This window comes from Saccopteryx bilineata, chromosome 11 (assembly GCF_036850765.1).
Source record: "Saccopteryx bilineata isolate mSacBil1 chromosome 11, mSacBil1_pri_phased_curated, whole genome shotgun sequence".
NCBI classification, from domain to species: Eukaryota; Metazoa; Chordata; class Mammalia; order Chiroptera; family Emballonuridae; genus Saccopteryx; species Saccopteryx bilineata.
The window spans coordinates 36,585,803-36,729,981 of NC_089500.1; the positions used below are offsets into that span (position 1 = coordinate 36,585,803).

Here is a 144,179-nt window from a genome sequence, read left to right on the forward strand (position 1 = left end):
TTTTATCAAATTATAGATTAATGAAATATAGCAGAATCTTGGTTGTGAATGACTAAAGTAAGGAATTGCTATAATGACTAGCAATCCATATAATTTGGAAATGATTAGAAGACATGTATTATGTGTTCACTCCCCCCCCCCCCAAGTAGAGTCTTCATCCAATGTGTTGTAGAATTGGGCACCTGAAACCTGTATAATTATGTTAACCAGTATCGTCCTCCAACAAATTCAATTAAAAAAAGAAAAGAAAACATGTATATGACATGGAATTATACTAAATTATCCATTCTACAGCTAAACTTCACAAAACCTATTTTAGTTCTATGAGAGAGACTTTTTCTTCCAAGTAGGAAATAGAAAAGACCATGCAACAGGACAAATTAATCTTCTGTGTCTGATGAAGTTACAGTATTAAAAAGCACACTGACCAGAGTACCTGAGCAATGGTTCAAGTTTTGTACCACAACTAGCTGGTGTGGTCCTTTAACTTCTCTGGTTCTAGATTCCTTTTCTGTAAAATGAGAGAATTGGGCAAAATATATGTGAGATGCCCCAAATTCTACAATAGTTTTATGTATAATGGAACAAAATAAAAGAAGTAGCACTAAACTTTTTCCTTCCAAAAGGAAAGATCCCTGAAAATAAGTTTATTTCATTGACATTATCTTATGAGTCATAGTATAATTACTACTATATAGTTTACATATTTTACAGAATTAAATAAAACTATCTCACTAGAATTTCTTTTTTACAAGCCAGCTGTATGCATGCTAAAAATAAGCAATCTGTGCATGTTTTTCCATTCCAGTCATTCAATAGAAGTGGTAGTGTTAAAAGGAAAAACAGAATTTGGTAATGGACTTAAATATTTTGTTAATATTCTTGGTAAGAACTTAACCTGTATCCTCAGAGTTTTATTTTAGGTCTAGATGTGATTTAGGAGATCTATGAAGACAGGAGACATATCTGTCTCCCATATATTCACAGAGCTAAGACCAGCCCTCAACATATAGCAGCTTCTAAGTAAATAGTGTTGAATATATATATACATAATTATAGATGCGCTTTTGGAGATGATCTGGTTGCCATATAAAAACTCTATACTCAGGTCAATGACACTTGTTAAATCATATTTCATCTGGTCTTCTGACATAAGTAGCAAGAGTAAGGGAAAAATTCCCTGTAAGGGGGAGGAACTCTACTGCTTCCTCTAAGAACTGTTTCTACTGTAGTGTTGTCATATTTTCTTGCTATTTCAAATTAATTTAGTTAATAATATAAATCAATAAAGTAAAACAAAAATTAATCCATATTGATTTATGTATGAATATGCATATTTATACATATATATGTATGACTCCCTTTGATAGACCATTTTAAGTGATACATTAGCTGGCAGACTCTTCCCCCATATTATCATATATTAAGCATGCCCTAAATATTTTGTATCTTGAGAAACTGTTTGAAGAGAAAAATGACTTTTTTTTTTCTATTGATATATGCTTCATCTTCCTTTTCAATTTTATTTCAGATATATATTTTTTATTCACTTTTTCAATTAAAAATATTTAATAGAGATAATTCTCTAAAGATACATATGACTAATGAATGCAGACAAGACTTCTTTTACAGCCTCCCAGGACAAGGGTATCTTGGTTTGCATGACCAGTTCTACAGGCCTGAAGACCTCTAAGATTTGCCTTATGAGTTAGATGCTATTTATTAGACAGTATCAAAGGATGTTATACATTTGTTCAAGCTCTTTTGGCACATAATTTAAAATAAAAAATTAAAAATGTCTTATCTAAAACACTCAGCATATTTCCCCAAAAAACATATAATCAAAGAATGCTATTAAATTTTTAAAATTTGAATTTTTTTACTATTAAAATGTTAAATATAGTACATTATACATCTTTGATGGATATGTTAGTGATTACAAGGTGCAAGGAATTCTGACCATAAAGCACTTACTGTTGGGAGTAATGTATATTACTGTACCGTGTTACTCTGTGTCGAGATGTCATTGGGGATGTGGAACCAATGGTTTGGCTTATGTGAATATCTGGACTCATCATCTGTGTCACTTGAATTTCTGGGCCTACTAAAATACTGCCACTCATCACAGGTCCTACACAACCATCAGTCATGTTACTATTCCTCATGTCAGACATACCAGGACTAGACAGTACTCTTTCAGTATAGATTACATTTTGTGCATTGGCTAACTCAGCGGGCACACAAATATTCCCTTGCACATCATAGACGGGTGCCATTACTGTTTCTGTTACCACAACATTGGGTGGAAGCTGCGGATCAAAAACAATTGTGGTGGGTTGCAAACATTGATCAGCAGTAGTGTAAGTCTCAGTCACTACAATATCCCCATGGATCATGGGTTCAGGTATTGTCATTTCTGCCTGGAATTCAGCCTCTGAGAGAGTTAGTCCTGAAGATTCATTAACAAAGTAATTAGGCCCGAGCAAAGGGAGATCAGTACTAATAGGTATACAGGCTTCGTGTGAAGGAAATGGTTCAATTTCTGTGCCTAAGCAGATTTCAGCAAGAGTTCGAAATTTTGGATCTAAAGTTTCCATGCAGCTTTCATCTAAGTCATCCACAATCCAGCTGCAACAACCAATTGAGCCCACAGGTGACCCAAATCCCTCATGGTCATAAATGAGCAAGCAGTCATTGGCTGGTCGACCTTCATCTTCATCTGCATAAGCATATGCTTTCTAAAATTAGAAGAAAAGTGGAAAATTAGACGTTTCTTTTCCCTTAAAATAATCAGTACCTTAGAATCATCTAGTTTAAGATTTCCTGGAATGAACGGAGAAAAACACTGATTCTTTGCTGTCTTTATGGAATTTTTATTGCTTCTTGGCCTTTTGGCTAAGGTCAAGTCTAACTGATTGGGATTTTTAAAGAGCTCCCTGTGCATTTTAATGGTGCATGAAATTTGCATAAATGTGTATTTCTCTTATTTGAAAACTAGAAAGTGATAATTTCTACATTTTATTCAGATTATGAATCAAAGACAATGTTAACCATTTGGCTTTGTAGTCTTTTGTTTCTGAGATCATGTAGAAATAACAAAATATATTGAGTTATATTCAAAATATTATTTAAGTAGCTTGATCAACTTAGAATAAAAGCAAGTATAAAGATGTAAATCTCTCCAAGCTTCAGAGACTTATATCAGAATGTTCAGTGAAGTTCTGTGTGGCCTGAGAGAAAAAACAGGGCTGTTTCTGGAGTTAGGCTAACAGGAGAAAGGAACTAAGAGTAATCTACTGTGATTCCCAAATTATTTTTAATGACAGGTCCTTTAAATGAAATGCCAGGTAGGAGCCCAACAAGTAGAAATGATGAAAGTGGAACTTCTCTGTTTGAAGGGGGTGGGGTGGGAGCAGAGACCTGCTACTGTCTTTCCCTTTCTCTCACCTGCTGTGGCCATTGGGGGAGGGGGTCTCATGAAACCCCAGAGGGCCTGCCCAGCACCATCTGAATCACCTGATATACTCTGACCCCTCTTAATTTCATAGATAAGGTAACAAAGGCCCAGAGAAGGAGAATGGCATGCCCCCAGACCAAATAACTGTAGACTACCCCTTCAAATCCAACTTTTAAAGAGAAATATTACATTATGCTGCTTTCCCTCTGGTCTATACCAGAGTTTAAATTCTAATACTAGGAATGAATCATTTTATGTCTTCAGGTCTATTATTTATGAGGTTGGAATTCTTTTAAAACTTTGCTGTTTGATATTTTAAATGACAGCTTGGTGAGAGGAGACTCGTCCAGCATGGGGCCCGAGAAGGCGGCTGTGGCGGGTGGTGCTGGTGTAGAAAGAGGCAGGGGAGCAGCACTCACTCTGCTCTTCAGAGGTCACGGCAGGGGGAGAGGCTGCGTCTTGTGACTGCTGAAATCTAGGGCCAGTCTTTAAATGTAAAGCTAAAATGTATGGGGAAGGATGACTGTGGTGCCCACAGAGAAAGGAGAATGCATTTTGCTTTCACTTGTCCTATAAAACACCAATTGCAACCATAGAAAAAAAATGCCCAGTGCAATTTTTTATTAAGGGCAAAGCTCCTTTAATATTAATGAGGTTTTATAAATGATTTGTTAAAATATTATTTCTATGACATTTCTATGACGCATATTATTTGTTCCCATTTGTGGAATGTATGATACATTGTAGTATTGATCACACATTTAAGTAATCAATACTACTTATGCACAGTCTGCAACGGTATTTGTAACCACCAATTTTAAAATAGAGCTAACAATTACAGCAGCACCTTTAGCATTTCTTTCTTAAGAGGGGTGGTGAAATCGATGTATTATTATCATATGGGGAGTTAAACAGGCTAATTGAAATATGACATAAAATGGACTGCTAAATAAGTGAAATAAACATACTACATAGGAATTCACAAGAGAATTTATTGACCCTTTATGCTACCCCACTAGGCCAGTCCAATGCCCAAGGGACATTCCCTTTGGAATGCTCATAGGTCCCTGATCCCTTCTCTAAGTGAGGGACACTTGGATGGGGCGCTGGCTAGAGATTAGGAGCCCTGTGTTCTAGGCCCTGATCTATCACCAACTCATGGTGATGCCCTGTTCTTGAGTTGCAATTCTTCCTTCCCCAATCCTGGTTTTTAATTGATTTTTCCTCCTTTCTTTTGGAGGCACCTGCAGAGCAGTAAGGATATAGTAAAGAGAGGACATAAATACGTATTTCTTTGTCTTGACCAGGGCCTTGCTGCTTTGTGGTTGCTATGGGAACCAAAGTGGGAAAACTATAAGGAAACAGAAGACACAAAAGTGGAAAAAGGGAAGTAGAGAATGCTGAGGGACGGTAGTCTTTCTGACACTATTAAATGTTATGTCATTATGAAATGCTTTACCAAATTGACTTTATGTATTTTTAAGGAGAAATGATATATATTTTTTCTTATTCTGGATTGGGATATGGCTGAGAATAACTGAAGTTATTTCAGAAGAGCCTACTGCCATTGCTCTTATTATTATTCGGCTTCAAGTCTATTTGGTGTGTCACCGTGCAGGGGAATTACCTCTGTGAAGTAGCTGTCCAGGAAAGCCACGTTCAGGCTGGGGTCCGCATACTCCCTCTGGATTCCCAGCATTGAGCCCCTCCTCCTCAGCGTTCCCACTGCTCCTCCAGCTGCCAGGCCAGCGCCTGTCCCAAGGCCTGTGTTGAGTTCCACTCCTGATACGCCCCCTTCCACTGTTCCTCCGGCCGCATAGGTGTTGGTGTAGATTTCTGTGGGGAGAGGATGTTCAGGTAACAGTGCCTAAGTTGTCTGCATTGTTTATCAAGGAACCACCGGCAGCCGCTGTCTGCTGCCTACCATGACCACCACACACAGCAAGGAGGTACTGGAACATGAGGCAGGGAGGGGTTTAAATCACACCCACCATCTCAGGCTTGCTAATAGAAGTAAGTATGGATAGAGCCACCTACCCGACATGACTGTCTCACATTTGCACAAACTTTGTCTCTGGACCTCAAGGTGTAGAACTAGCTAAGAGGAGCGGGGTCCCTGTGCCTGCACCAGTTCCTCCCAGTGCTGCCTCTGGCAAGCTCCCCAGGGTTGGTCTGAGGTTTGCACCCATTCGAGAACCTTCCAAACTGAGGCCAGGGATGTGTTTGCAGAAACTGGACCTCCCAGTCCTCATTCACCCTGGTGTTGGGTGGAGAGAGAGCTGGCTTTCACAAATGTTCAGTCTCCTTAGGCTCTCTGGATCCCAATCGTCTGGCTTGGGATACTATGGGACTATCTTGGAGAAATCTCATGTCTGCTCTAGAATTGGGCAACTTCTCTACTTTGTTCAATCCTTGCCCAATAGCTGGGTATTTTTTAGTAGTCTTATGTGTGCATTGGCTTGGTAAGTTAGCAGAGTATAAGACTTGAGGTCAATGCATGTGTGAATTTAAGAAAAGTTCTTCAGTGTGTTATTTAAAGAACATATTTGTTGATTTTTTAATTTTGTTTTTCTTTCTATTTTTAACAACTTCTATTACAAATAATGACTACAGTAGCAATAAAAACATATATTAAAAATAAAGCCTCATACAGTAAGTAGTATACCAGGTATTATTGTAATGAATAGTTGTGACACACACACAAACATACATATACATATGTATTATAAATATATAATACATACTATATATAGTATGCATGATATTTATATATATACATATACACACATATATACATATGTATATATATGTTTACTCCTCATAGTAACACTTTGCAGTAAGTACTAACATAAAACAAATGTCAATGGTAAGAAAATTGAGACCCAGAGCAGTTAAGACATTAAGTGTTTTGTCCAGGTGCTTATTACTAAAAGGAGGCAGAGCTGGGAATCATATCCACACATTCTGGTTCCAAAGTTTGCCATTTTAATTGCTTCACCATACTTTACTGTCTGTAGTTTAAGACAGGAAAATACAGGGGGTCCTTGGATTGTGACACTGTTCCGTTCCTACAACAATGACATAACCCAAATTTTGGTGTAAGTTGAAACACACCCTAGCCTAAGTCACTTGCCTATTCTAACACAGTTGTAAAATCATAATCTAGAACAGTGGTCCCCAACCCCCGGGCCATGGACCGGTACCGGCCTGTGGGCCATTTGGTACTGGTCTGCAGAGAAAGAATATGTAACTTACATTATTTCTGTTTTATTTATATTTAAGTCTGAACGATGTTTTATTTTTTAAAAAATGACCAGATTCCCTTTGTTACATCCGTCTAAGACTCACTCTTGACACTTGTCTTGGTCACATGATACATTTATCCGTCTCACCCTAAAGGCCAGTCCGTGAAAATATTTTCTGACATTAAACTGGTCCATGGTCCGAAAAAGGTTGGGGATCTAGAACATAAAAAGATCTAAGTCACAGAAAAAGAATACTGCGTATTCTTCTGCTGCACACAACCAAACTAGTTCGCCCAGGTAGTCCGTAAGTATGATGCTAATGGCATAAGCCAAAACACTCATGTCTCAATTTTTTAAGTTTTTATGGGAGTGAGCGTTGTAAGCTTGAAAGGTCATATGTCAAGAATGTTGCAATCCAAGGACCCCCTGTAAGCCCTGGCCAGGTGGCTCAGGAGATAGAACCTTGTCCCAGTGCACTGAGGTCATGGGTCTGATCCCTGGTCAGGGAAAATACGAGAAGCAACCAATAAGTGTACAACTAATGGAACAATTGAGTGGAACAGAACAATGAGTTGATGCTTCTCTCTCTCTCTCCCCCTCAACCCCCTTTCTCTCTCACAAATCAATGGAAAAAATTCTACTAACATTTAACCTCCCCTTTCATATATTATCAAACAAGGAAATCAACAGACAGGCTGTTTTTCTTAAGATACTTATATGTGAGGTTTATCTGGTTGAATAATTTTACAAATTTTAAAAAGAAAAACAGAATTTGATGTCCACTGACCAGAAGAATCCATGCGATCCTGGGTGTTAGAAGCTGTCACTGGTACACATATATTTGACACATCCTGAAATTTAAAAAACATATATGTTAAAAATAAATGCTTTATGATAAACATTTAAAATTGACCCCTTTTTTTTTCTGTGTGTTATATAATTGTCAAAACATGCTCAGTTTCTATTGAAACCCCGTGCTTCTCTGGAAAGTGACAGTGCACTCACCCTGTCCTCGGGATGGGCCCCTTCGATTCCCCAGGACTGAATCACTCCTTCTCCCCCCTCCGGCACAGGGGCGAACCTGGTCCCCAGGCCTTCCGGCTGTCTTCGTCTGCAGCAACAAAACAGCAGCAAGAGCGGTGCCACTGCCCAGGAAAGGAAAAAGGGAGAATTAGCACATATTGCTCCAGTGAGGAAGTCATTGATGGTGTCATTTGGGGAAAATGTGGCGTTATATTGAGAACCAGAGGGATACATACAAATGTAAGAAAGCATCAGTTTTCCCCTAAGGGACTGTGTATACATATTTATATTTATAAACACAAAATCACATAGACTTTTAGAGCTGGAATGAAGGGAGTTTGAGATCATGTAATCTGGGTTCATAACTGACAGATTAAGAAAGTAAGGTCCTGTCTTTCCTCTTGTCCAAGATTCCTGATGGAATCACATTTGATGATTCTTAGTTCCCCATAAATGCATGCATATTTATATATGTGTATTTATTCACATATAATCACCTGTGTATACATGTGTATTTGTAAGCTTAGCTGTTTGTTAAATTATTTGAATCCCTTCTATGGGCCATATACCATCATCCTTTTAAGAAAATCCTTAGCTTTTTGGGGCCTGGTATAAAGCCATTTCCACCAGAAAGACTTTCCTAACCTTCCCACTTGGACTTAATTGCTTCTGCCTCTCTCCTCTCAAGGTGCTCTTTTCATGACAAGATAGACTTTACTTTATCCTCTGCTCTATTATACTTAGCATTTGCGTGTGTTTTCCACCTTTATGACCTTTATTACTTCTAGATCTTTTTAGTTATCATTATTGAACAAGTACATGCCCTTACCAGGCCCATTGTTTATTTCCAGATTTCCACAAAAAAATTGCCCTAGGTGCCAAAAAGCAATGGCCCAATGAACCTAGCTTCCCAGTCAGCCTGGTTACATGTTTACTCTGAAGAACTGCTGAAAAGAGGGCTTTAACCCAGTACTTACAAAGCAGTAGTAAGAGGCCAAGAACGATCAGGCCGATCCCTGCTGGGCCAAGACCAACGTTCGAACGCTCAATTCGGTCATTAGGGACGGGCCCGTATGTGTCACTGGTAACGGAGCTTCCGCCCCCCGTGTAGATGCCTGGGGTGCCAGAGTGCAAGCACGTGTGGCCTTTGTCACAGTCGCAGGCCTCTACTTTAATGGTCTGTGGCAGTTCACACTCCCTACTGTAGCTGTCCTTCACTAGGATCGGGATTTGGTAAATTCCACCCGATAAAGGCTGCTCAGCTGTCAGGATTGCGGAGGTAGCTGAAAAGGAAAAGAGGAAAGAGAAAATAAATTAAGATCACTTGGCGGGTGACCCTTCCTAATACTCAGGACTAATTTAGGGCCTAATGTTTTTTATAATCCCTTAGTCATAGAGCTTCCTCTACACTTTTAAAAAAATTAATTTATAATCAATTGTTCAAGACTTCTTCCTGCTGGATTGTTATTTCTACAAATAAGACTGGGACCCGGCTGCTTATTCCCAGAGCAGTAATGCTTGGCCTATAATATGAACTCAGTAAATACTTGTTCAGTGAATGAAGACTAGTGAGCTGAAAGAAAATACTAGAAGTCTTCTAATAGGATTACCATCAGCAAACATCCTCCCTAAGATTGTTCTTTATCTCTAATTCAAAATCGTTGCTCTTTCATTTAAAACTATTCCAATAACTATTATTTTCCTAATTCTTTGTGCTCTTATTGCACATTGATTTTTTTTTGTAGACACTATTGCTTAAATATTAGTTGAAATTTATTGATCAACCCAAGGAAATTTAAAGATGATTACATTAATTAAATTTATACTTAAATCATGAATAAGAATTGATTAATCCATCAAACTCAACAATAATAATTATTGTTGTTTATTTCTTTCAGTTAGTTATCTGATAAACCAGGTTCCACCTAAATGTAACCTGGGTGCAAAGTAAGAACTGATAGGGCTGTGGCACAGCATGCTAAGGAGAGCTTCTTCTGTTTTTCTTTCCTTTCTTTTTTTTTTTTTTTTTGTATTTTTCTGAAGCTAGAAACGAGGAGAGAGAGTCAGACAGACTCCCGTATGCGCCCGACCGGGATCCACCCGGCACGCCCACCAGGGGCGACGCTCTACCCACCAGGGGGTGATGCTCTGCCCCTCCGGGGCGTCGTTCTGCCGCAACCAGAGCCACTCTAGCGCCTGGGGCAGAGGCCAAGGAGCCATCCCCAGCGCCCGGGCCACCCTTGCTCCAATGGAGCCTCGGCTGCGGGAGGGGAAGAGAGAGACAGAGAGGAAGGAGGGGGCGGGGGTGGAGAAGCAAATGGGCGCTTCTTCTATGTGCCCTGGCAGGGAATCGAACCCTGGTCCCCCGCACACCAGGCCAACGCTCTACCGCTGAGTCAACCAGCCAGGGCCTGCTTCTTCTGTTTTTCAATCCCAACGTTGAAACAGGGCCCTGGGAATATTATCTCGTGTCATATACTTTTTTAAACTGGCAAATCTATAATATCATTTGAGTATCTTTACCAACCTTCATGTTAAACATTTTTCTTATATTTTTATTGATAACATTTAGCACTTGAATGAGAAAAAGTGGCTAGCAATTTTATTTAAGAATGGGCTATTGGACTTTGTAGGGAAAGGTAAATTCAGAGTTTCCTTGATTTTAATAGAATTGCTTTAATGTGCTTAGCTTTTTAAAAGATTGAAGTAGTTATGTGGAAAAGAGCTAAAAGGTTTTATGGTGGAAACATTTTTTCCTTTGACTAAGTCCTTACTGGTGGTGTCCTCTACCTGTGGTTGGAGAAGCTTGGTGGCCTCAGAGAGGTGGGAAGTATTTCCCTCACCTTGGGAATGACTTCCAATCAAACCCCCCCCCCCCCCAGTCTTTCCTGTTTTCCCAAATGAATGTGAGATCAGGGAGCAACCTCAGCTCAAATGGAGTCCTCTCACAGCATTCCACTTTCTAATAGACATTTAACATTTCAGGAAAAAGAAACTAAAGTATATTAAATGCTATGTTGCCTGAAATTTACTCTCAGTTTTTCTCAATGCCTTCATTTTATATAACAACAGAGCACACACGCGCGCGCGCACACACATACACACACACACACACACACACACACTGGGCTCTTACTTCACATACTTGGTTTATGCATTCCTTTGTATCTAAATGCTTCACATAATTCTAATTTTAATGCCGCATTGTTCTACATCTTAATAATATGTACCTTACTGTTTGCCTTACTGCTTTAATATTGTACAATTTTTTTTTAGATTTTATTTATTGATTTTTAGAGAGAGAGGTGGTGGGGGAGAGAAGTGGGAAGTATCAACTCATAGTATATAGTTGCTTCCTGTATGTGCCTTGACCAGGCAAGCCCAGGGATTTGAACCGGTGACCTCAGCATTTGAGGTTGACACTTTATCCACTGTACCACCACAGGTCAGGCAATATTGTACAATTTGAATTTAAATTTTTACCCCTACAAAGAAGTCTGAGCTCATATCTTTTCATAAAAACAATTTCATTGATCTTATGTGTTTCTAAGTGAGTAGAAAAGGTGTAAATCTAGATCTATGACATAGCTGAGTCTTAGAGACATTTATGTGACTTCCCTGAAATAATTTAGGATAGGGAATTGTGACATCTGGTGAGGCTGTCATGGGTTCTATTTATTTCAAATATCTGTGTAGCACCTCACCTATATAAAATGATGGCTAAACTGATATTTATATACTACTATTTTAAAATGCAGTATTGATAAAACATTTTTACTTTTATTTCAGTTCAAAATTTTTCCAAATAGCCTGTGTGTATATGGAAGATTTTTAATTTAATATGAATATGGCAAAAACCATGGAAACAGATATAGAAAATATTACAACTTGACTAATTATTTGGTAATTGATTTTGCTTTTTGGTCTTTCACATATGAGCAAGTTTGTATTTCACTTACCATTTATTGACCTGATATTCCATAAGTCAGCTGTCCCTGGTGGCTGATCAACAACACAGAAGGTAAAGGGAGACCCATAAGAATAATGGTTAATGTCTCTCGCAGATATAAGGATTGATGGAGAGGCAATGCAGATTGTGCCACTTTCAGCAAAAATGACTGGACAGTAATCGTTGACTTCAGGAACTTCAATACATATGGTTCCTGTAGCTGTTTTCCCGGAGCCATCTGAAATGGCAAAGCATCATGGTGTTAGGGCAATGGTGTCAGGGAGAAAATTTTTTTCTCAGATCCCATGATGATGTCACAGCACGTAGGAGCAGTCTGAGTGACTCCTGAGATGACGGCTCCTGCCTACTTCAACACCCCGAAGCCACTGTTGCTTTTGCTTGCAATTTTCCAGCCACACTGGCTTCCTCTTAGTTCTTCGAACAAGTTTCTTCCTAACTCAAGGCTCTTTCTCATCCTAGTCACTCTTTCTAAAATGCTTTTCACCTCCATTTTATTCTGTTAACTACTACACACCCTAAAATGCAAAATTAAATGTCCCTCCTTAAATAAGTTTTCCTGCTTTCTATTCCGACCCTGTCCACATAAATGAGACCCCCAGACTAGCTCACAGCTTTTGATTCAAAATGCTTGTTGATTCCTGTGTTGTTGAAATTACCACAATTGAAATGAAATGATTGTTTGTCTATATATTTTTCTATTTTGACTGTTTAATTCCATCCATTAGTCCTATTTCTCTTTGAAAAGGCATTTTTGAAAACAAATATAAAAATATTAGATTTTTTTTCCCCTAACCCTTTGGAACAAATTTTAGGTTAGTATAGTTTATTAGAAAAGGAAAAAAACAAGAAATAGTAGGCTGAGTTTTAGTTCATTTTTGTATTTTATTTTCTGTTACAATGAATACAGAATTATTTTGTTTTTAATGTGTAAAGGTTCTTAGTTTTATCATCTGTAAACTAGAACAATGTCATCTCTTGGTAATTTTACCAAGTCATTTTTGGGGAAGCTAGTAAACTTTTTTTAGAACTGATTTTTGCACACCTAAATGCTAGAGCCATTTAGTTAGTCAAATGATAATAAACTGGAAGCCTATACATATCCTACATAGATAGTTTGTACAGTATATTTTCTTTATAAATTTTTATTGAATTTATTGGGGTGACATTGGTCAATAAAATTATATAGGTTTCAGGCATACAGTTCTATAATATCATCTGTATATGGTATTGTGTGCTCACCACCCCAAATCAGGTCTCCTTCCATCACAATTTATCCTCCCTCTACCCTCTTCTACCTCCCCCACACCCTTTCCCTCTGGTAATCCCCATACTGTTGTCTGAGTTTATGAGATTTTTTTCTTTGCTTAATCTCTTCACCTTACTTTCATGCACCCCCCTGACCCCCCATCCTCTCTGACAGCTGTCAGTGTGTTCTCCATATCCAGGAGTCAGTTTCTATTTGTTTGTTAGTTTATTTAGTTCATTAGATTCTTTTTTTTTTTTTTGCCAGAGAAAGAGAGAGAGTCAGAGAGAGGGACAGATAGGGACAGACAGACAGGAACGGAGAGAGATGAGAAGCATCAATTCTTCGTTGCAGCTCCTTAGTTGTTCAGTGTTTGCTTTCTCATACATGCCTTGATGGGGGGGCTACAGCAGAATGAGTGACCCCTTGCTCAAGCCAGCGACCTTGAGCTTGAAGCCAGCAACCTTTGGGCTCGAGCCGGTGACCATGGGGTCATGTCTATGATCCCACACTCAAGCCAGTGACCCCTCACTCAAGCTGGTGAGCCCGCTCTCAAGCTGGAGACCTTGGGGTTTTGAACCTAGGTCCTCTGCATCCCAGTCCAATGCTCTATCCACTGCATCACCACCTGGACAGGCTCATCATATTCATTTTTAGTACCCAATTCAACATTGGACTTCCTAGACTTAGGCTCTCATTAGAAAGACATATGATTATCCCATAAATTGTTTTCTGCATCATTTTCTGTTCCTCCAGAGCTTTCTTAGGGACTCTTGATGTGGAACACATAGCTCAAGTTATTGCTGACAGTATTTGCTCTAAGTGTCATTTGCTGTGTGACGAGCTGGTGACCCATTATTTTTGAGCAACCTTAGCCGACCCACTTGGCTGGCTCTGTGCCAGTGTGTACATTCTGCTTACGTGAATAAACTATGGCCCTTGTTTTTAGTTTTTTGTTAATACATTTAAATAGTGTTTGTTTTCTCTTTTTATTCACTTGAAATGACTAATTTTTATCCTAGTTTTTGAAGATTTTCACATATGATTAATGTACCAACATAGGCTCTGATTAACATGCTGAATCCATTTTAGAACAAGGTCTATAGAATATTGATAAAAAATAAGACTATATTGTTTATATTACTGACCCAGATGTTAAAAATGACACTCACAGGATGAAGACCAGAATGTATGAATTGTAATTGCTTGGGTATTACCATGGTTTCTTTTATAATTTGATGCTGCCCATTTACCTTTCCTTTTGTTTGCTCTTGTAAAGCTCAGATATAAACTTAATGCAAACCTATGGTATTTATCTTCTATTAGGCATGTATCTGGGACAGCTATTTTCCTCCTTCTTTCCTGGTTATGTATGCCCTTTCTGTTGTTTTGTTCTGTAGTAGCCAGTTTCCTAGGCAGTACTCCAGAGAATCATTAACTATCAGTAGATAAACAAATTTCTGTTGCTACTCACCAAGAGGAAGGCTTGATAGATTTTCCCATATGAAACGCAGCTCAATTACAAGCTAATTTGGTGCATCTGTACTTACACATTTTAATTTGGATCTTATATTTGGAATGACCTTGTGCTTCTTTGATTCTTAACATCTTGCTTTGGACAGCATGTCTAATCAAGCAACACTCACACAGGCCTCTCCATGTAGCTCAATTTTAGTGATTCTAAAATTACTCTTTGGGACATTGCCTCTCCTGCAGGACATTCTCAGATGAACTTTGTGCACATCTTGTAGCACTTGCTTTAAGTAAACATTCCTAACATATTCTACCGGTTGGATTAACCATCTCTAGAGATAAGACCATAACCAAAAAATAAATTTATTTATACATTTTAACTTTTATGCTTTACACTGTATGTTAAATGCCGTATTTCCCCAGGTATAAGATGCACCTGTTTTCAAAAAATTTGGGGTCTAAAATCTGGGTGCGTCTTACACAGTGGTTGTAGATTTTTTACTTGCATTTTCTGCTTTTTTGTGCTTGTTTTGTGCTCATTGCTGAAGACAGTGATTTGTCATCAGACACAGATGAGGACAAGCTAATGGATGGGAATTTAGACAGTGATGAGTGTATGAATTTTATGGTGAATAAAACTTGAGTTCAATAAATTTATTAATATATATTTTTTTCAAATTTTGGGCCCCAAAATTAAGGTGCATCTCATACATGGGAGCACCATATAAATGGGGAAATACGGTACAATTTTTTTTATAAGAAGTAGGTGAAATAAATTATGACTAATGTAAATTTTGGCTCTCAGTGTATTGAATTCAGTTCTTGGTCTAAGGTATATAGAACTCTCTATAAGTCTTGCAGACACCACTGAATGATATATTTTATTCTGCTATCAATATTAGAATCTTTATATTTAATGCAATAATAATTTTATTAAAATATTGAAAATACATTTTCTTACCATCTATAGCCAAGATCTCTGCTTTGTAAATCCCATTGGTAATATATTTTGACTTCTTATCAAATTCCCTAGAGAGCTGTATCTCACCAGTCCGAGAGTCAACTTTTAACCAGCTGCCGGCATCATGTCCTGTGATATACCTGTTTTTAAATAAATAAGTTCATCATTTGCTTTTATGAAAGTTAATCATTTTAGTCACCTACAATGTCTTAAACTTAGATATGGTGTTTGCATGCTTTACAGCAGGGGTCTCAAACTCGCGGCCCGCGGGCCGCATGCGGCCTGCCGAACAATTTTGTGTGGCCCACAGACTAATCCACGAAGTTCAAAATATTTTGGATAAAATTAAGTAAGCCTAGGGGCCTACTTGTATTTTTCATTTCTCTAGCATCCTAGCTAGATATTAGCTTAGTTAACAGCAGTTGTGATGTGAACTACAGTTTCTGGTCATTTTGTGACACTGAGTAAACTGCATGTACGATTGTGCTTGTTGTACTGAATTTTTTTTGTTTTCAACTGCAGTGAGAAAAGTGTTGTGTAACAGTTGCCTTTTGTAGACCTAGTGCGGCCTGCGGAACGGCTGTGATCTTGCTCTGCGGCCCACATGCTGAGTTGAGTTTGAGACCCCTGCTTTACAGTAATACTTGTTTTGTATTATAAAATGTATATATATCAATAAAATTCTAGTATTGAACATATTAACATACAGGGTCACAAGAGAGTTTTAAAATTTCATAATGTTTCTTTATGTAATTGCTAATAAAATGTGTAAGTCTATTTCAGTTCTGTTTATTAAATCATAGCAATATCAAGGAAGTATTCTTTATTCATTTCACATGGATGTACTTAGTCGTTTCTCAATTTTAAGGGATATTGGTTTTAAAGCATCTCACTGTTGTCCCTTTAGGGACTATGGTATCACCTATATCACTTGTGTATATGGGTTTTGTGACATATAATGGATTCAAAGTGCTTGGACGAAGATCCTGTGTTCATACTAGGCACAATTTTAAGTGCCCAAGGTACTTTTCTGATATATTCTTTTCCTCTGTCCCATACTGACAGACTTCATAATTTCTGTTGTCTGTTAATTTGTTAGCTAATTAAGTAACCAAAATTGTTGCTATCAACATACTTGTAAGCTAATAAACTGTTTACTCCAAAAAAATTGGGCGTAAGAAGACAGACAAGGGAAATGAAGAGTACTTGTATATTTCACTATAATTATTTCCAGAATATTTTATGTAGGTCTAATTCATGTCTACCTTTCTATTTTTCTAATTCTGACTCTCTACATTATCTGTAGCTTCTTCTATTATCTGTTTTTATTTTCTTTTAGGTTGAGTTGAAGGTTGAAATTAGCCCCAAAGATATAGATAACACAGGTTTTAAAAAAACAAGGTGTGACTCATCTTTTATGATGTCTTACTGTTTACAATCTGACTTAATCAGCCAGGTCCAGGGTGGTTCTGACTGGCCAGGCTGCAGAAGATCAAAGAAACTCACAAAGTAACTGAAGGTGACTCTTTGATCTCACAATTGCTCCATGGACAAAATTACTCTTCCACCCAATTGGAGCCCTTACCACCTCTAAGACACTATTAATATTCTAAGAAAATGTCAATGCCACACTAGTCTTCTACAACAATAATAGATGAACTGAAAAAACAATACTCCAGAAATATTTCTACCGACATAGACCAGCACAAGTCCCATGAAGTAGCACTGGACAGAAGCATGCTTTATCAGTCTAACACGAACAAAGGATCAGCAGTACCTGATATTTGTTGCAGGATGTCCTGTGTCTAAATCTATAGCCGTATATTTGCCAAGAACATAATTCATTAAGGAATCTCCTCTTACTCCTTCTCGCACACTGAAAGTCATAGAATTTGGATCAAATGTGGGTCCTTCTTTTACATTCACAACCTGAATTCTCACAGGGGTTGAATGCATTCGAAATCGGGAAGCAACTGAGTGGTGAAATTCAGCTTGGTTCTTTACTCCAATACTAAGATAAATATTAGGCATTTGTTCATAATCCAGCATCTAAAATAATGGAAAGTAAAAAACTTTGAAACAGAAAATAAACTGTCTTTTGACAGAATACAAAGCCACAATAAGAACATAAACATACCAGAATAAAGTCCAGGAACTATGCAATTCAGACTTTGAGTTGATAAAATTTTATTCATTACTGCATGAGGCATTTCAGACATGTTATTCCCTTTATCTTTTAACATTATGAGGTGTATAGGTCATTTAGACCTGGGAATTTAAATTGAACTTATATTTGGAGTTTTGAACTTCTTATATAAAAACCCTGGAATGGAAAATGATCTTTCTTTCCAAATGAGGTGTTTATAAAAAATTAAATGAACAACTACTTAGAATGAAATTTAAAATGTCCACAACTATTAAATGAATGAATAAGCCTCAGTTTCCTTTGTAGAATTTGCATCAGAGAATTTATGAAAGTATAATCAACAGAATAAAGGAGCTAAATATATATGATGCAATGAACATGTAAATTAAAAAATATGTTGCAAATGAATTTTAAAGGAGAATTTATGATTGTTATAGTCAGCCCTAAACTGTAATTTAATTGTGCTGGGTATGATGGACAAGAAGACTTCTTCACAGACATACCTGGAGAATAAGTAAATACTATATCCAGAAAAAAAACTTAACTTTGAGATGAGTTCCCTGGATAAAAGATGAATAGAATATTTTTATACAGAATGATTGATGGCAGAACCATGAAATGTCACAAATGAAAAAGCAGTTGTAAGAAAAGCAGTACTGGATAATATCTGTTTAGAAGTTTCTGGAAGCTAATGTAAAAAGCACATGTAACACATTTGCCAACACCAGAGATCAAGCTGTCAGTGCGTGCCATCAGCAAGATTCATAAATAAATCTCTGCCCCTCAGGGAAGTTCTGTGACATTATGAGTCTTTTCTTAGGTTTAAGTTAAATTCTTCACAAGGGCTGGCTCAACATGCCTCACTTGAATTTTAGGTAACACCGTCGAGATTGCTTCTGTACATCTGTTCCCCTCCCTGATCCACATAATGTCTTGAACAGAGCTGAATATGAATTGTGTACTCAGAACTGGATTTTCAACTGGAAGAGATTGCTCTTCCACAACCCAGTTTTTATTTTCTAGAATTCTGTTCTGTCTTTACATCTCTGGTAGTCAACCTGGTCCCTACTGCCCACTAGTGGGCATTCCAGCTTTCATGGCGGGCGGTAGTGGAGCAACCAAAGTATAAATAAAAGATAGATTTAATTATAGTAAGTTGTTTTATAAAGATTTATTCTGCCAAACTTAGCAAAAATCCAACATAAAGTACTTGGTAAGTAATTATTATTACATGCTTTAACTTGCTGTAACTCTGCTTTATAAATTTTATAAAGTAAAGTTAACTTCTTTACTTTATAAATCACCATTACTGTGGAACCGTTGGGCGGTTAGAAAATTTTACTACTAACGGAGATACAAAAGTGGGCGGTAGGTATAAAAAGGTTGACTAGCCCTGCTTTACATAAATAAAAAATCTGCGATCCTCTATTCTGATAAAGAAATCTTTGGTGGTTTTCTTGTACACACACATATGTGCTTTTTGTTTGTCAGAAGAGTTTTCTCATTAAATAAGAGTGTGATGAAATAAATTAATATGAGCCTAAGGTTGAATCAATTATAGACATTCTCAAAATGTAGGAACAGGAAACTGGTTGAGAGCTCATTTTCCCTCTAACAAGAAAGATAAAAGAGAAAGGAAAGGCAGAAAATCCGCATTCTTTTCAACTGGGATCTTTTATCAAGGATTTTCCAATTGTGCCTGGAGGTCAGGATTGTGCAAAGAGCAATGAAAACTGTTTACCACTGAGTCTCTCCTTGGAGATAGAATAGAGAGGCTGGAAAACTCAGTTTCTGCAGTTTCAGGCATGATTGAAGAGTAATCACTTACAAAAGATATGTAGGTATGTGTAGAAAATAGGGGGTCAGCCTTAAAAAAAATGAGACTCGGGAAGGGCTCAGCGTGAAAGGAGCCCCTCCAGAAATAAATCTGGCTTCTGGTGAGTTTTTTGCTTCTATAAAAGCTGTAAGATTCTCACATTCAGGGTTTTTTTTTTTCTTTTTTCTTTTCTCTTCTTTTTTTTTCTTATCTCTTCTTTTCTTTTCATTTCTTTTTTCTTTTTCTTCTTCTCCCTTTCCCTCCCCTCCCCTTCTTTCTTTCTTTTCTTTTCTTTTTTTTCCGATATGACACTGCTAGTTCTCAAGAAACATTGGTTCATTTTGGAATTAAATGTAAAACAGGAAGGAAATTGAGAGTCTCCAACCAAAAGAAGCAGTTTTCTGCCATCGAGGACTAAGGAAACAAATATCTTACTAGTTTGTAGTTTTGTTTCTAATTTATATTTTTAGATTATATTGCAGTCCCTAAAGTATATACAAAGTAATTTGAAAAAAATTAATCTTTGGCAAAAAAGCCAAGCTCTGTGTTTGGTATTCAAGTTTCTCAGCAGACCAACTCCAACTCAACATCTGTATTCTTGAATCTCATTGCTGCTCTTAGTGGATACTCTGCTCCTGCTCCACGGTGTTGCTCCCCACGCCCTGAACATGCTTCACATTTTTATCAGCGCTGTATGTGTGCTCATTTCATTGACCACGTTAGCAATCTCAGCTATAAGGTCCTGGTGAAACCGTATTCCCTGCATGAAATCTTTTCAGACAAATCTACTAGCTCAGAAGTATACCACCTCTTATCCCACTAATTATATTTCATTCATTTGGAAATTAATTATGTGTAATATAACATCTATTTATTGTATTTTTAATGCTTATTTTTATTATCTTTTGGGGGTCCTTGACTTGACTTCTCAACTAGACATTGGGCACTGTGAGAACAAAATAGCCTCCTTATGTTTCTTGCTAATAAATATTGTATTGCTTGGCCAGAAGTCTCAACCCAACACAGTAAGCATACTTAGGCTGTAAACAGTATTCAAGGTTATGGATTGCTTTTGTAAGCAGATTCTGTCTCTAAGAGTATTTTCAAACTTCTTTAAAATGAAAATGTTGCAGATCCCATACTGTACCTTGACAACTTTCAAAATGCCTTCATTGGTTCTTGGGTCTGTTTGAATATCGAACCAATTTCCATCATTTCCAGAGAGAATGAAATATTTTGCCAACCAATTTTCAGTGCCTTCTTCATCAAGATCAATTGCTTTTAATCGTATCAGTTCAGAATTTAAACAGTTCTCTTCAATGTTTGCTGAGTACTGAATGACATAGATCAATTTTATAATCAATGAATTTCCAAGAGGAAATACTTTCTAATACTTAATTATAATTTAAAATATTAACAACAAACTGTGTCAGTGATTTGCATCATTATTAAATGACATACATCATATCAGAAATCTAACAATAAAATTATTATAAAATAATAAAACTGATTTCCATGTGCTATATATAAAAATCAAGGTCAAACTGGCATTTTGATTAATTTTTCTTGGTTATTTTTAATTTTCCATACTTTCCTTCTTTAAAGGGCCAGGTAACAAATCCATTAGGCTTTGTGGACCCAAGAGTTAGTGTTGTACCTACTCATTTTTGCTGCCATAGCATGAAAGCAACTAGAGAGAACATGTAATAAATAAGCATGGCTGTGGTCCAATAATTTTCTTTTGTACCAAAACAAGTGGCAAGCCAGATTTGACTCTGTTGATTTTGATTTTATGCTTCTTTGTGTCTGAAGATGAAAGTGCAGGTTGAGAATGTCTGGGACTCTGTTAGAATTAATTCAGTAAGTCAGCAGGCATATAAAGATACATCAATGTTGTTACATGATTCCCAGAATTCTATTAATAAATTTCCACATTTCTGTGAGTGGAGGATATGGAGAAGATGGTCTGTTGCTTTCATAAAGAAGATTTGCATGGAATAGTGACTCAAAGGCCAATATACAATATTAAGATATAATATATATTATATGTAAGACATTTTAAGGTTTATATAGCAAAGCTGAGTGCATACATACATGTGAAAGAACCAGGTTCACCAACTAGTGGGGAAATAAATCTATTCTTGACATTTATGTAAAAAGGATTATAAAGGTAACAACTTACAGAAGTTTTCTCCAAGGTGGGGAAATTATCATTGACATCTAAAACTTTGATTCTACAGGCGCACTCAGAAGACAGTCCATCTACGGCTCCATCTCGATCTGAGCCCCTCACAAGCAGGTTATACATGCCGTGTTCCTTAATTAAGATGCAAAAGAATTGTGAGACTGGGGTCTGGTTTTGAATAAAATCCAACATCTGATGTCATTATTCTGCATTTCTTTTATAATATTATACAATATTTTAATATTATTTTTCTTCTATATAATTTTCATTGAAAATAATGGTTGGATTATTTTTCCTCCCCTCCTTTACATTGGGAGAAGGGCATACATAGATTATTTCATCTTTGTATTTTCACAATTGTATTCTTTATTTCCTCTTATTCATTCATAAAGAAGGCTTTACCTCTCTGTCAAGGAAACTGGACATCGTGCGGACCTCTCCAGTGTACCTGTTCAGGATGAACATTGGTGGACCTACTGGCTCCTGAGAGATAATCTTGTAGGCGATTTTAGAGTTTAGGTGATTGTCTTCATCTGCATCCGTGGCACTTAACTTTACTACCAATGTGTCTAGAAATGGAGATGGAGATGGAGATGAAGAATGTTTGGAACTTCGTTAAAATTGATTCAGTAAATCATCAGGCAAAGGAAGAAAACATGGTTGGCCTTCTCCGGTGTTCTCTCTCTTCTAGTTATCCATGAGACTATACAAGGCAGGGCAGAAGTAGGTGTACCATTGTTTGTATGAAAAATAATACAATAATTAATAAATAATAATACAAGAATAAACTCTGTGTTTCGCATACTGACAACATAAACCTACTTTGCCCCACTCTGTATGTCATAACTTTAGCTACACTGTTGATTACAAAAATAACAGTGGTTTCCTTTATAAAATCCTTTACTGTTAGTTTATACAGTACTTGCTCTCCTTAAATGATTAAATGGTAAATCAGTAGCAGAATATAGTGACTTTTAATGTATGCAAAAGAAGTTCTGTGTACTCTATCATAAAGCTATTTTAAAAAAGAGATGTTATATTGTTTTTGCCACTGTCTTCTGAAATTATTTTAAAATGCTTAATTAAAAAAGATGATAGCATCCCTGGCTGGTTGGCTCAGTGGTAGAATGTCTGCCAGGCACGTGGATGTCCCAGGTTTGATTCCCAGTCAGGGCACACAGGAGAAACAACCATCTGCTTCTCCACCCTTCTCTTTTCTCTCTTTCTCTCTCTTCCCCTCCCTCAGCCATGGCTTGATTGTTTCCAGTGAGTAGGCCTTGGGTGCTGAGGATAGCTCCATGGCCTTTGCCTCAGGCCTAAAAAAATGGCTTGGTTGCTGAGCAATGGAGCAGCGCCCCAGATGGGTAGAGCATCACCCCCTAGTGGGCTTGCAGGGTGGATCCCGGATGGGGTGCATTCAGGAGTCTGTCTCTCTGCCTCCACTCTTTTCACAAATAATAGAATAGAATAGAATAGAATAGAATAGAATAGAATAGAATAAAAGTTAAGAAAGATAATAGCTTAATTATATATTCAACATTGCAATTATTTAGTGAGCAACTGCATTCTTTTTTTGTTGCTCATCCAGGGAGCAGAGAATTACTATTTATTGCCTTGAAAGATAATAGTACTGTATTTCCCCATGTATAAATGTACCCTTTTTTGAAAAATTTGGTGTCTAAAAACTGGGTGTATCTTGTGTAGTGGTTGTATATATTTTTAACTTGCATTTCCCACTTTTTTGCACTTGTTTTGCACTCGTTGTTGAAGACAGTGATTCGTCATCACAGATGAGGACAAACTAATGGATGAGAGTTTTGACAGTGATGAGGAGTTGTATGAATTTTATGATGAATAAAACTTGAGTTCAATAACTTTATGTAATACATTTTTTTCCAAATTTTGGACCCCCAGATTAAGTGCGTTTTATACATGGGGAAATAGGATACTTGACTGCACAGTCAAAATCTATAACTATTGAAAAGAAAATTTGTCCACAGGAATATCAGTTCTTAATTATTCATAGCAACAAAGCACCAACACTCTGAGTCAATACCCAAGGACTGGTGTCCTCTAAGCCAAGGACATCAGCCCACAGGGCAGATTTTCCAGAGTTGTCCGTTTCCTGATGTTTCTGTGCTTCCCAGCTTGGCTTTAAAGTGAAAAATCCTTGCACAGACAGAGATCCAGGGACACCTTGAATAGACAGAGCCAAGTTTGAAGGAGGTCATAGTTTATGGAAATATGCTTTGGCCCTGTGGGTAACTCTCCTCATATAAGGAAGCGTTAACAAGGATGCTAATCAGCGAGGGAGTGGAGATGAATGTGGTTTCGCCTTCTCTTCCTTCACTAAGCTTGTCCTCAGTATGTTAGTGAGGAAACAGTGACAGGCTAAGGAGACACTTTTTGTTTGTTTTGCCTTTCTATGTTCTCCCATCCTGTTTTCAGCATCACTTTTTTTAGGGCATCTGAAGAAGTTCACCTGATACTCCCTTTGACCCCCACCTTTTGTTATCTCTTTTTCTCCCCCATCATTTTTTATCTCTTTTCTCCCCCAGACTTTTCCATCCTTCTTCCATGGACTCTGCATTGTTACCTCTAACTTCCTTTCTTATCCCCTTTTTATTCTGAAATTTCTTTTTTCTATTCTCTTTTTTCATTTTTTTTTTGTAAGTGAGAGAAAGGGAGATACAGAGACAGAGTCCTGCATGCACCCTGACCAGGATCCACCTGGTGACCTAGTCTGGGGTTGATGCTCTGCCCATCTGGGGCCATGCTTGTAACAGAGCTATTTTTAGCACCTGAGGCAGAGGCTCCATAGAACCATCCTTAGTGCCTGGGGCCAATACAGCCATAGCTGTGAGAGAGAAATAGAGAAAGAAAGAGAGAGAGAAGTGGAAGGGGGAGGGGTTGGAGAAACAGATGGTCACTTTTCCTGTTTGCCCTGACTGGTACTCAAACCCAGAACATCTACATGCCAGGTTGTTGCTGTACCGCTGAGCCAACCAGCCAGGGCCCTACATTATACTTAGAGGCAGAAGTGCAAATAAAAATGTGAAATGAAAAGGAATATTAGGGGACTGAAGGAAGAAAGAGGCAGAAGGCAAAGATGGAAAAGAGAGAGTAGCAACATAGGAAAAGTGTAAGTGTGGAAAGGAAGTGCAGGAGAAGTGATTGAGGGAAAAAGAAGAGAGTATTAGAGTTGGAGATGGGATTAAACAGGATAGAAAAGTGAAAAAAAAAGAGAATGTAATATAACTTGCTGTGTAGACTGTGAAGAGCCATACTTATCCTTCGTGAATGATCTGATGGGTACTGTTAGGGAGAGAAGTCCCCCTTAAAATTGGCTGAAGATGAGATTAACAGGAGTTAAAAAAAAAGTCCAATTTGTTAGGTACACGTGGGAGAATAATAAATAATGCTCTAAGAAGTAATGGACCAGCCAACAATTTATACTTTCTAGACAAAATAAAAATAAGTTTTTGAAGAGCTGAGAGGGAAAAAAAGTGCTCATTAGAAGGGAATTTAAGCAAGGTTTGGGTATTCCTTACTGAGAAATCTAAATGAAGTTTGAGCTTGGGCAGGAAATTAATACACAGGCAACAAGGTTTATTTAGACAGGTTCTTTGGCTCTGTATTCCTTAACTCTGGCTATATGGGTGTTTCCAGGTGCAGGCAGGGGACCTTTTGCATGAGGCATGTGTCTCCTGATTTCAAGGGTTGGGGGAGGAGGGGGATAGTGAGGGGAGATCAGCATGTTCTTCTTGCATGGGCAAATTCTTAAGTAATTTTGATTCAAAATAATCAGTATGCATTGTGGGATACCTTGGGGCAGCTGACCCTGGGTCCCAACTGCACAGGTGCAGAAGTAACCTTCATCATTTCCCATCTGGTGTGGTTTAGCCTAGATTTTGGGGACTAGAACAGAACAGGGCCCTTATCTACATTCATGGTTTTATTTCAGTTCATACATTTGGATTACATTAATTGTGAACTGAGCACCAATCTCTGAAGAAGGCACTAAGCCCCTGCTAAATCACATCTATAAGAATCCTTCACAAAAAAGAAGATATTTAACATTTTAGACCTGATTTTTTTTTCTAGCTCAGTTTTAAGTTAGAATTTGTGGGGTTTCTTCAAAATACAAGTCTGATATTTTCTGATCTTTAAATTACTTGCATTTCAATCTCCTAAAGCTTTTGAGCAAGAGACATAGTTATGGTATAATGCAGAGAAGGAGAACCATTCTACTCACTGGCGTCGCTGTTTTCTTCAATGCTGGCTGTGTACACATTTTGTGTAAAGACCGGAGGGTTATCATTTATGTCCATAACTTTGACTCTAAGCTCAAGAGGGCGTTCTAAATCTTCACCCCGGGAATTCAGAGCCCGGCAATAAATCTGTAGAAAGTTGGAAAAAAAACTCTTTCTCCACCAAAAGAAATTAAGTGACATGCTTGAAAATATAGAAGGAAATAGGCAAGAAAACAATTCTCTGAGTAAATTCAGACTTATTTTTCTGGTCTAGTAGTTTAAATATTATCCAGATATTTGATGACATGCATGTAGAACCCACCAGAGAATGCTGAACCATAAAGGTTTTTCCTACTCCTTCCATCTCCTCACACCCTTTATTTGGTTTCATTCTACTGTATTTTATCAAAAGTAGGAATCAGTCATGAGATGATTTATTTTTAAAAAGGGAAGAAAAATAATATGCACAAATCAAGGCATATTACTGTGACGTACCAAGAAAAGTGGCGTTATCTCTCTGTCCACTACGGAGGTGATGTTAATTTCCCCGGTCTGAGGGTTAATGGTGAACACTCCATATGGCGGTCGGTCAATCCCTGCGCCAGAGATGCGGTATGTAATCTTCTGGTTTGCTTCGCAGTCCGATCGTATCTATGAGGAAAATGGCTAGGGTTTAGGGCCGATCATGAACTTTACAGTTTAGTGGAATGTGAAGTGAATGGTTTTATAGCCAGATGGGTCTTGCATTGAAACCCGGTATCACAACATAGGCTTACGTGACCTTGGAAAATTCACTTATCTTGGCCGAGCACTAGTTTATAATGGGGCAATACCACTTATATTCTGGGTTTGTTGTGGGGATTGTATGAGGTAATATATATACACTATACCCAAATGATTGACATATGGCATAGTTACGCTTGAAGCTAGATTTGTTATTGTTAACATTATATTGTTCACTTCTCTGATTTTTTTTTATGTAGAGAAAGAGTTTGACAGAAGAAATCAGAATCTTTCTGATTGTGTATAAATTGTGTCCTGTTAAGTACACTGACTAGACTCTGTTTAAAATTTAATCAAAATGGTAGATAATTTAAATTAAGAAAATCAAAAGTGAATACAATGTTTAGAGATATTTGCAATGATTTTATTAATCAAAACTTGTATCACTCATCTGCCAGATAGATTTATGACACATATTCTGCTGTCTAGATTACATTTTCATAGTTTTATGTCTATGGGTCATAAATTTAAACAAAGGTAGTTTATCTAACCTATATACTAAATATGAGAACACTCAGTAAAATACTAAGATTTGGTTCCCAAATACCTACAATTAAGTAAAGGCAACTAGAATACAAATTGGATGAGCTCCAGTCCAGTTCAAAGAATTTATTTATATAGATGAAAATCCAGAAATCCCTCAAATGCAAATATAAGAAAAGAGCATAAAATGCAAGTGCGGAACATAAGGCTATAATTGGGAGTTGAATGGAAACAATAACAATTTAAAAGCTTTTCAAAAATTCGATTATATTTGAGAGAGAATAAATCTCTTTCCTTGAGCTGTGACTATATCTATAATATCATTGCTGATACTTACTATATTTTTAATATAAAGCTCTAAGGAAAAAATTCTGGTAAATCACTACTCTTGTTTTCATCAGTGGCCCAAGGCCAAGATGTCTGAAAGAAGCTAATGAATGCTCCTTTCTTATTGAGACCCATTAATCTGAAATACCTTTCTTTTGGCACATGTGTTTTTTAAATTTATTTTTTAATTGATTGTGTTGACATGGTTGTAAGTGTCCCATATTTTTGGGTCTAGGAGTCTAGTGAGAACTTCTGACCTTATTCTTACTTTCTTGGAGACAGTCAATTATTTAAGCTTTGGATTTGGAGAGGGCTGGTCAGAAGAATAGTAGTACATGGTGTAAATTTCCTAAAACGTGCAGGCGATGATAAGCAGAAGACAGAAGGACAGACAGAGCCCAGTAGGGCTGGAGGCACAAGTTTCTCTTCTAGGGTCATTCAAGGACACTCTGCTCTGTAGCAGCTCCCAGGATGTGACGATCAACATGGTGCCTCAGCAACACGAACTGAACAAATGACTACATGTCACCCATCTTTCCAAGTCACTATGGAATAGTGAAGACTGCAAACCCTTCAAATGTTTGAGGGCTTTCGTGCCCTTCAGAAGCCTTTGTTATCAGCACAGGACACTCCTGTTCTTTCATCACTTACTCTCGCGATCGGATTCCTCTTGGAGTTGTCCTCTCCTTCTCGACACGCCGCTGCAAACTTGATCCACTCCCGCTTTTGTCTTCTGACAGTTTGCCATTTTGTAGTGCCATTTTCAATGTCTAATTCTTTCACCTTAAGCAAGAATCATTCACAGTTCACAGTGTCAGAGTAATTTTAATCAGTAAGGACATTTATTCAACACTGCAAGGTACACCCAGAAGAAGCAATGGTATTGAATTTGAGGAACAAAAATGTTTTTACTAATGACAACTCTAGATATAGCTTGGTCAACCTTACCAGCTACTTCTTTTGGAATCATCTCACTGCTAATTATATGAATCTAGTGAAAGAAATCTTATAACTATGCATAGAGCTTATAATGTGCTATATTGGATAATATGGTATATGTAGTTATTCTTCTGTTAATCTGTGCTCACCAGTTAGCAGACATTTGATTCTATCTGAACATCCATAGGAATATTTGGTTCACGCCAAAAGGTCCTTGATATTTGATCTTGTCCAGAAATGTTTATGGAGGTATCTAAGCTGACTTACTTTCTTAACCTCATGTGCCATTACCAGCTGGGCTACCAGGGCAAGAAGGGTTATTACTGGCTATACAGCCACAATATAGTAATTGGATTAATAAAATAGGATAGTATTTTTAGGTATTAATCCTGTAAACCAAAATTATAAAAAAAGTGTATAGGATGTTTTGGACAGGACCAAGTATCACAGACCATTTGGCATGGATCAACCATGTTTAGTGATGTTTTGAATAAGATCAAATTTTAGAAACATTTTCGTTTGGACCAGATGTCTCTGTGGATATTTTGAACGGGACTAAATATTTCACCAGGTAGAGACCTTGCCCACCTTACCCTTCATTGAGCTCTGACCAGGCTTTCTGGTCTCCAGAGTTTAAAAGATTGCTGGTGTTCCAGATGAGTGCATCCCTTGGAAAGGAAAGTTGTGCAGTGAGGGTACTCCCCTAAAATAGGGGGAAGGCTTTTCTTTTCTGTTGATAAGGACACCACTCTGGCTATGCATCCAGATACTTGACTGCAGGGTGAGAAGACTATTTTAACTGAAATGATGGTAACTGCCATAATCCCATGGACACCTCTATGGATTCTCAATGCCATCCATTTGTATCTCTGCTTGTTATGTTTTCTCTTTATAGTCTAATTTGCTATTGTTGAAGGGTGTTTAAGAATTTTATACTATTAAAGACTTTAGAAAAGTTACTACATCCATAAACATTTGTTTACATGTGTAAACATATACATATATATATATTTTGTAACTCCTAATGGACTTGTTGAGACATAGATAATTGTATGTTTATTCAAGCTAAGGCTTCATTTAATTACCACTTTGGGGGAAGGAGGTGTTCCATGTGAATGGAACTTATATTTTCAAGAACCAAAACTTTTATGTTTTTTCCCATTTTGATGCAACTTCCTAAAATTTACTTTAGTTTTAAAACTTATCTTTAATTTTTTTCCAATAGAGATTACAAAAGTATTATATTTTCTTCAATTATTTGATATTATCATAATGAAAATTCAACTACTATGATAAAGCCTGCCAGGGAAGATAGCAGCTTTTATTTCCTGAGTCCCATTCTAAATGGCACAGAATTCTCTGTTGTTTTATTTAGTTTTGATTACAGATTTTTTTTGTATTTTTTTTGTCATTGGTTGACCATCTAATTGTCTTTTTTGCTGATGTAACTGTCTAAAAACCCTCTTCCCTTTCCAGCTTGTTGCTTTGCTTCTATTGAGTGCCTTCAGATTGGGAAACAGAAATAAACTATTAGTATAGTTTGATAAGTAAGAGTTATTGTGACATTGAGCTGTTGCAAACCATGCCTAAAAGCATGGAAATGTAAAATTATGGGTTTTTCTGTTGTTATTTTCAAATATTCTGATTTTTTGACGTATGATGCATTTAAAAATTCACTTTCTTTCGATTTTAAATTGAGAAAATAGTTTTAATAATTATACATTACCTCAACAATAAATTCACTGTTTACTTCCAGCAACACCTATTATAAAAGGTACAACATTAGCATAGATTAGCATAATTTAAAGGAAACAGTGTTATAAAACTATGGACAATGTTCTCTGATTAATTCATTTCTTAAACATACATTTTGCTAATAATATGGAATAAACATGGGTAATACAAAATTAATAATACAGGCTTTTTGCCCCCAAAGGCTTTTATCCTTTTAAAGAAGACAAATACAGAACTACAGGAAGGAAAGTTAGAGTATGTACTTCAACAGAGGAACCCACGGGCGCACTAGAAGGGAAAAGCAGACAATGCAAGTTAGCAAGTGAGTTCCAGGAAGGCCTCATAGGAGAGCAGGATTTGAAAGGATTCTGCAAGATGAAACTGCTTTGATAAGAGAAATTGATGGGGGAAATAATTTTTAGCCAGAGTAAAACTGAGCACAGGTGTAAAGGTACTAAGTTTCAGAGGATGCTCCAGGAATGCTAAATAATATTATTAGCTGGAAGGCAGAGGAAATAGCAAGGAGATATGGGAGACAAGTTTAGGAATGTCAGTTTGGAGGTAGGTCATGAAGTGCTTTGTACAGCAAACTAAGGAGTTTGGGCTTGCTTGGATGAGATAACTGGGATTGACAAACCACTTTTTAAAAAACATATCATTGATATGAAGAAAACATTACAAGGGAAATGCACTTGAAGTCAAGACACTTAAGAATGAGCAATTGCTTGGGTAGGATCGTTAGGAGAACGTGAGCACGGGCGCTGATGTGGCACTGGAGAGAGCAGTGGAGGCATTTCCAGAGATGACAGGGCTTTAGGCAGTGGGCGCAAGGGGACGACATGTCAGATGATTTTGGTGATTTAAATTGTCGTGTGTTTTTTTTTTTTGAGTAGGGGACCATCAGGGCACTTTTAATAACAATGGAAGATTCACCAGGACAGTATCACTAAAGGGAGATGATGACTGAAGACTGTTCTATTTCTATTTATTTTCTGTGTGTGTGTGTGTGTGTGTGTGTGTGACAGATACAGAGAGAGACACAGAAAGGGACAGACAGGAAGGGAGAGAGAGATGAGAAGCATCAATTCTTCATTGCAGTTCCTTAATTTTTTGTTGATTTCTTTCTTATATGTGCCTTGACTGGGAGGCTCTAGCAGAGCGAGTGACTTCTTACTCAAGCCAGTGACCTTGGGCTCAAACCAGCGACTTGTGCTTCAAGCCAGCAACCATGGGGTCATATCTATGATCCCACACTCAAGCCAGCTACCCCGTGCTCAAGCTGGTGAGTCCGTGCTCAAGCTGGATGAGCCTGCACTCAAGCTAGTGACCTCGGGGTTTCAAACTGGGGTCCTCTGCATCCCAGTCCGATGCTCTATTCACTGTGCCACCACCTGGTTAGGCTGTTCTATTTATTTTCAATATGCTGCTAAAATTTGAGATAGACATAAAACTGAAGAAGCGGAATTTATCTAAATAGAAGTGCTATTTTAAGTTGCAGGAAATGAGGATATTATATTAAAATAATCAGTGAAGTAAGCAAAGAAGAGAATCTTATAGGAGATGCATATATTTGGGTATGGGACAGAAGGAAGAAGTCTAAAAGCAATATTAGAGAGGCCAAGGGACCAGGTTTGTGGGTGCAGATTCTGTCAACACGAAAATGGTCAGAAGTGGCAGTGGTTGTGATGGTTGTGGTTTTGATGGAGGGTTAGTAAGCAAGTTGAGTTCAGAAAGAAGAGATTGGATAAGGAGAAGAGGAAGTAGACAGGAAAAAGGCATAATGAGTGGAGTCCACTGATAAGAAATTAGACAAGAGGAACTATTTTATGGTTCATGTCTCACTGCAAGGTAAAAGATTGGGAACTGAGAAGGTCTTGGGGTCTTAAAGAGACAGTTATTGTGACTTTTGCAAGTGGCGTAAGTCAGTTTACTGGCATCAAGGAACAAGTTGAGAAAGTAGAAATAGCAATCATAGATCCTTTTTTCAAGTTAGGAGATAAAGAACATGTGAGGGGTATGATGCAATTTGAGGACGTAATTAGATCAAGACTTTTTTTTAGGTGGGATTCATGACCAAATACATGGTCTACAGGGAGTGGGAAAGGGCATTTGTGAAGAAAGAGTGACAGGAGGAGAAAAAGGAGAAAGGGATGGGGAGAAGGAGGCAAAAGTCAAGAAATTAGAATTGTAACTAAGAGAGAATAGAAATGATGAATTAAAATGCAGGGAAAAGAAACCTGACAATGAGGAAGACAGTTTCTTCCTTTGAATGGAAAGCCAGAAGAATACTATGAAGAGAGAAAATCATCTTGAGGTGTAAGAGCAGTAGAATTTTTTACATAGCTTTCCGGAGTTGGAGTGAACAGGAATGGGGGCGGGGGGGCTAGAGCAGACTTGTCAAGAGGAAGGTGACAGGAAACCAACAAAATGCTGCAAATCAGAGAGGACCAATAGGCCCACTTAGAATTCTTGAGTTATGGAACACTTGAGCACAGAAAATTAGAAATAGAGAAAATAAACTATTATTCCATAGCAGATGAAGAGTTTGAAGACTGATTGACATTAGGAAGCAAGAGTATGATGCACAGCCCTTCATTTTGTGCCTCCTCTAATTAGAACTTGGCAACCTAGCCAAGTGTGAGGATGGAACGTAAGGGCTGCCCCAGAGTTGGAGATTGTTATCAAGGCAGAGTGGGGTCTGGGCAAGTGATAAAGTACTACTGTGAACTCCAGAGAGGCAGGGAGCGGAGTGAAATGAGGGAACTCCTGTGAACCGAGATGAGAGTCTGGATGCAAAGCAGATTTTGCAAAAGTGAAGGGGGAATATTAGGAAGTGCAGGTTGTGTTTGGGGATTTGGAGTAACAGCTAAGTTCTGAAGGGGAAAACCAGAAATAAGAAATGTGGCAACAGTGTGTAGAGTTTTGTCTTAACTTACTTTCTCCCTTACCTGTAATTTTATTAGACATTAGTGAAATATTTAGACCTGGGAAAAAAGTTTAATATTTAATAGAAAATGGTCTCATTTGGTTGCATAGGACATTTTATTTTATAATAAATATTGCCTTTGGGGGTTAGATTTTTATTGTTGTTGTTATAAAAGTAGATGATTCTGGAAAACATAAGGAAAAGTAAAAATCACACAGACTCTTTGATTAGTTGGAGATTACTTACCATTGTTAATATTTGGAGAAATTCTTCGACTTTTCATTTTTATTTTACAAAAACATATTTTGACAAATTGTAATTTTTTATATCAAAAGAAAGTTATACTATACACACTCTTTAGTAAATTTTTTCATTTAACAATCATGGTAAAGTTTCATGTCACTGAATACATGTAGACATCATACATTTTTATGGTTGCCTTCTTAGTGTATCTCTTACGTTTTGGTGATGGGGGCACTAGGATAATAGAGGGCCATTCAACTCAGGACTGCAGATGCAACTTTGCTGGGACTCTGAAACACTGTCCTCCACCAGGAGGTTAACAGGAAGGCTCCCTGAGGGGATGCCAAAAGGTTGTTGAGCTCGGCAAGTGAACCTGTGTTTGATTAGAAGCTCTCCTATCTTCAGCTTCCCACTTGTCTCTCTTTTTTCCCCTCTCCTCTATTTCTCTTTTTCTCTCCTTTCTTTCTTTCTTTCTTTCTTTCTTTCTTTCTTTCTTTCTTTCTTTCTTTCTTTCTTTCTTTCTTTCTCTCTTTCTTTCTTTCTTTCTTTTTCTCTCTCTCTTTCTCTCTTTCTTTCTTTCTTCTCTGTTTTTCTTGCCCTTTTTGATCTTGTCGTAGGCTTAATCAAGAATCAGGATAGCCTCATTATGCTGCTTACCCTCAGAATTATAATCAACCCAATAACCTGATTGTAATTGGGACATAGTGAGAGTCCTAGCTGGGGTTCTGTTCATAATGCAAAAATATGTATATGAATAGAAATTTTATTTTATTGTTATTTCTATAATTGTGAGGACCTAGGTGTTAAAAATCAATTTCTTCTAGATTAAATTAGCTTTATAATGATTATTAGCAGCACAACTGATTTCCAGGAAATATGAAAATTTTGATACAATATCATTAAATATAGAAACTAAAATTTTATCAGAAGCTTATTATAAAGATATGGATGAAGCTTTAAAAAATCAGTCATGAACAATACAAATATTACTGCTAGAATTAAACAAATTCCAGCATCACTTCTATCTTGTTTTGTTTTTCAGTTGTAAGTATGGGAAAAAACTTGTTCAAGTAATTGAATAGATGATAGTGGGGATTTCTTTTTTTAGTGCTAGAGTCATTAATTCTTTAAACTTATTTTGATTTAATCACTTAAATCTACAACTTAATTGTTAAACATGATTTTAAATGACATATTAGCTGACAACTCTAGTACATCCTCTTTTAATTTTGTTGAAAATGTATAATGAAAAATCACATGACTTGTCAAAAGATTCATTATAAGCTTTAAAGTTAGATCTCTTTCTCAATACTGACATCAATATTTTCAATTATCCCTTAGTTTAGTGCCCAAGATACTTTTACAATTTATTGCAGTGTAACATGGTAATATTTGCATTGAGTGAGAGGTGTCACTTTTTAAAAAGGAGGATTTGGGAGAAGAAAACCTGCTTGATACCCCAGGCACAGGTGCATGTTTAGCTGAATGACTTAAGGAAAGAATATACATGTGGAAACTGACAATCCAGTAAATGATTCCTTTAAAACTATCTGTGCATTTGTACCTTTTAAAGTGCTTATGTATCTCAGGGATATCTATGCTCCAATTTGAAGAGTATTGTCTTTTTTGTTTGTTTGTTTGTTTGTTTGTTTTTTAGGTGAGAGGAGGAGAGATAGTGAGGCAAACTCCCGCATACACCCCAACCAGGATCACCTGGTAATCACACCTGGGGCCAATACTTGCCTATCAAGCTATTTTTAGTGCCTGAGGCTGCTGCTCAGACCAACCAAGCTATCCTCAGTGCCTGGGGCCATGCTCAAACCAACTGAGCCACTGGCTGTGGAAAGGGAAGAGAGAAGGAGGAGGAGGGGAGGAGAAGCAGATGGTCACTTCTCCTGTGTGCCTTCACTGGGAATCGAGCCCAGGATGTCCATATGCTGGACCAAAGCTCTATCCACTGAGCCACTGGCCAGGACCAAAGATTATTTTTATAGTAGGAATGAAGCTATCAGAATTTTTAAGTCAGTGTATATTTTTAAGTTAAATAATTTATATCTTAAAGTGGCTATGTAGCCCTAACTTATAGATTAGCTTCATTAAAAGCAATGTGGTATAGACACAAGTACTTTAGGCTTGGAAGCAGAAGAAATGAGTATGAGCCTTCAGTCTGTTTATAAGATGTGACCCTGGATAAATCCCGTATCCTCTCTCTGATTCAACTTCTGATCTAAACAGAGTACAAATGTGAAAGTAGTAGGCTCAGTGCACTTATAAAGAGGAAAGAACAGTGAAAGAAGCGTTTCCCTCTGTGCTTCAGAGGGTGTTCTCACAGCATATTCTAACATATAAAAAAGTACCAGTCCATCATTTTGAAAGACTTGGAATTAGAAACAACACTTCCAGAAGGAAGGGGGAAATGGAAAGATGGGTGAAAAAGGTGAAGGGGAATATAGTCAATAATAATGTGATAACTTTGCACAGTGACAGGTGGTTACTAGACTTAGTATGCTGAGCACATGGTAAGACAGAAATGTTAAAACATTGTGTTGCACACCTGAAACTAATATAATATTGTATGCCAACTATACTTTAATTAAAAAAATAATAATTAAATGATTCTGCCTGGAGGGGGGAAAAAGAAAGAAATTAACCACATCAAACAGATGAGTCCTAAAGGAAGTGTTTTGAGTTCATTTTACCTTACTCTTGTCCTCTCTACAGAACTCAAACCAACTGAAGAATAAGAACATTTACATATAACCCTAAGGACCCTTGAATCTAAGATCTTTCTTGTCCTTCTGCTACCCCTTTTAGGTTGGGGCAGTTGCAATTAGACCCCAGGGTTCTTATCTAGCAGAACTTACATTGTGCCTGATGTGTCTGTCCTCTGTGGTATTCTTCTGGTATTTCTGCATTCTGCTAGCTGGCTCTACTGCTGAGGGCAGCAGCCAAGCCCTCTTCTTATCCTCCCATTCTGTGCAGGTCTCACTGCAGAAACTTGGAAGATTTTATTCTCAGGTGCTACGAAATCATAAGCCCTGTCAGGAAGCTCCTCGCCTTCCAGAAAACACTTGTGAACGGGTGGTTTGGAAGAAACATAAAGCACAATCATCTTCCTAAATTGCATGTAGCATAACTGAATGAACTTCAATTAAACTGTGAAGAATAGTTGTGGGTTCCTGGATAATTATAGAAATTCCTTGCCTACAAAAAGTCACCTTTTAGAGCTTACATAGGTCATGTTTCATCTAAGGATAGGGTTTGGCCCGAAAGCCTGGCTAAAGCAGAGAACACCAAATGGAGATGGGTGATCCAGTGACCATGGCAGTGGAGGACGAGGGAGAGAGAGAGAGAAACCTGCAGGCGAGGGGGTAAAAACAATCCAGAGATATGTTTGGTATCTTGAATGTGTTACAGTCTCTGTGGCCTAGTTGGTAAGAGAGTTTATTCCTGCCTCCCTCTCCTTTTTTGGATATCCTTACAATAAAATGCATTAACTAAAGTAACCTGCATAGGACTTTTCCTGGCAATATAAAAGTGTCTATGAAGCTAAAATGTATGTGTGCTGATCTCTGAGAATATGATGAAGACTAAGACAGAGAACCTCCCCAGGAAGGGATCACATGTCAAAGGAGGGAGGAAAGCAGGTAAACAAGAAAAGATGTTGGAATGCTAGAAACATTGCAAGAGAAGCACAAACAGGATGCAAAGTTGGCCCCAAGGGGAAAGGAGTCGATTCTGGAACAATGGATAGAGTTGGACATGGAGTATTGGATTTAAATTCTGACTGTACCGTGTATGGGCTGTCAGCATCATTTAGGCCTTGAAAGTTTCTTTATTTGTAAAATAGGGATACTTCTATTTACCTTTCAGAAGTTTTACATGAGTGAAAAACTTTGTTAACTATAAAATGTTTTGCTTGTGTGGTGTGAAATGGGAAGCCAATGACAGATGGAATACCAGAGATTGTTCTACATGCGGCCCCCTGAGACCATTTATCCGGCCCCCACCGCACTTCCGGAAGGGGCACTTCTTTCATTGGTGGTCAGTGAGAGGAGCATAGTTCCCATTGAAATACTGGTCAGTTTGTTGATTTAAATTTACTCGTTCTTTATTTTAAATATTGTATTTGTTCCCGTTTTGTTTTTTTACTTTAAAATAAGATATGTGCAATGTGCACAGGGATTTGTTCATATTTTTTTTATAGTCTGGCCCTCCAACAGTCTGAGGGACAGTGAACTGGCCCCCTGTGTAAAAAATTTGGGGACCCCTGTTCTACATCCTGCAGGAAAGAAGAGGGAGAACCGACTCCTTCGTTGTTTCAGTTTTCAGCCCTCAAGCTCACTTGAAAGTTCACTGTTCGCATTAAAGTTGCCTATGAATGTGCAGATGGGAAATATGGCGAAGTGACTTGATAAGAGAGATAAATTGAAAACAAAATCCATTCATTCATTCAAAAATTTCATTGATAAAATATTATGTGTCTTTTGTGTACAAGATAAATTCTGACATGTTATGATACATACATATACATTCTAGGCAAAATAATTAGATAGTCAATATTCTATAGCCATCCATCTTTTGACAGATTGCTAAAATTTTTGTGGGCCTAGTTTTTTTTTTTAATATATATTTTCTCCTAGAGAGTATATGATGATTTTATATGAGAAATGTAGAATCTAAATCATTACATACACTATTGTAATATTAGAATATGTATTATTCTCTTATAGACTGAGTGTATTTAAAGTAGTAGCTAATGAACAAGCCTATTTTTCATCTCTATGACTTACCTTTTTGAAGTCAGTTTTCACAGTCCTTTGCACACCTAGTACCTTATTAATAAGCGGTTCTCTCCTGAATAATACTTGTGGAAATAATTGAGTAAAGCAATTGCTATCCTCATAGGACTATGGTCGAGATGCCAAGTTCAAGCCTAATTACAGTATACCACTTTTGTTCATAATTGAAAGTATATCAATTAGTGGCAATTTTGTTTGTGAGCTGTGTAATTTGCTGTGTAAAAAGGAAGGGCAAACATTTCTCATGCAGGTAATATCTGAACATTTCACCAGTCATTCCTTCCACACACCCTGTCATCAGAGCTGCTCTTGTGAGTGAGGAATTCCACTGCCATCCCTCTTGGGGAAGGGAAGGGACATAGCTGCAACTCAAACAAGAGATTCATTGCTTTAGAAGGAACTCCTCCCTGGATACTCCATGAAGGAGTCATAAGACCATTTACTAAGGATCAAGAAGTTCTCTGAAAAAAAAAAAAAACCTTAAAAAGAAGAAAAGAACACACCTACAGTCCTGAAAGCCATGAAATGGTTTTAGAGCAGGATTTTTATCCTACAATTCTATAAACAAATATTATTATCAAGAGTGTATTAAAGTTATAAGTGATATGATAGTAATACTGAGCATCTGTTGGCATATAAGACTTATTTTAGTCCCTCATGGACTCTGCAGGAATTTGAAGGCAGCACTATAAATTTATTCACTTGGTTTAAAATATATTTTGTAGTTCCTTAGTCACTTATACCAACAAAGAATTAACAGAGGTGAGATTTACTTCTATATAATCTTTGGTGTGATGAGGACATCCGTAATTTCTGTAACAAGCAATGTTGGACCCAGTCATTTAATGCTACCTAAGGTATTCTCTTTAGTACAAATAAAAAACCAGATCAGATAACATTGCTGTTCATCAGCCTCTACTTCTAGAGATCTGCCTGATAGTGAAATTTCTGTGTCACATGTCAGAATCACATTGTTTTATGTGAGGACTAAACCGATAAGTGACTGGGTGAGTTCTAAATATGCTGATCAATTTAGCATTTCAACTTATCGTGAGATAGTATCTATATGTTTAGCTTCTACCTTCTTTATTTTCCAAGAATTAAAATGTTTAATTGAAATGTTAGCATCTTATATGTAGCATGAATGATCACCAGATATGCACAAAAAATTTTACCTGGTAAAAGAAAGCTACATGGCTGTATTTTATGACTTTATCAACTAAAAAAAAAAAAAAGGCTTCTCACAGCTAATAATTGTTCTGCCTTAAGTAAAATTTATACACTCCATAGCATTACTTAAATTTTAAATTCCCCAATCAAAATTATAAAAAGAATATTTGGCAGTCAGACATGAACTTTGATACTACTTAACTATTTAATAGAGACAATGATAGAATCTCAGAGTTTCTACATTAGAAGAAACTTAGTGACATCATGTCTGACACACATTATCCCATGGGCACAGTGAGGCCTTGAGGAGTTAGGTATCTTAGCCAAAGTGATGCAACCCCTTGAGGGGAATCTGTGGCTTAAACTTGGGGCTTCCAAGTCTTGGTGTAGTGTTGACAGTACCTCGCCACCCTGATGTGTTTTACAGCATAAGAACATGAAGAATGTACTTGGGAAGGAGATGCTGAAAGACTCACATGATAAGATGAAATGCCGATTGTAGCTTAAAGTTTGGGTAGCTTTTATAGGTTAAGTCAGTCAGAGCCTTGTTTAAAGCATTCTTTGTGGTTAAATATAGATGACACAGAGTACCTGTAAGTCTCAGAGAGGCTGCCACACCCTTATTGGTGTAAGCTGCAATGATGCCCCAAAGAGCCTTTGATTTAGTTAATGAAAAAGGGGAAGAGTTGAAGTTCAGGATATAAAAGATAAGCAGAGAACCCATCTTCTAAAACATTTGTAATAGTATATTGATTCCTCCTATACATTGCTGCATTTGTCTCAATCCTGAATCATGCTGCAAGTCTCTACTTTCTAACTGCAAACATTATTAGTTGATATCTTAAGAGCTCTATTAAAAACACATACACACACACACACACACAAACACCTTAAGTCTATCACAATTACCATGAGATGTAAAACACAAATACTTTAGTGTCTGTGGGGAGAAGTTAACTTTCAAAACAATAAAATGACAAAGGATAATAAATTAATACTCCTAAAGAGATTCTAAGCATCTGAAATATAATACTTTTTCAAGATCAAGTCAAAGAAAATTCACTGTTTAATTAATATTGTCATAAAATGTACCTGAGCAGAGAGGAATAGGAGGCAAAATTTAGTACACAGAAGTTGCCTCAAAGCGCTTACTCTTACAATAAGAAAACAAAGGTTTATCTGAGTCAAGGCATGAAGATAGCCCAGAGAAATGTAGTAAGAGTTATATACTGATAATTCTTGAGTTTTATTAAAGATAAAATCACATTCTTCCCTCTTCCTTCAGTAATGTAACTAAATGATGATCATTATAACAAGGCATTGCACATCTATTTGGACTGTTTCATTTATAAATATTTCTCAATAATGGTTTTGTTTAATAATCAGTCTCTCAAGCTCAGAGAATGGAATGTTCTATCACTGTTTTTTTTCCAAGCCTGGGCTGTGTGCCCTTGGCAACACTAGGTTCCTACACTACTTTTGGAGTTCTTAAACTTGAACTCTCGAATGGTACCTGCTAGACCAACTGGACATGGTGTATTCCTACATCTGTCCAGCTTCAGCTGCCCTCTGCCCTTGTAGAACCAATGCTCAGATGTAGTCTATATAATGCCACCCTAATCATAAGGTGGAAATCACTTCCCAAACTTATGTTGTAGCACCACTGTGGACATTTCTGGGAGACTGAGGTGTAGCCAATTATAGGTTATTTACCTTTATTTGCTTTGAAAAAAAAAGTACAATTTCCTAATAATTCAATCCTCTTATCTTTTCACTTATTTTTAACTGTTTTTTTAAAATATAAGGAATATTTTATTCATTTTTTTTTGTCTCCAGTACCTAGCATAGCATCCAACACAAAATGAGTGGCTATGAAATAGCTATTTATTATGTAGACAGGAGATAAATATTTGGTTTACTTTAAAAATTGCAAAGAAGGAAAAAGGAAACACATTTTTTGTATCATGTTCACTGGTACCAAAAGTTGATGAGTAGAATTATGAATTGGGGTATTAAACAGTTATTTCTACCTTGGGATATTCAAGAAGTGAATTTAGAGATCGACAAATCAGATTGAATTGTTCTGTCATTTGACCATCAATAGACTTAACTCTAATCTAATGTAACTCATCTTAATTAATTCTTTAAATAGACTTTTCTAATTGAATTGGCCAAACTGGTCTTTGTTCCTCTAAGGACCTTGTATTAGGAGCTGTCTTACCTCCTTTAAGGATAGGACACCCGGTATACATAATTCCTACCTAGAAAACACTTCATGCCTTGGGCACCAAGAGATTGGAGGAAAGTAATTTAATATACAAAATGTCATGTTTACTGTAAAGAAACATCATCTAAATGTTTCCTTCTTGAACTATAGAAATGCTTTAATAATTTCAGAAGTTTTTTATTGATAGCTTGATTTTCTTTATTTTTCTTTTGCCACTTCTGACCAGAAAAATACTCATATGACTTAAATATTTCATAATTAGTTGCTATGTAATTGGACCTAGCTAACATTCGTCCACATTGAAAGAAACGCACAGGGAAATAACTATTTAAAAGAAATAGGCTTGATCCACTTAATTCCCTACAAGTTTAGAACCCATTTGCACTGGAAATTTTGACAGTGATCTTCTGATTTAAGTATAAGAAATATAGTTAATAAAATAGAAAAATTATTTTATTTCTGATTATAAATTTTAGAATTGTTCTGGCATGTAATCTGAAATAGATTATGTCTCTGACGCTAGTTAACTCTAATGCAGCTAGATTCTCACTCTGCTTCTCCACAGCCTTAAGTCTCTTAAGTGTGGAGAGTCCTTTGAAATCACAAGATGGTGAACTTGAACTGTCTTTGCCAGAAGGGGTTTAAAAATAAATTAAATCCCATGTAGGAGGTCTAAAAACAGTCAGAGCAAACAAGGCTTCAGGGCTGCATCTTCCTCCCTAGTCTTTAAATTCTACTTACCATTAAAATGCAAATGTTCTTGAAAAGGAGCCAATCCATTCCTTCAGGTTTGTCTTGCACACAAATCTGGATGAGATTCGATTTTAGTTGTAGTCCTCTGGGTCCTGAATTCAGCTGTGCACCAAGACGTGCTTCGAGATGCCCTTTTAGGAAAGCATGGGTGCTTACCCTGGTTCTCTCTGGTCAGAGGAATGAAGATGTTCTATAATGACTCTGATTCCCCACCCCAAACTCCTCGGCCAGTCTGGAAGGCTGGCATTGTTTGGGCTCTGGGGAAGAACATGGACACACCTTGATTCTTATTGCAATGAAACCCTTTGTTGGACACCAAAGAAAAATCTTACAGAGTGAAGACAAGATTTACAGGGAAGATACCCAATGAATAATAAATTACTCACAACATGAAAAATAATTAAAATGCTAGGGCCTATCATCATGCTGAATAAAATTAGTAGGCTTCTTCTTGCTGCCAACATTGTAAAAGCAAAATTACATATACTGACAGCGCGCACATACACACACACACAGACAGACACACACACACATGTCCACTACTAAATTAACTTCAAGGAATGACTCTGTGAGCAGAAGTGAAAAGTAGCAGGCTTGCAGTATAGTGTAGGGAGAAAGAGACAGTAATGAAACTCCCATCTCTTAATTCAGGTGATTCCTGCCTCCCTCCAAAACAAGTATTTTAATGAAACTGCATTCTTTAATTTTAAAGATGTTCCGATTTCACTATGTTTATTTTAGCAGCCCTTTTTCCTGAGTATACAGTCAAATTTATATAACATTAAGTACCTTGTTCTAAGGTAACCACAATACAGTGCTTGCTCACTCTTCATGGCATTTCCACTGGTTAAAAAATAAAAAGAGGCACTGGCCTGTTGGCTTAGTGGTAGAGCGTCGGCCTGGCATGCAGGAGTCCCAGGTTTGATTCCTGGCCAGGGCACACGAGAGAAGTACCCATCTGCTTCTCCACCCCTCCCCCTCTCCTTCCTCTCTGTCTCTCTCTTCCCCTCCGGCAGCCAAGGCTCTATTGGAGCAAAGTGGGCCCAGGCGCTGAGGATGGCTCCATGGCCTCTGCCTCAGGTGCTAGAATGGTTCTGGTTGCAACAGAGCAACAACCCAGATGGGCAGAGCATCGCCCCCTGGAGGGCATGCCGGGTGGATCCCGGTCGCGCGCATGCGGGAATCTGTCTGAGTACCTCCCCGTTTCCAACTTCAGAAAAAAAAAAAAAAGTACATACAGTGGGAACATGTTTTAAGCCTTTATAAAGATCTATTAAGAAGAAACCAAAATTAGAAACCAGAGATTTTAAGGGAAAGAAACTAGAGCAGCATCTGAATATTTCTGAAATTCATTTCCCTGTTTAATTTCTCTCCTGTCCTTTGTTAGTATAGGTCTAGAATAAGATATAATTTCCTCATGAAAAAAATTATAGACTGGCAGCAACCTCAACAAACACACAAAGAAAATGTAGTTAAATGTTCTCTCCAATCATTAATATGGGTTGGCTGGAGAATTCTAAAGGGAGACTGTATTTTTTCTCACTGCCCCATCACTGCAATTCAGAAACAAGGCAGGCTCTATTTCCAGCAATGGAATGTATTCCAAATAGCACTTAATGTCTTGAGAACCTTAGTTTAGCATTTTGGGCAGCATAGAAAGAGTCGAGGCAATTAGAGGGCTGACATAGTACCCTGAAATAAAGAGAAATGAATTATATGTTGAGATATTTATGAGAGAGTAGGAAATTATATACAAGCAACGAGAAACAATGAATTGTTACAAAAGGGTAGCATTGGGATATACCTGCCCAAGCCAAATCTTATGTATTGGGGCATATCTGCCTAATTCAAAAATATCTAACCTGACCAGATAAAGTATGTGCATCATGTTTAAATTTTGTCTCTAGGTAGTTCTCAAGATTGTCTAGAATGCTAACAGACCTATATTCACTGGATGGTTTATTAACCCACTATTTTGTTATGTTTTAGATAGAACTTTAAACCAAGAGGTATGGAAAGCCACGCTTGAGTATATAAGTGTTTAAAAAAATTCTGTAACTTTTATATCCAACTGAGCTTTTGTCATTTTTTATTTTCATAAATTTTGCCCAGCACTTTGAAATGTGACAATTGTATTAATAATAGAAAATTTGTCTTTTTTAGCTAGGTCAGAATAGTATGAATTATTTTTGCCCTTGAGAGATTATATATATATATACACACACACACACACACACACACACACACACACACACATATATATAATCTCCTCTAACAATAGTCGAGTGAGCTTCAGGCTTTTGGAGTGGAGCAGCCTTTTCCTACTGCTTCTCTGTGTATGAGAAGTACAAATAGTGCTGCTGCAAGAGACAGGGTGGTGAGAAGTGGATCTCTCCTGCCAGCCTACCAAAGACCTTCTTATTGGCTATAACTGTGTTGTGACCCTTGGTTTTATTGTTCTATAAAACCGTTTACTTATTTTACAATAAAGAAGGACTATAAACCTGACCAGGCGGTGGTGCAGTGGATGGAGCGTTGGACTGGGATGTGGAAGACCCAGGTTCTAAGCCCCGAGGTCACTTGCTTGAGCGCGGGCTCATCTGGTTTTAGCACAGCTCACCAGCTTGAGCCCAAGGTCGCTGGCTTGAGCAAGGGGTCACTGGGTCTGCTGTAGCCCCCTGGTCAAGGCACGTATGAGAAAGTAATCAATGAATAAATAACTAAGGTGCCACAACAAAGAATTGATGCTTCTCATCTCTTCCTCTTCCTGTCTGTCTCTCCCTCTCTCAATCTCTCTCTCTCTCTCTCTCTGTCTCTGTCACAATAAATAAATATGTATAAATAAATAAATAAATAAATAAATAAATAATAAAAGAATTTGCACTGGATTGGTGAATGAGGATATTCTTTGGCTAACTGTATATATTTCCTATCTCTAGAAACATACCACAAAGAACTCTGGAGATGGTTTGTGTCTTGTGGAAATTTAATGTGTAATGCTGTTTAAGATTTGAATGATAGAAACATGGGGAAAATACAAAGTATCTCAAATAAAAGGCTTAAAAATAACTGGCTGATATCCTCTTTCTATGTTCCACCCAGTTTATCACATACATAAAATTCTTTTTGGAATATGAGAGGATGGTAGAAGTTTCAGTATTTCTAGGTCTATGCTCTGGGCCATCAAGGAGAAATAAATGTGAGAGACCTTTGATTGCAATGGTAGTCACTGCAGAACAGTAAAGAATGGGTGAATCCAATAGGGATTCTTTAGTAGATTCATGGCTATAAACAATGGGTCATTCAGAGCTGAAGAAAAGACTAAGGGATCTGGGAGAAGTCAGTGACTCTCATGATGGTTTTATTTCCATAACGACTTCCAAGCAAGGCTGTGAGGCAACCTCTAATAGTGTATTACACTAAGATACATTGTATGGAAAGTTGACCATTGTTTATTAAGCTGAAGAAAATTATTTTTGTTTTATTTCAGTTAATGTGGAATTAGAATAATTTAATTAGGCTAAGGGAATAATGAAACTGGTGTAAATTACTATATGTTATTGTTTTTCACAAGGGGAAAATAATATTCTTCATCTGCTGCATCTGATGGAGATATTTTATAAGTGTTTCCACTCTTTTTGTTTATATGTGGTTGGTTTATTACTTCTGAAATATAAAAATTTTAGTCTACATGAGTTACTATTCTTAGCATGAATCTCAAAGAAAAGAAACAACAAACAATAGAAATAGGTGCTAAATCATTTAGGTGATTCCTCCAGATTTCCCCATAAGTGCTGAGTTCACGGTCCCTAGAATTTGAATCTGGAGACTACCATAATGAGGAGATATCGACAGTCTGCAATGACTGAGAAGTGGCCTCCTGATGCCCTGGCACCTCATTTGTGCCTACAACTTGAGACAGTTGGAGGAATGATCTCAAAGTAGAATCCTCAAAGGATTTTAATTTAAACCCTCTTCAAACTTGATAACAGTTCTGAGCTTAGATAGATAGGTAAATAGCAACTACTTCAGTTTCTCTTGTGGGGCACCAGCCAGTATAGAAGCAGAACATGAAATTGAAATTGGAATGCTTAAACATACCCTAGAGATAATCAAATCCAATCTTTTTCTCTCTAACTTCTTTCCTATGCATGTTATAGGTATAGGTACAGTTTATTAGTGCTAAAGATAGGGAAAGAGTTCTACCTCCTGATTTATAGTCAATGTATGTAAGTATCAAGCCACTAGAAAATATTGGGTAGGTATTTGAAGGCAAAATAGAAAAGATTTGATGATTGAACATTATCTTAAAAAATGGTACATATTTTATAGTTTACCTAATTACTGAGCTTAATAACTGGCTCTGCAAGCAAAATTTTATCCTATTGTTTATGTTTGTCCTATTTATGTTTGATATCAAACCAGTAGCATTTCATTTGCTTTTGTGAAAGTATACATTGAATTTCAGGGATACTCTTGATATTTAATTATTGCTCTTGCACTTCTGTAATACTGTCTCATATTGTTTTCAAAGTAGTGAACCATTTTCATGCTCTACATTGTATCTATTTAAAACATAGTAAGTGCCCTAACACATATTTTTAAAGAAATGTCATAGAAAACAGATAATTCAATGCATTGCTGTACAGATTCTTTTTTGGGGAAAAAATGTAATATGTATAGGCCAAATAGTATGAAAATGATTTTAGGGCAAAGTTTTTCATCAAATTATAATGGTTTAGGGCTAATGGCAGATATTATTTAAGTATACAAGGGCAGCTCTATTTCTTGAAAACAGGTATTAGAGGAAGGGAAATTTTAAAAATGTTTATGGTCCTAAACTATGTTTGCCAAATGCAGTAGGCAAGTGGGTTCTAAGGTTGACTCAGACAAAAAGATTTTCATTGGCATGAGACTTGGGAGATGGACAAAAGGTAAACAAGACTTGCCTTGGCTTTGACCTAGAGCAGTCACTGTGAATACATGCCTGACTGTTCGCCTTAAGATAATGGCACTGAAGATAAACAACCTGCCTCCTCATTAAAGCCAATTTATGTATAGCGACAAGGGTGCCAACAAACCAGGTTATTTAGTGTGGTGTTAAAAATCATGGAGATTAAATGTCAGTTTCCTAAAGAGTTATGTCAATACCATAAGGATGATGTTAGTTGACACCCTAAAATCATACACTCTGACGGAGTGCCTTGTTGATTCTCTGTGACTCCATGTTCTTGATATGGGATGTCATTCAAACATGTGCACAAAAAAATCACTTGGCTTTATTTAATTTAATTTTATTTTAATTCAAGTGTATTACTTACATACTTATTACATACTTGCTGCATACTTATCCCCTAAAATGTCATCTTAGTGTGTCCCCTGACTCTTGGTCATGACCTCAGTGGCAGCAGTTCCACAATGTGATAATTACTAAGATGTTACTCTGGCTACTTTGATGGCAGTGGTGGTGCCCCTCTTTGGCAAAATTGTAATGTATATAGAGTTTACCTTTGATGCTGTTAGTTATGCTTCTGGCAGACTCTGAATGAGCTGGGCTGAAGTTTGGGACTGAGAGAGTCAAAAGCTAGGCAGTGCTTTTTGAAATATATTTTTTGGACCATTTGCACCAAAAATCCTATGGTTCAATTTGCAGAAAATGCAAATTCTTCACCCCAGAGTTGCTGAGTCAGAATTTCTGGGGTTGGAACAGAATTAATTCATTTTTACTGTGCTTTCTGGCGAAGTCTGAGATTGCAGGTGGAAGCTTAAGAACTACTGCCAGGGATATTAACCTCAGCCTATGGGTGGCCCAGGGAGAAATGGCAACAGGTAAACATTGGCTCTTTACAAACTATGATAAGATTAGCATCTCATCATGGGGGAGAGGGTTCCGTCTTTGTGCCTTTTTGGTGGAACACTCCCTTTACCCCACTGTGTCACTGATGTCTTTATCATTGATTTATAAACACTGTTTGTATGTAAGAGAAATTAACCTCTGTCTTATAAGTGGCAGCTATTTTATACTTAATTTTTTTTCAGTTGAGAATGATTATATTTTTTACATAAAACAGGCTATTATAGATAATCCTGCTATCTCTTAGTTCCTTATTACTGTGGTAACATATTGTTAAAAACCTAGTGACTGAAAACAACACAAGTTCATCATCTTATAGTTCTGAAGGTTTGAAGTCTAAAATGAGGCTAGCCTGCATTCTTGCTCGATAACACTGACCCCAAAAGTACTCTCAAACTTTAAATTTTAGCCATTTTGTAGGATAAGTAATTGTACCTTATATTCATTTTCCTGATTATTTTGGGCTAAATATCTTTTTTTTTTTTTTTACAGAGACAGAGAGAGAGAGAGAGTCAGAGAGAGGGACAGATAGGGACAGACAGGCAGGAACAAAGAGAGATGAGAAGCATCAATGATCAGGTTTTCGTTGGGACACCTTAGTTGTTCATTGATGGCTTTCTCATATGTGCCTTGACCATGAGGCTACAGCAGACCGAGTAACCCCTTGCTCGAGCCAGCGACCTTGGGTCCAAGCTGGTGAGGTTTTTGCTCAAACCAGATGAGCCTGTGCTCAAGCTGGCGACCTCGGGGTCTCGAACCTGGGTCCTCCACATCTCAGTTTGACGCTCTATCCACTGTGCCACCACCCAGTCTGGGCTCAATATCTTTGCATATATTTATTGACGATTTGGATATTTTTCTTTTATTAAATGCACATTGGAGTCTTTTCCCATTTTTAATTAGATTGTTCTCTTTAAAAATAATTAGTTTGCAGTTCTTTATGTCATACATATCTATGTGTTGTTGGATAAATGCATTGCAAATATTTTCACTCACTGTGTAGCTTGTCCTCTTTTAAAAATGATCTTAAAAGAAATAGAAATTCTTATTTTTTAAATAGTCAAGTTTATTATCATTTTTATTTTTTAATTTTAATTTATTGTGTTTACGTAGATTCAAGTGTCCCATCAAATATAGCTCCCCAACCCCGTGTTCCCCTTGATACCCCCTTTGCCCCCTCCCCCCCAATGTCCTACCCTCTTCTCTCCAAGATTTGCTGTCCTGCTCTGTCTCTATGTTATGTTTATATAATTTCACTAATCCCTTTCCCTTCTCTGATCCCATCCTCTCTTCTTCTTTCCCTCTGGTCCCTTTGATCCCACCTCTGCCTCTATTCTGTTCCTTAGTTCACATTGTTCATTAGATTCCTCATATGAATAAGGTCATATAATATTTTTCTTTCTCTGTCTGGCTTATTTCATTTAACATAATAGTCTCCAGGTCCATCTATGTTGTCACAAAAGCTAAAATTGCCTTTTTCATGGCTGTGTAGTAATCCATTTTGTCTATGTACCGCAGCTTTTTAATCCACTCATCCACTGATGAGTGGGCTGTTTCCAGATCTTGGCTATTGTAAACAATGCTGCCATAAACATGGGGTTGCATTTCTTCTTTTGAATCAGTGATTTGATATTCTTAGGATATATTCCTAAAAGTGGGATAGCTGCGTCAAACAGCACATCCATTTTTAATTTCCTGATGAAACTCCATATTGTTTTTCCAGTGGCTGTACAAGTCTGGATTCCTACCAGCAGTGCAGGAGGGTTCCCTTTTCTCCACACCCTAACCAGCACTTATTGTGTATTGATTTGTTAATGAGCACCATTCTGACAGTGTGAGGTGATATCTCATTGTGCTTTTAATTTTCATTTCTCTGATGATTAGTGATGTTGAACATTTTTTCATATGGCTATTGGCTATTTGAATATCCTTTTTGGAGAAGAGTCTATTTATTTCTTTTGCCCATTTTTTGATTGGATTATTTATCTTCCTGATGTTGAGTTTTACAAGTTCTTTATAAATTTTGGTTATTAACCCCTTATCAGGTGTATTGTTGAATATGTTCTCCCATTGTGTGGGTTGTCTTTTTATTTTGTTATAGTGTCTTTAGCTGTGCAAAGCTTTTTAGTGTGATATAGTCCCATTTGTTCATCCTGTCCTTTATTTCACTTGCCCTTGGAGATAAATCAGCAAATATATTGCTGTGAGAGATGTCAAAGAGCCTACTGCCTATCTGTTCTTCCAAGATGTTTATGGTTTCACAACTTACATTTAAGTCTTTTATCCATTTTGAGTTTATTTTTGTGAATGGTGTAAGTTGGTGGTCTAGTTTCATTTTTTTTGCAGGTAGCTGTCCAATTTTCCCAACACCATTTGTTAAAGAGGCTGTCTTTACTCCATTGCATGCGCTTACCATCTTTGCCAAATATCAAATGACCATAAAGGCGTGAGTTTATTTCTGGGTTTTCTGTTCTGTTCTGTTGATCTGTATGCCTGTTCTTATGCCAGTACCAAGCTGTTTTGAGTACAATGGCCTTGTAGTATAACTTGATATAAAGAAGTGTGGTACCTCCCATTTTATTCTTCATTTTCAAGATTGCAGAGGCTACTCATGTTCTTTTTTGGTTCCATATACATTTTTGGAATATTTATTCTATATCTTTGAAGTACGCCATTGGTATTTTAATAGGAATTGCATTGAATTTATAGATTGCTTTAGGCAATATAGGTATTTTAATGATGTTTGTTTTTCCTATCCATGAACACAGTATATGCTTCCACTTGTTTATATCTTCCTTGATTTCTTTTATCAATGTTTTATAAATTTCTGAGTACAAGTTCTTTACCTCCTTGGTTAAATTTACTCCTAGATTCTTTTTTCTTTATTTTTTTTGTTGCAAGAGTGAAGGAGATAGTTTCCTTAATTTCTCTTTCAAACAATTTATTGTTGGTGTATAAAAATGCCTCTGATTTCTGAATATTAATTTTTATATCCTGCCACCTTAATTCATTTATTAGGACTAGTAGTTTTTTGACTGAGACTTTAGGGATTTCTATGTACAGTATCATGTCATCAGCAAATAATGATAGTTTTACTTCTTCTTTTCCAATTTGGATGCCTTTTATTTCTTCTTTTTCTCTGATTGCTGCAGCTAGGACTTCCAGAATTATGTTGAATAAGAGTGGTGAAAGGGGGCTGCCTTATTCCTGATCTTAAGGTGATATCTTTTAATTGTTTCCCATTGAATTTGATGTTGGCTGTGGGTTTGTCATAGATGACCTTTATCATGTTGAGGAGTGATCCTGTATTCTCACTTTGCTGAGAGTTTTGATCATAAATGGGTGCTGGATTTTATCAAATGCCTTTTTTGCATCTATTAATATTATCATGTGATTTTTCTCCTTCCTTTTGTTTATGTAATGAATCACATTGATTGATTTGTGAATATTGTACCAGCCTTACCTCCCCAGAATAAATCCCACATGATCATGATGTATGATTTTTTTCATGTATTGCTAGATCCAGTTTGCTAATATTTCATTGAGAATTTTAGCATCTAAAGTCATCAGGAATATAGGCCTATAATTTTCTTTCTTTGTAGTGTCTTTGCCTGGTTTTGGAAAGAGGATTATGCTCGCCTCACCAAAGGAGCTTGGAAGTCTTCCTTCCTCTTTAATTTTTTGAAATAGCTTGAGAAGGATAAGAGTTAGTTCTTCCTTGAATATTTGGTAAAATTCACCTGTGAAGCCATCTGGCCCAGGACTTTTGTTTGTTGGGAGTTTTTTGATAACTGTTTAAATCTCGTTTGTTGTAATCAGTCTGTTTAGGTTTGCTGATTCTTCCATATTGATTTTTGAAAGATTATATGTTTCAAGAAATTTGTCCATTTCATCTAGGTTGTCTAATTTTTTTGGTGTACAGTTCTTCATATTATTTTCAATCCTTTGTATTTCATTTTTTCTTTTATGGTTAATGCTCAGATGTCTTATTTTAAAGAAGTTTTCATATTTATAAAATATTGCCATTGCCCTTCACAGTTTCTAAGTCATCTAGATTTAATTTTTGTGAATGGCATAGGATCAATTTTATCTTTATTTTTCATATATGGCCCTTATTTTCTGGTATATTCAATGGAAAAAGTATGTTTCTGAACTTCTTTCTGCAATGTCAATTATAGGAAATTTGAATGTGTGCATCAAATCAATGGTATACAAATAAGATATTAAAAAAATAAAGTATGCATAATAGTGGGTATCTAATTTTAGTATCTCTCTCTCCTTTTGTGTATTTGTTTATTCTTATGTTAGTCCTAAGCTGTTTTAATTGCGTAGCTTTACTGTAAATCTTGCTATCGATAGAGCAAGTTCTTCCTCTTTGTTCTTTTTTAGAGTGCTTTGACTATTCTTGGCCAATAGTATTTCCTGTACATTTTAAAATCTGTTTCACAAGCAAACTGAGAATTTGATAAGATTGCACAATATTTTTAAATAAACTGGAAGAATTGTCAGAATTCCAATTTTGAGCCATGTATTGGAATGTGCGAACAAGGAACATCTTTTTGTATTTTAATATTTATTTAATAAAGTTTTATTTCACTGTTGAAGGTCTTACAAAGACCTTTTTGAGGCTTATTCATTAGTACTAATATAAATGACGTTTTTTTTAATTGTAGTTTCTAACATTTATTTTCTTTCATATAGAAATACAATTGACTTTGACTTTTGATCTTGGTATACAGCAATTTTATTAAACCAGACATTAAATTAAAAATAGAGGTTTAGCCAAATAAACAAACACTACAGACAAACAAAAACTCATAGTCACAGACAACAATACGGTGATTGTAGAAGAAGTTTAATGGAAGAGGAGTAAGGGAAAAACGGGTAAAGGGCTTCAAATGAAAGGTAACAAAAGACTTGATTTTAGGTGGTAAACATACGATGCAATATATAGATGATGTATTACAGAATTGTACACTTGGAACCTATATATAAACTTATTAACCAATAAATTTAATAAAATTAAAAAATATATTGGTTTAACAAAATTGTTGTAACTATGCAATTACTTAATTTAATAACGATAGTTTTTTTTCTTTCTTTCCAATTTCTATAAGCTTTTCCCTCTTCCTTTGAATGGTTAGTAAAATATTAAATGCAACTTTGATAATGAACATTATTATTTTAAATCTCTACTTAATAGAGAAAGCTTTTAATATTGCACCATTGAGAATGATATTTCCTTTTTGAATTTTCTAGTTTGTATAAACTTAAGAAAGTCTACTCATAATTTAGTGAGAATATTTATCACGAACATACGTTTTACTAAACATGTTCTAGTCTTTGAGAAGAGACATTGTTGTGCCAAAGAAAATTCAGGAAAAGAAGTTTTATTGGGAATGGTGGGAATTAGATAAGCAATGTGATAGAATCTGGGGGCTCAGTTCTCACACAGACTGTCAATGCAAGGATGGATTTTAGAAATATTGAGGAGTGAATCAGTAGCATTTATCTATGTATTCAAGAAATAATTATTGAGTGTTTGCTTGTCACTGTGCTGACCTCTGTGCATCACACATTAATTCAAAATTTACTATTTAATTACTTTTGTATCCAACTAATTACAAGAGAATTTTTGAATGTACCTTTATAAATAAGCTAGGTGCAAGAGCATGTCTTAGAGACTGAGTAAATTGTCATAGTATTGTTAGAAATATGTTATTAAATTTTGGGCTTACTTCTACAAAACATGATGACTTTGATTCATAGCTCTTCTTTCTAGAAGTAAATAGACATGAAAACCAATTCTCTATTAAGGTCACTCCTAACTGTGTAACAGTAAAGCTAAATTATGTATCATAGGAGAATATGTCTAAACACTCTATGGGTATAAGCATCTAGTTAACCTAAATGACACAATACATAAAGGTTTATTATTAATTATAAGGGGGACCTAAGACTTTCTTATTTTATATCATTGGGTTTTATTAACCAATCTGGCAATATTTTAGCTTATGTCTGTGAAATGTTCAAAAAAGGCCTGCCAAATCAGAAAACTCTGATGTTTCTTGTGGCATATTTGACCACAGAGTGCTGCAAAATATGCCAATGATTGTGACAGACCTGAGGGTGCTCTCTCCATATTTCACCCTTATCATTACTGTGCCAACATACCCAAATCCTGTCAATGCTTGTGTGCCTTTGCTTCACTGGTACCATAACCACTTTGTCCACCTGTACAGCAGTAACAAGGAATTCTGTCCCCAGAGGCAGCCCCTAGCTATTAATTGGTTGTGGCTGGTGTCTAAATACACCATTTCCTTCTATCCTGGGATGGTTTAACTCTACAGTGCCTGAGCTAAACTATACTGGTTCTCAGGGTTTCCCCCAGGAGGACTGATCTTCACTTGCCCATGGTGATAGCTGGCTGATAGTACATTTCTTTCCTTCTTTCTTTCTTTCTTTCTTTCTTTCTTTCTTTCTTTCTTTCTTTCTTTCTTTCTTTCTTTTTTAAATTTTCATTTTATTTATTCATTTTAGAGAGGAGAGAGAGAGGGAGAGAGAGAGAGAGAGAGAGGAGGGAGGAGCTGGAAGCATCAACTCCCATATGTGCCTTGACCAGGCAAGCCCAGGGTTTCGAACCGGTGACCTCAGCATTTCCAGGTCGACGCTTTATCCACTGCGCCACCACAGGTCAGGCTATTTATTTATTTTTTTAAGTGAGAGTAGGGGAGATAGAGAGACAGACTCCCACATGTGCCCCAACTGATATCTACCTGGCAAACCCTGTCTGGGGCTAATGCTCTACCCATCTGGGGCCATGCTCGCAACCACGTTAGTTTTAGCATCTGAGGTATAGGCTCCATGGAGCCATCCTCAGTGTCCATGAAAGCTGGGTACAAACCAAAAGAGCCATGGCTTTGGGGGGGGGGTGGCAAGAAGCCTTTCTTTTGTGCCTTAGCAGCAACCGAATCTGGGACTTCCACATGCCAGCTCGATGCTCTACTGCTGAGACAACTGGCCAGGTCCTGATCGCAATTTGATTGGCTGCTTTCCCTTTCCTGTCCTACTTCCCCAGTCCCTCCCAGTGGCTCCTTCGCCTGCCCTCTGCCTCTATGTTGCCCTCAAAGTCTGTCTCAGAGTCTACCTCTGGGTGAACCCCATTTAAAATGTGATCAAAAGAAACTGAAAAACCCAGGTCAGTGACTTATCAAGCAGAAACTGGCATTCATTTTGGAAGTGATATCTGCTAATGTGAGTGCAGTATTTTCCTTTGAAAGATGTGACACATTACATTCTGGGTCCAGCCAGACATGAGCCTAGATAAGAATTGACACTAGACATTGTAAGCTGTCTGGGAAAGCTCTTGAGTCAGGGACCTTCCTAGGTTTTATATGAGGGAAGATGACTGGGACACAGGCATGGCACAGACTGGGATATACTAAGTTTGTCATAATTAAGCTGTGTTTGTAAAAATTAGGAAAAGTAAGTCCTAGGGGACAGCTGAAATTTGTCTTATTTGAACTCAATCACCAGGCACATGCTCATAAACTGTTATGAATTTCAAACTTTTTGACTAATACAGTATCCTCCATTTGTCTTTATGATACTTGAGTTTTTTCAAGACATTTTATAATGAGATTTGAATTTAGTCTATTGCTCAGTGCTCGTTTCCCAATTTCTTTTTAAAAGTTGTTTTATTAAATTGCTTAGAATTTTTTTGTTTTCTTTTTGTCACTTGTTTTGCTGCCAACCTTTTGTGGTCAAACCAGATAATAGGAGTCCCTCATTAATATGGTTAACTGTAGGTTATCAACAGCCACTCACTCACCTGGATCATTGCCTCAGCTTTCTAATTAGTCCTGATTCCATGATTTCTTTCCAAGAATTTTAGCACTATAGATAATCATTTAAAAATACAACTCTGAGAAAAAGCACTTCTCTGCCTAAGCTTTCCTGTAGCTCTCTATTTCATACAGAGCAAGGCAGGGTTCTCTCACTGGCCTCCAATGTCAAACACAATCTCAACCCTTGTTATCTTTCAGACTTCATTTCGTACTGCTTACCTTCTTACACTCTTTTCAACCATGTGGGTCTCCTTCTTCCTCAGATACCCCAAGCATGTGCCTGCCCCAGAATTTTTGCAATTTTATAGTTCCCTTTGCCCAAAGTGTCCAGTAACCAGGCTACCACATGGCTTGTTCCCTTAATGATCTTCAGGAGTCTGCTCAAATATTATAACAGAACCTTGCCTCATCTACTTTATATCCTGCCTCTCTATCCTAAGTTGTCCTGATTTATTTCCTCTTGACCATTTACTGCCATCCAATTCACTATATATTTACTTGTTTATTGTCAGACCTCTTCCAGCCCCTCCTTGTCCTGAACATAAGCCCCATGACAAGAGTACTGTTTCGTTCGCTGTCATATCATTGCTGCTTGACACAATTACTAGTCATTCATCTGTGGAGTGAGTAAGTAAATGATGAATTAATGAGCAAGTTTGTCAAGGACAGAATTTCTGAGGAAATGATACTTAAATTGCTACCTAAAAGATAAAAGGAGGTAACCATATAAAAATGGGGGGAGGGGAGGAATGTCCCATGCAGAATGAATATCAGTTGCAAAGATCAAAGCAGTTCTTTAACCTATTTCTTTTCTCCTCCTTTATGACTATTCTAGTCCAAACTACCATCATCTTGCCATCATCATCTTTCATGCCAGATCAGGCAGGCCCCAGTAAGCTGTTCTATGATGTGCAGTGACAATCCATGAAAATTCTTAAAGTACAGAATTTACTTAATCTAATTCATATTTTAGAAAGTCAAACCTGGCTCATATGTTCACAATTGTTTGAAGAGATCTGTGTGGGAGTAGAGATACTACTGAAGAGGCAGTTCTGATAAGGTGGTGGCAGATGGGAGTGAAAATTATTCAGTGGATTGAGATATATTTTGGTTATAGAATAAATAAGACTTAATAGATCAAGTGTAAGGGGTGAGAGAAAGGATAAAATCTTAGGGGAGTACTTAGTTTCTGACATGAGCAATGGGTCAATGGGTCAGATTTACTGGGATGTAGAATATTTGGGTAGTAAAATTATGTTAAATTTTTAACATTTTATAGAGAAGCTTGGATGAGGTCTCATAGAAACAGTGCAGGGTGTCCCCCAAACTTTAGGGGAACATCACCATTTAAAAGTTGAGTAGGTGAAGAACAGAGTAGGTGTTCCCCAAACTTTAGGGGAACATCACCATTTAAAAGTTGAGTAGGTAAAGAATAAGAGAGTGAACAACAAAATAAAACACTATCCTGAGAGGATAGTGTTATAAAAGCCAAGAAAAAAGTGTTTCAAGGAAGAGAGAATAGTTTTTATTTTCCAGACTTCCCAGAAGTTATGAAAGAGAAGGACAGAAAAGTGGGTCTTGTATTTGGCAACGTATAGGTCTTAGATAGACCTGACAAGTCCATTCTGAAGGACTGATAGGCGAGAGCCAAAGTCTGATGGGGCACGAGAAGGAAAAGAAAGCATATGTACATGAGTCTTAAAAAGTTTTGTGAAACAAAAAGTCAGATAGTAGGTACAAGGAGGATGCTGATAAAAGTGCTTCCGGTGGGGGAAGGGGTAGAGCTCAGGCATAAGAAAGAGACTATTACAGAAGGTGCAAAGTCCTCGAGCACAAATGGAGATTGTCTTTTATATGAGTAGGACACTAACTCTATTGTAATAGGTAGGTGGAGAATCTGGGTGCACATGCAGGTGGATGTGTAGGTTTGGCAGAAGAAGATGAGTGGTTTTGAGACTGATGGCTTGTTTTCTCAATAAACAATAGCATTAAATCACCAAGAATAAGGAGGAAAGAGGAGGTGTGGGAAGTGGGAGGACAGAGAGGTATGGAATAGTAATCTAGTCCATTAGATCTGAGACGGGAATTCTGTGAAAGAATCAGGATTGTAAAGAGGCAGTAGATTTTACTCTATGATTTGAGAGTGAATATTTAAAATGAACAAGTCAACCCACCTGAATCATCTGTTTAGCTGTTTGTGTGCAGACAGAGATGGAGGGTAAAAGATTAGAATAGGTAAGTAAGATAGCAGATCAAGTGGTATATATAACACTTTGGAAATTACAAACCAACTTAAAACAGCCAACAGCTGACCAAGCAAGAAACTAGCACAAAAATAGTCCATGAACTTTATATATTGAAACTTAAGAAAAAGCACCTTGTTTTAAGCATTACCAAAGATGACTGTTAGTGTTTAAAAATACTTGTAAAATGGCAGAAGAAATATAAGTTAGGTTGAATACAGTTTAATGATAAAGTGTTTACTAATTCTAATATAAATAAATGGAGTGACTGTAGGCAAACAATAGATTATTGTTTTAAAATTATCTGATGGATGACAGGTTGATTCATTCATTCTTTTGTCCTAACATAAATTAAATAATCAAAAACTGGAAAACAGAGGGAGACAAGATGGCGCTGGAGTAGGCGGACGTACCAGCATCTACCTCCCAGAACCAACGTGGATTACAAACTAATTTTATGAACTATTAGCTGGAAAAACCAACTTTGGACTAAACTAAAAGGACTCTTCAACCAAGGAACACTGAAGAAGCCACACAGAGACTGGTAGGAAAACCGGAAACGCGGAAACGCGGAGAGGGCTGCCCAGCTTCTCGGAGCGAACGGCAGCAGGGAGAGACTCGCGTGGGGGAAGTGAGTTTAGCAGAGGGGAAAGGGTCCTGAGCCCCAGGAACAAAGCCCCAGCCTGCAGCCCCAGAGCCCAGAAGAAGCGTAAGGACAGTATTTAGCTGGAAACAAGTCAGGATACTGTATGTGAGAAAGAGTCTGATTTCTCAGACCCAGGATCCTTCTTAAAGGGACCACGCAGAACATCTCTCTCACAAACACTCACCCGGGGCTCCTGGGGACGGAGGGAGAGGGGAGAGAACCACAGTAACAGGAAGAGAGTGCAATCTAGGAGGCATAGGGAAAAACATTTTGGGAGATAGCCACCCTAACCCCTGGGACGAGTCACTCCCCAAAGCTGAAGTGAATATTTCCCCCGGAAACAGCAATACCAGCAAAGGGAAGCAGGAGAGCAGCCAAACAAGCTCCCCCGCAGCATTCAGAGCAGAGTCTCATAGAAGGAGGGAGCTTTCGGGTCTACAGTAGTGAGTCTTAGGGTCCGAGCTGCAACGCCCCCACCCACATGGCTGAGGGCGCACCGGAGAGCGGGCGGCAGCGGGAGACAAAAGCGCGGTTCTGCTGGCAGGGGCAGAAGTTGGCTGGCCACCAGTGGGCTCAGGTGTGAGCTCAATCTTGCCCGGCTAGGGAGAAGGGGGCGTGCAAAAGCAGCCAAGCTCAACTGCCGGCAGCCTGTAATCCAGCCTCAGGGAGAAGGGCGGGAAACCCAGAAAGGGTAGAAACCAGCCCCGGAGCAAGGGCAGAGGAGCACATCCCTGCACCGCCCGTGCAACCCAGGCTTGCGGTCTGACTTGGTAGCCGGCTCCTCCCGTGGGGGTGGAGTCAAAAGCCCAGAAGAGGCGGAGTTCCACTACGAAGCTAAGCTTGGGCACGCAGCCCTGCCTGGCGGTAGGGCCAAGGCTAGCAGCTGTTCCTTGAGTGGGATCATCCTGCAAAGGTAGGGCGAAAGCTCGGAAACAGGCAGAGACCCGCAGCTGAGCAAAGGTGATCGCCAGTGCCCTCAGGACCGAGCATAATGTCACACACGGGGGCGGGGCAAAGGCCAAGGCCACCAACCCTTGTGCACCCGAGCACGGGATCACAGCCACTCCCCTGAAGAGAAAATGCGGAGGCAGAGAAATACAACACAAATAAACCAAGAGAAATCCCCAGAAAAGGACCTAAGTGAATTAGATATAACCAAATTACCAGATGCAGAGTTTAAAATAATGATTGTTAGGATGCTCAAAGATATTAGAACCGCCATAGATGGCCATTACGAAAACCTAAATAAAGCGATAACAAATATAAAAAAGGACATTGAAATAATAAAAAAGAATCAGACAGAAATGACAAATACAATATCTGAAATAAAGAATACAATGGAAGGAATTAAAAGCAGGATGGATGCAGCAGAGAATCGAATCAGTGAGTTAGAGGACACAATAAATAAAGGCACGGAAGCAGAGCAGAAAAAAGAAAAGAGACTCAAAAAGTCTGAGGAAACTCTAAGAGAGCTTTGTGACAGCATGAAGAGAAATAACATCCGCATCATAGGGGTTCCTGAAGAAGTAGAGAAAGAACAAGGGATAGAGACTTTGTTCAAACATATTATAGCGGAAAACTTCCCCCAATTAAGGCAGGAAAACATTTCACATGTTCAGGAAGCACAGAGAACTCCATTAAGGAGAAACCCAAAGAAACCAACACCAAGACACATCATAATTAAATTACCAAAGCTAAATGATAAAGAGAAAATATTAAAAGCTGCTAGAGAAAAAAAGACTATCACCTACAAAGGAGCCCCCATAAGGATGACTTCTGACTTCTCAACAGAAACACTTGAGGCCAGAAGGGAATGGCAAGAAATATTCAAAGTAATGCAGAACAAGAACCTACAACCAAGACTACTTTATCCAGCAAGGCTATCATTTAAAATTGAAGGAGAAATAAAAAGCTTTACAGACAAAAAAAAAAAAAAAACTCAAGGATTTCACTGCAACCAAACCAAGGCTGCAAGAAATGCTAAGGGACCTGTTGTAAACAGATCAAAGGAAAAAAAAGAATATAGCAAAAGAGAAAAACAGTTTTAAAGAAAAAAAATGGCAATAAACAATTACATATCAGTAATAACCTTAAATGTTAATGGATTAAATGATCCGATCAAGAGACATAGGGTAGCTGCGTGGATAAGAAAACAGGACCCATACATATGCTGTCTACAAGAGACACATCTTAAAACAAAAGATGCACACAGACTGAAGATAAAAGGATGGAAAAAAATATTTCACACAAATGGAAATAAAAAAAAGCTGGGGTAGCAATACTTATATCAGACAAAATGGACTTTAGAACAAAGACCATAGTTAGAGATAAAGAAGGTCACTACATAATGATAAAGGGAGCAATCCAAAAGGAAGATATAACCATTATAAATATCTACGCACCTAATATAGGAGCACCTAAATATATAAAGCAGACTTTGATAGACTTAAAGGGCGAGATCAACAGTAATACTATAATAGTAGGAGATTTCAATACCCCATTAACATCATTAGATAGATCCTCAAGAAAGAAAATTAACAAAGAAACAGCAGACTTAAAGGACATATTAGATCAACTCGATTTAATAGATATCTTCAGAACCTTTCACCCTAAAACAGCAGAATATACATTCTTTTCAAGCACTCATGGTACATTCTCTAGAATAGACCACATGTTAGCGCACAAAAGTGGGCTCAACAAATTTAAGAAGATTGAAATCATATCGAGCACTTTCTCTGAACACAATGGCATTAAACTAGAAATCAACCACAATAGAAAAATTGAAAAACATTCAAACACTTGGAGACTAAATAGCACGTTATTAAACAATGAATGGGTTAACATTGAGATCAAAGAAGAAATTAAAAAATTCCTAGAAACAAATGATAATGAGCATACATCAACTCAAAATTTATGGGACACAGCAAAAGCAGTCCTGAGAGGGAAGTTTATAGCATTACAGGCATACCTCAAGAAGCTAGAAAAAGTTCAAATAAACAACTTAACCCTGCATCTAAAAGAACTAGAAAAAGAACAGCAAGTAAAGCCCAGAGCTAGTAGAAGGAAGGAAATAATAAAGATCAGAGCAGAAATAAATGACATAGAGGCTAAAGAAACAATACAGAGGATCAATGAAACCAGGAGCTGGTTCTTTGAAAAGGTAAACAAGATCGATGAACCTTTAACAAGACTCACCAAGAAAAAAAGAGAGAGGACTCAAATAAATAAAATTAGAAACGAGAGTGGAGAAATAACAACTGACACAACAGAAATACAAAATATTGTAAGAAAATACTATGAAGAACTGTACGCCAAAAAACTAGACAACCTAGATGAAATGGACAAATTCCTTGAATCATATAATCTTCCAAAAATCAATCTGGAAGAATCAGAAAACCTAAACAGACCGATTACAACAAATGAGATTGAAACAGCTATCAAAAAACTCCCAAAAAAGAAAAGTCCTGGGCCTGATGGCTTCACAAGTGAATTCTACCAAATATTCAAAGAAGAACTAACTCCTATCCTTCTCATGCTATTTCAAAAAATTCAAGAGGAAGGAAGACTTCCAAACTCCTTTTATGAGGCGAGCATAATCCTGATTCCAAAACCAGGCAAAGACAACACAAAAAAAGAAAATTATAGGCCTATATTCCTGATGAACTTAGATGCAAAAATCCTCAATAAAATATTAGCAAACCGGATCCAGCAATATATGGAAAAAATCATACACCATGATCAAGTAGGATTTATTGTTGGGAGGCAAGGCTGGTACAATATTCGCAAATCAATCAATGTGATTCATCACATAAACAAAAGAAAGGAGAAAAACCACATGATAATTTCAATAGATGCAGAAAAAGCATTTGAGAAAGTCCAGCACCCATTCATGATCAAAACTCTCAGCAAAGTGGGAATACAGGGAACATACCGAAACATGATAAAGGCCATCTATGACAAACCCATAGCCAACATCATACTCAATGAGCAAAAATTAAAAGCAACCCCCTTAAGATCAGGAACAAGGCAGGGGTGTCCCCTTTCACCACTCTTATTCAACATAGTTCTGGAAGTCCTCGCCACAGCAATCAGACAAGAAAAAGAAATAAAAGGCATCCAAATTGGAAAAGAAGAAAAACTATCATTATTTGCAGATGACATGATATTGTATATAGAAAACCCTAAAGTCTCAGTCAAAAAACTACTAGACCTGATAAAAGAATTTGGCCAGGTGGCAGGATATAAAATCAATACTCAGAAATCAGAGGCATTTTTATACACTAATAATGAAATGTCAGAAAGAGAAATCAGGGAATCAATCCCCTTTACCATTGCAACCAAAAAAATAAAGTACCTAGGAATAAATCTAACCAAGGAGATTAAAGACTTGTACTCAGAAAATTATAAAACATTGATAAAAGAAATCAGGGAAGATACGAATAAGTGGAGGCATATACCATGCTCATGGTTAGGAAGAATAAACATCATTAAAATGTCTATATTACCCAAAGCAATTTATAAATTCAATGCAATACCAATGAAAATACCAATGACTTACTTCAAAGACATAGAACACATATTCCAAAAATTTATATGGAACCAAAAAAGAACACGAATAGCCTCAGCAATCCTGAAAAGGAAGAAAAAAGCGGGAGGTATCACACTTCCAGATATCAAGTTATATTATAAGGCCATTGTACTCAAAACAGCATGGTACTGGCATAAGAACAGGCACATAGATCAATGGAACAGAACAGAGAACTCAGAAATAAACCCACAGCTCTATGGACAACTGATATTTGACAAAGGAGGTAAGACAATACAATGGAGTAAAGACAGCCTCTTCAACAAATGGTGTTGGGAAAACTGGACATCTACCTGCAAAAAAATGAAACTAGACCACCAACGTACACCACTCACAAAAATAAACTCAAAATGGATAAAAGACTTGAATGTAAGCCATGAAACCATAAGCATCTTAGAAGAAAACATAGGCAGTAAGCTCTCTGACATCTCTCGGAGCAATATATTTGCTGATTTGTCTCCACAGGCAAGTGAAATAAAAGACAGGATAAACAAATGGGACTTTATCAAACTAAAAAGCTTTTGCACAGCTAAAGACAATAAGAACAGAATAAAAAGACAAACTACACAATGGGAGAATATATTTGACATAGCGTCTGATAAGGGGCTAATAACCAAAATTTATAAAGAACTTGTAAAACTTAATACCAGGAAGACAAACAATCCAATCCAAAAATGGGCAAAAGAAATGAATAGACACTTCTCCAAAGAGGACACACAGATGGCCAATAGGGATATGAAAAAATGTTCAACATCACTAATGATTAGAGAAGTGCAAATTAAAACCACAATGAGATATCACCTCACACCAGTCAGAATGGCGCTCATCAATAAAACAACACAGAATAAGTGCTGGCGAGGATGTGGAGAAAAGGGAACCCTCCTGCACTGCTGGTGGGAATGCAGACTGGTGCAGCCACTGTGGAAAACAGTATGGAGATTCCTCAAGAAATTAAAAATCGAACTGCCTTTTGACCCAGCTATACCACTGTTAGGAATATACCCCAAGAACACCATAGCACTGTTTGAAAAGAAGAAATGCACCCCCATGTTTATGGCAGCATTGTTTCCAATAGCAAAGATTTGGAAACAGCCCAAGTGTCCATCAGAGGATGAGTGGATTAAAAAGCTTTGGTATATATATACTATGGAATACTACTCAGCCATAAGAAATGATGACATAGGATCTTTTACAACAACATGGATGGGCCTTGATAACATTATACTGAGTGAAAGAAGTAAATCAGAAAAAACTAAGAACTATATGTTTCCATACATAGGTGGGACATAAAGATGAGACTCAGAGACATGAACAACAGGGTTGGGGTTACAGGGTGGGGGGAGGAGAGGGAGGGGGTTGGGTAGGGGAGGGGCACAAAGATCATGGCTTTTCAGCATTTGCCATATTCCCCCCTTAATCTATAGACAGACAGCAAATATTTATGTATGGTGTTCCCACTATAAAGACTGCTGTCTTAGGGACAAATGCTGATAAACTATTTCAGCAGTTCCTCCTTCTTCAAAGACTTATATGTAAACATAGAGCCCCATGTTTCATAGGACATACTCAAGCTCACTCCATGCTCCCTGGTGCTTTAGCACAAGGGAATGCCCCCCCTTTTTTTTTAGTATTTTTTCTTTTATTTATTTATTTTTTGTATATTTCTGAGGATGGGGATGGGGAGGCAGTCAGACAGACTCCTGCATGCGCCTGACTGGGATCCACCTGGCATGCCTACCGGGGGGAATGCTCTGCCCATCTGGGATGTTGCTCTGTTACAACCGGAGCCATTCTAGCGACTGGGGTGGAGGCCATGAGGCCATCCTTAGTGTCCAGGGTGGATTTGCTCCGGTGGAGCCTTGGCTGCGGGCGGGAGGAGAGAGACCAACAGGAAGGAGAGGGGGAGGAGTGGAGAGGTAGATGGGCGCTTCTCCTGTGTGCTCTGGCTGGGAATCGAACCCGGGAATCCTGCACACCAGGACAATGACTCCGACGGGTCTACCATATCATGCTTTTTACTTAAAAAAAAAATTTACATTTCTTTTGAATGCTGATGAACAGGAGACACCAAATCTTTTTTGCCTGCAAACTACTACCTTCTTTATTAGATCTAGCTAATAATACTGTTCTGTCTTTTTTTCCAAATAGCTCCAGATATATGGAAAAGATTTATATAGGCGGAAGGGGATCCTCAAACCCCTCAGCGAGATCTTCTGAGAATGGCTTTTAAGATACCTAGAGGCAGAAAAAGCCCAATAGAGATCAGGGGAACTACCAGCTTTTAGGATACACCCTTAAAGGCTCCAACACCCCAAAGGGGTCTCATAGGATGCCAACTGGGTCCTGCTTCAATAGTGGAAAGGAAGGTCATTGAGCTAAAGCCTGCCAGGCTTACACGCCTCTGCTGTGAGGAAACAGGGACACTGGAAGGTGGGCTTCCCCCTCGCTCCTCTAAGGGAGGGTTCAGTCTCTTCCAGCCCTGCTCCAGCCACCTATGACCTAACCTTGCCCAGAAAGCTGGGGTTTGCCACTGAAGGCTGAAGGTGCCCAGGGCCGTCGACCCTATCTACGACACTGTGGACGAGCCTAGGGTGTTTCTTCCAAGAAGCAGGTAAACTGATCTCATTCGCACAAGGGCCACTTAACTATGTTTTGCCTGAATAGTCAGGTTTTTTATTCTTCCCTCGAAGATCTCTGATGTGGGTATTGATAGTCCTATTTTCTGCTGCTTTGCTTATATATAGTGTTTCCTTTATCCCTCCTACCTCAATGCCCCACTCATATTTCAGGCTGGGACCTACTCTTAATTTAGAGCTCTCTTTCCTCCTTTTGCCAACTTGTATTATGAATTTACCTTTGCCACCCAGCTTAGTGTATCCCAAGGTTCTCTTTACCAGGCCACAGTCACAGAGCTCCAGGGAAAAGCAACCTGGTCTCAACTCTCCAGGCAGAGGAGAACAGAAGCTCCATATCCACACATGCTGCAAATGGCTTTTTCCAGTCTACCTGAATCATTATCAGCTAGAAGCAGCAGCGGTCATTGGGACTTGGACATGAGCTGCAAAGTATAGAATGGTGACAACAATTCCAGTTCCATGTGGACTTTTCCTGGATGTGGACTTTTCCTGGACTCCTGCTCCCTGTGACAGCTCCTAAAAGACTGAACTGTGGTTGGGTTGCATTTTTCAGGGATTTGGCATGGTAAGGGGGCCAACTTGGACTTGGGGAACATGTTAAGGACACTACTCATTCATGGATTCTTGCTGTATTGGCCAAGAGTTTGCTTAAAGGCTTTTAATCACTGTAAAAAAAATAGAGGACTGGATGAAGAAGATGGGGCACATATACACCATAGTATATTATTCAGCTAGGAGAAATGGTGACATCGGATCACTTATAGTGGAATGGTGGAGTCTTGGTAGCATTGTGCAGGGTGAAATAAGCAAATCAGAAAAAAACAAGAACTGCAGGATTCCATACATTGGTGGGACACAAAAGCGAGACTAAGAGGCATGAACAGGAGTGTGGTGGCTATGGGGGGTGGGGGGAGGGAAGGAGGGAGAGGGGGAGGGGGAGGGGTACAGAGAGAACTGGATGGAGGGTGGCGGAAGACGATCTCTCTTCGGGTGATGGGTATGCAACAGAACTAAATGACAAGATAACCTGGAAATGTTTTCTTTGAATGTATGTACTCTGATTTATTGATGTCACCCCATTAAAATAAAAATTTATTTATAAAAAAATAAACAAAACAAAACAAAACAAAACAAAACTGGAAAACAGATTCTATTTCATGGCAACTAGTAATGTGGACTCTTGCATTCCATTGCAATATTAGGTAGGTCTTAAAAATATTAATAAGAATTCCCCAAAGGTTGGAATTTATTATATAAGCATAAGAAAATGTGGCAATTTTTTTTAAAAGTTTGTTTTGGGTATCAAATGTCTTTCCCAAATAGCTATAGCCATTTTACCCAGTGATTATAGCACCTTTAAACTCCTACTCAAGTCAAAGGGTGTCATATGTTATAATATTCAAATGTTGATGTAAATTCAGAAATGAATTGTGTATATAATTTAAAATTCAGTTATAGTTAATATGTAATTTTTGAAGCTATATAATTAAAATTCTATCAGAACATTACACTAAATGCATATTATGAACTTTATACATTAATATAAAACAGATGTTCAGATGAAGCCTTACAAATAACCCTAAATATATACTTTTTTTCTGTAAATATTTCAGTGCAACATAAATAGAGGTTAATAATAGGTAGCAGATATATCAGGAATTCAATGTCAAAATTAGCTCAGGATGGTATTTTGATTGATATTAAATAATAAAATAAATATTTATAATGCACTAATATTTGCCCCCTAGGACTACTCATTAACAGTCAAATGCCTTATTAACATTCAACACTGTTTCAAACTATGTACTTATTAACATTTAAGTCATTATTTTTTCTTTCTTAAGACAAGTTGATCTGAGATTCAGCTTGCAAATGTGCATTTGAATGATAATTATTCACTTATAAAATAATTTCTTATCTTAGGTCTATGGAACCTAGAACCTAGAACCTAAGGTCTATGAATTAGAGTAAAGCACTTGAGGAAGATTAAATTCTCCCCAAAGCCTGTTCACTGAAAAATAACATGATTTCCCATTTCTGTTAGAAGGGTCTTAAAAGGTAATTTTAAAATTTAGGAATAAAGCATTAGAATATTAATGTTTAATTCTAAAAAAGACCCCAATTTATTTTTAAAGTATATTTCTAGATTGATTGATAATATTGCTATTTTTTTCTTGTATTTCCCATAGTTCTATGTAACTAATGGGTCTTAATATTAACAGTTACTAAATATGGTCACTCTGCCATTTGTCAGACAATGTAAAAAATATATCTGAAAGATATCAGGAGTCTCAAGTAAACATTTTCAATGATATGTCATATCAAAGTGACAAGTAAATTGTGGTCAGATATCATTCCCTTTAATTAATTAACTAATACTTTATTACTAATTTCTGTCTTTTCAAACTCTGGACCAAAGCATACTCAAGTATATTTCAACAAATACCCTTTGACTTTATTTCTGGAAAGATTACCCATCATTAATGGAATCCTACATGGGAGAAAGAAATAAAAGAAACATTTTCTGTGAATTGCTTTATTTACACCTCTGTGTTTGGCACCTCTGTGTTTGGAATTCTACTTAGGAAAGTTTTGAAATCCATTTAAAACAGGAACTTCATTCAGAAACATCACACTTTTACATAGGCTACAGAGTTAAAATACGATGTATATCTGAAAATATTGACATCATCTGATACATAGCTTTTGGTAAAATAACTCATACCCCAGCCCCTTCTTTGACAAGTGTTGAAAGTTGAAGAATTATTCTTTGTTCTTATAATACACTGGGAAATTTAGTAATTGAGGTAGTAATCTTGGAAAGATTTTGCCATATCCAATTTTACATTTGCGAGCTCATATTAACAAGGAATTAAGAAAAGATAAAATAAACTCCTCCATCATGCAATAGTAAATTTCCCTCTGGCTAAGAATGCTTTGATTCTATTTATATACTTTTTAACCAGGCAACTCCACATAGCAAACACACAGAAATGGAATATTATAAATATATATTACTAAATTCTGAAGCTAGAAAAATATATCATGTGATATAGTATAAATTGGAGCATGTATAAGCCAAAAATAAACTGACAAATAAAATCAGGATGTAAAATTCATGCTGGTGAGGAAATTCAGTTGGGAGAAGGTTAGAATAAGGAAACAGGTTGTCTAGCACAATTTCATTTGGATAGTACAATATCAACTGTATTATCCATTGAAATGCCAGGTATAGGGATGGTGGTCATCTAAAAGATAAAAAAGAACACTTTCCCATTTGTAATGACTCTTTTCTTTTTATAATTATACATATTCTGTTAGTTTTCAAATTACCTCAGATTTTCTGAAAGAATTCTACTTAGGAAAGTTTTGAAATCCATTTAAAACAGGAACTTCATTCAGAAACCCTTCCTACTTTGTTTCATCTATTTTTGATGTACCTCTGACTTCTCTTTATTTTACCCATTGGCTAGCCCAGAACAAATAAGAGTATAGACTGTGAGTGATTACAAACATCTTGTTTCATGTTCAGGAGAATAAGATTGGGTGACCACCATAGGCCACTTTTTACGCTGGGTAATTACCCCATGTGTAGACAGTGGTCCTTCTACTGCCCATGAATGAATTCCTCCATCTGAACATTCAGGAACAGGCTCAAAGCTGACTCCACCACCTGGAGCACCTCCGCAATCACAGCAGATCAACACAAATGGGACCAGAAAGGATGAAGACATAGAAATATTGAAATTAGCAGTGGGGCCATATTGAAACAAAATAACTTGCTGTTTGTGATTCAGCCTGAATCCCTATACAACTCGTTAGATCCTGAAATTGTTACAATGTTTTCAGAAAATAAACTGAATAATGGTGAGACATTAAAATCACTGTGATCTTCAGTATGCTAGATTATAATCAATTTAAATTTGTTATATCAAATTCAGATTAAAAATAATATTATACTATCAAAACAGATGGATCTTCTGTCATTACTTAAGAAAATGGTAAAAGAGAGAGAAAAGAAAGCTGGAAAGGCCAGTCCATATGGCTGAATTTTTGTGTTTCATCGTCCATGTCTTTATTTTTCTCCTTTCACACACGCCTGCCTCTTTATTTCAACAGTAACATCTTATTCATGCTTCAAGCAATTGTCTTCAACAAGACTATTATTTGCCCCTAGATGTATCTTTTCTCCACATTACTCGTACACAAATAGAGAACATCATCCTGCTTGACAATGTCTTTTTTTTTTTAATTAATCAACTGGACTTTTCTTGTTCATCTGTAACACTTTCTAGTCCAGAGCTTTTTACATAATATAATCTTAATGATTTGGAATGAACAGATGAATGAAAGAAAGGATGTGCAAATTTTTAAGAGAGTGAAGGAGAAAAAGAAAAAAGAAGAAAGCAAGGGAGAAAGGGAGGAACATAGTAAGGATAGTGATAAGAGAGGGGATTCCTGAAAAACAAGGGAAAGTGAGTGCACTGTTCCTGCTCCCTGCCTGCACCTCTTCACCTTCTCACCTGGAGGACTGTGTTGTGCCCCAAATGTATTCATAGGACAAGGTGTTTATGAAAAGCCTTCGTGAGATTATACTGCCAAGAAAGAGTACAGACAGCTCTGATTGTAATTAGTGGTAGAAAGGTGTCTACAATCCACTGTGTAGTGCCACTGACTGACAGCTGAACTCAGGCTGCTCCCACCCTCCCTACTTCCTGCTTACAGGGCCCACAGGCTGCAGGGGAGAGCAGGTGCTACCTCAGACTGCCAACAGTGCCTGCTGCTTGTGTGTTGGGATACAGAATTCTGTGTTTTAAAACGGAAAAGCATTTCCCGGACTATCATTCATTGCAGTTACTAAGATGGAAACGTCACTCACGCCATCACATGATGACCCTTCTGAAACAGCAGTGACCTGGGCAGCTCTTTCAGAGTGGGAACCTGCGCTGAGCACTGGGAAGGGATGGAGAGAGCACCGTGCTCCCCTGCTGGCTCCTGCCTCGGAGTTCTGACTCCTCCAGGGGGCTGCGGCCTAATTCTAAGTGTAGTGACTTCAAACTGTGGACTCTCTTAAGCCAAAGGGAAGGGTGTTATTCTCTCCACTCCTCCCCAGAACACATTCCTATATACAAAACATTTTTCCAAGTTTTCTCAACCTGAGACTTGTGTGGTGTGTCTCTGAGATAAAAACGCAGGGCACTTTGGCAGTAGTATGTCCTGTTGTAACTGTCGTGTAAACTCTTGCTGCTTAGATATATTCGAGGTTTCTTCTGAGTCATAAATACACAATATTTTAAAATGTGTATGTAAAATAATTTATCTATGGTGTATAGAATACCACTTTTGTTGTTTGCAAATTATTGTTAATGTTTTTAACTCAGTTGATTAAGCGAAAAAATACCCCCAATTTATTTTTAAAGTATCTTTCTAGATTGATTGATAATACTGCTATTTTTTCTTGTATTTCTCATGGTTTATGTAATTAATGGGTCTTAATATCAACAGTTACTAAATATGGTCACTCTGGCATTTGTTAGACAACCTAAAAAAGATATCGGAAGATACCAGGAGTCTCAGGTAAACACTTTTGATAAACACTTTTGATGTCATATCAAAGTGACAAGTAAGTTGTGGTAAGATACCATTCCCTTTAATTAATTAACAAGTAATTGATTAATAATTTTTGTTTTTTCAAACTCCTGGACCGAAGCATACTCAAATATATTTTAATAAATACCCTTTGACTTTATTTCAGATTACCCCTCATTAATGGAACCCTAAATGGGAGAAAGAAATAAAAGAAACACTTCCTGTGAATTGCTTTATTTGCACCTTTGCATTTTGGCATGCTACAGAACATCACACATTTACATAGGCTACAGAATTAAAATACGATGTATATTGTGGCTTTGAAATTATTGACATTGTCTGCTATAATATGGAGCAAAATACTAGCTCTAGATAAAATAACTCATTCTCCAACCCCCTTTGACAAGTGTTAGAAGTTGAATATCTATTTTTTGATCTTGTAACACCCTGGGAAATTTGAGTAATTGGGGGTAATAACCCTTAAAAGATTTTTGACATATTCAGTTTTACATTTGTGAGTTCATATTAACACTGAATTTAGAAAAGAGAAAGAAAATTCCTCTACCATGCAATAATAAATTTCCCTCTGGCTAGAATGCTTTGATTCTATTTACAGACTTTTAACCAGATAACACTATATAGTAAAGACACAGAAATGACAGTATTAATAGTACATTACTAAATTTTGAAGCTAGAAAAATATATTATAGGGTATAATTTGGATCTAGAAATTGGAGCATGTATAAGCCAAGAACATATTGGCAAATCAAATCAGGAATGTGAATTTTATGCTAGTGAGAAGATTCAGTTGGGAGTGGGACGGAAGAAGGCAATGAGGTCATCTAGCACAATTTCATTTGTGTTAGCACAATATCATCAACTCTGTTAAAAGTTCCTATTTGATCCCTTCAGAATAGCAGCAGAGGGTTTTGTGTTTTTTTTTACAAAAGTACTAAACTCAATTCAAATTAGTAGTACTTTACTGAACAATTCTAACTTTCCCATTAAACATTTTACACATTCAAAAAACTTTTTTTAGATTCCCTTAAAAAAAATACCCCAAAGCTTAATCACACAGCTCAGCTTAGTAAATAACTTTAACATAGGAGGTGTATAATAAAAAGCTGAATAGAAATGAATAACACATACTAAAAGCAATCTGAAAATACTTTACAGTTCCCAACTGTTTCCTTGGAAGGTAATCTATGACTGTCAAGGATAACCATGTCAGTTGTTACTTGATTCAACCTGAGATGTATTCTTGGCAGGTTTTCCTTTATTAAGGCAGAGCCACAGTGGTAAAGGAAAAAATGAGTGTGATATCCTGCAACCTCACCTGTAGGCTATATCAATTAATACTGCACCTACTCTAAACACAAACTAGAAGCAGAAAAGTCTTGACTCCAGAAGAGTTTTGGCTGCAGCCCCTCTCCAGATTCAGGCTCAGACATTGCCAGTTTATTCCAAGTGGATCTCACCCTGCCCGCACTCTCTTATGAAATTTCCCTTCCAGAAAACATTCCCTAAATTGAGGTTTATTTTACCTAGTGCGGTTATGAAGGTGGGAATGCTTGGTGGCTTGTGGACTTGGCTATATAACCAGACCCATTTTCTTTATTGGTTATAACTGTGGTGTGAATATGTGGTTAGATTATTTCTATTATCTGTGAAACTGACAGGGCATTTGGCACAGGTTTTAAATTCTTCCCATATACATAAATGCATATTGCATATTTATCTTGTTTTAAATGTTGCCTGAGCTACATGGTACATCCAGAAAGAACAAGGGAATTATGCCAATTACCATGTTAAGACCAGTGATTTTACATGACTGAGTTTGATTTCTTCCACATGCTGGACAAGTACTATGGGCCACACAGAAGCAAATAAATCGTTTCAATTTTTAGTTCATTGTCATGATTCTATTAGTATTAATATAAAAAAAAAGTTTACAGATGCTAAGGAGAGCTCTTGCCCCACAGCACTGTTTCCATCTATGTTTCTCATTGTGCTTTCTCACCTGGCTTCACAATTACCTGAGCACTTAGTTGTGCATCATTGTTAGCTTTTGGTGGTGGGAATTGAACCTGAATCACAATTACTGAGGAAAAGTGTATCGGGATCTTGGCTACTTACTGAATTGCACCGTACTGTACTTTGCCATTCGACTTCGGGCTGTGCTAGGGGAGGCGGATCCAATGGTCTGGCTAAAATGATGATCAGCGGAGCTCCTCATGTGGCCAATGGTGGCTGTCCCCTCCATGCTACTGAGGCCCCCCCCCTCCTCCCAGACTGCTCAGCCCAATGCCACCACCACTTATTCCAGCTGCACTGCCAACCAGGCCACTGCCTCCAATTATCGCAGCTGGGCCACTAATTCCAGTTACGCCGGAGCCAGAAACGACCCTCTCCGTCACAATCACATTGTGGGCATTTGATAACTCAGGGTGCATACTCAAAGTGCCCATCATGCCAGAAGTTGGTCGGATTACTCTTTCTGTCACTACCACATTTGAAGACTCTCTAGGATCAGGGATGGTCAAAGTGGTGGGTAGGCTTGAACTTGGTGCTATTACCCTTTCTGTTACTATAACGTTTGACCCATCTCTCAAGTCAGACATCTCTAATATTCCATGCAAATTGGCACCAGAGATTGGGCCAAGCACCCTCTCTGTCACCACCACGTTTGAGGCATGTCGCTCATCATGAACGTGGACAGAGGGCTTCAGAGTGCCAGAGGTGGTATAAGACTCTGCCACAGTGACATTACCATAGCCTAGAGGATCAGGAATAGGCATAGGATACTGTACACCAGGTCCCGAGGGATAGGCACTCTCAGAAATGACTGTGGTAGTGCCGTAATGTGAGGAGGTGGGTGGGTGTCCGCTAGCCATGGGCTCTGTTTCCTGCGGAGGGTAAATCGGTTCTGTGCTCTCTGGTGGCCAAGGAAAATCAAGGTCTGGATATGGTTCAACAGTTTTTCCCAAGCTGATATCTGCTAACTTCTTAAATTTAGGACCCAGTGTATCCAAGAAGCTGTCATCGAAGTCTTCTCCAATGAAGCTACAACAGCCCACAGAGCCCGCGGGGGAACCTACACCTTCAATATCATATATGAGCAAACAGTCATTGGATGGGCGTCCTTCGTCTTCAGCTGCATAAGCATATGCTTTCTAAATTTGTAGAGGAGAGAGAAAATGAAATCATGAATACAAAATTAATGATAATACAAGTCTTTCTCATTATTTTTCCTTACAGGGCATTACCAAAGAAGATAAAAAACAAAATTCTAACCTCTACTAGAGATGCTCTAAAAGTCATACAGCTGTATGAAAAAATTTGCTTAGAAATTACTTTAACTGTAATTTCAAAATATATTTTAATTTTTAAAATTTGTTTAGATGGACTTTATAATAGTGTACTTTGGATACCGTAGCACACACACACAAAAATGACATGAATTATTTTGTAATCAAGTTAGAAGGAAGTACTTTAGAAAGCTGAAATTGAAGGATACCAAATTGTGTATTTTTTTTTTTTTTGCTTTGTTTAAAAAGGTAGTTCATAGCTGATGAGTTCATTCAGGATTGTGTTTTTTTGTTTTGTTTTTGTTTTGTATTTTTCCAAAGCCAGAGACGGGGAGGCAGTCAGACAGACTCCTGCATGCACCTGACCGGGATCCACCCAGCATGCCCACCAGGGGGCAATGCTCTGCCCATCTGGGATGTCGCTGTGTTGCATCCAGAGCCATTCTAGCACCTGAGGCAGAGGTCACAGAGCCATCCTCAGTGCCTGGGCCAACTTTGCTCCAATGGAGCCTTGGCTGCAGGAGGGGAAGAGAGAGACAGAGAAGAAGGAGAGGGGGAGGGGTGGAGAAGCAGATGGGTGCTTCTTCTGTGTGCCCTGGCTGGGAATCGAACCTGGGACTCCTGCATGCCAGGCCAACACTCTACCACTGAGCTAACAGGCCAGGGCCAGGATTGTGTTTTCCTTCCTTCAGATTGAGTGATAATGGTGGTTCTATGAAATATATTTTAATATTGCTTTTCCAGCAAAACAACAGAAAAATTTAACTCTAGGTCTATGCCACTTATTAATTAAAATTCAAGGTGACCAAAGACAGTTTTTAAATCTAGGATCTTCTTCAATTCAAAGTGAAGGTCCACTGATATGTGTATTTTTATTTCATCTTTGTTGTTTAGAATAATGGCTTGCAAGCTTTCAGGGTAAGTATCAGAAATGACTTTATTAGCAAATCAACTCATTGTGCCACTTTATTCACAAATATATTTTGAGTCCTTACTATTTTTCAGATATTCTATTAGGAACTTGGCAATGAGGTAATGAACAAAACCAGAAAAAGTCCTTCCCTAGTAAGGCTTACATTTTAGTAGGATGAGATAGAAAATACAGAAACATATTTATCAGGAGGTGTTAAGTGCATGGTCAAGAGATAGAAAGTGATGGGAGATAGAATGATCAAGGATGTCATCTCAAAAAGTGATGTTTAATCAAAGATTTGAATCAAGTGATGGCGAGTAAAACAGATAGAATGTTCTGAGCAGGAAGAGCTTTAAATGTAAAAGTTTTAAGGCAGAATTGTAATTTTTATTAAAATATTCATTGCTAGGGATATGGACAGGAAATATTCTTATGGATTTCAGCAACAGGCGTCTTGTTATAATCTGCTGCTATTTGAGTTTTATTAGTATCTTATTTCAAAGTATTAGCTACCATCTAAACCATTAGGAGAGTTCATGAAGACATTTTAGGCCAGGATGTAGAGAAACATAACTGTATCAGAGACAGTAAATTTCTTAAAGCTTAAGTATCACATGGCATGTAACCATGGTCAATTCTGTCTCTGCCTGGGGATGGCAAAATTTAATTCTTACTGTTTTTTCAAATGTCCTAGAATTCTACTATGGCTCTTGAATGTGTTCTTATTGAATGTTTATTATGCATCTGGAACTGAAATAAGTACTGGCAACATAATGTGGCAAAGATGTGTTTGAGGCACCAAAAAGTGTGATAGATATTTAAACTTAACAGATTTTAGCAATGGTATGTTCTATAAAACATATAGACAAAGTACAGATGGCCCATGGCTTGAAATGGTTCAACTTAAGAATTTTTTTACTTATGGTGGTACAAAAGTGATGTGCCTTCAGTAGAAACTGGCTATGCTAAGCTAGGGCATTCAGTAGGTTAGGTGTATTAAGTGCATTTTCAACTTACAGTGGGCATAAAGGGACATAACCCCATTGTAAGTCAAGGAGAATTTGTACTACAGAAATATAGATAAGGAAATACCAATCTTGTTTTGGATGAAGTCGTTAACAATAAAAACTTCAGAGGCAGTGATATTTGAACCGGGTCTTGAAAGATGGGTAGGGACTCATGGGAGAGATAATTGTATAAAAGCATAGCATAAACAAAGACACGGAGAGCAATAGACCCATAGGAATAAGGCAAAGGCACTTGGCAAGTGGGATTGATAGTAAGGGGTAATTGGAGATATGAGGTCAGGGGTGAGTTTATGAATTAGTTTATTTGCCAGTTAAAGAATTTGGACCAAACACAGATGGGAGCCTTTGGCTATTTTTTAATGAGGGAGTAACAGGCCTAGGTCAGAGCAATGTTATTTAGCAGCACTATGGATCATCAGGCATAAAGACCAGAAGCTAGGAACCTCGCTAGGAGCCTGGAGTGTGGCAGTGGGGGTGTGTGGGAGTGCAGGATGGAGAGGAAGCATGGGGCTAGAGTCCTTACCTGACAGAAGTAACTTTCCATGAAGTTCATATTCAGACCTTCTCTACATTCCCTCATAGAATTTCTTCTTAATATTCCAGAATATTCTGGACATATCTCAGGTCCCGATTTAACTCCTTCGGTTAGTTCGAATCCTGTTCTTTCTTCTCCCATATCTTGCATTTCTCTGTCACCATACTCATTAGTGTAAAGCCCTGAAAGTGTAGATCAAATTAAGTTTACTTTATCTAGTGTATTATAGATTAAAAACCAGTAACTTCCTCTTATGTACGGTTTCTTCATTTCAGTATGCATTTGTGAGCAAAGAAAGAAAATGAAGGTGATACCTAAATTCAAGAACTGTAAATACAATACTGAGTTCAAAATAATATTATCAATTAATGTGGTAATTATTGTTATTACTTATTTGTTGGTAACTATATGTTGTGCTTAAAGGGAGTTCTTATGAGATTAAGAACTATGCTTTAGCGATTTTTATTTTATTATATTTTAAATTAATTTTTTTCAATTATAGTTTACATTAAATATTATTTTGTATTTAATTTCAGGTGGACAGCATATTGATTACATAATCATATACTTTATAGTGTTCCCCCTGATATTTCCAGTACCCAGCTGACATCAAACATAGTTATTATGAGATTTTGATTTTTTTAATTAACAGAAATTGGGGAGAAAATAAACTAAATTCTAAAAGTTAAATAGTATAGCAATACCACAATATGCTAGAAGCACAGGGCCTCTAGGACCCAAGAAGCACGGCTTTCAGAGAAGAAGCCATGGCTGTGGTGAGAGGAGAGGTTTGCACAGGAATCTTGAATTTGCACTTGGATGTGCGGGGCAAGTAGAAGCCTCTAACAGTATTCTTGGTAGGTGAGATAAAACGATGGCCTGGACTATGGAGGTGCCATGCACAGGGAAAATGTTGACACGGGATAGAAGTCCCATGCTTAAATATTTTAAAAATCTTGATTTTAGGGACAGTGTGTTTTCCATACCTCTATTATTTTGGTGTCCCTCATTGTGTTTTGTTCAAGGTTTATGTAAAGCTTTTTGGACTTAATGAGAGAATAAATAAATCCTAGTGGATTTGGCAAGTATTGAGAATTGACTGGATAGCAATGAACAGGAAGATATAAAGAGACTGTATTTCTGCTTTTAAGGTGGGTGAATGTTGTTATTAATAAAAATGGATATATCAGGAGGAGAAGTAATTTTAAAGCTAGCATGTCTAGTCCTTTAAATAAGATTCAGTTCTACCAGTTATAAACACTCCTGTGCCTTTGACATTTTTAAGAGTTCGAACAAGAAAAGTCTAGATTGTAAGCTTGAAGAAGACTGAGAGAAAATTAAGAGAATCAATATTTATTTACCTTGAAAGAAAAGAAAAGATGGTATAACTCTTTTCAAAGATATAAGAAGTTTATAAAAGTGAATTGTTCTCTTTATTAAAGTAGTAGTAGAGTGGTTACTCACTTACTCTGAAATTCTAATCATCCCCTTGTTTCTGCCTGTGAACTGGTCTAGACCCCTGTTGTAAGGCGAGTTGTACTAAGAGTTTTCCTCAAGTGCAAGGAGAAACTCCGACACATGCGCACAACCTCGGATGAGAGCTTCAAAAGATTTTGATAGTGTTTCCTCACTTAGTTTCAATTCAAGAAACTGGATGAATATTTTTAGGTAAAAATTATACTGATGCTGAGAAGAGATGAGATGCAGTTTTTAATTTTGTCATAATAGCAGCTGAGGCCAGGGTGATTTTTAACCATTTATGAGTTGTAGAGGTAGATTCTAGTCTCAATAAATAAGCACAGATGCATCTTAATTGGATGGAACATACAACCTAATTAGTATTTTTTGAGTAAATAAGATTTGCTCTTTAGGATCAAAAAAAGAAAAAAAAAACCAAACAAACCAAAAAACACCACCAAAACTGACTTGTGGTTACAATTCAGAGATTCTTTCCTATTTATAGGTATCCTAATCAAATCATCTACTAAGTACTCTCTAATATTGAGAAAGATTTTTAAAATTCAACATATAAGAATAATAATTACTGTGTTTCCCTTGTCATTTAAAAGGAACAATAGAAACAATTTTAAAGACAAATAAAATAATTGAGAAAAAGTGAGGTATTTAAAGAGAGAACAAACTTCTTTCTGAGTCATTTAAGTTGATAGAATTAAAATAAAAATTGTACCTGAAGTATCAATACATTCGATGACATTCCCATCAACCTGTGGTATACATGGTACAGGAAGGGTGGGTACCTAAAAGACAAGAAACAGTTTTCCATTTGTAATGATTCATTTCTTTCTATAGTTATACATTTGGTTAATTCTCAAATTATCTCAGATTTTTCTGAAGAATATTACTTAGACAACTTTTGAAATCTATTTAAAACAGGAAGTTCATTCAGAAAGCCTTTCCTGGTTACTTTCATCTAATTTTGATATATCTCTAATTTTTCTTTATTTTCCCCATTGGATAGCCCAGAAAAAACATAAAGAACCAAAAAACAGAATAGATTGGTGATGTAGTGGATAGTGTCAACTCAGGACAATGAGGTCCCAGGTTGGAAACCCTGAGGATACAGGTTTGAGTGTGGAGTTGCTAGCTTGAGCATGGGATCATCAACATCATCCCATAGTCACTGGCTTGAGCAAGGGAACACTGCTGGGTTGGAGCCCCCTCCCCATCAAGGCAAATATAAGAAGGAATCAAGTGCCACACTGAGTTAATGCTTCTCATCTCTCTCCCTTCCTGTTTCTCTCTCTCTCTCTCTCTCTCTGTCTCTCTCTCCCCATCTTCTATTTAAAAAAAAAAAGGAACAGCAAAGTGTGGGTGATCACCAATATCTTGCTTTATGTGTAGAAGACTGTTTAGGCGATGACTATAGGCCATTTCTTACAGGTTGGTACACTTACTGGTGGTCCTTCTACTGCCCATGATTGAATTCCTCCATCTGTACATTCAGGAACAGGCTCAAAGCCAACTCCACCACCTGGAGCTCCTCCACAATCACAGCAGATCAACAAAAATGGGACCACTGATGGTGAAAAAATAGAAATATTGAAATTAGCAGTGGGACCAAATTAAAACAAAACAACCAGCCGTTTGTGATTCAATTTGAATCCCTATATAATCCCATTTGATCCTAAAATTATTCTGAAGTTTTCAGAAAATAAACTGAATAATAGTGAGATACCAAAATCAATGTGACTTCAGTGTGTTAGGTTATAATCAATTATAATTTGTTATATCAAATTAGATTACAAATTATATTATACTGTTAAAACAGATGAGTCTTCTCCTGTCATTACTCAGGAAAATGGTAAAGGAGAGAGAAAAGAAAGCTGGAAAGATCAGTTCATGTTTGAGTTTTTGTGTTTCCTCGTCTATCTCTCTATTTTGGTCCTTTTACACTCGCCTGTCTCTTTATTTCAACAGTAACATCTTATTTATCCTTCAAGCAATTGTCCTCAATGAGGCTATTATTTTCCCTAGACATATCGTTTCTTGACATTACTAGTGCACAAACAGAGAACATCACACTATTTAACAATGTTTTTTTCTAGTAATCAATTGTCTTTCTCTTGTTCATCTGTAATACTTTCTAGCCCAGTTTTTAAAAAATATATAATACGATCTTCAATAATTATTTGGAAAAAAAAACAAATGAATGAAAGGAAGGATGTGCAAATTTTTAAGAGAGTGAGGAAGGAGAAAAAGAAAAAAGAAGAAAGCAAGGCAGAAAGGGAGGAACATAGTAAGGATAGTGATAAGAGAGAGGGGATTCCCGAAAAACAAGGGAAAGTGAGTGCACTGTTCCTGCTCCCTGCCTGCACCTCTCCACCTTCTCTCCTGGAGGACTATGTTGTGCCCCAAATGTATTCATAGGACAAGGTGTTGATGAAAAGCCTTCGTGAGATTATGCTGCCAAGAAAGAGTACAATCAGCTCTGATTGTAATTAGTGGTAGAAAGGTGTCTACAATCCACTGTGGTGCCACTGACTGACAGCTGAACTCAGGCTGCTCCCCATCCTCCCTGCTTCCTGCTTACAGGGCCCACAGGCTGCAGGGGGGAGCAGGTGCTACCTCAGACTGCCAAAAGTGCCTGCTGCTTGTCTGTTGGGATACAGACATCTGTGTTTTAAAACGGAAAAGCATTTCCCAGACTATCATTCATTGCAGTTACTAAGATGGAAACGTCACTCACGCCATCACATGACGACCCTTCTGAAACAGCAGTGACCTGGGCAGCTCTTTCAGAGTGGGAACCTGCGCTGAGCACTGGGAAGGGATGAAGAGAGCACCATGCTCCCCTGCTGGCTCCTGCCTCGGAGTTCTGACTCCTCCAGGGGGCTGCGGCCTAATTCTAAGTGCAGTGACTTCAAACTGTGGACTCTCTTAAGCCAAAGGGAAAGCTGTTATTCTCTCCACTCTTTTCCAGAACACATTCTTATATACAAAACATTTTTCCAAGTTTTCTCAACCTGAGACTTGTGTGGTGTGTCTCTGAGATAAAAACGCAGGGCACTTTGGCAGTAGTATGTCCTGTTGTAACTGTCGTGTAAACTCTTGCTGCTTAGAAATGTTTGAGGTTTCTTCTGAGTCATAACTACACAATATTTTAAAATGTGTATGTAAAATAATTTATCTATGGTGTATAGAATACCACTTTTGTTGTTTGCAAATTGTTGTTAATGTTTTAAACTCAGTCGATTGATCCAAAAGCATGATTATTTGTGGTCATTTTTTTTCACTGTAACAAATAAGACATATGTTTTATTCACCACTCCCTGCAAAAAAAAAGAGCAAAGGAGTGAAGAAGGAAAGGAAGAAAATAATTCCAAGTGTTTCACTTTCTTGAAAATATGCCACGTTTAGAAATAGTTTTGAATCTAGAATTATTTGACTTCAAGACCCATATATAATTTATAAATCTTGTATTAACTACACTACCAAAAGGTAGACACCAATATAAAATATACTCAAAGTTAAAGTTATATATTTTTTGCGGTAGAGATCATTGGTACCTGGGTAAATTAAGTTACTTTTTAATTTTTTAAAATATTTTAATTATTTATTTTAGAGAAGAGAGAGAGAGAGAGAGAGCGAGCAAGCAGTGGGGGAGTAGTAGCAAGCATCAACTCTCATATGTGTCTTGACCAGGCAAGCCCAGGGTTTCAAACCAGTGACCTCAGTGTTCCAGGTCAACACTTTATCCACTGTACCACCACAGGCCAGACAATTACTAAGTTACTTTGCAAAATATTTAATTTTAAAGTTTTAAAATGTTGGTTGATAATTTATATGGCCAAAAAGAGGAAATTAGGAGTTTATCTCTTCTCATATCTATATTTTATGTAAAATTATGCACACTTACTAGCATTTTCCTTGTCTTGGTTTATTTTGACAAGAATGTTTGCTTGCTTTTTTTTAAAAACCTTGTTTTTCCTTTCATAGAACTTTCCATGGTCATTATTTCCATTTTTTTTTAGCCAAGAAGAATGAAATCCTATTGCTTAATATGCAGATTTCTTGTTTTTGGAGATTTATTTTCAATAATGTAAAAAGTCACAAATTTAACTTGTGCTATCAGCATGTGCAAAGTTTTTGTGGTTTATGTGAATTCAGTTTTGATCAAAGAATTCAAAAGGGTGAAAGTCATTTTAAATCATAGAAAATTCAGTTTACTAATAATTTAGTAGTTTACTAAATTCTAATATATAATTTAGTCAGTTTACTAAAAAATTAGGCTAAACTATTTTATTACTGTTTATGTATTAAGATAAAGGTAGAAAATTATGTCATATGCAAGTATTCTGAATTCATATTTTATGTATATGTGTTTTAATTAAATAATGTTTGAAGCATCTCTGACACTAAGATTTTGTGATTCTATACTTGAAAAATGGCAATGTTTATGTTAATAGTAATGTTCAGATATTAACCTACTTATTTCAGAGCTCCCCTTTCTCATTCCTCAGAGTGTAGGATATAGTTCATCTTCCCTCTAATTTCTATCATCACCCCAGGCAATGCTGAAGACCACCTAAAGAATCCAGTAGATATTATACCTTCATGGCTAGATCCTTGACTAGGTCGACTCTAGTGAACATAAATGTAGTTTAAATGTTTCCATGTGTGGTGCTTTTTTCCATCATCGAAACAATGTTGTGTGGTAACATGACAAAAGCAAGGTTCCTGCAAAGTTAGGTAACCTTTGAAAGACTCACACAGTTACATTTAGAAACTGAAGTTTAACTTAATGTCTATTCAACTCTCCCTTTCATTAAGTCTTAGCATAGCATGAAATCCTTGCAAGGTCTGGGCTCTATCTTCCTGGTCACAACTGTCACCATGCAGTCCTGCAGATCCTTTCTCCCTTCCTTATTGGAGCCCTTTAATTTCAGTCACCTACACTTGCACTCTTTGGGGGATTTGCACATAGATTTGTTTTCTCCTTGCATTGTGTTCCCTTTTCCTTGTTCACCAGGCAAGTTCTATTAAAACTGAACTCAGAATTTACTTTCTCTATATAGGCTTTTCTGACTATTTCAATCAATTGTTTCTCATTGTCTTCTTCACTCAAATAGCATTTTGAACCCGCCTGTTATGAGACATCCCATTACACTAAGAGTGAATGCAAAAAGTTTTTATCCTCTATTGCCAAGCAGCTGGATTTTTAAAAAGCTTATAAATACAGCACCAAATGTAGAAATATCTTAATAATTGAACAAAATAAGCATTTGTAAAATACATTTTCTCAAAAGATTAAAAAATTTCTCCTCAAAAGTTTTTTGGAGGGTCATGTATAAATTGGACTATTGAAATACTTACATAATAGGACCAAGAATCCCATGATGAGGAGTCCAATGCCAGCAGGACCAAAATGTACATTGTCTGGGAAAAGTGGCACATGGCCTACTTGGCCTGAATTATCAAAGTCATCTCCATTGTCCAATGGATTGGTGGTAGGCTCACCATTGTCAAAGACCCCTGTAGTAGTTTCAGTTTTATCTCCTCCATTCACATTGTTCTCTTTTGTACTAATTTCAGTTTCCCAGCCAGAACCTTCGAGGTCAATAATAACTGTACCAGTACAAGTTCTTTGAAGACCATCTATAACAATGTTCAAAATGGAAGAAATATTTTATACATTTAGTGTAATAATTCTTGGACAATACAAAACTATTTTCTTTTTGCATCAATACTATTTCAACATCTTTATTTCCACCCATTCAGTAACTTCTTAAACTGTTCCTTGTTTATGACTCAGTTTTTAAGTCAAACCATTATGAATATTAGTGCTCCTGAAAAGCTGTTTCATGTGTCAAGAGCATAAACACCCCTTCATGACTGCAACAAAAAAAATAAAATACTTAGGAATAAACATAACAAAGAATGTAAAGGACCTATATAACGAAAACTACAAAGCATTGTTAAGAGAAATAGAAAAAGACACAATGAGATGAAAAAATATTCCTTGTTCTTGGATAGGAAGAATAAATATAATTAAAATGGCCATATTACCCAAAGCAATTTATAAATTTAATGCAATTCCCATTAAAATTCCTATGACATTTTTTAAAGAAATGGAACAAAAAATCATCAGATTTATATGGAACTATAAAAAACCCCAAATAGCCAAAGCAATCCTAAAGAAAAAGAATGAAGCTGGGGGCATTACAATACCTGACTTCAAACTATATTATAGGGCCATGACAATCAAAACAGCATGATATTGGCAGAAAAATAGACACTCAGACCAATGGAACAGAATAGAAAGCCCAGAAATAAAACCACATATATATGGTCAAATAATTTTTGATAAAGGGGCCAACAACACACAATGGAGAAAAGAAAGCTTCTTCAACAAATGGTGTTGGGAAAACTGGAAAGCCATATGCAAAAGAATGAAACTCGACTACAGCTTGTCCCCGTGTACTAAAATTAATTCAAAATGGATCAAAGACCTAAATATAAGACCTGAAACAATAAAGTACATTGAAGAAGACATAGGTAATAAACTCATGGACCTGGGTTTTAAAGAACATTTTATGAACTTGACTCCACAGGCAAGAGAAGTGAAGGCAAAGATAAATGAATGGGACTACATCAGAATAAAAAGTTTTTGCTCAGCAAGAGAAACTGACAACAAAATAAACAGACAGCCAACTAAATGGGAAATGTTATTTTCAAACAACAGCTCAGATAAGGGCCTAATATCCAAAATATACAAAGAACTCATAAAACCCAACAACAAACAAACAAACAATCCAATAAAAAATGGGAAGAGGACATGAACAGACATTCCTCCCAGGAAGAAATACAAATGGCCAACAGATATATGAAAAGATGCTCATCTTCATTAGTTATTAGAGAAATGCAAATCAAAACTACAATGAGATACCACCTCACACCTGTTAGATTAGCTATTATCAACAAGACGGGTAATAGCAAATGTTGGAGAGGCTGCAGAGAAAAGGGAACTCTCATCCACTGTTGGTGGGATTGTAAAGTAGTACAACCATTATGGAGGAAAGTATGGTGGTTCCTCAAAAAACTGAAAATAGAACTACCTTATGACCCAGCAATCCCTCTACTGGGTATATACCCTAAAACCTCAGAAACATGGATACGTTCATAGTGGCCAAGACATGGAAACAACCAAAAAGCCCTTCAATAGAAGACTGGATAAAGAAAATGTGGCACATATACACTATGGAATACTACTCAGCCATAAGAAATGATGACATCAGATCATTTACAGCAAAATGGTGGGATCTTGATAACATTATACGGAGTGAAATAAGTAAATCAGAAAAAAACAAGAACTACATGATTCCATACATTGGTGGAACATAAAAACAAGACTAAGAGACATGGACAAGAGTGTGGTGGTTACCAGGGGTGGGGGGAGGGAGGACGCAGGAGGGAAGGAGGGAGAGGGTTAGGGGGAGGGGGAGGGGCACAAAGAAAACTAGATAGAAGGTGACAGAGGACAATCTGACTTTGGGTGATGGGTATGCAACATAATTGAATGACAAGATAACCTAGACAAGTTTTCTTTGAATATATGTACCCTGATTTATTAATGTCACCCCTTTAACATTAATAAAAATTTATTTAAATTAAAAAAAAAGCATAAACAGTAAACACCATGTAATGTATGTATTGGCCAGTGATGTCTTACAAGCCTCAGTGGAAGCATTCCTAGACTCTCTTTTTTGAATATTTCTTATATTAGACTTAGTTTCTTTTGATTGTTGTTTTACTCTCTTCTTCAATTATGTTTATTATTTTCCTTTTACGGGCTGAAAAAATGAACAGATTTTGAGCAGGATGGGAAATCATTTCTATAAAAGTTTCCTAGTCATAAAGCAGCATATTTCAAACTCTCAACCGGTAACACATAGGAGAGGGAACTGGCACGATTGGAGGTTGGTGGGGGGGGCATTATTTCATAAGAAGGTGAAACACTTTTGTTTCACAAGCAGATATTCCAAGTTTGCTTTTTTGTTGTCTTTCAAAGTTTCAGTGAGTTATTGTGTTCCTTGGCTAAACACAGGGGCAGGGACATTTGTTATTTGTTTACTTAGTTGCTCCTCACTTGCTGTTTATTTTATATAATCAGTGAACCAGCCAACCAGCCAACCAACCAACCAACCAACCAACCAACCAACCAACCAACCAACATTTCAAAAGAGTAGACTAATTTTGACTACACTTAATACAAAAGGTAATACATCAAAACACAGCTACATTTAGATCAGCAGGTGCCTGGGGCTGCAGAAGAGCTGTAGCATTGACTGCAAAAGGGTGCAGGGTAATGAATATGTTCTAGATCTTGTTTGTGGCATGTGTACAGGATGTATACACTTGTCAAAACTCAAGCTTAAATACACTTAAAAGGGTATATTTATTATATATACATTATACCTCCATAGAGTTGAATAAGAAATACATTTGAACCTCTATTTGTGTCCTTATCTTGCAACAAAATTGGTCCATTAAAAGCTATCAAAGTTACCTGCCCTGGCCAGATAGCTCAGTTGTGCAAAGGTTGTGAGTTCAATTCCCGCTCAGGGCACATACAGGAACAGATCAATGTCTCTGTCTCTTTGTTACTCTCTCTCCCTTCCTCTCTCTATAAAATCAATAAATAAACTTTAAAAAAGTAAAAAATAGCTATCAAAATAATAAGATAGTCTCTAAGAATATAACAAAAATTAGTATATGTGATAAAGTAATAAAAAAGACATTTTATTTCCGTTTTTTTTGTGTGTGACAGAGACAGAGAAAATCAGAGAGAGGGACAGATAGGGACAAGCAGACAGGAAGGGAGAGAGATGAGAAGCATCAATTTTTTTTTTGTTGCAGCACCTTAGTTGTCCATTGATTGCTTTCTCATATGTGCCTTGACCAGGGGGCTACAGCAAACCAGGTGACCCCTTGCTTGAGCCAGTGAACCTGGGCTCAAGCTGGTGAGCCTTGCTCAAACCAGATAAGCCCACGCTCAAGCTGGCAACCTCAGGGTTTTGATCCTGAGTCCTCCACGTCCCAGTCTGACACTCTATCCACTGCACCACTGCCTGGTCGGGGTATTTCCATATGGTTTGAACAGGAAAATTCATGAGTAGAAATTGCTCACTACAGAAAAACCATATGACTGAAAATTCCAGATGTGATTTTTTTTCTTCCTTTAGAGATAAGATAGCCAAATATTAGCAGCTACTATATAAGAGAGTTTCTTAAAAAACATATGCTATTAGACTAGACTTTGGTGGTGATAATAATTCTTGCTGCAGTGTAGGAATGATGTCGATGGAACATTATTTTCTTTTATATCCCACTAGCAATTATTTACATGTGGTTTTTGCTGAAGCAATTTTTAAATATCATGATAACCTTTTTTTTTGCTATATATTCCCTCATCTTTATTGAGATACTATAATTGATATGTAACATGGTATAAATGATATACAATATTTTGGTTTGACATACTTATTATAATATGATTCGATCACAGGGTTAGCCAACATTTCCATCATGTCACATTGTTTTCATTTCTTTTTCTGTGGTGAGAACATTTAAATCTACTCTTTAAAGTATATAGTACAGTATCATTATCTATAATCTCAATGCGGTGTGTTAGGTCTCCAGAACTTATTTAATTAGTACCTGAAGGTTTGTACTTTTTGACCAACATCTCCCATTTCTCCCATTCACCAGTCCCTTTCTTATAATCTTAAATGCTTTTGAGCTATGTAGAGTGCTTTTAATATATATTTTGAACACTTAATCTTTTAAATGTATACAACCCATATTTATGAAGCCCAGTTTGCTGCAAAAGTCATTATAGCATATATATGATGAAAGATGTGACTTACTTTTCAAATTATATGCACTCTGCACTACTACTATCTATAAACTCAGAGAATCTAAAGCTAAATATATTTTGTCCAACTGCAAGGTAAGAGAAGTAACAATATTTATGTGCCTACTATGGCACTTTACACATGTCATACAGTGTATGATTTTCTCCACAACTTTTTGAATTAATACAATCTACCTTGTTATTAATTATTACTAGTAATATGATTGGATTATTTATTTACATTATAAATAGTTGGATATTGTGTTTGATTTGAAAAGTATAGAATTATATAAAGAACCAAAACAAAAACAAAGGCAAAACCAGACCCCTGGTAGCATCACCTGAGAACAACCTCTTGTTGATCTTTTGTTGAATTCTCTATTGGTCTTAATTACAATGCCTAGCATTTATAAGTTATTTGTCACATTGATAAATCACTTTGCAATTCTTCCATATTGAAAAATGTCATTAAAATAGTTTCTGAGTGTTACATAATTTCATATCAAGTGCATGATGTCTTACCTACCTAGCTATCTATTTTTGATATTGCTTTCAATATTTATTATAGATAAGCTATAAGTAACATCTATGGGCATTCATATTTGACGTTATGTTATTATCTCTATTGTATAAATGAGAGCTCTTTTTACATCAGATTTTGTCCATTGCTATAACCCTAGAACCAGGCACAATGGCTGACATTAGGTTAGGCTTCCATATACAGTTTCTGAGTAAATGAATAATATCCCTGGCAATACATAACAGAGACCAATTTAAATCCAATCTATGATATCAAAGCCCATGACCTTTCATGCCAGCTATGCTAATTTTGTTATTGGCTTTGTTGTTATTTTTATCATTATTATCACATGTAATATTTATCCCAGATATGAGAGAAAATGCGTGCTTTCTGTTTGCCAAAAGCCTAATAATTTTGTAAGCAAGGTTCCACTTTTCCCTTCATGTCTCCAATTAGGCATGATGTTGGATGAAAGAAAAGAAGTAAACAAATAATTATTTAAGATAATTTTAGCACTGAATCAAAATAAACTTTATCTATAGATGGAATTACATTTTTATTTGTAATATATACTTTTACACCTACATTTATTTTGACTTATTATGAAAAAGACACTATAACTTTGGTTTTAGTTAAAATTCTGAATTGTTGAATGGCTTTGAAGAAATAGTTTATTATTGTTATTATTTTAATCTGTAAATCAGATGGAAATTGCCAAGCTTTTTTTAAGGATAATCAAAATGGGGGGAAAAAAGAGGGAGAAAGAAGGGAGGAAGAGCAATTGAAGTTGCAAGTATTACTTAGCAGAGGTAGCCTCAAGGAGCTCTCCTTCTTTAGTGACAAGTCTAATTTAATTTTATTGGATTTGAAAAGTAATATAAGCATGTCACCTCCAAATTGTTTACATAAAGTTTTTTTTTTTCAAGTGAGAGGAGAGGAGACAGTCAGACTCTTGCATGTACCATGACTGGGATCAACTTGGCAACCCCCATCTGGGGTCAATGCTTCAAATCAACTGAGCTATTTTTAGCACCTGAAGCTGATGTGCTTGGACCAACTGAGCTATTCTCAGCACCTGGGCCACCAATGCTCAAACCAATTGAGCCACTGGCTGTGGGAGGAGAAGAGGGAGAGTAGGGGGAGAGAGAGAGAGAGGGGCAAGAAGCAGATGGTCACTTCTCTTGTGTGCTCTGGCTGTGAATAGAACCTGGGATGTCTGCGCACTGGGATGATGCTCTATCACTGAGCAAACTGGCCAGGGCCTGTTTACACAAAGTTTTACATGAGTTTCCAGAAGATTATGTAAAGTTAAGTTAGCTTGGCTTCTGGCCTAACTATTTGGAAATAATTTTACAGTACATACAATTTTAAAACTTTATTTATTTACATTAATAAGAACAAATGTTAACTGAAAGTTAAAGTACTTTACATGTAATAACTCCTTAAACCCATATTGTTATTATTCCATTTTGCAGAAGAGAAGACTGAGGGATAAATGTGTGGTATAAGATACCAATCCAGTCTCACTCTAGAGCTCATGGTCTTATCCACTAAGTTATACTGCCTTTCATATCATCAAAGATCTGATTCTATAATACCTAATGTGATAACTTCTGTTGGAAAAAGCATTACTTCAAAATATAATGGTTAAAATGTTAATTTCTGAGTGTATATATATATATTCCTCTGGAAGAAGGAAGTGAAATTGGTCTCTTACCGTCTATAGATAGAATTGTTCCTTGGTATTTTCCATCAAGCATCTTATATTGCTCCATGGTCACTTTATTTTTCAAAGTAATTATGCCTGTATGTGAGTCAATAGCGAGTAGATCACCTGGATTATCTCCCATTACATATCTGTATTTGAAAGGTGACAGTAAAAATTAATGTCAGCTCTCTAGCATGAAGAGTCCAAGAGAGATTTCATTTATAAAACATAGGTTTCCAGTCACTATTTATAACCCCTGGATATAGTTTTCAGTTATTACAGACAATCTTTTTTTTCTGGGAAGTCCCAACTGTTTGAGAACATTCAGAAACAGACAAAGATGTAAATTTAAGAAAAAGAAATTACTGAGCAGCTATTTCCAATGGAATGTCTTTTGTGCACACTTGGATGTCAGAATAATCCTTTGACATTTGCAGTCTCATTTTCATTTCAATTTGGTAGCTAGCATCAGAACTATCCTGGAAGACCCTGATGCTTGGACTTTCTGAGCTCATTAGTAATACTGAATTATTCTCTTACCAAAGAAGTTACTTCCTCACCAGCCTGACCATCATCCTTTTCCTATTCCCACTCTCCCCTTTCCACATTCACAATGACTTTACAGAACTTCTTTGAATCCCAAACTATTCCCACTCTCCCCTTTCCACATTCACAATGACTTTACAAAACTTCTTTGAATCCCAAACTACATATGTCCTTTTTTTGTGCTTCTGTCCTATCTTCTATTCTCCTTCTCTCTTCATCTTTTGCCTTGATGGTTTTTTTTTCTTATTTATATTTGTTAAAGAAATTCTGGTGAGTAACTCTTTGTCTTAGGCGTTATACTAAACTCAGGGAATAGAACTTGGAGAGGACACAGGAATTGAGGGTTGAAGGTAATCTACCCTCAGTAAACTCATATCTGTGGGGTAGAAGATATGAGTTTATCAGTATGATAAGAGCTATAACAGAAATACATATTGGGAGAAGAATTCAGAGAAAGAACTTTTAAAACTCATTTGTAAGGTCTTTCCCCCACTGTTGTTCTTGATGACAAGCACATGTGTAGAACACATGCTCCTATCTACACTGTTTTTTTTTTAGATCAAGTAGAAACATTAGGATATACAGAGTTTTAAAAATTATATAGCATGATTTTCCTTAATCTTACACATTTTTCATATCAATGTTGTTATTGGCCAAAAATAAGTGCTGATTAAAGTAAAGAAAGTAACTGAATCTAATTGACTTCAACATGGGCAAATTTGCAATGGGAAAATCAGTCCATAAAATCCTCCAGGGTAAATTACCTTGATGTGCAATCAGCTAATTGGTCAATAAAATATATAAACACCGGAGTGTCAAACTGTAAAGATACAATATTTTTACATTTTACAACTTGACACTTTTACACTTCTCATTTTGCACAAATTTTTATTATTTTCTTGAGTTAAGCACTCTGAATTAAGTAATAATTCAGTAGTTAGTACTTTTATGATTACATGAAGGTTTTGAAATAATGAAAAATGTTTTAATTCATACTTCAAAATTCTTTTAAAGAACCTAGGTACTTAATTCAATAGGTGATGAAATTAGTTAGGAAAACATCAGTCTTACCTAACACTTGTTGAAGCTAGACCAGTGTCCAGATCAGTAGCTATAAAATCTCCCACTTTATAATTTTGTCCCATATTACTAGTTACTACATATGTCTTTGAACCTGGACGGAACACTGAGCCTTCAATTACATTTAACACAATCACAGAAATTGCAGTTGCTGTGAGCTTATATTGAGACATAATTGATTGATGAAATTCAGCTTTATTTCTAACACCGATACTAAGTTGCAGATTCTTCATAGCTTCATAATCTAGGGGCTAGAAGATACAAAGGGAAATAGTTTTACTATAAGAAGAAAATAATTCTAGAAGAAAAATCTTTTGGTAACAGGCAAAAATAAATATGCCTTTTTCCTTAATTAAATGTAAATACTACAATGTATTCTTACTTTATTTTTAATCTGATACAAACACATACAAATATATATAGTAAGAAAAATCCAACGGTCTTATATCCTTTGTTGAAAAAATTGAAAATGTATGACATGAATCTTAACTGTCCACTAAATTAAAAATTTAAAATAAATGTAAATGGCCAAACCTTTACATTTTGTAGTGCAAAGACAGTTTATATTAGCCTGTGTCATTTCATTTTTTAAGAAACTAGTTCTACTTATACAAAGTGTGGGTAGTTTTCATCACTTGACTGGTTTTATCCATTAAGAACTATGTAGGAGAATTTTACTTCTATACATATGACATTTTTTCAATAAGTCAAGTATTAAAATGTAGCATATAAATAATAAAAAGAAATTCTTATTTTTCAATATATTCTGGAATAAATTATGTCATTAAAAAAATAATCAAGTAATTCTTTTTGTTATAAAAGGTGGTGTCAATATCCACTAATGAAATCCACAAACAACTATGCATTTATGCCAAATATATTTTTCTAAATTTTCATATGAGAGTAATTTAGATGACCATTGATTCACACATATCTAAAATTTTTAGTCTTTGCCATAATGTTGGCTATATTTGCAATTCCAAGAATGGCTATAAAATCATGTGAGCATATACATTATACACAAACACACATACATATTACATATAGTATATAATCATAAAAAAGAAACATTATATATATTCTGCCATGTCATGGAGAAAAATCTAAATCATTTCCATTTTACAGTGAGGGTTATTGAGGACAGTATGAAGTAGTTTTTTTGTGAAATAGTTTAAGACTTAGTTTTCCTAACATGGAATTGTGGTAGTACAGTGGAAAGAATATGGACTTAATAGTTAGAGAGAGACAGGTTTGAATGTCAGCTCTATCTCTTACTAGTCATAAGAAATTGAGGATATTACCTGCTCTCTCTGAACGTCAATGTATTTATCTGCAATATGGGCACATAAACTACTGCAGGGATGTTGTGAGGAATAGACTGAAGCCTCTGCACATGGCCTCACTAGATGCAAGCTATAGACATGGTGACACTTTATGAAGACATGAAACAAATGATCACACATTCCTATGATGATGGACTTTCTTAGAAGTCTATTTCTGAGGACTATATTGAAGAAAAGAGTGAAAAAGAAATTCTACTTTACTACGAAGAATCCATAGTGCACACATCCCATACAGTCCATGCACAGCTATTGCAGATTATAAAAATAGACTCGGTAGGTCTTGTAGCACAGGGTGAAACTTTCGCCATCAGCTCCCTAGGAGACAGATATTTTCTATTTTTCTTTTACATCTCAGAGGAAATTCTACTGCAGGTAAATTTTGCAGATCAGTAATGTAAGGGGGACACTGGAAAACTCAAGTGACTTGGACCAAATCTCTAGTGCATTTATGGTCATAATACACTTTGGTTTTGAGTTAAAAATTCTTTTAATTCTTATGATCTGTGAGGGAGTACTGTATTGATAGAAGAGTTGTGAGTTAAAATTTAATGCCTGTTTCATGAAATTATATAAGCAGAAAAACTCTCTATGAAAAAGCTCTATATCATATACCATTTTCATTTATTTTTATTTTTTTATATTTTTATTTGTTCATTTTTAGAAAGAGAGGAGAGAGAGCAAGAGAGAGAGAGAGAGAGAGAGAGAGAGAGAGAGAGAGAGAGAGAGAGAAGGGGGGAGGAGCAAGAAGTATCAGCTCCCATATGTGCCTTGACCAGGCAAGCCCTGGGTTTTGAACTGGCGACCTCAGCATTCCAGGTTGATGCTTTATCCACTGCACCACCACAGGTCAGGCCATCATATACTATTTTAAAAAAGTAATTTTTATTCTTTCACTCATTCAAGTTTGTGAAATCTTAACATTTTGTTTTAAGATTAACATTTGGAAAAAGACTAAGAGAACAAAATATTTAGGATAATTAAACCATACCTTAATAACTTTTAAAATTCCCACATTTGTTTTTTCATTCATTTCTATTTCAAACCAATTTCCTTCATTTCCAGAGATAAAGAAAATCATTCCCAACCAGTTAGCTGAATACTCCTCATCCAAGTCAATGACTCTAATTTGGAGCAAATTTGAATGGAGAGCATTTTCTTCGATTTTTAATTCATTCTGAAAAAAGAAGCAAAAAAAAAAAATTCTTAACACAAACAGTGTGAGTGAGAGAACTATACTAGACTTATGTGGAATGTTTATAGTTATTCATTATTTAGAAAGGGGATCTGTGTTGATATTTTCACTTTTCATTGTTCAAATATATCCCCCCTGTGTAATATATAAACAATCACAGACAAAGTACATGTCTACATTTGGGTCGTATGTGATGAAGGATAACATATACATCTGTAAATAGGGTTGTTCAAACAAATTTTTGAATGTGATGAATTTAAAGCTATTAATTTCAAAGACAAATACTTACTGAAGAAAGTTCCAGGTAGGGGATGTTATCATTGACATCAAGGATTTTAATGCTGCATTCACATTCTGCTGACATGCCATCTGACCCGCCATCTCGGTCTGAGCCTCTTACAGCAAGAGCATAATGGCTATATTGCTAAAATTATACATTACAAACAGTATCACAATTGACATAGACAGTCCTTATTCTGTCTCATGCAAAGTTCTTTTAAAATGTTGGCTCAACATTTACATAAATCTATGGTGGAGACAATTAATATTAAAGAAAATAAAAAGTTAATATTTTTACATTAAGTTATGGGACTGCATAGCATGTTAGAAACTAGGTAATGCTGATTCTAATTTGATTAACAATCACTATTGGTTTTCTTATTTGTAAATGAAAAGATTGATATGGATGTTACTTAATTTCTATGTATCTGTTGCTGTGATTCATTTCCTAAGGTAATCAGTGGCTGTCAGTAGATACGACATAGGGAAAAAAAAAGATTTCTGTTGTCAAATGAGCTTAGGATATACTAGGTTAAAGAAAGATAAACCAGTTTCTTAGCCTGTAAAAATTCTTAGAGCCTTGCCCATGTTCAAATGCATTGAACTCATCAAGATGGGGGATATAACAGCAAATGTCTTTTAAATTTATTTCATTATACAATCAATTTTTTAAAATGGAGCTTTTGCCTATACTTTATGTATATTTTTATGTACTCTTAGAATATAGTTTTGTCAATTTCAGGTAAATCTTAAGTAAAATTAAATGAAAAGTGACAGTATAAAATATATGTGAGAAAACTCCATATATTTATTTTAAAGATTTTTATGTCACTACCATTATGTGAAAGGTTATGTAGTTAAAATTTTAAAATATAGTTCCCTTTTTTTTTCTTTCTTGGGTACCCTTCTTTTAGAATCAGTTCCTATAAACTAACCAATTCAAAGAAAAAGAAATTACCTCTCTGTCTAGAAAACTATTCATTGTTCGAATTTCTCCTGTGTATCTGTTGATAATAAACATGGGTGAATCAGAAGGTTCCTGGCTTATGATCTTGAAAGCTATTTTTGAATTCAAATTATTTGGTTCATCTGCATCAGTAGCATTGAGTCTCATTACCAGTGTATCTAGAAAGCAAGAAAAGTTGATTTTAAATGGACAGTTTGCATTTTTGTTATAGTATAGTGTATTACTTTTCTAACAAGATGTTAGTTGGTTTGTATAACATGCACTCTATCATTTTTCCTTTCTACTTCTTCAGCATATTAATGTGTTATCTTCTTATTCTATGTTTGCATTCACAAAAGACCACATTTTACCGAGAACCTAGATATTGCTGATAGAAAACAAAGAAATATTTTATTCTGCCTTTCCATTTCATAGTATAATGCTTTTTTAAAAGGCTAATGTGGTGAAATGAAATGATATTAGGGATAGTTAAAATATTGCCATTTACAGTAATCCATAAGGAGGCTATTTTACCTTTAGATGATCAGAGCTCTTACAGGTAAATGCTCTATCTAGTTATAGGTTTTCTGGTTTCCCTTAACTAGCACCACTTGAAACAATCAGTTTAAAATATGCATGGTGGCCTAAAAAAGATTAGTTTATAATACATTTTAAATACCTAAAATCAATAACTTCAGTAAGAAGCCAACAAACCCTATATATATATTACATCATATAGAAGAAGAATCAATACTTGTTTTGCATTTATCTGCTGTCAATAAAAGCTCTTGAAGATTATGGTCACAAAAGAGATTGCCTGGAAGAGATTTCTATGAGTGACTTTTAAGTAGTTAAAATTTAAAAAAAAAAAGAAAAAAGGGAAGAAAGGAAAGAAAAGCAGTATGAATAAAAGTGGATGAGATTATCCTTCAAAGCAGTCAGCCCAGGAGGCTAAATTCTCCCTCCAGGGCCCTGCCACCACTGTGCAAAGTCCTTTTGGAATTTTCCAGTAGGAGTCTCCTGCAGGCCTGGTGCATGAGTTACACAAGGAAATTCTCTTTACTTTGGAGTCACTCCTTGCATATGACAGATTGCAGCTTCTTCTGCAGTTGAAGGAAAAGCTTTTATTGAGACTTCCTCATGCCTTTCTCTTCTGCATGCTTTTCTGTAATTATCTCTTACATTTGTGACATAGTACATTGACATAACTCAGCCACTACTTGACCGGTTAAGAATGATCTGGAAGCCAATATATTCTTATTTACTTAATCAAGTTGATTACTTACTTGCATTAGAATTTTCTTCTATTTGTCCTAGAAAAGTAGACAGAGAAAATATTGGAGGGTTGTCATTTATATCCAAAACCCTAACTCTGAGCTCAAGAGGCCTCTCTAAATCTTGGCCTTGTGCATTCAGAGCCCGGCAGTAGATCTAGGGGGGGAAAAAAGAGAGAGAGAGAAATAATTATATGATGCAACAGATATTAAAGTTTTTACTTCTTTGGACACTGTACCAGGTAGTGTGTAACTAAAAGGAAAATGAGCTTTTATTTCCTAGTGGACTGTAAACACAAGTAGTAATTACAATCAACAAGGGGAGGCAAACATGAACTCAAAGTACAATTTGAGAAAAGGTAACATGATCAGTCACAAAAGGAAGGACAAAAATACTATGACATCATAGGAGGATGTAATGACTGAGACAGTTCTTGAAAGAGAATTTCAAGAGATGAAGCTGGGAATTGGCAGGGTGCTCCAAGCAAAAGGATTTACATAAGGAAGGAGACAAAATGATGTAAATGCATTGTTTAAAAGTAGGAGTGGATACTATTGGGAATTGAAGCTGTAGAAAGGAGAGTCAAGTGGAGCTGCAAAGAAATATAGCATTTAGAAGCTAGGCAGTGGCTCTATGTCTACTTGTATTATTATTATTATTATCATTATTATTATTATTAAATGTGTATATAAGTATATTATACTATCTTACCTATTTGGTATATTTCATATAAAAACGCATTGTGCTACAACAAAAGCTAGGCAGCTGGCATGCTGATTTAGAGTTTTGGGGAAAATGTTGTGAGAAATAAGACAGAAATACAAATTTGGAATAGAAGACTAAGGAATTAAAACAGTCTTAGGAACACAGACAAGCAGTATGAGTGAATGCAGGCAGCACAGATGACTATATGAAGGTATTTTTGGATATGGATTGATAGCGTTTTAATAGAAGAGGTTACAAAGTCAACAAAAGTTTTCTTTATGTCCTTATTTTTTATTTTAAGTAGTAACAAGTGTTGACTATGTGGAAGCATCCCTCAGAGCAAGCAGAAGAGACATGAAAAAAAAGTTGGCAGAATAAGATTCTTGAAGGAACAGGTAAATGATGTATGGGACAATGGGAATTCTTGAAATATATTAGGAAAAACCCCCCAGAAAATTCATCTTACTTTTGGATTTGATGTAGAACATTTCTTCTTTATTTTATTTAATTTTATTTAAATTAAATTTGTTGGAGTGATTATATAATGTTGCATAGGTTTCAAGTCTACATTTTTATGACACATGATCTGTATCTTGCATTGTGTGCCTACCACCCAAAGTTAAATCATCTTCTCTCATCATATATCATATTTGGCCTCCTTTATTGTTTATTACCCTTCCACGCTTTCTGAGCTGGGGAAAGAATTATCCATAGAAATTTGTGTTGAAGGACCTCATATTTTTAAATGAAGTTGGTCATAAGGTCAGCTGCTTAAAACAGAAATGAGGTTAAGGATTTGAAGAGTAAGCATTTAAGCTTTGTCACAGCTACTGTAAAAAAATAGAGTAAGATTCAGTCAAGGTGGAACTGAAGTCTTTCCAAGGCACATTCTGTGCTCGGGTAAGCTTGAGCAATGTGCATTAATAGTGTAACTATACAGTATGTTCACTCAGAAAAGGTTCCTGTTGGGAGCTACATTGGAATTAGAGAGGACCAACATCCTCAATGAAATTAAAGAAGTAGAAGTAAAAATTGAGTATTTGCCCTTCTAATCAAAGAGGTTACCACGGGGCCTGACCAGTGGTTAGCATTTTTGCTAAGGCACTTAAGCAAAACACTCCTCTGACTCTCAGTTTTCTCTGTGTGTCTCTTGGGTCATAGCTGTTCATAAATTAAGAGACAACTGAAAATACCTAATATGGAGACTCTTGAAATCATATCAAGTATGATCTAAGCTAAAGTTATTCCAAAAATAACTTAGACCTGATCATACGTATTCACACAGAATGCACTTACAATGAAAAATGGGGTGACTTCTCGATCAACGATGGATGTTATGTTAATTTCACCAGTTTTTTGATTAATAACGAAGATTCCAAAAGGTGGTTGGTCAATTCCTACTCCAGAGATCCGGTATGTAACTGGCTGGTTTGCAGCGCAATCTGAATGAATCTGCAGAAAGTACACAGTTGAAAATATTATAGGATGCTAAAGTATCTGCTATATTTGAGAACTGTTTAATGTACCGTCCTTGTTATTTTGGGGCAAATTCTGCAAATAGAGAATTATTTTCCTAGATAAATGAAATAGATACAGCTCTAGTATTTTCAGTGGTAACTGATAATGTAATAGAAGAAATTCCGTTTGTATTTCTACCAAATAATAAAAAAAGTAAAATGTCACCTTAATACATCTAAGTCTATGCAAGCATCATCCCTGCATGTGTTCATTCACTCTGTATTTGCAATTATTTTCAGGCTCTGTGATAGCACTCAGTCTAGAGCACACTCCTTGCCCTTTTAAAGAATTGGCCATTATTATCATTACATAACTTTGATCTTCTGATTCAATTTTTTAAAATGTGGTTTTGAAAGAAGATTGAGGTAGATTTATGTAGGTAACAAAAGATATCTGACTCTTCCCATTCTGAAAATGGGAAGGATGTATTAGCAGAAAAATAAGAGAACCACCCCAAATAAGTGACTGTAGAAACCAGCTCTCCTTTTTAAAAATAAAATGGGGAGTGTCTCTGTATGTATCTATATGAAAGTTTTATGTTTCTATGTATGTCCATATATATATATATATATATATATATATATATATATATATATGAATCTGTGTGTGGGGATGTGTTTCTGAGTGTGCCTCTGCATGTGTGTGTGTGTTTGTGTACAAAGGCATGTAGGGGAACACAAAAGGAAAAAGGTTAAAAAATCATACATTGTGAATGTTCATAAACAAGCCAAGATAGGAATTTAATCCTAATAAATTATGAGGCAGAAAGAGCACACATTGATAGTTCCTGTAAATGTGCGGAGTGGTAAATTTGTTACTTAAATCACTATATTTTTAAAATCTAGACTTAGGGGTAACACATGACCATGTGTATTAATTTCATCAGTAAGGTGAGTCAATTCTTACCTGTTTACCTGAGTGCCTAAATTTTTTTTTTCTTTTCTTTCTTTCTTTTTTTTTTTTTGACAGAGACTGAGAGAATATCAGAGAGAGAGAGGGATAGAAAGGGATAGACAGGATGGGAGCAAGATGAGAAGCATCAATTCTTTACAGTTCTTCATTGCAGCACCTTTGCATCACCTTTATTGTTCATTGATTGCTTTCTCATATGTGCCTTGACCAGGGGGGCTGCAGCACAGTGAGTGACCTCTTGCACAAGCCAGCAACCTTGGGCTTCTAGCCAGTGACCTTGGGCTTCAATCCAGCAACCATGGGGTAGTGTCTATGATCCCATGCTCAAGCCAGCGACCCTGCACTCAAGCTGCTGAGCCCATGCTTAAGCCAGATGAGCCTGTGCTCAAGCTGGTGACCTCGGGGTTTTGAACCTGGGTCCTCTTGTGTCCCAGTCTGACACTCTATCCACTGTACCACTGCCTGGTCAGGCCCTAAATTTCTTAATTTATCCTTTTAATGGCTTCAATGTTCATAATCTGAATGACTATAGTTTTATTTTATATCACAACTTGTCAGTGAGATATGGTCACAAAATATTTAAAAGATGGATACTTTGAAACTTTAACTTCATTTTGATTTTTGTTTTTATGTTCTAAGGTTGACACTTACTTTGGCTATCGGGTTCCTCTTTGAGTTGTCTTCACCCTCACGGCAGGCTGCAGCAAACTTGATCCATTCACGTTTTTGCCTTCTGATTGAGTTCCACTTGATGGTGCCATTTTTAGCATTATAATCCCTTACCTTGAATGGGCAGGGTAAATTAATAGTACTTATTAACTTTTGTTAATAATTATAACTTTTGTTATAATTCACATCCCCCTTAAGAATTTGTAGGAGGGGTAATTGTAATATCAGAAAGGATGCTTGATTGAGAAGATTGGTAATTTTGATACTTTATTAACCTTAATCATAAGGATGACTTTTTTGTTGGGGGGAGGGCAAGGGTATGTTGTTAGTGCCAAACCATTTTCTTTGTTTTTAATTTGAAAACACAAATTTGCTATATGTTACCTGAATTCGAAATTCACTGTTAACTTCCACCACCACCTATAAAAAAATAAGATAAACACAATTGTTAAATTTTAAGTAAATTGTTTATAATTTATGTTATAAAATCATTTAAAAAATCAAACAAGTCTGATGATTAAAATTATTTCCTCAGGTGGACCTGGCTTATCTCTTAAGTTTGATAATGATGCTAAGGATACGTTTCCTTCTAGTTTTTATATTTCAATTTCACTCTTCTTCTTTTTATTACTTTTATTTTAACTTCTTTTTTATGCTTAGCCTATGCAGACACTGGTAATCATATGATCTAGAACATTTGAAGCTAGAGCCCAGTGGGAATGAGGATTGAAAACTCGGGTCCTTTTAGTAAAATCTTGTGCCCGAGGAGCTAGAGATATTAAGTAATGTTCAACAATAAGTTATGATACTAAAACTTTTGACTACAGTATTTTTTTTAAGTGAGAGAAGGGGAGATAGATAGACTCCCACATGTGACCCCACTGGGATCCACTTGGCAACCTCCATTTGGGGCCGAAGCTTGAATCAACTGAGCTGTCTTCAGTCCCTGAGGCAGATGCTCAAACCAATTGAGCCACTTGCTATGGGAGTGGAAGAAAGAGAGAAGGAGGAGAGGGAGGGGAAGAGAAGTAGATGGCTGCTTCACATGTGTGCCTTGACCGGGATTGAACCTGGGATATTTGCACTCCGGGCCAATGCTCTATCCACTAGCCAACCAGCCAGGGCCTTGACTATATACTTTTAGCATCTGGGTAGCATATATGGAAATAGGGAGAAAAATGGTTTGGGGTAAAGAAAAGGATACAAAGCAGAAAGTATCCAGAAAGCTTTAAACTATTGGTTTCTTCACATTATAATTCTAAATGGATGATTTTCTATTTTTGAAAATTTTAAGATAGCTTTTTTTTTTACTTGCATTGAAATATAAGAATATAAAGTTCTAAAATAAAATGAAATAATTTTCTCTATGTAAAAATGAACTCATATTTTATGTTTTATTGTCCTCACTAAACAGATGATATAAGTGCATTTTTCCATAGCAAAGAGAGGAACTTTCAGGAGTGTAGGAGCAAATTGCTGGGTTAACAACTGCCTTTTATCTTTTCTTCTGCATTATAGACGTGAGCTAGTCTAGCAGAGCTCTGCCTAGTTTCAGTTCAGCTCTGGCCTTGACTGTTACATATGACTTGTGGTGTGAAATCAGGGTAACTGAACTTATTTTTTCTAAAAACCAAAGGCACTTCTAAAAATACACTTCTGTATTAAGTTTACTATACCAGCATACTTAAGACATTATAAAAGATCTGTCTAAAAAATTAGGTGTAGATTTGAGGGCTAGTTTGCATTTATGAAGTTTTGAACTATTTCTCTTTAAATAAGACATTTTTAACTCCTACTTGAATTCTTTTAGAAGTGCAAAGGATAAAAACTGTTATTGCAAACAGAGTTTATCTGTTTTATAGTTTTTATGTCACCATTAAATTAAAAATAAAATTTTAATGTCTAAGTACATATTTTTCAAAAATTGACATAATTGATAATTCAACATAATATGCATTTATGGTTATTATGAGAAATTTAAAAACATAATAGTTTTATTATAGGAGTTATAAACCCATGGTATATATTTAATGTTAATCATGATCATTATCACCATTTACAATTCACTAAATGATAACTAAGTATTAGACAACATATTTAGAGAAATCCATACATTTTATCTTCACAAGTACATATGGATAATACTATAATTATCTTTATTTTACAAGTGAGGGAACTGAGGTTTTGATATTAATACATGGTTAAACACAATCCAATACAATTTAGCCCAAATTTGTGCTTGAGGTGTCAGTTTTACAACTAAGAACCAGACAGCCTAAGTTATATAAATTATTAAATAAAATATACAGAGAACTGACATTACAATTTTGAGAATAAAAAATTGATTTATAGTCTAATCTCTTATTATCCTTGTGATTAGCAACGTTTATATACAACAACAGCAATAATAGTAATACTGTGGAGAGAAAAGCAAAGCAAATGGCCCAAATAGTTTGGACAAGTAACTGAAATGTTAGTGTAGAGTCCTTCTTGGGTGCAGAACTAAAATTATATTAATGCAGCTGTGTGCTTCTTGCTACTTTGAACTCATGAGCACTTTTTCCTCTTATCTGTGGATGTTGGATGGGGGGATGGGGATGCCTCATTTGTCTGTTTTGAAGCTATTTCTTCATAGCTACAGAATTGTGTATTCATCTGTTATCTGTCTTGCACTCCCCTTACTGCACTGAAGTCAGTGCTGCTGTTTGTTTTGAAGAACTATGCCAGGTGACTCACCTTCCAATTTTATGAAGCTGGGTCATTCTTTTTCTCATGAGAGGCAACTTAGGCAGAAGACCAAGTAGGTTTCACCATTCTGTCAGGCTCTCAATTGGATTAGTAATTTAAAAAACGGTCAGGTTGCTTAAAAATATGTGCTGTTGACATAATCATATTGTATTTTGCTCAGAGTCTAAAGGAACAAAGTCACTCTTTGACTCTTAAAGGCAAAATAATAAGATAAGAAGAGTGCTTGGAAGAGTCAGAAAACTTTCAATGTGCTTCCTAAATTCCCTGAGCTTTAGTTTTCTCATTTGTAAAATGACAGGAATTGACTAGATCATATATCAAAGGTACCTATTGAATTCTAACACGAAATTCCTGTATGCAGTAGGAAATTACTAAAGAATCTTGATCATGGGAAAAGCATGATAAAATTGTGTATTTTAAAGATAACTCTGACAACAATAGATGGAGGTGGTGAGAAGAGGCAGTGATTACAGACCATGAGCAATTGAGCTTCTGCATCAAATCAGTCTGGGGATGAGAAGGAGCAGAGGTAGTGAGAACAGACTGGGAAAGATCAAGGAAGAGATACTGCTATGTTGAAATCGACAGGGTTTGAGAACAAGTAGGATGTGGGTGTCAGGAAAGGGAAGAATCTCAGCTAATGGCAGTTTTAAAACAGGAGATTAGAAGCAAGCAGAGGTAGAGTTTAGCAGGACAGATGTAGAATTTGGCAAACATAGAGTTTAAGATGCCACAGAAATGCCCGGGAAAGATATTCAGTGATTTGAATGTATCTCAGCACCATGAACAATAGTTCAGGTCTGATACAAAGATTTGAGGGATACCTGGTCAGATGAGATGGTTGAAATCATGGGAGAAACTGAAATCCCTAAAGAAGAGACTACAGCAAAGAAGCAACCTGTGGCTGAGGATGAAACCAGGGGAATTCCTACATTTATGTATCTGGGAACAATAACAATACACAAAAAACAATGAAAGAGACAGAAAAAAAGTGGCCAAAGAAATAAAAGAAAAATATACTGCAATGTCATGATTGTCAGAGGAAGAGAGAACTGGAAGACAGATGTAATGTGAACAAGTGTCAGGTGATATAAAAAAGTTGAGCAGAGGAAATCCTGGTTTTCCGTGACCTTCAGTGGAATACTGACGAGTGAGGAAGAAGATGTAGGGGAAAAGGATAAAAAGATGACTTTTTAAAATTTTATTTGGTGGATATAAGGAAATAGAAGTGATAGTAGAATTAGATGTAATGTCCAAGCAGATATTTGGGGAGAAAGAGAAGTGGATTTTTGAAAGAGGAGAGTATGAGATTTTAATTTGAAACAGGAGCGGTTGAGAAAGTACTTGCTGGAAGTACTGTGATGAGCAGGAGGGAACAGGCAGAAAGAAAGGGCTTTGAAGGCCAAGGGTAAGAAAGAGCGAAAGTATGGAGATTAAAATCAATCAAGAGAAGGAAATTGAAGGGCATCATCCCTGATGACGTCGACCTTGTGCCTAGGGTAAAGGTAAAGTTATTTTCTGGTAAATAGGGGAGTAGTTTGGACTCTGAAATAAGTTGAAAATATGTTCTACGAAGGCTGTCTGGGAAGGAGATTTACTTAGAAATGAATACAGGGGTTGGCAAGCTAACTGAGTGCATCTCGACTCTTTTGCCCACTGAATATGGGCATTGGGATAAGTCACTTAGCCATTCTGAGCTTCAGTTTCCTCATCTGTCTAGGAGACTAAAGCCATTTTTAATCCAAAAATTTTGAGAGCAGTGAATAATTCACTTGAAGTGAATCCTCAAGGAATCTTCCTTTCATCTCTAGTCTAGAAACTAATCCATATAAAAAACAAAAACAGAAACAAAAAACCAACAACCACAGAATATAAACTTGCATACTCATTTCAATGACTGTCTAGTTCTACTCTATTATAGTTCTTTTCTTTTAATACTAACTTTTACATTTCTTTGCATGTGACAAAAATGGTCTCAAAATTAGTACCTTAAAATTTTTATGAGGAAAACCTCTTGCATTTAATAATTGCATTTAATAATTGTGAGGTGGTCTTCCAGTTACTTAGTTGTTTTTTTTTTGTTAAGCATCAAATTTTAATGTATGTAAATGTTATAGACATAACAAGAATGAACTTGAGAGAAAGCTTAAAAATAATAATTTGCCTCTTTTTTTTATTTTTTATTTTTCTGAAGCTGGAAATGGGGAGAGACAGACAGACTCCCACATGCGCCCGACCGGGATCCCCCCCGGCACGCCCACCAGGGGGCGACGCTCTGCCCACCAGGGGGCGATGCTCTGCCCCTCCGGGGCGTTGCTCTGTTGCGACCAGAGCCACTCTAGTGCCTGGGGCAGAGGCCAAGGAGCCATCCCCAGCACCCAGGCCATCGTTGCTCCAATGGAGCCTTGGCTGCGGGAGGGGAAGAGAGAGACAGAGAGGAAGGAGAGGGGGAGGAGTGGAGAAGCAGATGGGCACTTCTCCTGTGTGCCCTGGCCAGGAATCGAACCCAGGACTTCTACACGCCAGGCCAACGCTCTACCACTGAGCCAACTAGCCAGGGCCAATAATTTGCTTCTTTAATAAAACCTCTTCTTTTATCTTTTCTGTGTATTACTTGCACAGAAGTCATTATCCTGGAGTTGACACTTGATAGGTCAATTTCTCTTATTTGTTCATTGGTTTATATATTTATTTGACATATATACTGAATGTGTATTATGTGGATCCTAGGGTAGATTAAGATCTTTAAAGGGCTTATGCCCTAAAAATCTTATGGTAAGCCTAAAATGACATGTATAGTAAATTTAATACTACCATAAGAATAAGTGTAAGGAGAACTCAACCTGACTATTTTCACATTTAATACGTTGACAATTTTTGAAGTGTGTGGGTGAAGGGAGATATGAGCTATCCAAAAACTCCCTTCTGATGCCATTACGTTGTATGACTAGACACCTCTTGAGCAATTATGCATTGGGGCAAAGCATTATGAAATATGCAAAAATAAATCAGACAGACCTTCAAATAACTTATCGTCAAGTAGTTTTATGAGCAATGGGCAGCCATTAATTTGTGGGGACGTGATTTTTCATTGGACAAATATAAAAGATGGTGTTCTTTTCTCATAGACCAATTGAGGGCAGGATCAGCAGCCAATGGCATTTAAACTACTTTGGCCTGGTTAGTCTATTAAAGGCATTTGCATGTCCAGCATAATCAGTAACTGTGGCATGCCCCAACACTCTGTCAGGGTGTTCCCTCTTTGATGGGAATGTAATAAGTCTAACTGCAATGTGGAGCATGTCTCCTGCTCATACGTTAGGCAACGACTGTTAGGACATGGAGATATTCTGCAACAGTGTCCTTGAAGAATGTATAGTGAAGAAAGAGTTATTAGAAACTAAGTGCTCTGGGTATAGACATGAGAGTTATTTTTCTAGATTCATGAGCCTTATTAAATAGATGTATCTTGTCCCTTTGGGGCCAAGCCTGGCCCCAAGGTGGCATTTTTCAGTGCTGTAGGTTTTCCATTGCCTAAATCAGGTATGGCAAAATGTTTTTACTCTGCGGCAATGAAAACCAATGAAATGATGCTAAATCTGTACTCTCAATTTTCATAAAGGTGAAAGAAGATCCTGGTCCTGCATTTGCCATGAAGTCTGCAGTTCAGAGCACCATATAAATAGAAATGATTTGGCTTAAATGCATTTTATAAATTTTACAGAACAGGTGAACCAAAATACTGCTTCCATTTTCTATATAGTGTCTTACTGAAATACTAATATCTATAATATACATCATTAAAATATGTGCTCAAGAAAGCATGAAGAATCCCTTTATTTGCTTATCTTCTGTTTAGTCTCTAGTAGTTTGTTAGTCCTTCCCTCATTTTACACATCAGTGATCAGAATTATGGGAATTTAAAATATCCCGTTCAAATAAGTTGATAAACAATGTAATAAAGTATATACAGGGTGGATAAAAGTAGATTTACAGCTTTAGCACAAATACATAACTCAACAGTTAATAAATAATAATACAAGAATAACCTGTGTGTTTTGTGTACTCACAACTGTAAACCTACTTTTGTCTTCCCGTGTATTATTTTTGTATAATTTTGCCTTAGTGCTGAGAAATAGTCAGATAACCTCCTACTTAAATACTAAATAATTTCAGCTACATTCAAAGTGTGGAGTTAGTTTCTCAGGTAGTCACAGGGTGGGGGATATTGAAAGGCAATATTGACCATGGAAAAAGAAGCAGCTAGGCTCTTACGATATACCGAAGAAACTGGGTCATCCTTGGCTCTAGGTAAAGACGGGTTTATTTGAGTTCTTTGCTGCAGAAATTGGCCTTTATAGAAAAAGACACCTCAAAAATGTATTGATTTGACTTATTAGACCTGACAGTGTCACAAGTAAGTTTTAGAACTCATTAGAACTATAAAAATTCTTCTGGTTCTATTTTGCTTTCAACAGTGACCATGTCATACCTTCTACCATTGTCACAATCATTCTCAGAGACTTCTTATATTTGGTGCATAGGTAATATCATTCTCTGGCCTAGACTATCTCCTCTCATATACAAATTTCATGGAAACAAAAATAAATAAATGTAGATTCAATAACCTTTATTTGGCTAGTTGTGTTATAACAGGTGTAAGCTATTGTCTGTCCAGGAGACTGGTCTAAATGATGGAATGATGGTGATAATCATGTGGTAATGTTCATTGTTGTGAGAACAGGTTCTTTATTTTTATTCTCCCAGTTCTAACCCAGTAATCTGAACAAGGTCTATACCTTTTGGTATATTGAACCGACTATCCAACCTACTTGCAAATAGATGGCTTCCCTGCTCTCAAACGGATCTGCATTCAAGATATTACCAGTTTAAATGTCTTAAAGGTATTAAATTGTCTACTGTGTTCTGCACTGTGGGTTTTCACTTATCGATTTTGAGCAGAGAAGAATATAAATACTTTAGATAGGTGTTTTTCTTCTTTTTTTTTTGTAAAAGCGAACATTCACAGTAAGGCTAGCAGAAAGTTAAGTGGAAGAGTTTGCTCTAGTAGTGGTTAATTAAAAAAAATTACTGGTATTTTAAAGCAAAAATTGGTTGTAGAAATCCAAAGGACACTTATCCAAATCAGTAATAAAAATAAATTATGATTTTCTGAAACTTAGAAAGTGAAATGTTTTACAAAATATTACAATAGTGGAAAACTGAAACATTTTAAGTCAACATAGATTAAGTTCTTTGAGAAATATTTTCATAAGGTATATGAGAAACTTGTAATTGATTCCAAAGTAAAAATATAGCAACAAGCAAACAATTCACATAAAAGAAATCTATCCAGACTCAGAAAAGTACAAATACCCAGAATATCTCTGTACAAAGAGAGAAAGTTTAATAAAGATATATGATTTTGATAAAATGATACATTTTACTGAAGAATGACTAATTAGGAAGTGGCTGTTTAAAGAAATTTAATAGGATGTAATTAATTAAAAATATTATAAAAATAATGAAATAAGATATCTTATAGATTCACTGAAAGTAAATAATCATGTGAACAAACTTTTTAAAATTTATTTTTAAATTTATTAGCATAGAATAAACTTTAACTGTAACTATAATAGGCCTTACTAGATCAAATTTATATAAAATTAAAATAAAAGTACATTTTATTATTTCACAATGTACAAATGCTTTTATATTCAAAAGACGTACTGCATAACGTTTATTAATCCCTGCCACATCCAAAGTTATGATATCCACTGATCCTAAAGTTCCATTAAAAAGTCCATGTAATACAGCTCACATTTAAAGGGCAACCTGGAATCAAAACTACTAGCTTATTGATGCTCGTTTACAACAAAATCCACTGGATATGACATATTTGAATTAATAAACTGAATTAAAATGAACCAGCATACCTTGAATCAAAGATATAACTTGTTATTATAGAAACCGAACAATCCAGTTTAAAAAATGAAACAAGTAGAAACAAATGTGAACCGCAGCATTACATACATCCTGCCGAATTGGATCACAATTTAATGGCCCTGGCCTCTTTGAATTACATTCATCTTACTGTTAGAGAAACTGCAATCCAAAAAACATTTGAAATAAGTGAAATTGTTGCAACACATTCATGCTGTACTTACTATTACCTTTAAAAAGAGAAAGCTAATAGTGTGTAAGGGGGACAATGATAAAACATTTCATTGCATTTGTCTGATCAACAGTGTACAACCTGTCTGTCAGTCATTATGAATCTTCTTCAGTAAGAACAAATATATTAATAATTATAATTATTCTTAATTATAGCCATTCTTTTACCTACTATGTCATTTATAAATCTCCTACACCATCATTTTTTAATCTAAAAATATTGTCAAATAATATAAGAATTTAGCAGTGTAGGGCATTTGATATTAGTGATATAAATCCCAGCCACATATGGAACCAATGAGATGATTTGTATAGTGAGGTCAGTCACAAACTGCTATGATTATAACTTATATGGACCCTATTTTTATGTTTTAAAAATTATAGTGAATCAACCCCCCCCACCCCCCACCTGAAGATACTAAGAGAAAGAAAAAATATTTAGGTTAAAAATCAGGACATGGCTGAGATAATACTTTAAAAGCCCACCTGCAAAAGAGAATTTGAACAATAAAGTGCTATTAAATAGTGAGATGACTTCCCCAAATTCAATATGTTCGCGGAATGACTTAGCAATGACTTCAATGTCAGAGATGTCATATGATGAGTTGACACTGATGCATTATGATCCTGAGTCTTCAATTAAAGAGAGAAATACTATTTTAAAATCTAGTTCATAAACTCACCTGTCATTAACATAAACTTTTAATAGGTTTAGGTTGGAAATAACACTAAATAACATTGTCTAAAAGTTCTCATTTGTTTACACCAAGAATGACCACAAAGGGTTTTAACAGAATCCACTTACCAGAAAAACGAACAACACTACAATTGTTCTGAGCTGCCAGTCCATCGCTGCTGGGTTCTCTTACATCCAGGGCTAAGGAGGAGTTGTTCCTTCTTCTGTGTTCTTTTTCTTTCCCCCACTCAGCTGGTGTCTGATTAAAATAATTTCTCAGTAGATGTTCTTACATGCAGGCTTTGAGGTGTTTCTGCCTTTGCTGGAAGAGGGACTGAAGGTACGTATAACCAGTCTAGATCCCCACCCTAAAAATTTGGGCTGGTCTCACTAAGATGCTTGACAAGATCATCATTGCTCCCAGGTAAAAGCTAAGGAACACACCCTTCTCCCAGCTGAAAGCTCTCTGTAGGGCATGGAAGATTCACCCCTTTGCTGAAGGTTTTCAGGGGCAGGCATTTAAAATAATCAGAAGGATGGAGAATGATACAAATGATAAGGGCTCTTCACCTTATGCTGTATTTCCAGGTTGCTTAGCTTCCCATATTAAAAAGCAAGTGCAGTCTGGATGTAAGTTTATAGCATCAAAGAGGATTATCTGGCTCGTGCTCATAGCCAGACACTCAGGTCACAATGGGAAATTATAAACTTTCCAGTTCAGTAAATGTTTAGAGATATTCATTCTTTTTCAAAGTTGTTCTTTATGAGAGAGAAAATTTGCTAATAGTAAAGAGTGAGAATTTTTTTAAAGCATTAATTCATACAAGCTATATTTGAATATAGCTATATATTCAAAACTATAATACTTACAATTAGAAAGTCCTTTGCCTTTAAGTGACCAGACTAAGTCCAGGTTAAGTCCCTGTTTTTTTCTCTGAATAATTATCTTCTCTCCCCAACAGTTTTTTTCCTTTAAAGTTTTACCTTTTTCAAGTTCAGTAAAAAATATATTAAAATATCACTAAGTCAGATGAAAAGTAAACAATCAAAACTTTCAATTAAAATTCTGTTGGTAATTTTTAAAACGAGGATCAGTGCCTGAAATACTAATGGAAACACAGAAAGCTGCTCTGCAGGTGAGGTGGGTTAAAAGTCAGTGACGATTCCCAAGCACAGAGCCAAGAAGCTGCATAGTGAGCCAATTAGAACATGGGGAACATCGCTGCCCACACATGCAAATGGGAAACTGAGTAGCCCTGAGGTTTGTGAAAATAAATAGTGAATCTCACAAGGCAGCATTTGACGGTGTTCTTGGGATATGTTCTCTTTCACTTCGCAATGTCTATTAAAAATATTGTGAGTGGCAGGAAGTTTATGGAATTTGAAATGGGAGTCTGGGACAAAAGACTTACTGGATTGGATAAGAAGTTGATAATGAGCAAAAGGATGCTAAAAACGTCCTAGAAAGAAAGGGTAACTCTGAGGGTCAGAGCTTCTACAGAATGCTGTCATCTCACTTGTAGATGCGTAACGAAGAATGTTACTCAACACAGGGTTGAAATTTCATGCTATTCATCATGTAGCTTAGAGGGAAGGAGATAGGCTGCCAATATTTACTTGCAATGACCAAGAATGCTTATAATAAGAATTGGTTGATGTGAACAAATAAAATAAAAAGAGATGGTCAGGCCAAATTTCTCATTAGTGAATAAGATAGAAAGTGAATCTAGGCTCTGGCCTGTTGGCTCAGCGGTAGAGCGTTGGCCTGGCGTGTGGGGGACCCGGGTTCGATTCCCAGCCAGGGCACATAGGAGAAGCGCCCATTTGCTTCTCCACCCCCCCCCTCTCCTTCCTCTCTGTCTCTCTCTTCCCCTCCCGCAGCCAAGGCTCCATTGGAGCAAAGATGGTCTGGGTGCTGGGGATGGCTCCTTGGCCTCTGCCCCAGGCGCTAGAGTGGCTCTGGTCGCAACAGAGCGATGCCCTGAAGGGGCAGAGCGTTGCTCCCTGGTGGGCGTGCCGGGTGGATCCCGGTCGGGAGTATGCGGGAGTCTGTCTGACTGTCTCTCCCCATTTCCAGCTTCAGAAAAATACAAAAAAAAAAAAAAAAGAAAGTGAATCTTGACCTCTGACTTAGCCTGAGCAATATATGTAGAAAAATTATATGATCATGAATGACTGAAGATGCAACGGGCACCAGAGAAGAAAGAACCAACCTACTCTTGCAGCCTTTCGGTGGCAAGTGAATGCTTTATCGACCTTGAATTCTGGGCTTGTCACTAGGGTGTGCACAGGCCCTCTTCATTCAAGAACAACCTTGGCTCCACTCCTAACTCAGTGCCCTGTTCCAACAATCCCAACTAACTAGAACATCTGTGAAGCAGCAACTTCTCCAGCACCTTTCTGAGAAGAGGTGTGGCAGAACTCCAATATTTCAAAGCAGCGGCTATCTTGACCATCACATGAGAACTAGTGACAGTAAGCACAAATGGAAAAGCGAGGTTATGAATCACCATCTCTCCCTCTTCACCTCTGTCTCTGCTGTTTTCTCTTTCTTACTCATTTTAATGTCCTTAGTACAGTGCCACCCAATATAACTTTTTGAAATGTGGAAATTTCTTTATTTGTGCGATCCAATATGGTCGCCACTAATCACATATGGCTACTGGGTGTTTAAAATGTGGCTGCTATGACTAAGGAACTGAATTTTTAACTTTATTTAATTTTAGTTAATTAAAATAGAAACAATCACATATGGTCAGTGGTTACTATATTGTACAGTGCTTTTATCTTTTATCTTATTCATTGCCTCAAGTCTTTCTGTTATTTATAAATTCAACTTTTTTTCAATTAAGGGCACTCTATCTTTGCTCCAGGTTTCAAATCAGCACCTCCTGGATCCCTTTTCTTCGTGTGCTTCAATGATCTCAGTTAGTTTAGTCTTTTTTCCTGATTCTTTACCGATACTGTTCTCTAATGCTAATGAGTCAAGATACTTTACACATAGGCATCACAAACCCCTCTCATTTGCATGTTCACATTTTTCAGCTACTTTATCTGTGAGCTCACACTCCACTGTCACATAATTATGCTATTCAAGCTTGCTTCTTCGATCTGGTCTCATTGCTCGCTGTTTCTACTCTGAACATTGTTGATTAAGTATGCCTCCACATACATACTATAAAGCCAGTAGCACAGCCATCATCACAGCCGCTTGGCCAATGCAGGTTTGCATTTGATTCGGACAGACGGTAATGAAACAATGGAGCCAAAAACTGGTGGGCCATTACCTTTAATCCTATCTCGCACCCGGTGGGTGAATAAATACACACAGTGGTAAAACAGTTCCCTTTCCATTCAGGGTTTCCAATGTCACTGACTCATCTGAGTATTCCTAGAATCAAAGACCCCACCAGTCTTATTCACCTCTGTTTCCCATCTCATTCTCTCTGAACAAACTCCGCACAAACTGGCTTCTCCTTCAGCACTCTGCCATCTTGGCTGCCTCTCCTCTGCAAAGCTGATGACAGGATCTGAGCGAAAGCTCCCCACCCCCCCACATGTCTGCCTTATCTTATAGTGTAGAAATTAAAGCCTTTAAGCCAGTATACAAATAAGGAAGTCTCTGATACAAAGCCACTCATCTGAGGCGTAAATGGGATTCTTCATAAGAGTGAACCACCCCACATCATGCAACAGTCAAGGGTGTGGGGAAAAGCTCAGTTCTGAGAAGATCTTAGTATTAAAAAGGTGGAAAAGGCTTAGTATATGGCCAAGTAGCTGCGGCCACCATCACAGCTGCCTGGCCTGTGCAGGTTTGCATTTGATTCAGACAGACGGTAATGAAACAATGGAGCCAAGAACTGTTGGGCCATTACCTTTAATCCTAGCTTGCACCTGGTGGGCAAGAAATATACACAGTGAGAAATCACTTCCCTTTCCATTCAGGGCTCCCAAAGCCACTGACTTATCTGAGTTTCGTAGAATCAAAGTTTCTACCTTACTAGCTGTAAAGCCAGAAGCCATGGCCAGGGCTACCACTATCACAGCAGCCCGGCCCTTGCAGGTTCGCATTGGATTCGGACAGTCGGTAAAGAAACCATGGAGCCAAAAACTGGTGGGCCATAGTCTTTAATCTAGCTTGCACCCGGCGGGCAAGTAAAAATACACACTGGGCTCCAAAACCCAGTCACATTCAGTACTCACAAAGCTACTGATTTATCCGAGTTTCCTAGAATCAAAGGTTTCTAGCTCAACAGCCTTATTCTCCTCAGTTCCCCATTTCCTTCCTTATCCCAGATACAAACTCTGTACAAACTGGCATCTCACTCAGTACTCCGCCATCTTGGCTGCTTTTCCTGGCCTTCTCCACGTGGCCTCCTCCCGCTGCTGGCTCTATTCTCTCTGCTCTCTCATGCTAACCTCAGGAACCAAGAGAGCAAACTCCCGCTCCGTTCCCATTTTATAGTGTAGAAATCCAAACCCTTAATCCAATATACATAATGGGGAAGTCTCTAATACAAAATCACTTCTATGAGGCATGATAGGATTGTACCACCTCACACCAAAAAGGGTGGGACAGGCTTAATCCCAAAACCAAGCCTCAGGCTACAACAATTCTCAACACACATTAATATCACCTGGGCAACGGCCTTTTTAACAAAGTGAGCATAATACATTTTATCTGCCCAACACTAGCCTTATTCACTTCTGTTCCCCACCTCCTTCTCTCTGCACAAAATCTGTACAAATTGGCTTCTCTTTCAGCACTGTGCCATCTTGGCTACTTCTCCTCTCCTCCACATGACCTTTCTCACTCTCCTCCTGCATGGGCTCCCCTGCCCCATTTTATAGAATAGAAATCAAAACTTTTAATCCAATATACAAACAAGGAAGTCTCTGATACAAAGTCACTTATCTGAGGCATAAATGGGATTCCTCATAAGACTGCACCATCCCACATCATGCAACAGTCAAGGGTGTGGGGAAAAGCTTAGTCTTAAAACTAAGCCTTAGGCTATAATGACCCGGCCTGCTTACAGCCTGTCCCTCACACCCAATGCAAACTATAAGTGAGCAAACATATATATTATATTTACAAACTTATTTGACCAACAGTGATGGAGTCTAGTCATCTAGAATGTTTTTAAACCTAATTAAAGTATCTGACTGTTCTATCCCCCTTCATTTATGCAGCACCCATATGAGAACAGACTCATATATCTCCATGTCACATGCTTTTATGTTATATGTGAACTGTAGTACTCCAGCCTGCTGGAGTTGCATGGAAAAAACCTACTCAAGACACAAATTTATGTCAAAAGGAAGAGAGAGGGAGGCCTGCCAAGGGAGGCAAAGAGAGAGACCTCCTGAATCTCCTTCTCCCCCAGCTTTTATTATCAGAAGAAGAGCAGAGGTGACAGGATTACAAGGGAGGGAGATCAGGTGACAAGGGGGAAGAGTGATTAATGGTCCTTTTGCTGACATGGAGAAAGGGCTATCTTGGTCAGTACATCCCTTTTCTTTTGCTAATTAACAAGCACAAAGGAAAGGGCAATCCAGAACCTTTAGGATAATTTTCTAAAGCCCATTCACATGCATTCCTTTGTGTCTGTGCAAAGGTCACTCACTCATACTTTCTTGGTGTTTGCATCCAAGAGACCTTCACTCAGGGCTTTTAACTAAAGTTCCCCAATCCAAGTCATAGAGGCTTCAAGGTTAAATGGGTGATTCCCTACAGTTAACCTCTTGTTTTAATTGTGTCTAACTATCCTAATCAGCTTTACAAATGCAGAAAATTTGCTGACCCCTGGACAAGATGAATAGATTATACTTTGTCTTACTGAGGAAAAGATATATTATTATAATCAAATTATATTTTTAGTTTTATATTTTCAGAGAGACTTTGTTTAATTGACTAGAATAATCTGCAGCCTAACTCTTCCTACTTTTAAACCAGATTTAAGGAGAAACTTAATTTTATTTTTCACTACTCATTTCTAGAATAAGAATTCAACTGCATCACAGTTTGAAGTAGTTTTCTCTATATAGAAAGAATATGAGTAGGGAAAATCTCAAATGATTTTGAGGACTCTGGAGTATATCTTAATACTTAAATATGTTGCTATAGAATAGGAGTAATGAAAGAGACTAACTTATTATTGTCTGTTCTTTTAAAATTAAATAATCCTAATTGAGCATCCCCTGCATATTCATTACTGTGATAAATACTGTGGAACATACACAATAATTTTAACTTCTGCCCTTAAAGAGGTTACACTGCCGCTGCAAATGTACTGAGTCAGGAGTGTTACTAACCCCTCAGGAAGACACCCCTACTCACACATCCCTGTGTATTTGCTACCCCACCAGTGTACTCTTTAGATTGCAAGTGCAAGTTAAGTTCTTCCTTTTACTTATAATAAATTATTATCAATTCAGTTCTACAATATTTCTTTTTCTTTGACCTACTATGTGCCTTGTGCTATGCTGGGGCACTGTTGGGCAAATAAGTTTGTGAAATCTGTATTTTTGGGGTTTGCTCACCTTTATTGTTATAAATGGTGCTGCCCTCGTGAATGGCCATCACCCAGATGATACAGTTAATTACCTTTATGCTTGGGAAGGGGCTTGGTTATACTAATGTGTGCTGGAGGAGGGCTTTTGCGCAAAAATGTTTTAAAAGAAGAGCTAGGAGGCCATTTTGGGAGAAGACCACATTGTTGCAGGGCAGAGGGGCCAGGTGGTTGCAGAAAGAGCAGGCAGCCAAGATGGTGGAGTGATGAAGGAGAAGCCAGTTTGTGCAGTTTTGTGCCGAGAGAAAGAGATGGGGAAAAGGAGGTGACTGAGAACTGGTGGGGGCCTTTGATTTTAGGAAAACTTAGATGTGTCATTAGCTTTGTGAGTGCTGAATGAGTGGGTTTTGGTGCCTGTGTTCTTGTTTTTACTCACTTGCTGAGTGCGAGGCTAGAAATAAAGAGAATGGTTCTCTAGTTCTTGACTCTGTTGTTTCATTACCGTCTATCCGAATCTAATGTGAACCTGCATGAGCCAGGTGGCTTTGATGGCTGCAACTGTTGGACTTATTGGCGTCTTTATTGTTTCTAGGGCATCTATTGATTCCAGACCTTGTTCACATTGTTTAAAATTAGACTCTTCCTCAATGAGTCAGATAAAAATATCTGGGAGATGGAGGCTGCTGTTTTAGATGACAAGAGACTTTCGTTTTAATATAGAGTAATAATCAAATGCAATGTCTGATCCTCAATTGGATTTCTGATCTGAATAAAAACATCTATGGAAATAATTTTGGGGATATTTGAAGAAATTTAATATGGGCTGTTAAGGAGTTCCTATCAGTTTTGTTAGGTATGTAGTAATATGTCTTTATTTTTAAAGATACATCCTCAGAGGCAAAAAAAAATCTCATGACAGAAATTTTCTTTATGGTAATTAAGCAATAATATGAAAAAATATTAACAATTGTTAGATCATGGTACTTGCCATCAGGGGGTTCCAGGTTAGCTGAATGAGAAGACAACTGACTTTTTCCCAACTTACTAAGTGAAAGCATGCATAAAGTGCTTTGGGAACCCTCAGCCCAGTTTTGTTGGAGGTGACATCAGATAAATCTTATAGAGCAGGTCCTTGAATAAAGTCATTTGGATCATAGTCTTTTTCGTAATGTTGATGAGATGCTATAGGAAGTTAACTCTTGTTTATTCCAATTAGCTTATGGTAAAATTGATTTCATTATGCATCACCTCGCTTAAGGTTTCAGAACCTATCAATGATGTTAAGTGAGGATGCACTGTACTGTTAAGGGTTGCACCTTTATGACATGATAGAATTGATTTCTAAAATGCTTGATTTCTTCTTATCTTTGTTGCTTACCCAAATCAGCTCACATTATACGTTCATGTGGATATCTTCTCTTGTCTCAACGTTGCCTTTCTGTCTTTGTTTCTGCTGCTATCGATCTCTTGTCCCGCTTCAAATGCCATTGCTGTGCTCCGATTCTAAGTGCGCCTCTCATTCTTCCCTTTGAATCTGTTTTGTATTTATTGCCCAGGATAGTGCTTCTGAAACATTGCTTTCCTTATGTCGTGCCTCTTCTCGAGAAACCACAGTAACTCCATACTTTCCCTTAGGTAAATATCTTTATATGGCTACTGCTGTGTCTTCAGGTTACTTTCTACATTTGGTGGAAACAAAATGCAGTCACCTCCAAAGTCTGAAAATTTTCTGCCATTGCCTTTCATTTTTGAAGGGCTTTCTTTTTTTTTTTTTTTTTTTGTATTTTTCTGAAGCTGGAAACGGGGAGAGACAGTCAGACAGACTCCCGCATGCCCCCGACCGGGATCCACCCGGCATGCCCACCAGGGGCCACGGTCTGCCCACCAGGGGGCGATGCTCTGCCCCTCTGGGGCGTTGCTCTGCCGTGACCAGAGCCACTCTAGCACCTGGGGCAGAGGCCAAGGAGCCATCCTCAGCACCCGGGCCATCCTTGCTCCAATGGAGCCTTGGCTGCGGGAGGGAAAGAGAGAGATAGAGAGGAAAGGGGGGGGGGGGTGGAGAAGCAAATGGGCGCTTCTCCTATGTGCCCTGGTCGGGAATCGAACCCGGGTACCCCCGCACGGCAGGCCGACGCTCTACCGCTGAGCCAACTGGCCAGGGGGAAGGGCTTTCTTTCTGTGATGATTATACCAATATGTATTAGGATAATATATTGATTGAGATTTGTCTAGAATATTTTTCATTTAAGGGTGTGGGTATAGTCTCAGACTAGGTGAAAAGTTTACTTCCTCATTTTCAGACACTGTTGTTGACTGCGGTTTTAAAAATTCAATTCCACCAACATTTTTTTAGCTCTACTAGGGATTGTGCAAGCTGACAGGAGAGATAAAAAATATGTAATAGAAGTTTCTCTTTTTATGAAGACTATAATCTTGATTGGATCTTGAAGAGGTGATGAGCCTTGTCTTTATTACAAGGCACATTGATGTATGTGCATGGGAAAGGCCTGTAATGTTTTATGAGCCCTGCAAAATGGAAATAATTTCCACATTAAGGATATTGTAAAACAATTCATGGAAGTGGTAGATTTTGAAATTTTCAGGATGACTGCATTCTTAACAAATAAAGACATAGATGGAAGATAAGGCAGAATGAATATGTATTTTTCAGGCCAAAAATGAGATAGATCACACCTAAATGTCCAGTTAGTGAGAGGCAGCAGTCCTGATGAGTTAACAAAATGTGGAGAACTTTGAATGTCTGACTGAAGAATTTGGATGATATTCTATGGTAGACAAATAACCACTGTGGGCTTTAGAGCAAAGTATTGACCTAGTCAAAATAGTGTTTAAAGGATTTATCTTGACAACTTTGTGGTGAATGGATAAAGAAGAGACACTAGAGAGAAAAAGGTGAATTTGGAGGCCAATTATAACTGTCTAGAAATGTAAGGTGGCTCAATATTAAAAAATTAAATTATAATGTTTAATCATATAGCATTAAAATTTAAAAAATAGCCCCCCCCTGGGTGTTTTAAAAGCTTGATATAATTTATCATTTTATTTTAAATATAAGAATAAAATATAAGAAAATGGAATGGTCATTAACTTGATAAAAATGATGTCATACAACAATTTACTATTATGCTTAGTGTGATATGCTAAACACATTTTTATTAAAATCAAGAAAAAAATTCCCCTTTAATATTACTTATTATTTTCTGGGGGTATAACCAAATATATATTGGAAGATATCTAAAATTATGACTATACACAGATCATAAATTTTTCCATATAGAAATTTAAAAATTAAAATTTTAATGTTTTATTTAATTAATTGCAAAATTTAAAATATTACAAATGCCATAAAAACTTATTAAGGTGACTGAGTACCTAATTAATAAACAATACTTAATAATCTACAGAATTATTAATTAGGGAATATAATGAAGAAAATATAATACAATAGTATATAGTAGCAACTATAAATGTAAACTACTTCATAATAAAGAAGAAACAAAATGTGTAGTACCTGCATGATGAAAACTTTTAAGCTTTCTTGAGAGACATAAAGAAGACATAAATAAAGAAGAAGATATAATTTGTTTGGTTTTTTTTACAAAAAGATTCAATATAATAAGGAAACATCCAAAATTCTTTTTTCAGAACTTGACAAAATAATTTAATGTTCATATAGAATAAAAAATAATCAATAATAGAAATTAAAATTATAGTATATAAAAAATATAGTAATGAGTGGTCAAGTCTGCCAAGATTTAAACCTAATGCTACTTTAATAAACATATTTTGGAACTGGAAAATAAATGAAAAGATCAGTGAGGATGTAAAAGAACAATACAGTGTACAGAGATGTGCTGTAAAATTGGGCACCTGAAAACTATATAATTTTGCTAACTGGTGTCATTCCAATAATGTTAATAAAAAAAAATCAATGAAACAGGTTAAGGATTCCAGGAATAGATTTAATGTATGGTTAAGAAAAGATCTCAAATACAGTCTGAAATACAGATGGGTTTTCAGAACACTGAGAAAAATTCCGTAATTCAAAAGATGGTGTTGAGCAAGTGGCTAGACATTTAGAACAAAATTACTGTTATTTATTACTATCATCATCATCAACATTGTTATTTAAAGAACAATATAAACCAGGGGTCCCCAAACTACGGCCCGCGGGCCGCATGCGGCCCCCTGAGGCCATTTATCCAGCCCCCACCACACTTCCGGAAGGGGTACCTCTTTCATTGGTGGTCAGTGAGAGGAGCATAGTTCCCATTGAAATACTGGTCAGTTTGTTGATTTAAATTTACTTGTTCTTTATTTTAAATATTGTATTTGTTCCCGTTTTGTTTTTTTACTTTAAAATAAGGTATATGCAGTGTGCATAGGGATTTGTTCATAGTTTTTTTTATAGTCCGGCCCTCCAATGGTCTGAGTGACAGTGAACTGGCCCCCTGTGTAAAAAGTTTGGGAACCCCTGATATAAACACTCTTTATTCCAGAAAAAAAAATCCAGAAGCAGAAAAGATTTAAGTGTAAAGGAAGCTGGTCATAGGAGAAAGAACTGAGAAAAATTTAAATACCTTAATATTGGGAATGTCTACCTAAGTACAGAATCCATAGAATAAAGGATTGAATAATTTTAGAAGTAGAAGAATCAAAACATGTCCATAGTAAACAAGTATAAACAAAGGGAGGAAAAGGTGATAATCTTGTAAAAAGATTTATTTTATGGGTGTAACAATGAAAGTTCAGTTCCAATAATATATAATGAGCCTTTGCAAATCTGTAAGAAGAAGTAGAGAACCCAAAAGATAGATAGGCAAAAAACATAAAGAGAGCTTTCACTTAAAAGGACAAACACTGGTAAATAGGCAGAAAAAAAGGATGCCCAACCATAGTCAGAATTAAATGTATAAATACCAACCACAAGAACAAATAAAAATACAGTATTTCATAGATCAGACTCACATTTAATAACAAAAACATTAGATCATACCCAGTGCTGTGGAAGTAGGAAAATAGTAAATTGTTTCCTTGTCTGAAATTGGGAGTGAAAATTGGTACAACATTTTGGGAAGGCAATTTGATAATAGCTAACAAAAATTTTAATATACAAATACTTTGATGCAACAATTTCTTTTTTTATTGATTTTGATTTATTGTGTTTACGTAGATTCTAGTGTCATCCCAAATAAATCCCCCCTCCCCCATATTCCCCTCAACATCTCCCTTGTCCCCCTCCCAATAGCGCCCTCCCCGCTTCCCTTCAGGTTTACCCCATCCTATCATCCCCTTTCCCTCTGTCCTCTTTTCCTCTGGTCCCTTTGATCTCTCTTCTGTCTCAATTTTGTTCCTCAGTTTACATTGTTCATTGAATTCCTCAAATGAGTGAGGTCATATGATATTTTTCTTTTTCTTCCTAGCTTATTTCACTTAACATAATAGTTTCCAGGTCCATCCATTGTTGTCGCAAAAGGTAAGATTTCCTTCTTTTTCATGGCCCCATAGTATCCATTGTATATATGTACCACTGCTTTTTAATCCACTTGTCCATTGATGGAGACTTGGGCTCTTTCCAGATCTTCATTATTGTGAACAATGCTGCCATAAACATGGGGTGCATTTTTCATTTTGAATCAGTGATATGGTGTTCTTGGGATATATTCCTAAAAGTGGGATAGCTGGGTCAAAAGGAAGTTTCATTTTTAATTTTTTGAGGAATCTCCATACTGGTTTCCACAGCAGCTGCACCAGTCTGCATTCCCACCAGCAGTGCAGGAGAATTCCCTTTTCTCCCCATCCTCGCCAGCACTAATTCTGTGTTGTTTTGTTGGTGAGCACTATTCTGACTGGTGTGAGGTGATATCTCATTGTGGTTTTAATTCTCATTTCCCAAATGATTAGTGATGTTGAGCATTTTTTTTCATATGCCTATTGGCCATCTGTATGTCTTCTTTGGAGAAGTGTCTATTCATTTCTTTTGATGCAACAATTTCTATTCTCTCAATTTAGCCACAGATATATTGGATACAACTGATGAAAAGTACACATACAAGGAAGTTTTTTTTGCATTATTGTTGTAATAGTGGAAAATGGTAATAACCCAAATACCTATCAGAGCAGAATTTGTTAAATAAACTAGGGTATATTTATATAATGGAATAAAAAAATGAGATAAATCCTTATATACCTATATGGAAAGTGGTACAAGTTACAGTAAATTTAAGCACTAAGATGTAAAGCAGTGTGTACATGCTTTTTTGTATAAAAATATACATTTTGTGCATACACATTTTTATATATGCATTTACATTTTTTGAAATTATTTACAAAAAATCTGTTAATTGGAATAAAGTTGAATGTTTAATTTTGTATTCTCTTCATTCATTTCTATATTTTATCATTAACAAGCCTTTATTATGTAACCAAAAGTGAAAATATTTTAAGATTTGTAGTTCACCTTTTAGAAATGAGTTAGTGTTAAGTGAACCGGTTGTACCAATGTAATTTAAATCGAAGGAAGAATGTTGAGATGAAAAGGTTCCAGAATAGTCCTGAAGATAAAAGAAAGATAAGAAGATCACAAACATTCTCCTGATTTATTTCTCAACTCTCTGGCTCTTATTATTTTGTTTCTTTGCAGGCATATTTTTCTCTAAGCACCTATTTGATACACTGTTTCCTTGTGGGCATGATCCTACATGTTCATCCCTCTTCCCTGTCTGTAGTCTCTAACTGGTCTCATGCAATAACAACCTGCAAATTGATCTATTCAGTCCATGTTGCGATAGCTTTAGATTCAGACCAGGCCTTTTTTATTTTGAACTCTAGGCTTCCACATTCAAATGCCCACTTGTCATCTTTTCTTCAAAGTTTCAAATACAGTTCAAATTCAACACGATGAAAATTCATGTTCTCCCTCTCAGAAAAGATTCTTTCTCTTTGACCAGGCACTAAGACTACTATCTATCTAGTTGTATAAGACAGAAGCCCAAGCCTGACCAGGCGGTGGCACAGTGAATAGAGCATCAGATTGGGATGCAGAGGACCCAGGTTCAAAACCTCAAGGTTGCCGGCTTGAGAGCAGGCTCACCAGCTTGAGAGTGGGGTTGCTGGTTTGAGCGTGGGATCATAGACATGACCCCATGGTTGCTGACTTGAGCGCAAAGGTAGCTGGCTTGAAGCTTGAGGTACCTGGCTTAAGCCAAAGGTCGCTGCCTTGAGCAAGTGATCACTCATTCTGCTGGAGCCCCCCAGTCAAGGCACATATGAGAAAACAATCAATGAACAACTAAGGAGACTAAGGAGCCTCAACGAAGAATTGATGCTTCTCATTCCTCTCCCTTCTAGTCTGTCTGTCTCTCTCTGTTTCTGTCACACACACACACACACACACACACACACACACACACACACGCATGACAGAAGCCTGAGATATTATCAATACATTTTTCTTCTTGCACTTCCATTTCCAATTCATTACCAGATTCTATTGATTTTACATCTAAAATATTTCTCTCAAATTCATTTCCTTTTCTCCATCTGACTACTACTATCTTAGCAAAGTGATTATTGTGCCTCACCTGGATTACTGCTGGAACTTCCTAATAGACATGCATCTGTTTTGGCCAGTCTCTAATTTATTTACTGCACTAGTGCTGGAAAAACTACTTCCAAAAGCAAACCTAAGCATATCATTTCTTTAAGAAACTTTCAGAGGTTTTTAAGAAAAAGGGCAACAAAAGTCAGGGGCTTTGTATATCTTCTTCTTTGCAATTATCATAGTGGCAAGTTTATGTGTATTTTTGTTGTGATTCTTCTCTGTCCTTACCACTAAACTATTATGTCCATGAAAATAGAAACTATATTTTAAAAATCAAAATTGTATTCCTGAAATAGAGCTCATGATAGTGCTCAATAAAAAATTTTGAATAAATCAATCAATAAATAAACAAATGAGAACAACATGGAGTTTCAAGAAGGAAAGGTGTGTGTTTCAAACTTTGTTGGGAGATCGAAGAGGAAAAAGCTCCAAATTTTGAAAATGGATGATGATTAGTGAATTTTAGAGATAACTAGAATAACATGAAAGTGGGTATTGACAAAAGTATCCAAAGAGATAGATGATGGAGTGTGTTCTAGAAAGGAGAAGAAATGAGGAATAGATCCCCTAAGTGACTAATTTTGAAGAAATGCAGGGGATAAGGCTCTAGAGTTCTTAATGCAAAGACATATAGTATGTTGTGGTCCTAACACATATGTATTAGAATTTAAATGTTAAAAGTGGAACAGTTCTTCAAGGCTTAGGGTATGGTGATAGGAACTGTAGTTTAAGATAGTATAAATTGTACTCTAGGTATTATGTATAAGCTCCCTGAGAAGTTAAAATTTTCTTAAAGTTGGAAAGTATGTCTTCTTCCCTGCACATTTTTGGCATTGTTTGGGACCCAATATATGGCCAATAAATATTTTAAGTTAAATTGAATTAAAGGCCCATTTCTAGAAATGCTTCCATCTTAGTTCTTATAGCATGTTTCTAGTTTCCATGTCTCACAGTTACCTCCATAGAAACTCTCTTTCATCACAACTTTTGAAATATAGTATTTGTTGCATTCACTTCCTCATCACTTGATCTCAAGCAGTGATTTTTAAAAATTTATTTACTTTTTATCATTGAGGATTTCAAGAATAAATTCACAGTAGCTATCAGTGAACAGTATATATCTTTTGACAAAGAGTTACAACAAGAAACCTGGCTACAGGTTTTTAAAAATATGTTTCTGGTTCTTGGGAGGGTTTTTCAGCTCAAACAACTGCAAGCATCATCAAAATTTTATGATATAATCAACGAGGTGCTGTGAAATGCTGATGACTAACCTCTGGAACTGCACATCCAAGCAGTCAAGCTTGTACATCATGAGTCACAGAAGAGTGGACTTGGAGTCAGTGAGAAAAACACCCAGGCAAATCTGCATACATTCAGAGATATTGACTGAGAAGTAGGTACAAGAGAAACGCCCAATTCTATCAGGAATCTTGTGTCAATATTATATCATCAATTTTATTTCAGACTAATCATATCAAGGAGTAGAAACAGGAACTTAAAGAAGCTTTTACCATCAAAAGTACTTACTTAGCCTGACCAGGCAGTGACGCAATGGATAGAGCGTTGGACTGGGATGCAGAGGACCCAGGTTCGAGACCCCGAGGTTGCCAACTTGAGCGTGGGCTCATCTGGTTTGAGCAAAAGCCCGCCAGCTTGAACCCAAGGTCGCTGGCTCCAGCAAGAGGTTACTTGGTCTGTTGAAGGCCTGTGGTCAAGGCACATATGAAAAAGCAATCAATGAACAACTAAGGTGTTGCAATGCCCAATGAAAAACTAATGATTGATGCTTCTCATCTCTCTCTGTTCCTGTCTGTCTGTCCCTGTCTATCCCTCTCTCTGACTCTCTCTCTGTCTCTGTAAAAAAAAAAATTAAATTAAATTTAAAAAAAATAAAAAATACTTACCTTTAAAACTATTAAATTTGATGGTAATAAATGCTTTGTGCAATAGAAAAATAATGAAAAGCTATTTTTCAAAGTGTTTTTAAAATGTCTGTTTTTAGTGAAGTGGTTATTGGGGGATTGGTTTGGGAGGGAGAGGGTGGGAGGAAGGGAGTAAAGAGGGACAAATATAAGGTGAAGGAAAATGATTTGACTTTGGGTGATGGTTATACAACATAATCAACAGTTCAAATGATATTGAAATGTTTACCTGAAACCTATATACTCTTATTGATCAATATCACCCTTTAAAATTTAATTTTCTAAATAAAAATTTTTTAAATATCTATTTTCAGGTCTTATTTACATTTATTAAAGCTATATTTTTAGTGTGGGACCTAGAAAGCTGTATTATTAGCAAGTGCCCATAGTGGATTGGATATAATAATGTTTGAGAACCTCTGACATAGAAGCTTAGTTAACAAGATTTTATTCCTAAATTGTCTTGGTGTCTATATCACAACTATTACAAATGAGTAGGGACCCACTGATCCTGGGAGTATTGTATTATTTATTTAAACTGTTATTGCCAGTTTCTGACATTTTCAGTAATGGTAAAGAAGCTGAGTATTTCCATTAGCTACTAGAAATTGCTTGGCATAGAGGGTAAGAAGCAAACTTTGAGTCAGACAGACAAATCAAATTCTGGATCTTCCACTGGATAGCCTTGGCTGAATCAATCACTATTCATGAGTTACAGTTTTCTTATTTGAAAAAAAATGGAGACAATGATTTTCTGTTTAATAGACAAGAGTTTATGGGAATTAAATGAGGGACATGAGAAGTCATGGTGACTTTGTGGATCCTCAAGTATTTCAATAGAGATAAGAGAAAGCCTGTAGAGAGAAGTATGAGCAAGAAAACCAGAGGCTTAATCAGGAGCCAGGTTGTAAATGGCCTTATAGCCATAAAGAGTCACTTGAGCTGATGATAATAGTTATCCAAATCCACAACACTTGTTGTCTCATGGCTTTTATTCTATTAGAGTTATGTAACTAGTTCCTCTGCTTTCTCTTTCAATAATCTCAGCTCCATTTAACTCAAGCCTAACTATCAAAGAATCCTGAAGATGATAGGGACATTACTTTGAGAAATCTTGAGAACATGGAAGGGAAACAGATTGTGCTAATGTCCTGGCCAGCAGGAAAGGTCTCATTGACTATTTGACTACTCTTCAGTGGAGGCTGCCAGAGAGTTACACTGACTGGTATTGAAGTATCAATATGTATTATTGAGTGCACATTAAGCTAGGTTCTGAAGATATGAATGTGAGGTATGCATCCTATTAACTAACACGTTTTTTAATATGCAAGTAAAATAATTAAAATATTACATGAATTAAATGTTATAGACGTTACAGACTTTTGTAAGGAAAATGTGCACAACATTCTGTAGGAGAAGACACTAATCTGCTTTAAAGAGAGAGAAGAGTCTTCACCAAAAAGTGACCATTTGAGATGGATCTGAGTGGGATGTGGAGGATGTCTGTAGATGGAGAAGGAGGTAGGGAGGGGCAGTGCACCATCGTGGAGGGAACAGACTGTGACAAAGTCACAGCGAGCCAAAGCCTGGAGAGTTGAAAGAGACAGGGCTTGGAAAGCGATTGTTCTTGGAGTGGCTGTGCTGTCACTGGCCCTTATTTCACTCCAAGAGGAGGTACAGGTGAACTTCCTCTCCTTGCTCTAGAGTGGTTGCAAAGGGCCCCACAGGGATGATGTGCTATGTGGCTGTCATTTTCTTTTCCTGCCACTATTTCCTCATCAGGACACACCTTGCAGGTGTCCTTGCAGTCATCACTCACTTGCTCACATCAGCTCATATCAGAATTACTTTTTTTTGTGAGGGCCAAGTGCTACTTTCTTGGTGTTTGTTCAACAGTTAGTTTATGTTACTCATCTGCAAAGTATCTTAGGATGTCCAGTAATAAGCTCCTTCTCCTCAGCACAAGCTGAGAATGAAACTCTTGATGGGACATGTTCATGTCTTTGTTATTTATACAACCCCAATCCAAAACAACTCTCTTAAATGCTGGGTATTCTTCTCCAAACAGTTTTTTTGTTTAACAGTTTATTATTGTTGCTTATCTGTTGTGTGTCTTATTTCCAGAGGATGATCTCAGCCTATGGGTATGTGTGTGTTTGTGCATATGTGTATGTTTGCTGTGTATATCTTGTGTAAGCTCCTCACAATATACAAAATATTGTCCTTCTCTCATCATCTTTTGTCTAGCCTCAAGACTTTTGGGTTTGGGAAAAGTCCCATGGTACTAGACATCCCATGGTAAAAAATCTCCACATGACTCTTCCCCTTATTCTAGAAATATGAGGACTGGGGAATTGAATGAAGCCTTACCCATAAACCTGGTTGGACCAGTGTTCCTCCATGCCAAGATTGTTTATAAAAAGCAGTTTGACTTTCAGCAGTTCCTTCCTCTTTTAAAAGAGAATTTCCCAGAGACCTTCTTTGCTATGAGGCTGGTGCTGCAAATAAGGTCATACATATAGCATTGTCTGATTCGAGTGCCAGCAGGAAATTCTCTTGGTTCTTAAATAGTCCCTCCTCCATTGACACTTAAATCCCAACAAACATTCATTTGGTATAAATCCATCAATTAAAACAAAAGAAAGTTTCCATCAGTAAAATAACTTGAGAAAGTGATGGATAATAAATTTATAGAAACATGACAATGACTGAAATTCAATAATTTATTTATTCAATAAACATGGATGAAGTTCTTAGTATGTGTCAGGTGCTATGCTAGGTTTTAGAGATCTACAATATCCATAAGAAGGTTGTCCTTCAGAGAGTATGATACTTTTGTAGAGAAAATAACAGTATTATTTTATATTTATATTATTTTTTCCCTATGTTAGTGGAGCCCAATCTATAAACCAGGAACTTAGCAGGTTGAAATTATTGCAAGGAGCTTGTCATTTCTTAGCTTTACCCATTATTGTCTGTAGGCTAAATAACTGATAGACTCAAACTTACCTATTCTCCATTTATTACTTAGAGTAAACAATGAGTAATACTTCCAAAAACATTCAAATATTCAAATGTTTATAAAATATTTATAAAAATTATCCTATTTGTAAAATGTAATAACATTAATAAGAATAAATTTAATTAATTTTAAGTTTGGTTATTGAGTATTTTTGACAGGTATTAATTAGCAGTATTACCATCCAGTGAAGAACTTTTCTATAAATGTAAACCATATAAATATTTAAAAGGGGAATCTCATACTTTAAAGATGTAAAACACCTGAAAACCATTTAAAATGTTCAAAAGAATAAACCTAAAATATTTATTTTAAAACAAATAATGAGAAATTTATTAATATTGTTTTTTTCATCCACAGAAAAATTTTAAAGAGTTTTTGAGAATTTAATATTATTCTGTCACTTATCTCACTAGTATTTATTAAGGGTTTAAAACTAGATGCTGTGGCTAGCATAGTATATTGCATAAAACTTGACAAATATTAAGAGAAACTATTTAACAAGATATATTAACAAATGAACTTATAGTTCTCATTAATTTTTACATAAAGTTGTTGTTTTGAATAAAATGTTATTGACCCTGATAAATAGGTTCTTCAAGTATAAATGCAAGAAAAAATGGGATGCACCTAAACTCTTTAATTACAAAAATCGGAAAGAAACTTAAATTTCCTACAATTTGCTACTTGACGTAAAGCTTGAATTACCCTCTTAGATCATATGTGTGATGCAAAGTTGTTAAAAACTTTAAAATTTTACAGACTTCAGAAATTAATAAATGTATTGAAATAATCCTTTAGAATACTGTTTTATGTTCACAATTAGTAACAGAATATAAGTACTGAAAATGAAAACCAAATATAAAATCAGAAATTCTGGTAGTGTGGTTATCTACCGTATGCATTTTACTGCAACAGAGGCAGCAGGCCAAGAGATTTTTAAATGTAATGAAAGCCTTGAAAACTTTTTTGACTCCTAAATTAAAAGTATATTTTAAATGAAATATTTGGGGTTTTTTTTGTACACGTTATTAAATTGATCACTCACTTGCTTTTGAAACATTTGTATTTTTAAGAATCACATGCATAGTTTATTTAATTGTCCTTGAATTTCAGAAAGTTGTAGAACTTAAAACTAAATAAAGATTATCAAAACTTGCTGAAAGATAAGTGGATGCTTCTGTGGTCTGGGTTATGTATAGAGCTGGCCAATACTTGATAGTCATGAACAAATGAATAGTTGTGACAGTTTCAGTCATTTTCTTAACCCAACTGCCTATATACTTAGTTAAAATCCGGTTACTTCCTAACCAGTTGGTGGTGCAGGGATAGAGTGTCCGCTTGAGTGCGGGATCATGGACATGACCCCATGGTCGCTGGCTTGAAGCCCAAAGGTTGCTGGCTTGAGCCCAAGGTTGCTGGCTTAAGCAAGGGGTCACTCACTCTGCTGGAGTTCCCTATCAAGGCACATATGAGAAAAACAACTAAGGTGCTTCAACGAAGAACTGATGCTTCTCATCTCTTTCCCTTCCTGTCTGTCTCTGTCTGTTTCTCTCTCTCATGCACTTGTGTGCACTCTAAAATAAAATAAAAAGAAACAACCCGTTACTTACGAGGGGCTAGTTGAGCACATCAAGATGGTATTTGCAGAATGTAGCCAGGTAATAACCTTCCTGAACTTTAAAAGTTGATAAATTCTGAAATTGATGCTAAAGTTTTCCAGACCCTCATCTGAAAGCAATATTGGACAAAGTGGTGATATATAGTCACCAAATGCTGTCATTTGGGATCAATATTTGTTTTTAATGGCAAACCCTTGATTTCAAAGTGATTTTGAAATTAAAGGCACTACCGAGCTCCCTCCTAGATTAACCATAGCTGTAGAGGGTACCACTCACTCAGCCTGTGGTGCCTGCACATGCTGAGTTAGAATCAAGCCTGTGAAACTCAGCATGTGCTTCACCCCTGTCCCCAGTCCTCTGCTATCTTGTTATCATCTTACCACCTGCCATAGTTGCTTTGTATCAATATTACTATTATTTTGCTAAATTAATAGGTCTAGCAAATGCATGTTCTCAGCAAGAACTTGTTAAACTTGTTTTTTTTTCTGAGTAGGTGTGACCAATTAATGTAACTTCACAACATGCTTGTTATTTCCCTGTGCCAGCTTAAATTACTCAATAGAACTTAGTTTTGAAGACAAAGCATTTTAAATACTTCAAAGACATAGATAGACGCATTAAGAAGATAAACTTTTTTGAAACTGCTGTTTAAAAATTTGTGACAGTAAAAATGAGTTTTTCTTGGTAATTTTTAAGGAACCTTGTGGTTCATATTTTAAAAACCTTCCTACCATTCCTTTTTAAGTCAACCATACCTTGAGCAAGGTTGTCGTATGTCCGGGTTGCAGAATTCCTTTCCACAGAGTGGGACTGTTCTGGTTGATGATATGAGGCTCCTTCTACTTCAAACAGTTTGTGATTCTAGGGAACAAATATTTTTGTAGTAAGTACATTTTGCTATAAATTTAACAGAAAGGGAATTTTGGAATTGTGTTAAGTAGAACTTCTTGGTTAGTTATCATAATGTCTAATTCCTTGATGATGTTTTTGTGTGGTAAACTTTTCTCTCCTATATATTGCAAATTATTACTTTTTGTTTTTCAGTGCTTACATCCAGTATGTAGCCAACATATCCTTAGAAGAGTCAAATGTGAGACTTGGGAACAATCATGGGGATTACCTAGTGCTACCATGACACCAAAAACACAGGGCCTGAGATGACAAAAAGGACTTACCCAGCCTCAGGTCAGGGCTTCTGAGTCCTTTGGTGCTTTCTCCCACATTGGTTTAGTCTCTCAATGTGAGATTTTGTAAATGTAACCATTTTTTTATGACAGAAAAAATACTATTAGATATAAGATTGAAATTACTACAAACCTAACAGCGATTTAAAATCTTTTTCACCTCATGGTACACATAAACTAATTACTAAGATACTGCAGCACACCAAAAAATATATTTTTTGCCAGTCGGACAAAAAAAAGAAATAGGTATAATTTTGACTCATTCACACCAGATGGCTATCATCTTAGTTGTCATTTTTGTTATTTGACATTCTAAGGGAAAAAAAAAAATCAGTGTCCGTAAATAGTCAAGTATTGCACGTTTTAAAAATTCTTGCGGCACACTGGGTGAAAATTACTGACCTAACGTGACAATCAGGATGGTGGGTAAAGATAGTTCCCAGGTAGTTCTAGAAAGGACAAAAAGAGCTATATTATCTTTATAATTACCAAAGGAATGGAAAGTCGGCCAGTAATTGAAATATAATACCAATCATTAAAATATAGGACCCAAGTGTTGTTACTGTTCTAAGTAAAAGAAGTTGGTCCTTATTCAGATTTATAATAATTAGGTTTTTCTTTTCTATTTTTTGCAAGAGAGAGAGAAAGGGACAGATAGGAAGGGAGAGAGATGAGAAGCATCAATTCTTTGTTGCGGCATCTCAGTTGTTCATTGATTGCTTTCTCAAATGTGCCTTGACGGGTGTAGGGGGCTTTCTAGCAGAGTGATTGACTCCTTGCTCAAGCCAGTGACCTTGGATTCAAGCCAGTGACCTTGGATTCAAGCCAGTGACCATGGGGTCATATTTATGATCCCATGCTTAAGCCAGCAACCCCACGCTCAAGCTGGCGATTTTGGGGTTTTCAACCTGGGTCCTCAGCATCCCAGGCCGACGATGCTCTATCCACTGTGCCACTACCTGGTCAGGGTCTAATGGTTAGAATTTTAAGATTGCTCACATACTAGCACATAGTTATAGTTCTGTAGAGGTGGGTTTTTTAGTTATTATTCAATTGATAATGATGGCATCAACATACACATTGTCTCCTTTTCTTTAAAAGACTAATAGAATGATACACTAGTAAATTACTAATTATAGAATAGTTCACTATTAAATTACTGTGTATTCTATTCATTTCCATTTGTCCTGAGACATAGATATATAATTTATTAAAAATGTTTATATTTAAATAGAAATATTATACTAATTCTTAACATCAATTTATTGCACTTATATAGCCATTTCAAAATTGGAAAGATGTGTCTATCAAATGTATTTACAGTGAATTACATCTTAAAGAAATAAGATTATAAAGTAAGTGGATAAGACAAGAATTGCATTGATAATAAGCTATGAAAGCCTTTAAATTACACATAAATAAAAATATACTTTCTTGTGACAATAATCCTATGTAGTAATACATGTCTAATGTGAGGGGCAGGTCAGCAGTCTTGGAGTGTGTCAGCCTGGGTTCAAATCCAGGTTTACTCATTTTCTATCCATGTGACCCTGGGAAAGTTGGTCTACCTCTCTGTGCCTCAGTTTCCTTATTGGTAAAATACGGCTAATTCTAGCACCTACCTCATAGTATTAAGGGAATTACATGATTTAGTATTTGTGCCAGCACATAGAAGGTACTAAGTATTACCTATTGTTATTATAACACAGAAATGGACTTAATATAAGAAAGAGTACACATATACAATGTACATTTCTAGATTTTCTTAAATGTATGGATTAGTTCATATGAGTTAATTCTGTGGAGGATATAGTTAATATATTCTGTTCTTTCTTTTGATGTGTTATATTAATTTATATTTTCTGCAGCATATATGTATATACTTTGGGTCAGAGTTTAAAATATACTTCTTGTGATAGGATATGGGGGAGAAAAAAAGGGACTGCCTTGGAGCCCCTGAATTCCTCCTCTGCTGTCTGTTGAAAGTTACTTGAGTGGTGCCTCAGCCCCCAACCCCACCCCCATGAACAATGAGCAGTAAAACTGGCTCTAGGGATGGGGAGTGAAGATAATGGTATAAGTAGCTTGGGAGCACGGGCGATGCCTCCAGGTGTAGACTGGGTGAGAGAGGCGGTGGGTGGAGACATACGACAGGGTGGAGGAGGAGAAGCCCCAGACATGCTGCAACTGGTGCTCAGCCTCTGGGCTGGGTTGTTTGGGGGATGGAGAGACTCCTCTGAGATCAGGCATGTTGGTCCTTGAAGGGACAGGATGCAGGCTGAGAGAAGGGCAGGATCGTGTTTAAGTATGATGAACACGTGTATGGCATGAGATGTGGTTCTGAGGAGGCCAGCACTGTTAAAACCTGGTAGGGAAAGAGGGTAGATGCGGCAGGGGGTAAGGTGGTGAAAGAAGTGGCCAGGAAGAGATAAGAAAAGGATGGAGTCAGTTGAATAAGAATTGTGTCCGGCTAGACTCCTTATGACTCAAGACGTTGCGTTAGGCAGTGTTCTTAAGCCAATTAAGAGCTAAATCGAATGATGCTGCATCAAAGTGATGATGCTCTTCACAATTTATACCAGACACTGCTGCTGCATTAGTAAAGTCCAGAACTGGGTCTCTGCAGGTGAAGAGGTGCTTTTGCCTAATTGCAAATACACATAATGAGTTGAAGAAGCACAGGGATAATGGTGTGGTTTTCATTGTGCTCTGCTTAAGGATTTTTCTAAGGAGATAGTGAATCAACCAAGAAACAAGCCAAAGGTTATAGTTACATAGTAAAACTGATAAACTGTGGAGGGGCACTGAAGGGCAGTCATGGGGAAAAGGGGTCAATAAGAAGTTCTGGTTTTTTAAATTGTAATTAATCTTTTACCAAATGGAGCTCCCATCTGCTCATTAACACCCCTCTATGCAAAAAAGACCCCTTTTCTATCCTTAAGCATTTCTGAGATTTCTTGCAGGATTTCATCAGAGTGTTCATGAGCAGATCTGGTGATGATCTGCCCTTGGGCACCACTGCCCTTGCCCAGACGATGCCTCTTTTCCCATGGGGGAGAGTTGGATCCCATGATGCAGTAGTCTGAAAAGAAAGTAAGCGAGTGTTGCCCTCTTCTAGTTAAGAGGGCTGTCAAATTAATGCTGTATTATAATATTATAATATCTTTTAAAGGTGAAGACTTTTGTATAATGATACAAAATCTCCTAAATCTCAGGCATGGGTGGGCCAGGAAGAACTCAGAATGACACACTCCATACTGTTCTCAAGTGGGCTTCACTCTCCTAGAACCGAGGCTTTGCTCCTGGACCAAACTATGCTTGTTTCTTTCTTATACAGGAAGTCTCTGCTTCCCCTCCACCCCTCCATACTGATTATAGTGTAAGCTTTTGTAAATAACTTCACCTGGTTATCTAAAAATAGTTTCACAGGATACTAAAGGGAAATTATATATACTTTAAAGCTTCTAAATCTTTTTTATTCTAAAAGACATCTTTTAGCATTTGGTAACTACAGTGAATAAATATATAATTACTTAAAGTATGTCCTCTGTTTCTGTGACTTCTCATAAAGGGCAAGAACTGCCAGCACCCAGAAAGCATAAATCAAAATGTAAGGAAGGCTCCTTTTCTCACGTTCAACTGTGTGCAGCTGGGTTCATTGTGTATGTGTGGGCTCATCAGAAAATGAGGTGTGCGTGAGGGATTGGTGACCTATGTAGGAGAGAATGTCACCTGAGAAGAAAGTTAGGGAAACAAGTGTGGTCCAGGAAACAAAACATTGGTTGTCAGGGGAGAAGAAACAATCATGAATATAACATGTTGTCAATCATATCAATTTTCTCTTGACCTCAATGCATGCCTGATTCCAGTGGAACAGGAGGTGTCTCTGTAACACTGAAATGGTATTTTGACTAAAACCTAAAAACACTGATCAGTAGCAACACTGATACATGGTTCCCAGTTGGGGGATGAGGGAGGTCTAATAACCTTTCCTCTCAGAACCCATTGTAGCTTCTACATTTTGAGGACTGCAGGAAGAGAGAGTGGTATATGGCAGAAGATGATGAGTCACACAATCGCTGTAGACCATTGGAGCAAATATCACCAGAGGAGGTCAGAGCGGAGAGGAAGGAAATAGTAGAGGTCATGGCACGTTCAAGTTGGCATGGTCTTGATTATGCTTGAGAAATCCTTAAGATTCTGGTTGTTTCAGATATAGCGTGGGTGCAGGACAGAGTTTGTGGGGATAGGAGGTCTTATCATAACAGCTGGAAAACAAGAACCAACAAAATAAGTGCACCAAACTTTCAAATGCAGGCATGCTCAAGCCATTTATCCTATTAGGCCAGTCATTTAAAGATGTAAATTAGTTGAATGGGATTCAAATGGATTCTGTAGGTCAATAAATATCACACATACATCTGCTATAATAAAGAGTATGTAGGATGGCTGAGAAAGAGTTCTCTTTATGCAAAACCCATAGGGTCCTTACGTAACAGAGTTAGTGATGGAAGCTGCACCAAATCCCTTTCTGTGTTGTCTGGCTGTCCCAACCTGAGCAAAATGAATAAAAAGTGACAACTGTGGATTTTAACCATTAGTATAGTAACCAGTAAGCTGCCTGCACAGGTCCTGTATGCATGTTTACATAAGATTTCATTTCTGTAAACTAGTGGAAAAAGGAAGATTATTTACTATCTAGAAGAGTATAGTTTTTTTTTTTCATTTTGTAACAAATTTAATGAGGTGATATTGGTTAATAAAATTATATAGGTTTCAAGTCTACCGTTCTATAATACATCATTGCATAGTGCATTGTGTGTTTACTATCCAAAGTCAACTACCCTTCCATTATCATACATTTGACCCCCTTACTGGCCCCCACACCCCTAACCTCTAGTAGCCACCATACTGTTGTCTGTGTCTATGAGTTTTTGTTTGTTTTTCCAGTTTGTTCATTTGTTGCTTTTAGTTTTATAACTTACAAGTGAGTGAAATCATATAAAAATATAATTTTTCACTTGGTATCTAAAGTCTTCAGATTTTGACTAAAATCTTCCTTCTGCCCTCATCACTTTCAGCATATACTCTACTACTGAATGACTTATCTTTTCTCCAAATGCTAAAGGTGTTCACTCCTTTGTGACAGCTCATGTGCTTTCACCTTCTTAGAATGTCCTTCCCAAGTCCCCATTTTCTTTCTCGGCCTGACAAATTCTTCCTTATTCTCTAAAATGCATCTCAGATGGCTCCTACTCATTGTAGCCTTTCCTAACTCCCTAGGAAGCACTAGTATTCTAATACTCATTTTTATTATAATACCTAAACTATTGTTATGTAGTTATGTATGCCGGTTAATCTGTCTGCTTCCATACTAGACTGTTAACTCATAAGAACAAGGTTTGTATTTTATGCGTATATATTTCCCAGCAAAGGAACAGGTGAGGGCTCATGAATATTCAATAACTGATTGACCTATAGAAATGAGGAATATAATTCAAAGATATGGATCTTCCAAATCCTATCTAAGTTCTTTTATTGTTTTTGTGTTTTTTTAAAATTTAATTGTAGGGCCTGACCAGGTGGTGGCGCAGTGGATAGAGCGTCGGACTGGGATGCAGAAGGACCCAGGTTTGAGACCCCGAGGTCGCCAGCTTGAGCACGGGCTCATCTGGCTTGAGCAAAGAGCTCACCAGCTTGGACCCAAGGTCACTGGCTCCAGCAAGGGGTTGCTCGGTCTGCTGAAGGCTCGCGGTCAAGGCACATGTGAGAAAGCAATCAATGAACAACTAAGAAGTCGCAACGCACAACGAAAAACTAATGATTGATGCTTCTCATCTCTCTCTCCGTTTCTGTCTGTCTGTCCCTGTCTATCTCTGCCTATGTAAAAAAATAATAATAATAAATAAATAAAATGAATAAAAAAAAAATTTAATTGTAGGCCCTGGCCGGTTGGCTCAGTGGTAGAGCATCGGCCTGGCGTGCAGGGGACCCCCGGTTCGATTCCCGGCCAGGGCACATAGGAGAAGCGCCCATTTGCTTCTCCACCCCCCACCCCCCCATCCTTCCTCTCTGTCTCTCTCTTCCCCTCCCGCAGCCAAGGCTCCATTGAAGCAAAGATGGCCCGGGCGCTAGGGATGGCTCCTTGGCCTCTGCCCCAGGCGCTAGAGTGGCTCTGGTCGTGGCAGAGCGATGCCCCGGAGGGGCAGAGCATCTCCCCCTGGTGGGCAGAGCCTCGCCCCTGGTGGGCGCGCCGGGTGGATCCTGGTCGGGCGCATGGGGGAGTCTGTCTGACTGTCTCTCCCCGTTTCCAGCTTCAGAAAAATACAAAAAAAAATTAATTGTAGAGAGAAAGGAAGGCAGAGAGAGAGAGAGAGAGAGACAGACAGACAGAAAGAACACAGATTCACTCCAGTACATGCCTTGACCAGAGGATCCAACCAATAACCTCTGCACTTCACGACAATGCTCTAACCAACAGAACATCCTGCCAGAGCTGTTGTTTTTATAACTTTCATTTTGAAACTGAGATGATTTGACAGGGAAATCTGATTAGGCATTTTAAAAATTTCAAGTGGAGATGATTTATTGATTTATTTGTTTGTTTGTTTATTTAAAAAAGAAGGAACATTCTTCTTTGTTTTGTAATTCTAAATCCTTGAGGAACAAACCAGTGAAAATAGAGTTTTGGTCAAATGCTAAGTGAAAATTACATATCCTGTTCTAAAATTACATAATTATCACTTTAGAAAGTGAGACATGACTGTTTTCAGTTAACATTTTTACTTTGATTCTCATCTAATGCATCTCAGAAAGGATTATGAGTGAGTGGTTTAAGGAATTAAAATAATTTTTTTTTCTTCCAGACAGGACATCCCCTAGTGTCTGTCCACCCCTTTCCCACCTGGCTTCTGCCTCCAGATGCAGAGACTTCCTCCTCCCCTTGATCTGGCTGTGTCTCAGTCAGAGGAACGCAGGTAAAACACCTCTACCGCTGTTTCCACTCTGTCGATTGTTTATGTGCCCCTATGTGCTCACCCCTCTTTTTACACACACACACACACACACACACACACACACACACACACTCTCACATGTAAGCTCCTTGAAGAAAAAGGTTTCGTATTGTGACTTGATAAATCTTCAGAGATAGACGACACTAATACGGTGGGCTAATACAGGTGTCCCCACTTTTCAAAAGTTCTCATTGTGCTACTTTGCTTTTATGAAAGACCTACATTAGTACATGTTTTTGCTAGCCTAAAGAAATTCAAAGATTTTTGCTATTCCAAAGGGGGAAAAAAGTGAAAATAACATTCAGTGTGTATTTTGCAGCGACCTGTCGTAGAAGCCGCGTGTCTCGGAGCAACAGCGAGAATGCTCGCCAAGCGCCTTCCCCCGGGAACTACCGTCAGCATTTCAGCATCAAGCACCATAGTCTGAACTCTGTGAGAACCCGTGCTTTCTCTCCATTTATTTTGTGCATTCCTTACATCCCAAGGTAGCAGAAAAGCCTAAAAGAGCTCACTCAGAGGGGTGTTATGCTTACTGTAAAACTGGATGTAATTAAGTGTTTGGATCGTGGTATATGAAATAAAGACATTGTGTATGCCAGGGGTCCCCAAACTTTTTACACAGGGGGCCAGTTCACTGTCTCTCAGACCATTGGAGGGCTGAACTATAAAAAAACTATGAACAAATCCCTATGCACACTGCACATATCTTATTTTAAAGTAAAAAAAAAAAAAACAGGAACAAATACAAAATTTAAAATAAAGAACAAGTAAATTTAAATCAACAAACTGACCAGTATTTCAATGGGAACTATGGGCCTGCTTTTGGCTAATGAGATGGTCAATGTGCTCCTCTCACTGACCACCAATGAAAGAGGTGCCCCTTCCGGAAGTGCGGCGGGGGCCGGATAAATGGCCTCAGGGGGCCACATGCAGCCCACGGGCCATAGTTTGGGGACCCCTGGTGTATGCACTGAATTTGGGGTTAGGGAATGCTAAAAGTTTTTCCATGTAAATTAATGATAGTTGCTTTTTTGCTTTATGTCATTTTGAGTTATGAAAGATTTCATGGGAGCACTACCTTAGGTTAGCTGGAGAAACTTGTGTGTGGAAAATGCTTGTGGCTTGATTCTGAATTAAGGGATAACAGTATGGGAAAAAAGGAATAAAAGAACAGAGATATTTGGGCACTCGGTTTACTATGTATTACAACATGCAATTAGATAGCATCATTTATATAGTTTTAACTTGGAAGTATTAGAGTATTTACATGTCTCTTTAAAATAAATAATTTACTATAAGAAGAAAATAAGAGATGAAAAGAGAATGTGGCTAAGGAAAATGGGAGGATTTACTCTGCTGTTTTTAAAATGCTCCCTGAAGTTCATTTCTAAACAGGGTGTGGACTGGGAGACCAGGCAATATGCAAGCTTGCACTTACTGTATTCTGTAAAAAATCAGACAGAAACCTACCTAGTTTGATTGAGATCTTGGTGTAGCCTAAAGAAGGTTCAAGAGACCTAGTTTACTTAACTAGCTAAAGTTTTAAAATGTGGGAAATTTCCAGAAAATAGGGGGTCAGACAAGTTTTTTAGTTTTCCAAAATTAGTTATAGTGTTGTAGGATTTTGCGCCTCTTCCGAACTCTGAAAGAATACACATGACATAACTATTTGATGTTTGTATGTTTTATCTTATGTCCGAATTACCTTAACAGGAAAGGCAGCCATTTATTTTCTGCATCAAAAGTCAATTTTTTATGGCCTTGTGAGGACAGAATTGTTTTCAAATCTCTGTTTGAATCCATATACATTATCAAGTGCATTTAGAATTTCGCATTCACAATGACATTCATCTAAAATCCCGATCTAAAATCCTACTGTCATAACCTATATGGTAGAAGCCAATCAGTCTGTCATCACCACCGTTTTCAAGACATGTTTATCAGCCCATAAGTGGAGCCCTTTGGCAGCCACCACTGCAGAAACCACGCCCTGAGATGAGTGGATGGTCTGATTCATCGCCTTGGGAAGCAGAGGTGGGATGTGGGGGAGGTGGGAGGGCTGGGGAATGGTGGTGATACTTCCTGGAGGTAGGTTTAGAGAGGAAATGGAGGCTATAAAGCCTCACCAATATGTCCTCATGATTTTATGAAAGCCTCTGCATCTACTGAATTATCAATTCAGCTCATAGGGATATTTCTCTTTTCTTTCTAATGAGCAGCCAATCTATGTTGCTCTCTTAAAGTACAGATCCTTGATGAAGAAACCTCGGACCAGGCCTCTCTGGAGGACTCAGACACTTTACCCAGGTCAAACAAAACAATAATTGATCCTAGACTTTTGTGTCCAAATGGTAGAGAAACTACGGAAAAAAAACTTTGTGCTATATACTGTCAGATATTTTTTTAAACCAGGGCACTGTTATTTACCTTCTGAAAATAAAGAGCTAACTCAATAGCATGCTCATTTAAACAGCATAAAAGATGATAAAAATCAAAAGAAAATATTATTTTGAAAGGGTAGAGATGAGAGATAAAACATTGGGCTGAGAAAGAATTACCATTTGCTTTTTAAGAAAACCTTCATACAGAAAAAAATGTCATTGGGATTTCAAAAACTTGGTAATAAAGATTGTAAATTTCAGAATGCGATTTCTAAAGAAGAGCAACAACAGGATCTTGGATTATTCTATATGAAAACTATTTTGTTGACTTAATCTACAAACAGATCATTATTTTAAAAAAATGCACACATACCAAATGAAAACTGCTTATTCAATGATGTTACTAACCAAAGGAATTACTCTGACTCTCTTTTCAATTGGGTGTGTAAAAGTAATTTTCCCTTCGGTTGTGAGCTTGGAGAAGAGCCAAAGAGAACACCCATGTGAATACAAAATAATTAGAAAAGATTTATTCTGAATCAGCTGGCCATCATGAACAATCTGAGATTAATTATTAATCTGCCCTGATTGAAATTACTTGAACTATAGATTTGGGAGTGAGTAAGCAAGTGAACAGTGGAAAAGACTAAACAGAGATGACTAAATGTTTAATTGTCCTGAGATCATAAGGATAGATTGACCAAAATGAACATTAATGAAAATATAATTGATTGGTACCTTCATAACTTTTCTTACTAATCAGTATTTTAAAAGAATGAAAAATTATTAGTGTTATAATTTCTAACAAATTTGGATTTGTGAAAGCATAGATATAATTCCCCAAAATTAGATGTTCTCAACATTTAAATTTCATAATTCTTTTTGTGAAGAGACTTATTTCAGTTTCCTATATAGAACTTTGGAGAGTCAAGTTAATAATCACATAATGTAGTTTTCTTTCAGAAATCAAAAATAACTTTTATTTGAAAATATAACTCCCCCCCAACTTTTACAGAGTTAACGATTTTTTAATGGAAACAGAGTACATAATACCTATGTTTTTAAAAAGAATATTTGCTTAAAAGCTAAGGCCAACATACTTGTTCTAAATAGCTGCCTAAAAGTACCTATGACATTTGTTTTCAATGTTATGAGTAAGAGGTCAAATTCTACCCATTTAGCATATTGGCACAACTACAAATAGCTTTGGGGGAAAAAAGACACAACCCAAGCATCACTTTTCAAGTCACCAAATGCAATTATTTGCGAGTGCTTCCAAGTCATCATTTTTTCAAGTCTTAGAGTGTTTGTTATTTTAACTAATAGCAGCAAAGATCAATGCTGAAAAGTTGATCCACATATTGTATAATTCTATTTGAAACAAACCTCATGGGATTTTGTCTTCTTGAGAAAAATTTTACTGACTCAAATTTTATATTCAGAATTTTTTATGTCTTCACTTTATACAAAGCAAAGTACTTCCAGAATGAGTTTATAGTGCTATAAACTAATCTCTTGCAGAAAAAACACAGTATTCCATATTCAAAAGTTGGGCAGATAAGAAAAAGTTACTTTTAAAAGTTCTGATTAGAGACTACTGAGCCCATTGGAAGTCATTATTGACTCAAGATAAAGAGACCTCTGCTCTTGTATTGAACAAATGACACGTCACTGAAATAATCTGTTTCAATTTTCTCAGTCTGAAAAATATGGAGATAGTCACCAAGCAATACCTGCTTGTTTAACAGGAATATTTTATTTATAATGATAATGATAGAGAATTTTGAAATTGGAAGATACAGAATGGGGCAAAAGTAGGTTTACAGTTGTGAGCATATGAAACAGAGTTTATTCTTGTATTATTATTTATTAATTATTATATTATTTT

At 36.8% G+C, this 144,179-nt stretch overlaps 2 protein-coding genes across 2 annotated transcripts; both read right to left on the minus strand.

The window, feature by feature from the left end:
- Nucleotides 1-1,970: 1,970 nt before the first annotated feature.
- DSG4 (desmoglein 4) lies at nucleotides 1,971-42,296 on the minus strand. Its single transcript, XM_066246789.1, has 16 exons — nucleotides 42,148-42,296; nucleotides 30,031-30,066; nucleotides 28,017-28,148; nucleotides 26,268-26,423; nucleotides 25,775-25,919; nucleotides 21,922-22,088; nucleotides 21,517-21,651; nucleotides 20,482-20,667; nucleotides 17,150-17,421; nucleotides 15,373-15,512; nucleotides 11,685-11,912; nucleotides 8,703-9,008; nucleotides 7,708-7,847; nucleotides 7,490-7,553; nucleotides 5,085-5,293; nucleotides 1,971-2,738 (listed from the first exon to the last, which is right to left on the minus strand). The coding sequence occupies exons 1-16, from the start codon at nucleotides 42,184-42,186 to the stop codon at nucleotides 1,971-1,973; spliced, it is 3,123 nt and encodes a 1,040-aa protein (XP_066102886.1). The 5' UTR covers nucleotides 42,187-42,296.
- Nucleotides 42,297-71,786: 29,490 nt separating this feature from the next.
- DSG1 (desmoglein 1) lies at nucleotides 71,787-111,293 on the minus strand. Its single transcript, XM_066246788.1, is given in 16 exon segments — nucleotides 71,787-73,835; nucleotides 73,837-74,732; nucleotides 77,332-77,525; nucleotides 79,532-79,601; nucleotides 80,259-80,380; nucleotides 84,178-84,459; nucleotides 90,955-91,094; nucleotides 92,563-92,822; nucleotides 94,903-95,088; nucleotides 95,396-95,530; nucleotides 96,344-96,510; nucleotides 97,618-97,762; nucleotides 99,608-99,763; nucleotides 101,393-101,524; nucleotides 101,795-101,830; nucleotides 111,138-111,293. Coding segments are annotated over 16 exon segments (3,114 nt in total). The 5' UTR covers nucleotides 111,183-111,293; the 3' UTR covers nucleotides 71,787-73,687.
- Nucleotides 111,294-144,179: the final 32,886 nt, after the last annotated feature.

Coding starts and splice junctions, on each gene's coding strand:
- DSG4 (XM_066246789.1), bottom strand. CDS start 42,186: ATGGATTGGCTCCTTTTCAAGAACATTTGCATTTTAATG. Junction 26,424..28,016: donor AGAGGAATCCGATCGCGAGA/GTAAGTGATGAA, acceptor TTTTCCTCATAG/ATACGATCGGACTGCGAAGC. Junction 20,668..21,516: donor CCACCTTGGAGAAAACTTCT/GTAAGTTGTTAC, acceptor TATGTCATTCAG/TACTCAGCAAACATTGAAGA.